At 46.1% G+C, this 141,372-nt stretch overlaps 5 protein-coding genes across 10 annotated transcripts in view; 2 read left to right on the forward strand and 3 right to left on the reverse strand.

The window, feature by feature from the left end:
* Positions 1 to 30,320: 30,320 nt before the first annotated feature.
* On the reverse strand, positions 30,321 to 39,960 carry HIF1AN (hypoxia inducible factor 1 subunit alpha inhibitor). Its single transcript, XM_079312109.1, has 8 exons — positions 39,676 to 39,960; positions 38,469 to 38,719; positions 37,094 to 37,242; positions 35,246 to 35,391; positions 34,646 to 34,752; positions 34,194 to 34,257; positions 33,856 to 33,966; positions 30,321 to 32,723 (listed from the first exon to the last, which is right to left on the reverse strand). Exons 1-8 carry the CDS (start codon positions 39,895 to 39,897, stop codon positions 32,679 to 32,681), a joined length of 1,095 nt encoding a protein of 364 aa, XP_079168235.1. The 5' UTR covers positions 39,898 to 39,960; the 3' UTR covers positions 30,321 to 32,678.
* Positions 39,961 to 42,012: 2,052 nt separating this feature from the next.
* On the forward strand, positions 42,013 to 45,734 carry NDUFB8 (NADH:ubiquinone oxidoreductase subunit B8). Its single transcript, XM_079313027.1, has 5 exons — positions 42,013 to 42,148; positions 42,313 to 42,439; positions 43,034 to 43,133; positions 44,667 to 44,822; positions 45,514 to 45,734. The coding sequence occupies exons 1-5, from the start codon at positions 42,049 to 42,051 to the stop codon at positions 45,604 to 45,606; spliced, it is 576 nt and encodes a 191-aa protein (XP_079169153.1). The 5' UTR covers positions 42,013 to 42,048; the 3' UTR covers positions 45,607 to 45,734.
* A 1,114-nt stretch (positions 45,735 to 46,848) lies between these two features.
* Positions 46,849 to 81,878, forward strand: SEC31B (SEC31 homolog B, COPII coat complex component). 6 transcript variants are annotated; one of them, XM_079313025.1, is made up of 27 exons: positions 46,849 to 46,859; positions 51,233 to 51,321; positions 53,261 to 53,384; positions 54,178 to 54,373; positions 55,135 to 55,230; positions 56,311 to 56,451; positions 56,929 to 57,071; positions 57,307 to 57,406; positions 59,354 to 59,515; positions 61,359 to 61,511; positions 62,266 to 62,496; positions 63,903 to 63,977; positions 64,549 to 64,629; positions 65,562 to 65,670; positions 66,046 to 66,224; positions 66,835 to 66,961; positions 68,036 to 68,181; positions 69,562 to 69,735; positions 70,371 to 70,553; positions 71,218 to 71,428; positions 71,798 to 72,121; positions 73,156 to 73,194; positions 76,019 to 76,074; positions 77,310 to 77,456; positions 77,880 to 77,996; positions 79,379 to 79,450; positions 79,996 to 81,878. In XM_079313025.1, the coding sequence occupies exons 2-27, from the start codon at positions 51,243 to 51,245 to the stop codon at positions 80,173 to 80,175; spliced, it is 3,645 nt and encodes a 1,214-aa protein (XP_079169151.1). In that variant the 5' UTR covers positions 46,849 to 46,859; positions 51,233 to 51,242; the 3' UTR covers positions 80,176 to 81,878. The 6 variants fall into 6 exon arrangements, with proteins under 6 accessions (XP_079169151.1, XP_079169149.1, XP_079169152.1 ...); XM_079313023.1 differs by lacking the exon at positions 46,849 to 46,859 and adding an exon at positions 46,936 to 47,046; XM_079313024.1 differs by lacking the exon at positions 46,849 to 46,859 and adding an exon at positions 47,304 to 47,333.
* A 4,505-nt stretch (positions 81,879 to 86,383) lies between these two features.
* WNT8B (Wnt family member 8B) lies at positions 86,384 to 92,159 on the reverse strand (the record flags this gene model as incomplete). The annotated part of the gene is given in 6 exon segments (XM_079312411.1): positions 86,384 to 87,046; positions 87,447 to 87,613; positions 89,569 to 89,692; positions 89,694 to 89,695; positions 91,054 to 91,192; positions 92,145 to 92,159. Coding segments are annotated over 6 exon segments (1,005 nt in total). The 3' UTR covers positions 86,384 to 86,488.
* A 29,799-nt stretch (positions 92,160 to 121,958) lies between these two features.
* Positions 121,959 to 141,372, reverse strand: part of SCD (stearoyl-CoA desaturase) — a 21,741-nt gene continuing 2,327 nt past the window's right edge. The window contains exons 2-6 of the mRNA XM_079313220.1: positions 139,039 to 139,324; positions 131,773 to 131,903; positions 128,332 to 128,537; positions 126,899 to 127,131; positions 121,959 to 125,675 (exon numbers count right to left, since the gene is read on the reverse strand). Of these exons, the coding sequence (XP_079169346.1) occupies positions 125,476 to 125,675; positions 126,899 to 127,131; positions 128,332 to 128,537; positions 131,773 to 131,903; positions 139,039 to 139,324 (1,056 nt within the window). The 3' untranslated portion in view covers positions 121,959 to 125,475. The remainder of the gene's footprint in view (positions 125,676 to 126,898; positions 127,132 to 128,331; positions 128,538 to 131,772; positions 131,904 to 139,038; positions 139,325 to 141,372) is intronic.

Genomic DNA, 141,372 nt, shown 5'->3' on the forward strand with positions numbered 1-141,372 from the left:
TGCTTCTGCCTCCCTGGGGAATCCTCTTTTTTACTGCAGAGACCCATAATTAGCTACACAGTGTGCTCTGATCAATTTGTATAGCTGGGGCTGTAAAGGTGCTGTTAATAACCCAACACTTGCACTGCTCTGCTGACCCACACTCATCACCTCGCTAAAGGGAATCCCATAGGAAGCTGACAGACCTCTCCAGTGCCCTGAGGCACCATGTAGGTTGTGCAGAGATGTGAACACAGGAGTCACAAGAGGTGACAGAGGAGTGTGTCCATCACTGTCCCTCAGCAAAGCCCCTGTCTGCATTTGCTTGCTCTCATGCTTTTTTCCTGAGCAGCTCAGTCTTGGTTCTCCCCTGAAACCCCATCTCTGAGCATCTCAGACTAAACCAGGAAGATTTGGGAGAGACTCCTGTGGCTTTCCAGCAACTCCTTGGAGTTTTCTAGCTTCCTGTCTCCTTTTCCTTTCCTATGCCCTGGTGAACGTTGCCACTGCCCATCAGCACTGTGTGCTCACTGCCTCCCCAGCAGCTGCAGCTCCCAGGTCTTGTGGGGCATATTCCCACAGCAATTGTATGACCTCTTGAATAGCACTGCTGTGATTTTGGTCCCCCCTTCAGGTTCCAGTGACAGCATTGTCCTGCAGATTATCCATGGCTTCCATGGAGCTCACTGCCATGGCAGAGCTCATATGGAGGTTTGTAAGGACAGTTTCTAGTGTTTAAAGCATCATTGAGGAGTTCATTTTGAGCCTGTCCTCTCCTGGGAGTGTCTCATCTCATCTCTTTGCTCAGGTTGCCCAGGGTTGTTCCTACCCTTGGTCTCCACAGATCCTCTTTCCCTTCCCAGAGCAGCAGTAAGGCTGAGGCAGCAGCAGGACCATAGTGTGTTTCTGCAGAAGATGATGGCTCAGAGAAGCCAAGGGGAGCGACTTTTAGGGTGTAACAGTGCTGACTGTGTTGCCTTTCCCTCCTCTCTGAACCCAGCCCCGCTGATAGACATTAGTGGGTGGGAGGCTAGCTCACTCCAAAGAGCCTTTGACATAAAGGGAGTTTTCACCCCACCTCTTCATCAATCAAAACTTAAACTTATTTGTGCTTATATGCTACTTCTTAAGTAGAGAAAATAAAAACTGGGTTTAGGAGAGTGCAAATATTTAACAATAAAAAAACCACATTAATTTACCCTTTTTCATTTCTACAGAAGGATCCTTAATGGAGTCACATGACTCTTATTCTAAGTGATAAACCACAGGTCATAAAGCACCACTTTATCACTCTGCACAAGCAGTATAAATAACAGCTATTACCCAACCTCACTCCATCTGATAAGCTCAGAGATTTTCTAATATACATTTCTGATTTTTTTAAATAATATTCATGATCATTTCCTCTTGAGCGTTATGAGTCTCTGGCTATGTGGCCCTTGAAACCGGGGCCTGCAAGCCCTTGTACCATCTCCCTGATTTATGGCCATGTTGGTCGGGACTGACGCCCTAATGAAATCTGTGACACCGCATTAATGGGGCTGTTTGTTACCACCAGAGTTCAGCAGCTGGCTGTAGTCTCAGCGCTGTGCTCAGGATGGTACACGCAGAGTCTATAAAACCCACCCAGTGGGCAGCAAACCTGCCCTGCCGCACTCGGCGTGGCAGCGGGGCGGTGAAACCTCCAGGGTGCAGGTACAGGGTCACACTCTGCACCTCCAGCTGCACGAGCACACGCAGGGTGTGACGAGCTCGGGGTCCTGCCGGGCCCACGGCCGCACACACAGACACGCGGCTCTCAAGCGTGTAATTAACACCAGCCCCGGTGCGCAGTCGCTGGCTCGCACCAGCCGCAGCCGCTGCGCCCCAGCAGATTACCCACTAACAAGGGCGTGCCAATGGAGTGCATCCATGGAGTGGATCACGCAGCCCCTGTGCTGCAGCAGCCCCGCAGCCCCAGCGCCAGTGTGGGCAAAGAAACGCTGCCCACACCTCTCCAGCAGCAGGGCTGCCTTCCTCTGGCTGCAAGAGCCACCGACGCCCGCCTGCGATGCGCGTGTGCTTCCACAGCCGCGATCTGCTTCCACCGACTGAGACATCCAAGTCAAATAGCCACCCAGTTCTCATCAACGCCCATGGCAGTTTGGAGGATGATTCATGTCCCCAGCTCAGAAAAACTGAGCCAGCATGTATGCAACAAAGATCTTGTGTATCCACTGCACAATAAAACATACCTGCGAGACAGTTATTTTAATACCAATATGCCCTATATAGAGATACATTATCGTGAACTCAATCTTGGACCTACCACGGCAAGCAGAGAGAGCTCCAGCTTTTTGTAAGCTGGGAGTGCTGGTACCTCTCCTTGGGCTAAGTAATCACCCTGAAGTTTTTTACCACAGGTACCTGCTTGAGTATCTAGATCTAATATAGAATAACTGAAGCAGTTCATTTTTGTTGCAATCAGCTACCATCAGCATATGCATTCTCTTGAGTTTTATTTGCTCCTGTTCATCTTTGTTTCATTTTTCCTTTTTTAAAGATAGTGTAGGAAACAAATGCAAAGATTTATGTTCATGCAATGCAGACTACTATGCAACAGGAAATAAAAATTCCAAAAGTGAATATTTAGCCTTAATTCTGCCCTGGGGTAAAACTTTGTCAGCTGCTATAGCCATATATTACCCATCAAATAATTCAACATAGCGCACACTTTCCTCCACCTTAGGTACATACAAGGAAGAGTCTCAGTTCCTGTGTGCTTTATTTTACAATTTTAAATGCAGCACTATTCATTGAACTGAAAGCCTTCTTCAGAAACATTTTGATGTGAAAATGGCAATGTTATGGAATATATTGTTGTGCCTTTAATATGCAATGCCTTTTTTCAGGATTGCTTTTGTAGTATTTTTAATAGTCAGAATGACTTAACAAGAAATCAGGGGTTTGACAAATTCACATCTTCTGGAATTATTAAATAATTATAAATAATAAAGCATTGAGCTTAAAAATGACAATTTAAAATCAGTAATATTGATACTGCTGAGTTTCATTTATCCTGGAAAGGAAACAGCTTTGACAAGATCATATTTTTTAATAAAATGAGTGTGATATTTTTCTATCAAGTCTCTTTAATTCCAGTATCATAAAAATGTGGTATATCTTTATTGATAGACTTTAGCTGGTGCATTCTCTTCTCTACAGCATATATATGTTAATGATTTTCTCAGCTCTGACATACAATATGTTTAACCAGACAATTTTCCCTTTCAGTCAGAGTTACTTCTCTGAGCAGTAATTTAGTGGGCAGTTCTCAAATGACAACTCTGAGAAATACACACACCATGTCTTGTTAAAAGTGTATTTTAATGATGTCTTGCTTGACCATGTTTCTTTTTTGTAGAATTGTAAATAATTCCTACTCTTCTTGTGATCTGTAGCTGGAGAGAGACAAGCCTGGAGGAGACCATCAATGCAATCAGATCCAGTGCATTTGCAATCACTTTGCAGCAGGTGTTTAGTCCAAAAGAAAACACAATTCCCTCCCTATGCCACAAACCTCTGAATAACTCGAACCTGCTTGTGCTAAAAAGACACATACACACACACAAAGCCCCAAAACCAGAACCCAAAGCCCTTGAAGAAAGTAATAAGGCATCACAGGAAAAGAGCAGAAGGTACCTGGAGCCAGAGCATCACGCACTGCTGGGAGCCGCATGGGCAGGGGAGTGTGGTACGTGAACAGGCACAGCTGATCTCAGCACATTGCAAATGTAACTCTAGTCAGGCAGTAGATGTGCTCTCTTTAATGATATTACTGAACAGATTACATAAATGAGTGAGAATTTATGTACAGAATTTGCATGTGTTTGCAACTGATCTGAAACTTATAAATACATTTCTGTATTTACACGCACAAGTAAATTAATATTGATTTCCAACCAGCAAGCACCACCAAAATGGCATTCAAGTGCATGTTTCCAGGTGCAGAGTATTTAGCTGGAGAGCAAAGCAAGCAAGTTTGCAACGAGAACAGTGAAAATGTGAATGCAGTTTTGGAAAGAATGACTTGCACTGTTTGTGTTGCAGCAGTTGCAGCTGGAGGTTGCAGGCACCCTGGGGATCTCCTGGGCTGAGCACTGCAATCCTGCTGCAAAAGAGCTTCTCCCCAGCATGTGCTAGTGAGACAAGTGCCTCCATTTAGCAACAAGGGTCTAATTCCCAAGTGGGTGCTCATTCCCTGCCCAAAGAGCTTTATTGGGTGTGCAGCTCAACTCTCTGTACCATTAGAGGTTTACAAGCCATTGACACGAGCTAGCTCAGGGACATTGTGGCTATTGCATGTACACAGTCTGCTCCTGCATTGCTTCATTTTCAAACCCCTGCATAGTCACCATCTGCACACCCCTGCTCCCCAGCTTCTCACTCCCCAAGCTCTGACACATCCATGCATTCTCCAAAGAAGATTCTCTCCCTGACTGCCCACATTCTGGAACCTGTACCCACTCCTTCCCTCATCTTGCTACACAGCCTCCTACCTTTCCTAGAGCAGGGCCACCACCCTGGGCAGACATGCAAGGCATCATTCATCACTGTCCTCCTGCTCTGCACCCAGTCCAAAGTGAGAATTTTGGGACAGGGCTGTAGAGGGCAGGGGGTAGAGTAGCTGTTGGGGCTGTGTGAGTCAAGCCTAAACCCTTCTCTTCACCAGAGAAGGCCATTACTTTACCAAGGATTGGGTTTTTAGCCAAGGTATTACAATCACATCTCTCTGGATTTGCTTTTGTTTTTTCCTTTTCCTTTCCTTTTCTTTTCTGAAACTCCTCCTGATGTTTGGTGCATTTTTCTTGGGTAAGCTTTGTTGGTTTTGGGTTGTTTTGTTGCTATTGTTGCTTGCAGCCACCAGAGAGTTCCCTTCCTCTGGTTAATGGCTCATTAACTAGCTCTCTCCATGCAGGAGTAGGGCCTGGGAAGTGCTGAATTCTGGAAAATCCTCACCAGCAAGAAGCCATTTGCCAGCAACAAAATCCTCTTTTCAGAGGGGGCCCTGTGTCATGGGGCAGAAAGGGGAGACATGGATGTGGATGGGAGGGACAGGGACAGAGCCCACAGGAGTGTGGGGCACAGGCATTGTTGCTGTTCCTTGGAAAAAGACACTGGCTCTTGGGAAGAGGGGGGGAGAGGAGACAGGAGCTGGATTGTTAGAGGATTCAATGAGCTGTGTCCAATGTATTCGAAAGGTGCTTAAGACAGCCAAAGCTCCTCACCAAACATGCACTGCTGTGAGCAGCACAGCAGTGCCCAGGGGCTGCAGAGAAGGAGCCCAGCTCCCCTCCCCTTGCACAGCACACCCGAGAGATGGCACCATCCCCTCTGCCCACACCACCACGGCATGGCCAAGGCTCAGAGCATCCCCCCGTGCTCACCTGGACTTCTGACCACCCCAGAAGAGGTGCCCTCAACCCTTCCCTCCCTCTCATCTGCACCCTTCCAGGTGGAAAATTACTTGCAGCTTAGGTTGTTCCCAATCAAGCAAGCCAATGGCTAGGCCAGAGAGGAGGTACAGGATTTTCCATAGATACAAAAAGACACAGCAAGTCTTGGGATTGACAGTGAAACATGTTTTCTGATAGCTTTGTGTCCTGATTCCTTTGTCCTCCCTCCATCATCACTACCATAACCGCAGAGGACAAATTCTCCTCCATTGTCTCCCATTGCCCCAGAAGGAACCTCAGCCTGTGTGCTGTCACTGGCTCCAAGCCATGTGCTGTTTGGTCACTGGGCATGGAGGGGTGGCTGGCCAGAGAGAAGGTGGAGTAATCCTGGTGCTGGTACCAGTTTGAGCCTCGCTTCTTTACCCCATCATTAATTTGAACACATTTGGTAGGCATAGAATAGTTTAGTGGTCTCTGTCCATGTGTCAAGTATGGCTGACATTGACAGGTAGGTTAAACATTATGGAGAGGATGGGGACAAATGACAGACAGTGCAATTGCCTCTGCTGGGCTACCTGAGCTTAAACTTAGAAAAGGTGATAGTTTCATTTCATCAGTGTCAAAAAGTACCTTCACCTGCAGCTGCAGAACAAAGCACAGCTCAGGCTCATGAACATAAGAAATCAGTTTGTCACACTTTAATCACGTAGCTTCCATCAGCAAAACTGCAGAAATCGCTTTTCTTGGGGGTCTTGTGGCTCAGCTTCACTGCAAAGATGATTTTTCTTCACCTACAAGGACTGGCACCTCTGGGCCTTCTGAAATACCCTGGGCCATCAAAATTGAACCTACTCCCTCAGTTGCTCAGTTTGCCAAGCGAGGGCCACAGGCACAGCAGAGATGTGCAGATCTTGATGTCACATGTGCAGTGACTATGGCACTGCTTATGTCCTAGCCCTGTAGCCATAGTCCCAGCAAGGCCAGTCACCTTGTTACAGGGCATTTCTGGGATGTGTGGTACCAGCTCACCTACAGATTACCACAACTGATAAAAGCAACAGTTCCTCACTGTGCATTTTTCATACATCTCCAAGTGCATCACAAATGAAGTAGTGATGATTATCTCCATTTTAAAGGCTGGGAAACTCATGTATTGCATAATGCATGACACAGTGTTTCCCAACAGACTGGTGGCCAAAGAGATACCCAAGTTCCCTAAATTTCAGCACAGTGTGCAGGACTGAACTGTCCTGTGGACAGTATTCACTGTGTGATGCCCACAGTGGTCTCAGGAGAAGCTTTGTAAGACCAGCTTTACACCCAGGGTGGTCTAGGACTTGAGGGTGGCAGGGCAGAAGGGAGACATTCCCTGACAAGCTTTTGCCTCAGAGAAAAGCTTGAAAAAGTTCAGCTGAAGGTCCTAGTGAAAAGGACGCCTGCAGGGCCACCCGCACCGCTCTCTAGTTGCTCCCAAGCAGTGAATTCATCTGGCTGAAGTTCTGGGGAAAGTGAAAAAAAAGTACATATGAGGAGACAGAAGCTAGCCCCATCGACCACTCACACTGTTTGACATTAAAAAGTGCTGACAGCAGAGAGGGAGGAAAGGAATGGACGAAGGGACGCTTTCATCTCATGACAGTCTCCTGCCAGCCCCAGCCACTGCGTCTCCCTCTCGCCCCCCCCTTCTGGCCCCTTGCTTTCCTAGGCGTTTTATTAAACAGGGTCACAGCCCGCACTACAGTCCCTCCCACAGCCCTGGCAAAATGCAAACACTCGCCCGTCCCCATGACCCCACCCTCCCAGATCTGCCTCTCCTTCACTCTTTCCCCCCACTCGAGAACTGAGCTCTCCACCCCACTTCAACCTTGGCGCTTCATAGCCAAACATCAAGGCTAAGGGCTCCAGGGAGGAGGAAGGTCTCCCCCATTTTTTTTTCACTCTTACATTAATTATCTCATTTAGTTGAAAGAAAAGTCCAAAAATTGAGCTTTCCCTTGGCAATTTATGAGGGTAGAGAAGTAATTTATGGCTTGATACAACTTTATTTTGTTCCTCTTTACACATAGGCACACATACACAGATAAACACACACGTACATACACTTAAGGAGACACTAAACTGAATTTATCACATTAAGTACCTGCCTACTAAAAGGACAGGACTGGGCATAATTTACAAGGCAGGATAGGGAGAGGTTCACATGTGGGGGGAAACATTTAGAAGAGTTAATGTTTGAAAGTTGGTCTTTGAAGGTAGGAGGCTCCTCTAGACAGAAAAAGAAAACCTAACTAATTAAAAGTGATGTATCAGTTTCAGAAGAAGAATGTGCTGGGAATGAAACTGTGCATGGGCAAAAACAACAGTTGGCCATGACAGTGTAGATACCCCCAGGGAGAAGGCCCCAATGTCAGCATCAGGCAGCAGGGACTGAGATCTAACTGGCTGGGGCAGCAGCCAAAGCCCCTGCCCAAGTGGCTGGTCTGGTCCAGGACACAAATTGGGTGCAGAAGCAAATGTGGGTCATCTATAGGGTTTGAATCATGGCCATGGCATGCCAGCAATGCGACCCACTGTGCTCTGCCTGGAGGAGGAGGGAGGGGACCTGGGGGCACAGATGTGCTGTGGGTTGTTTCAGTAGCAGTCAGGCACTGTGGATGGCCAAAGGGGAGGACTTGCCTGCCCCAGAATGCTGACCAACAGCACAGGCAACAAAAAGGAAAGAGGGTGCAGAGGGGACAGTGACTGGTCTGAGGCCAGTGCAGAACCATGCATTCACCTCCCCAGTCAGCCCTTCAGCCTCACCATGTCTCACTCAGTGAGCTCAGGCAGGAGCATTCTGGCGTCATCTCTGCATTTTCCAGCACAGTGTCCTCCTCCCACTCAGGGATACCTGTGGGGGCTCCCCTTGCACCTTCCCCAGTTCTGAAACCTCTCTAAGTGATGTCTGTGGGGGAGGTCCCTCCAGACACTATCCAGGAAGTGTGAAGTCTGAGTAACTAAGTATGCTGAGATGAGAAACAGAGCATCTCAACTGATGCTTGGTTCTCTTTTGTGCACATGAACTTCCCTAACTTCACAACACATCTCCATCTTCCATACAGGAATCCAGTGACTTGGACCTGGGTCACAATGCAATTAAATCTGTCAGCCAAGTTCCAGGTGACTCCCCTGCAGCCAGACACTTCTGCTCCAGGGACCTGTACCTGATGTGGTTGGGCACGGACTTTAACCCCTCTTCCACTGCCTTTGTACAGGACTGCACAAATTATTTCATCTGAGTCATAGAATTCTATTGGTCTTACAAGCTTCAAATCCTTTAAATTATTAGGAGGAGGGGTAAGTGTGGGTGTGGAGAACGGAGGCAAAAAAAAAAAAAAAAAAAAAGAGAGAGAAAAACCATAAAAGTGATTTCAGAAATGCCCCTTACCCAAATGCAGATTCTTTCCAAAATGTGCTTTGATGAAAACTGGTCAAGCTGCAAGTGCCTTTTTCAAGTGCTGGGTCTGTGCATCAGGCAGAGGCACACCAGACAATAAACAGCCCCTGCTTGTCAGTCCACACAGCAAATTTCTGGGAGCCCCAGAAAAAAGCCCCAGAAGGTGATTTGTATGTAAACACAGAACACCCACTCCCTTTGGTAGGGAAGGTGTTCTTTGTCTTACAGCTTTCCCTGTAGACATCAGCTTGTTTACAAATCTTCCAGCAACCCACAGCCGTGGCATTAAACAGGTGAAGAGAATAACGCTTTTTTCTTATTGATCTCGGGTCGGTTTCATTTGTAAGCAAAAGGGCAGCTGTCAATAGACTGCATGATCTAAGGCACCAATCCAGAGAAATCTTAAGCACGTGAGCGCCAGGGAGCAAGGATGGGATTCAGGGTTGTTGAATTGGGGCCAGCAGCCTAAACCAGGCTTTATTTCATGTTGTGTCATAATTCTATTGTGTGAATGAGAAGGAAGCATTAATAAATGGGAGGATGGAAGGGGAAGAAGAAGAAACATGTCTATTTCTTGTCCAATAATGTTAGCAGTATATTCATAAAACCAAAACAAGACTAATCTTCACTCCTCTGTGCCTCTCAGGGAGCCCTGTCTATGTTGTCTGTTTTGTTTAGATTGTGCACTCTTCATGACAGAGATTATCTGTATTTTGTGTCTCGTAAAGCACTGGGCACTTTTATATAATAGTAATAATCTATAAAATGCACAAATAAAAATATCAGAGGAAACAAATGATGTGGCAGAATTGTTTCTGCCTAAAAGGAGCAGCAAAATTCCAGTTAAAAACACCCATGTCTTCCCTGATAATAAAATGTATGTGTGTGATTGTGCATGCACATGCAGATACATACACAGTAGGGAAAAAGAGTCAAGGAAGGAATAAGTTCATCAGATCTGTAAGTATGTGGCACCTCAGCATCATGCAAGCTACCCTGGGTGCAATCACAGCCTTCCTTCACTCCAGGGGACTCAGTGGAAGTGTGCAGGATATTAAGAGTGACAAGCCATCAGGGCTGCACTACCAGACCAGCAGGGAAGGAAAACTGAAGCAGGGTGTCAGTTTGAATTGTCCTTATCCCTGTTCAGGAAACAGCATCGGGCAAGGCAAAGTAGTGGCAGCAAGAAAGGAGGTTGGGACATCTGGGGACTAATCCCCCATCCCCCAGGAATACTGCACCCACTCAGGACCTGGAACTGACTTCTGCATCACTCCTGGCCCTCCTTTGTCATCCTGAGAAGGGGATGACTGCTTTCGGGGTGGAAGAGCAGGGGGCAGATGCATCCCTGTGCCCAGGGAAGGGTGTAGGGCAGTGGGAGGAACTCTAGAGTGCAGTGGGAGTGTGCAGCACTGGGCAACACCAGGGATGGAGGGGAGGAAGGGAGGGTGGGGAGGGGAAGGCCTATAATCCCCTTGGTAAATCCATGCCTGAACTATAAAAGGATAATCCATGTGCAACCCTGGCCCCACTTATAGGATTTAGCTCTTAGTGTAGAATACTAATATTTGGCTGTTTGTTTACCCCTGTGAACTAATTTGGCAGATTCTTATGATTCTCACAGGGAGAATTTATTTCGATTTTGATATTACTCAAAGCCTTGGGTCCTGGAGTCATAGGATTATATGCAAAGCTCTGAGCAGACTTTTTTAATCCTTTTTCTTAAGAAATAACTATTTGTTGTGGATGCAGCAAAAAGCTTGAAAGCTGGCCTGCTGTTCCACAACACAATGGCATCAGAAAAGAAGCCACTTGCTAATTCCTTTTTTTTCTTTTTTTTTTTTTTTTTTTTTTTAACATGGTGGTTTTTAAGCCAGTTTTGCAACTGTGAAAGGTGAATGGGGATCAAGCCCATGATTTTTGAAGAGCTGGCACGGTCAAGCCGGGCTCTGCTTGTAGATTCACACTGGCTTGGTGAGTTTCTGTGTCTGCTTTCCTGCTCCTAGCCCATGGCACTGCCCTGGGAGAACAGTGTCACAGAAATTACATCCTTGAGCTAAACATAACATGCAGAGTTTGGGGAAAAATGAAGCACAGGAAGAAAAAGAGTATGTGTTAGGATCAGGAATTCAGCCTTCAATTAAAAAGTAACTTTCTAACATTGGACAATGCAGAGAATGGCTTAAAAATGTGATGCATGCATCCCCTTAGTACAGAAAGCCAGTACAAGAATCCCAACTATGTTTTTTTTTTATAGTCTTGCTGGTTTGAGGGCTTGCTCTGTGATTTTTGAACAGTTAAAATTGTTAATAGTAGAGGAGAAGTGTCCTTTCTTTAAATGCAAAAACCAGCTTTTGTTGTAAAGTGTAAAGAAACAGAAGGAAAACAACCATTTTCTCCAAATATATTTGTGGCTGCTCCTCTCCCACTCACTGTCCTGAAAGAAACTAAAAACTGCAAATATAATCACAGCTAGGAGCAAGGCAAAACTGCATATGTGCTGAAGATTTGACTCCTGATTTATGAAAATATTTATTTTTAATTCTGTGCTCAAAATAATTTCTTCTGAGAAGATTTAAGCACATGCCTGAAGTGGAGTAACTGCAGAGGGAGTCCACCAAATCAGGGCCTTGAGGAGAAAGCTGACAATAAACCCAAAATTTATTATAAGAAAAAAAAATCTCTCCCTCAGTAAAAACAGAAGCAACACCTAAAAAACCCAAACCTTCATATATCAGGCAAACAAGACAGGCAGATGAGAATTTTATCAGGCAGTGGAAATGAGAAAAAAATAATTCAGATTATTCACACATTTTGCAACTTTGCTGGACTGAAAAGAGAGGGCGAGATCTTGGTGAATAAATCAGGAACACAAGAAAAATGTGTGCCTAGCAGTGTAAGCTGGAAACACACAGGTCCTAGAAGGCCAACAGCAGAAAGTTTTTAGAGGATGTATGTGAATCATTGGTAGCTGCCTGATTTTCCTCCTTAGACCCTGCTGTGTGTGGCTCTCTTGCACGACTTCAGCTCCTGGGGCTGCCTCCTTCCCGGAGCCGACTGCAGAGCAAACTCCTGTTGGGGCTGAGCCCCCAGCTCAGAGAGGGGATGCTGGGCACTCCACAGCCCCTCCTGTAAATCCCACCACTGCCCTGAAAATCTGCATGTGCCTAAAATACTGATCTGTTGTCATTTTACCCCGCACTCAGATGCTGATGGCCAGTTCTATCCCTGGCTATAGCTGTTAATAATTAGTCTATAATTACAGATGTTGACAAAATATCTTTTAGATGAGTGATATTTTCCCAAATTTGTCCCAAAGATAATGTGAAGGGAAACAATGTGTTCATACACATTGAGACAAAGAGAAGGGAAGGTTTGGCAGTCTGATTTTCTAGTGGTTTTGATTCATTCCTGTATTCTCCTCTTTCTGTCTCAGCTTGTATTCTGGTAACAGGATAGAGGAGCCCCAAACATTACCCAATGTAATGTTTGGGATGCTTCTATTATTATACTTCTATCCTGAAATTATTAACCCAATTTCCCCCCCCAAAACTGGGGGAAAAATGCACTACACCAAGGATCCAAAGGGACCCATTTGTTTAGTTTATTAAAAGGATCAAGAGGTGATTTGCTTCCCATATATAAATTTTTTCCTAGGGAAGAAATACCAGGTACTAAAAAACTCTTTAATCTGCCAGAGAAATCTGTAACAAGAGCCAATAGATAAATGCTGAAGCCAGAAAAGTCCAATTAAAAATGAAGTACTGGACCTTTTAAAATTTAGTTTCACTCTGTCCGAGGAAGTTAGGGTGATTAACCATCAGAGCAGCGGTTACGGGAAGCGCTGGAGTTTCCCTTTCTCAACATCTTTGGCTCAAGACTCATATTCTTTTGGGAAGAAAGTTATTGTGTTCAGCTGAGGGGTAGCAGGGGGACAATCTCTGCTCTGTGTTATGCAGGCAATCCAGTCAAGTCATTGGAAAATGTTTTGTGAGCTTAAACTGATTTAACAACTTAGCACCTCCTCAGCCTGTTCTTAAGCAGGAGGCTTCTTTTTAAAAAATTCGGGAAGACGGAATAAAAATCCTCAGCAATTGAATTTTATTATTATTATTATTATTATTATTACAGAAAAGGAAAAAAAAAAGGTGAAAAATTTGTAGAAGCAGAGAGATCTGGAGCAAAAAGCATGTCAAGATCCAGAGCAGAGCAAAGCAGAGGGCTCGCTGCTGGTCGGGGCTGGTGGGGCTCTCCCCCAGCCTTTGGGGAAGGAGCTGCTCAGGCTCCATGGAGAATCCTGCCTTGCTGATTTCCAGCTGAGCAGCTTTCCACACTCAATGGCCGTCCCTGCTGCTTTCATGCAGGGATGTACTCTAGCTCGGAAGAGAGCGGTTCTGTTTAGATAGCCCCCAATCCTAGCTTTACCTCATCCCTTCCAGCAGAGTCACTGTAATTAAGATTTGTTAAGGTTTGGAAGAAATCTCATTAATCAGATAAGATCTGAACTTTATTTTCTTTTTAAAGACCCAATTTGATCTCTCTTGCTTGTGGTAATTGCTCTCCTCTTCTGACATGGAAATTCATTTTCCAGGCACATAAAACACAATAGATTTCCATTGTCAACAGCAGCAACCCCAGGAGACTTGAAAATATTCCTCCAAAGGCTAAAAAGAGTATTGGGAGCAAATCCAGAGACAGGCAGGGAGAGGGAGCATGAGACAGGATGCTGTCAGAGAGATACGGGGTAGAAGAAAGGGGTTTGTATGGCCCAAAAAAGAGGAGGGATACACCAGGCAGGAGGGGCAGCAGGACCCCCACCATGACCCTCAGTAAGTCAGGCTGAGCTGGCAGGTCCTACCAAGGGACCCTGCACAGAGGAGAAAAGTTGTTGCCACTCCTGGTTCCTGACCTGGGTTGGTAAAAGCATCTTTCTCCTGAGTTTATCAGAAACCAGTACTTCAAAGAGCGATCAGAAAAACCTCCTGGATGGCTGACATTTCACATGAGGCAGCACCAGGATAAATGACACAGTGTGAAATATACTCCACCACATCAAATCCTATCCATCAACTGGTTTCTAAATGTGAGGTATAGAACAGGAACTCCTCAGGAACATCTGAATCACAGGGTGCATTCCTTCCCTGCCACCTACTCTCCAGCTCTCCAACTTCTCCTGATCTCCACCATGCTTTGGAGGGCTCTTCCTTGCCATCCAGGCCAAGCCCAGGCAGCCAGGTGCTGCTGCCAGGCTGGGAGATGTGTGTGGATACACACCCTGAGCAGGGCTGGGTGCACGTGTAGCACTTCTCACCTGAGACAGGACAGGGGCACATGGCAGCCCACTGCTGAATCCTTCAGCCAGGGCACAGCACACCAGCCCAGTGTGTGGCCACCAAAACCAGCATCACCAACTTCCCCCTGCCCAGGGCCCTGCACCCTGCCACCCCTTGGTCATGCTGTCCCACCCATCCCATGTCCTGCTGCTTGCACCACCCTATCCCTGAGTTTGACCAGGACCAGGAGGGACTGAGCCCCAGCTGCTCCATGAGCCCAGTGGCTACAAGCAGCCTCCCTTGTCCTGAACTGTCACAGTGAGAATAAAGCTGAGCCATAATTTTCCAGCACTTTCAGGGGGCCACACAATCCTGCAGCAGCAGCAGTCCCTGTCACAGCTCAGCCTGGCCACCTTCTGGAGATGCTGAAACTTTGGTGGAGCAGACAGAGACAGAAACCACTACCAAGCACATTGTGGGCTCCCAGAAATGGGCAGTCCCAGGCAGCTGGCCCACAAGGCTGGCTGTGAGTGACCAGGGTGGCCAAAGCAGGGAGAGTCCCCTGCACTGCTGGCCACGTGGAGGCAGAGACTGGGCAGGGTGAGTGCATGCAGAGGTGCTAATAGAGACCTAGGGCAAGCATCCCAGCCCTGCCTGCCTCTCATTCTCTTTGCAGAGAGAATCTGCAAACATATTAATCTCATCTCACACACAAACCCTCCGTCCTGATCCCAGAATCCATATATTAGGAGATTTACATAAATTACCAGCTATCAATAGGGCACATGAGGTGCAGGGGCTGAGAGCCAGCACCCTTGCCAAGAATACAGTACAAGAGGATTGGAAAGAAGGGAAAGGGAGGGGGCTGCAGAGAAGGGCTGGGAGCACAGACCTGGTGAGCAGAGGTCTGGAATGGCAGTGTCTGGCTGTGTTCCCTGGGTCTCTGAGTCACTTGCTGCAGCCACTGTATGGCTTGGCTATATATATATATATAGTTATATATATATATAACTAGCAGGGGAAAAGGTATGAGCTCTTCACAGCACTGCTTTTCATTATTTGGGGCTTTGCATTTGCAGCCCAGGCCAGAGCTCACCTTAGCCACTGGCATCCCCAAGTCTCAGGAGCATTGGGGAACCAGAGATGTGAGGCTCTGCTGGGAAATTCTGCAGATCTTTGTCTCCCTTGTTAACACCTGAGGGGCTTTTCCTCTGCTGGGAGAGAAGGAAGGCCTAAGTTCAGTCACTGACCAGACCACCTGGCCAGAGTCAGGATGCTTTCCACTTTAGGTGCACTGAAAATGGCATTAAGGCTTCTCTGAGCCGTGAGAAATACGGGTGGTGCTTGGTGAGCATTGTGAGAGCCATGTACAGAGCTCTGGCATGCAGCTGCAGAGGAAACCACCAAAAGACATTCCTTTCCAATGTGTTTCCCGGGACAGACCTCTTCTGCAAAGGGGGTGATGAACAAGCATAGGGCAGACCCAGAAGTGCTCCAGCTGACACCGGAGCAAGGACACAGCCGTGTAATGCTGTGCATTTCTAAATCCATCCCCTTGGCATCTCTGGGGCACAGCCCCGATCCCATGGCCCGAAGTCAGACCCTGGGCAAGCCTGGGACGAGCGCTGGTCCCAGGAGGGGACGGAGATGGTCCTTCCTTCCCTCGGCAGGCAGTGCCTGCCCTCCTCCGCAGCATCCCCGGAGCGGCCGGGCAGCGGTGCCGGACCCCCTGGCTGTGAAGAGCCCCGGGCCGGGTCCCTTTTGTCAGCAGCCCGCGGCCCCGGGCCGAGCCGGTCCTGGCGCAGAGTTCTGCTGCCCTCGTGGGCCCGGAGCGCTCACTGCAGCCCCGCACCGCGCCTGCCTGCGGAGAGGCACGGGCTGCTCCTGCCCGCCGGCAGCGACGGCGACAGCGACAGCGGGGCGGAAAGGGCAAAAAGGCAGCAGGCAGCACCCCGAGCTGGGTCTGGAGCCATGAGGGAAGTGGGGCTGGGAGCACTGAGAGCCCCAGGACGCAGTCCCAGCCCTGCTGGTGGTGTAAAAAAGGGCGTAGAACAAGAACCCCCTGTACCAGAAACTGATCACAGGAGTTAGAGCATCACCTCTTCGGAAGGGACATCACGGGTCATCCGTCCCTCCACCTTTCCTGCAGACATCACAGCTGAGGCCAGGGTGTCCACAGGCTGCTGGGGCTGTTCCATAGCCGTGAATACAAAGAGCTACTGGAAGCTTCTTTCAAGCTGAGGTGAGGTACACCCCAGTGTTATTTCCAGTGCAGAGAAAGATAGAAAAGTAGCTAGTGGGGCAAAGAAACAAAGTAATGCAAGTCATGGAAAACAGGTTTGGATTTGATTTATCTGCGATAAACGGATTAAACAAGGGAAAAATTTATTTTATAAGGGGCGGGGGGGGGGGGGGGGGGATGAAGTAAGGAAAATAGGAGTAGCCAAAATTAGAGTTCACATATACAAGATCTCCTGGCAGTGTGACTAGAGCACACACAGTCCTTAGCAGGTTTGGTTTGGTATATGACTACATGTGTGGCACAATGAAAATATGACTCGCACCATATGCCTGTACTTGTACAGCATCTAGCACAGCAGACAGCATCCATCCTTCCCTGTCACGTACATCCCCAAAAACTCTAGGTGTGGTCGAGAAGAGACAAGTTCAACTCAGGTCTAGCAGATAGGTTTCAAACTCAGGCTGAAACGGGATTCAGATTAATGCCTGGTGTATCTGACACAAGGGCCCTGTTCCAGGGAGAATGTTTTCATAGGAAAAATGCTCCGAAGGTATCTCAATTAAGAATTAGGTTTTTGACCCTCCTGATAGTTCAGCCTGAATCCCCTGCATTTCAGGTCAGAACTGGTTTTTTGACCCTGCTGACAGGCCAGCCTGAAGGCCCCGGCAGGCAGAGAGCATCCCCGCCGGGCGGCTCGCACGGCGCCGCGCCCGCGGCAGCCCCGGGAGCGCTCGGCGCACGGAGCGCGGGCTCCACGCCGTGGCTGTGCCGCGACAGCACAGGGCACAACAGGGCAGCACACCGCGGCACACGGCAGCACGGGGCAGAACAGGGCAGAACAGGGCAGCACACCGAGGCACAGGGCAGCACGGGGCAGCACACAACGGCACAGGGCAGCACAGGGCAGCACAGGCAGCACGGGGCAGAACAGGGCAGCACACCGCGGCACACGGCAGCACAGGCAGCACAGGCAGCACGGGGCAGTACAGGGCAGTACAGGGCAGAACAGGGCAGCACAGGGCAGAACAGGGCAGAACAGGGAAGCACGGGGCAGCACAGGGCAGCACAGGCAGCACAGGGCAGTACAGGGCAGCACAGGCAGCACAGGGCAGTACAGGGCAGCACGGGGCAGTACAGGGCAGTACAGGGCAGCACAGGGCAGTACAGGGCAGCACAGGCAGCACAGGGCAGCACGGGCAGCACAGGGCAGTACAGGGCAGCACGGGGCAGTACAGGGCAGTACAGGGCAGCACGGGGCAGTACAGGCAGCACGGGGCAGCACACAACGGCACACGGCAGCACGGGGCAGCACGGGGCAGCACAGGCAGCACAGGCAGCACAGGCAGCACAGGGCAGCACGGGGCAGTACAGGCAGCACGGGGCAGCACACAACGGCACACGGCAGCACGGGGCAGCACAGGGCAGCACAGGCAGCACAGGCAGCACAGGCAGCACAGGCAGCACGGGGCAGTACAGGCAGTACCGTGTTGACAGCACTGCCCAGAAACAGGTTTTTCATTGCTGTCCCCCTCCATTTGCCTCAGACACGTTCACCAACACCATTGTCCCCGAATTTGGTCACAGCCCAGACGCTACAAAACCGGTGCCTTTGGGTCTGAGCTCTCCTCTTTCAGACGTGCAGGAGGGCTCTCTATTTGTTCACTAACCGAGTATTGGTCTGCCTTAAAGCACTTGGAAAGCCACTGTCAGATCCCAGGGCTTTCATTTTCCGCCCCAGCCACCTCCATGTTACCCTCATGCAGGGCCATAACAGGGGAATTTGACCACCCATTCCTGGTTTTTTGCCATCTCAGTGTGAATGGGCATTTGCAGCACCAGGTATGCTTTGTCCAGTGTCTGGAAAGGGCTGCGCAGTGTTTGTCTGGTAGTGCCTTGGGTGCAACACCAGTATTTGATGGAACCTTTCCAGGGCAACATCCAATAAACCAGCCACAACAATTCAATCTCTTGGATGTGGACAGCAACCCCAGCATCAGCAGACATCAGCATCAGCTCTGTTGTGCTGGGAAGGAGTGAGAGTCTGACAGCTGTACAGCAGCTGCCAGAGGTGACAGCAATGCCTTGGCCACTGCACCAAGAGAGAGCTCATCACAGCTGCTCCTGAGGAGCTGAGTCCTCCCTTGCAGACCTGGAGAGTCACTTTGGGAAAGGCAGGTTGTCATCACAGCGTCAGAGACTGCAGGTACAGAAAAGGCAGCAACTGGCCTGATGGCAAGTTCTCCTGCAGGACAGGCCAACCAGCAAGGCATGGCTGCTGTTCAGCAAGGGCAGCTGCAGCCCAATAAAACCAAAAATCAGCACAGCAGCTGGAGCAGCACCCAGAGGTCAAAGGCAGCTTGAGTATTGGGGGCCAGGGGAGTGTGACCCTTTCCATTCAAGCTTCAGATGCTGACAGAGAAAGAAAAGAACCTACAGTAAATGCAGACAAATTTCAGTCAAAAATGGGATTCAGTGATGGATTTTATATAAGGTGGTAGGAGCCTTTCACCTCTAGAGCAAATTCTTCAGATCTGCAGTAGATTTTCTGTCCCAGTGCCTTCAAACCCTGACAGGAGGCCCTTTGGGAAGGAGGGGTTTAGACAAAAGAAACAAGGAGAATTCCCTCAGTTACCCACCAGCTTACACCAAGTGACTGAACAGCTGCTTTTTGACTTCAAATCTCTCTCTGGCTGTGCTTGAGTTGCACAGCTCTTTCAGGTGTGACAGGCAGACCTGCCTCGAGTACCATAGCCTCCATGTGGGTGGGGACAATGGGACAAGTGACTCAGGTGGTTTCATTATCTGTCATAGCAATAGCCAGCACATGCACTCTATCATTGAGCATCAAGCCACCTGCTATAGCAAGCAAATAAAGTTTGATGAGGAGCATTTTTCTGTTCTTGACCTGTGTAAAGAGCACCACCATAAGATGCCTGTCTCTGAGAAGTGTTTGAATCACAGGACTAGTGGAGGTGACTGTACCTACTCAAAGAGAAGAGTCTTCTGGTTCAGCAGCTAATTACAAAATCTCTCACACAATTACTCATGGACTTTCTCTCTTCCTGGGGTCATAAGACAGAAGGGAGATCCATGTGTCATCCTTCAAATCCTTCACCAGGGTGACAGCAACTGTACCATAATTCCTGGGCACAGAAGCAGCTGCCAGTGCAGGTAGGACCTTCAGGGCCAGGGCAGATACCAGTTGTCCACTGGGAACCATAAAGCCCTCCCTCACTCCCTCCTTTAGTATTCCTCCTGCACCTCCTGCTTTTAAGCAGCTCAGCAAAGACTCTCCCAACTAAGCCCATGGTTTTCCAGCAATTCCCTGGGGAAACTGGTGCACATCAGCTCACAAGTGCAGAGTCCTGGCCCAGCCTGTAGTTTATTTGCTCATGCTGAAGGGCAGTTCTGTGACTGAGAGCTCATCTAGAAGCCCCCTCTGATGCCAGAGACCTCTATCTAGGCCAAGGCATGCCTCAGGCAAACATGCCATAGTGAATACTTCCAAGAAAATCCAGCCATCACACATTTACTTCCATCTGCACTTGAATCCCCTCAACTCTGGACCACAGCTCTTTTCCCTTCATCCAGAAGCTTCAGGCCTGATCTGACCCCAGCTCTAGGACAGGATGCATGAAATTACCTCTGATGCATCTGAAATCTAGAGAACTTGAAGCAAACACAAACCAGAGGGGGGAGCTTTGAGTAGTCCACAGGTCCTGAGGATGAGTTTTCATCTCATGCATCTTCATCATGCATGCAAGGTTCACAAGAGGATTTATGGATGGACAGAGAAGAGGTCAGAGAGTAGCAGGGACTGATGATACTGGTGTACCCAGAATGGGAAAGTCTTACTGTTCTTTAGTCCTGCCCTTCCCTGTGGAAATTGGACATTACATCTCTGCCCAAAACCCAGCAGACATGATCCTCTCTCTCAGCTGGCAGGAGGTAAGAGTGGCTGCTCTCAGCAGAAAGCTGAGGTAGGTAGGTAGGTCTGGACATCACAGGTGCATCTCTGCCTCCAGATCTATGTGCAGAGTGATGACATCAAAGCAGCAAAGGACAGGGATTAGTAACCCCTTCTTTCATCTGAGTGAGGGAGACTCAAACCCACCTGGTTTAGTGCTGCAGGGGCATGGAAATACCCAGAGAAAATAGAGAGATGGCAACAAGCTACAGTCCATAGGTAATAAAGCAGAGTAAGACAGGCAGGGAGCTAGTTCAAGCAAATGCAGAGCCTTTGAAAAGGTACAAGTCTTGAGAAGAACTTCACATTCAAAACTGACCACAGCAGAGAGCTTTCTGAGTTTTCTGGACAATCCTTGGAGGGCTGGCTTCATCTGGTTGTTATAAAGACAAGAGAATTCTGTAGGTAAATGTAGCTGTACTCAGTAGTGTTAGACATGCCTCATCACCTTGATTTCCTAGTTGTATGACTTCCCTATGGTACTTATGTATCAGAAAGAGCAGGAATGCTTATAGAGATGTAAACACTGCAACTGCCTAAACCAGCAGGTGACACAAGGCAAGAAATTCAAGCTTTCTAATATACCACATTTAAAGAAATAGTATTAAAAACAAGGATTTCTTAAATGGATAAAAAACATATACTGAAAATAAACTTTATTTATTAACTATTAATTAAAAACTTCTCCCACCTTTATTTTCACTGATTTTATTCAGAGTTGAATATGCAAGTGAGGCAGGCATGTTGTCTTACCAAAGTCCAGCCCTAGGCAGTCTGCTAGATGAGCCCAAGGACACCATCACATGCCTGCCTCTAATCTCACCAAATTTACACTTTGTTAATGATCCAGGTACTTGTGTCTCCATTTCCAGGATCAAATACAAGAAAAGGCATGTTCTTATGATTGTATATGAACCAGTCTGAAAATTAAAGATCCCCTGCAGAGAGCTGAAGAGAACCTACTGCTCTACTCACATCAGCTTTGGGCCCCACTTTGTTCCTTGAATTCCTATAAGGCAGCCACTTATGGCCAACAAACACTGGTTTTGCTTATTTTTATTTCACTTGAGAAGATCTTATTAAAGATCTTATAAACAGGTTAGCTTGAAAAGATTTCTCCCCAGAGAGGATAGGAATCAGTCAGGCTTTGCTGGGCCAAACTGCCAAGACCCTTGGTTTTCCTAGTTGGTTTCCCTCTTTACTCCTTCAGAAGCTGCCATTAACATAACATTAACAGTTCTCCCATTAACTGCTGTGCAATTTTGTCTCCCAGATCCAGGACCTCAGGACAGTCAGTAGAGCCACCAAAGTTGCATTCCTCCTAATATTCAAGCTACTTTCCTGTTTCCTTTGGGAAAGGTACAGCCCCATGACACTGGTAAGGTTCTTTTCTCTCCCTACTCACAGGTAACTTTTCCTATCAGAAAATTGGGAATCAGCATTATAGCAAAAGAAAAACACCTTTCTGGTACTCCTGTCACTCAGGAAAAAATAATTTTTCACATGCTGGCATGTTCCCTGTAAGTGGTGGGATCCAAGCAAGAGGTTTGGAGACAGACACCTTGCTCAGGCAGAGAGTCCCATGGTTTTGGATGTGGAAGATCCAAGTGCAGTTCCAGTAGATGGCAGAGCTCCTTGGCAAGGTGCACAATAGCTGTGCTGAGGAAGGATTGGGACTGCTGTGTTTTCTGCAGTAGCTGGAAAGGTGCTATCCTGAGCAGCATAAGCAGATGGAGCCTGAAGGCACAGGAGATGAACAAGACCCGTCTCTCCCTTTCTGGGAGGCCAAGGCAGTCACTGACCTGCAGTGCCTTCACAGCTCCCAACCTGAGCCAGGCCTGATCCACCTCACCCATCAGTTCTGCCTCATTGACCACACACAGCCTCTTCCAAATGCTGCTGTAAACAGCAGGCTCTTGGAGGGGGCTGGAAGGTGGCATTGGTAAGGTTCATGAGCCACCTCCTGGCTCTCTCCTCTCCAAGCACAGCCACATTGCCATGTGGAGGAAACCTTTGGCAGCTGTCTTGTGCTGGGAGACAGGGCTTGTTGAGCTTGGCTGAGTAATCCCAGCCACTCCTGTCACTGCAGCTGCATGCATCCTTGTTCTCCCAACCTAAGGATCGCTGCCTCGCTGAATCACCCCATTAAATTGCTAATATCTTATTGTTCTTTAAGATTTCGAAACTTGCTGCGAAACGTTTACAGATAATTTTTTTTTTGCCTGCAGTCACTGTGCCTAATGCCCAGTCATTGAGTGCCATATGTGTTTATATGCACTGCAATTTTCCACTTGATTACATTTTACCACAAACACTTTCATCCACTCTGCAAAGACAGCAGCAACACATCCATAATGTTCAGAGCAGCCCAGACAGACAGAGCTCAGACACAAAAGTCTCCATTGGATGGGCACTGCAAAATGTAAGATTCTTAAAAACAGCTGACCCAGTCTCCAATTCTGAAGTCTCCAAGGGCACAAACACCTCAGTCACCCAACAGAATGTGCAAAGTTAACTTCATGCTCCAGCTTTCCCATTACACACCAGGTGCTGCTTGTAAGTCTGGAACAGCTACACAACATGGACATGCTTGCCAATAACCAAGGGTATCTCAGATTTTCCAGGAGACAGGGAATGACCCGGAGTGCTACAAGGTTGATCAGCACCTGAACCTGAAAAAAATCCATTGGGACAACAGTGGCACAGTATGCAGCACAGACAAGTTCTGAAATTAGATCCTGAACCCTCAAAAGTGGAGGCAAGTTCTCACTCAGCCTTCAAATAACTGGACGTAGTCAGGCTTGTCCATTGTGGGGAACTTTAGCTCCTGATGGCTACACCTTCCCATTTGCAACTAGGCAAGTCACCTCAAATAGCACAAAGCATCCTGGCCAGGTCAGCCCCAACCTGGGGATAGGGCTCCCCTTAACTCCACCTGCTCAGGGCCACAGCAGTGCTGGTGCAGCCAGGTCACAGTCTTTCAAGAGAGGAGAGGCAACATGATCTACACAGCAACACTGGCATCCCCATGTGAGCTCATTCTTTTCACCAGTTCAGCACAAGAGCAGAGAATGCTGGCTCAGCTGCAGCAGTGAGCCAAGCCTCAATACTGTGCTGAGGTGGCAATTCTGCTTTTGCTTCTACAATCCTTGCCCTGCAGTATCCCAGCCTCTCCACTGCCTGGTGTGGGCACTCACTGTGGGGAAGTGGCAAACATCTGCCATGTAATGGTCAGCAGCTCTCAATCCATTACCATCCACCTGAGCCTGCACTGCTGACCAGCTCCGCTGACAGACATAAAGCTAGCTTGGTGAAGAAGCTCTTCATAACTCTGGAGACCAAAGAAAGTGCCCTACAACATCCACAAAAGATTTTACATAGAGAAATAGAATAACCTGTTACTTCCCTTACATCCTGGGCTATTTGGGATAACGCTGCCTTCAGATCTATGTGCAGACTGTTTCTTGTGCTATGTCCAAGAAAGAAGTGTTACTTCATCTTACTGTCCAGGGGCAAGCCATTTTCTACTGCTAATGAACATCTTCCATCCTTGACCAAACTCATGGGAGCAAACATAAGCACCCTACACTGGAGAAGAGGCACTAAAGCTGTTAGTGGTCACTAGTCAGGCAGCCCAAAGCCAGTGTTCCTCACCCTGGACCCATGAGCACATGTCTGCAGAAAATGAGGCAGATGAGTGAGCCTAGCTGCCAAGAAGGGCCACCACTGTTCTGCCAAGCATTTACAGCCTCTCTTTCAGCAACACTGATTAGCACCACCAGCACAAAATCAATATTTACTTGAGAGAAATGCTGGTTGAGAGAAATCCAGCAGTGACCTTGGCATGGGGCAGCATGTCTGTCAGAGGGAGCACACACTGCCTGCTGGAAAGTGCCTGTTAACTCCTCTTTTGTTTGAGATTTCCTACCTTCCAGACATCTGATGCAGTCAGCCCTCGAGGGGCAAAGGTGTTTATTCCAGATGAGTTTATTGCCCTCCCTTGGGACTCAGGCTGTATCAGTTTTTAGGTCTGGACCTAAAGGCAATGTGTTTGAGGAGAAAACAACAAGAGTTGTAGGAGCAGGATTGTGGTTTTTTCCTTGGCCGCTTCACTGAACCCATTGAGTTTGCTGCTAAAAGTCCCATGTCTTTCATGTAGGGCAAGAACTCAAACTCACATGGCAAGTAGTAAGAGGGTGTGAGCTTCCTACACTCACCTGCCTGGCTGCTTCTCTCAGAGGAGAGGCTGCATTGAGCTTTGGGATTTGGCCCTGTGTGCTGCATCCACGCCATTGCAAGATGTGGCGACTTCAAAGCACAGCTCATTCTATCCACCGCACTCCTTGGTCTAATAAAGAGTTGGAACAGTCTCATGCTAGGGCCTTTTATCTGGGATGAGCCTATTAACTGTCTTCTAGGCTCTCTTCAGGGCTGAGACTAGAGAGGATCCCTTGAGTCACCGTATCCAGTCTCCCACCTTATGATATTTGACCACCTTGCCCCAGATCTTTACATCACATTCCATCTGACTTTTACCACATCACCTACAACGTCTTTCTCTCCTTCACATTCTCTTCTACTTCTGTAAATGTTAGTTACAATCCATCACCCTGCACAAAGGGTCCCTAGACCTGCCCAGAGCCCCTAAGCAGAATGGATGTTATAACCTCTCATTCCCACTGTGGAGGATATCAGCTTTCATGCATAAGAGGGAAGAGAATAATTCTATATGTACAACATTCCTCAGTTCCATGCTGATGGGACAGTAGGTACTGTCAAGCTTGATAACAGCAGATGATAAAATCCTTTTGGAAATATCATGCACCTGATGTGCCCTATTTTCATCCTAGTTAGGTAACAGGGCATTTGCAAGAGCAGGTACTGTGGCCCAAGAGCTTCTCAGGCTGCAGGTGAATGGAAAACATCCTCATAACAACATGGATGACAAGTCCAGGTGAACCATGACAGAGGCTCAGAAGCAACTTCCTTCCTGCACATGACAAAAGGGAGTTTCCCAGGAAGACTTCCACATTCATCTGCAAAATCATTCCCATTCTTTATCCCTTGATGATCTCAGCCTGCTCTTCTTTCTCTTCTGACAGCTTTTCCCTTCAGCCACTCTGCTGGAGGCTGATATTTTCCTGAGAAGCTAAATTTCTTCTTAACTGCCTTTGCACTGAAACCAAGATTTGAAGGGGAGCCTCAGGAGAGGGAGGGAGCAAAGTATGACATGTTCAAGCTATAGTGAAATGACACATTCATCACAGCTAATAGGGGCCCACATGGCACCCCAACTGGATGCTGCCCCACTGCCCATTTCCCAGCTGACTCTGCTGGAGTTTCCCTCTGCTCCCTCCCCATGTTTCTGGCAGTGTCACTCCAAGGGAAGTGGCTGATCTGATTGGTGAGAGAACACGAGGGGTGTCAGAGAAGGTGCTCACAGACATTTCTTGGCTGCCTCAAGGAAATAAAGGCCATCGCTGAGCCTGTCAAAATGATTAATCGCTTACAGGGAATGAGGGGGAGGAGGGAGAGGGAGGGAAAAGGAACGGGAGGAAGGAGAAGAGAAAGACAGAGGGGATGGGGAGAGCTATAAACAAATAGCAAAAGCAGGAGACCCAGGATTGCCTCAGTGCTGGGGAGGAATTGGAAGCAAGAGGCCCCAGGCTGTGCTTGGAGTGAACTGGTGGCAGATGAATGGGTCCTTCATTCACAGCCCCAAATTCCACTTGGAGATTCCTTCCTCAGGTGTGCACCACTCCCAAACACAGGCTCAGAGAGCTCTAAGGCCTGCTCCACAAGAGCAGTGGGAGACCTGACAGCCCATGTAACATGGCCCTGTGACACCTCAGTTCTACAAATCTCTGCGGTTCCCATGAGCTGACAGACCAGAAGCTTATTACCTCAAATGCCAAGCAAGGCCTTGCCTCCAGCTCCACAGCCTGTAGTGGCTGGCATTTGACCCAAATATCCACCAGCACCAGTAATTCTTTGCTGCCAGAAGGATTTTAACCCAATGAAACACAGATGGTTGGGAGCAGCTTCTGAATGTCAGAGGTCCTGGCAGGGAAACTTGCAGCAGAATCAGCCCACTGCCTGTGGTACTAATCTCTTCCACAGAAACTACCCACTTGGATGCTGTTATAACCCCATGTGCCCTCTCTGTGGGCACAGAGACTGTCCTTTTATAGAAGCAAATGATTTGACCTCACCCCTTTAGCTGCTTTCAGCTCAGCTAGAGCCCTCACACAGCTCACTGCATGAGGCCAGCAGTGCTTAAGCAGCTCAAGGGGCACAGAGCATGCAGCACATCTTGTAACACAGATTACCTGCACACAGGAGAGCCTTCCTTCCTGGCTTCCCAAGAGGTTAAGTCATATTCAGAGGTACTCCCTATCAAGGCATTCAGTGGTAAATCCTGACTGTTCAGGGAAAAAAACCAAACTCACAGCTGACACTGAGAGAAAAGTCACACGTGTGTTCCATCCAGTACAGTGACATTTCCTCAGCAAGGGCAATGCCCTGCCATGCCAAAGTCTGGGATCACTCAGGGTTGTTGCAAGTTTGTGAAGTGAATCCTGACCCCCACTACCTACTATACCACAACCTACCTTCCTCCTCTACAAAGAGCATGAGGTGCACTTCTCCAAATGTAAACATGCATTTAAAATGCTGCTGTGAATGAGAAGCAGCCTTCCTCTTGTGTTCAAGTAGGAATAAAAGTCACCCACTACCTGACATATCTTCCCATCCTAAACAATGTGACCAGTGATTCTCCTAACCTCTGTCATGATGAGCTCTGGATGAAAAGCCCTGTTAGATCTTGTCCTGAGATCTGTTTTCTCTTTCATCTGAGTTCCTGTGGTAAACACTAGCCACAGGGAAGAGGCTAAAAATCCAAGCTACTGTCATTTGTCTGAGCTCAGAGCCAACTGGGAATGAGACAACATGGCTTTAGCTCTCCCCTTTGTATCTGCTTTGATTTCCAGTCACAGAAAGAATAATCACCCTGATGGAGACCTTCACCTCAAGTAAATGACCCAGCCTTGCAAAGACAGGAGCTGCCACTGAAATCAATGGATTCAGTAAGCTTAAGTCTTCAGATACTAACCAACATTGTATGCCCTGAAAATGGTCTGTCATGCCCCCTCCCAGGTTAGAGCTGTTGATTTAATCAGAGGCAATGCCTCTTCATGCAAACTGTATCAAAATGTTTAACCTGGCAAGACCATGAATGACAGCTGTAGGAAAAACAGGTAACATAGATTTCACATGCATGTAATTTGATCAAGCCCACAAAACTCAAACAAATGCAGATAGTGGATTGTGCATGACTGGATGATGAGGTAAGACAGCAAATGACAGACACAGTCAACACTGCCTTCTTTTCTTTACCTGTCATGCAGTCCATCAGGTTCCTCCTCACTCTTGTAGAAAATGACGTTATCAGGAAAAGAGCCTGAAACTGCTTTCATGTTGCCTATCTAAGCTTTCTGCATGCCAGTCAAGGCCCCTGCCTGCTCTCTTCCACACCACAAAGTGCTTGCAAGATTTGGAGAAAGGAGATAGAAAACTTAAGATGTTGTTTCTGTGTTTCTTGCTGTCAGTTTACGGCCAGGCTGAGATGGAAGCACAAGGTGTCAGCAGGGAAAGGATTGGTCTCCCATACATGTTCTATCCCTTACTAACTAGGTATCTGAAACTCACTGAGCAGGACTGGAAGGATTTGCCATGCTGCCTTCCTCCCCAAGCTTCCTAAGCCAGACAAAACCCTCTTTGCAGCTCTGTACCTAGGCCAAGATGGCTCTGTGGAGCAACAGGAGCACTTAGTTATGCATCTTGTGGACTTCAATGTGGCTCTAGTGGCTGCCTCCATTGTTTGTGGGATATTGTCCCCCCCTTCCCTCCTTCTAACAAAGATTCTGATTAATGATCGCTCATTCCTAATTGTCAAATTTCTTTTCCTTCATCCTGTGTCTAATCACCAGTGACAGAAGCCATTACGCAAATGAGAGCAGACGACTTCCCACAACTGTTCTCGTTGGTAAAAGCCTGTAATTTAAAGCTCTGATTTGTAGAGGAAAGCTGCGTTTCCCCAAGGCGTCCGGGCATCTGTTCCACTTTCACTCCAAGAGCCTCCACTTCCGCTCCCTCCCCCCACAATTAGTCCTCTGCTTGCAACAAATATTTGACTTTTCCAGGCAGTAATTAGAACTTACTTTGCATGTGTTTGTCACAGTAACAGCATCTTTCCCTTTCCTTCTAGGCAGCACCAATGCAGAGAAGTACCCAGGGAAGATGGTGGCTTCAGGGCTTCCAGACATTGATGGGAGAGATGCTTTCTGTTCCAAAACAGGAACAGAAGATGAAGACCAGAAGCAAGAGTGCAAGGAAGCTTCTCACACACACGAGGCAGAAATGCATTTCTCCAAGTGTAAAAACACATGAGCAAAGGCAGTATCTCTGCTGCAGTTGCTGCTCTGCTTCCAAGGCTGAGACCATGCATTAACAAAGGCCTGCCAGGAGATTGCTGAGACCCTGAGAGCACTACCCCCATGCTAGGGCTTTAAAGCACAGTTGGCTGTGTTCAAGGTCATTGATATGAGCCCTTGCTCAAACAAAAGAATTCTCTGCCCAGCCTGCCCCTCTCTCTCTCAAGAGCTGCTTTGATGCCAAGGGTGACCCTACCCCCCAGCTGAGTTACACTGCCCCTGCACTGCAGCTGTGTCTGATACCTCCTCAACCCAGGCCTGATCCTCACCTCTTGACTTGGCCTTGGACCTGATTTATCACTCTAAATTTCCCTAAGCTGAGCATGACCCTGATCAACAAGGGGGTGAACAAGTGGATCAGTTCAAAAACCCACGCACTTCTCTTTACACAGGGAAGATCCTGCGCCTGTGATTTACAAGATTAAGACATCTCAGAAGAATCCCATTTTTTAAGAAAAAGGGAAATGAGAAGGGAAAAAAAAGAGAATAAAGGTATTAAGGGAACTAAGTTAATAAAAGAAAACAAGAAAAAGACTAAAAGTACAAGTGAAAAATCTTGGCCTCTGACCTAGTTTTGAAATGACACAGTTCTCATCCCTCAGTTTTCCCTGTTCTTTGCACAACCAAACATTTCTGAGCTTTGTGATGCCACCTGCACATTATCCAAGAGCCAAGTGCAGAGCAGAAAGGATCAGACATAGCACATCACGAAGTTCAGTGGAACAGAAGCAAGGGTGTTTAGAGATGATCCCAGCAGGCACAGCAAGGAAGACTGAGCACCTGCAATCAGACTTCCTGCACTTGGCTTTCCTAATCCCTTCACATTCACCCTGTCTCCCAAGGGTGAGAGGACAGAATGCCACTTGGGGTAGCCCAGGCTGAGGCATTTCTCTCTCCCACCACATCAACATCCCTCATCAACTATTCAACTCTTCCCTGTTTTACTGCATCTCAGCCATTTGTTCAGAATTAGTCAACATTTCACCAATGGTTAGATTTCAAGATTGCTGTAGAGTTAGTATTACCATAAAATAACTTATGTTTACTAGGCAGAGAGGACTCCATCTCCCAAGGCTGCTAACATACAGCACAGGCACACACAGGAAGCTCCCAAAATCTCCGTGACCATTAATTGAGTTCATTAGGCCTGCTTGTGTAGTTTGCTCTGTCATCCAGTCAGTGACCACAGTATGATGACACCATTCAGGTCAGCAAGGAGGGGAATTTTTCCCTTCCCACTAACACTTCTTATTGACAGGGTACAAGGACACCATCTTATTTCCAGCTTTCCTTTCAGGCTTATGGAAGTAGTATGGAGAAAGTTGTGAAGACACATAGTAATGCAATTGGTATGGCTGTTTTGAAGGCAGTTCTGGAGACCAAGTCTTCAGCAGCGAGGAACACAAGTTGAGTTGTGAGACTGAAAGTTAGCTTTATATGCACATGTCCTTCTAGAGCTCTTCTACACAGCCACTCACAAAATAAAAGCCACACCATTCTGTTGTTCAACATTGGTTGTATTTAAGAACTACACTTCAGAAGGTACCATGTGTTTGTCACACCCCACCCCCTGCACACACACCCCTAGCAGAGAACACACAGCTTCCCAATACCATGGCAAGGGGCATTGAAAGCACAAGGTGAAAAGGGAAGGGGAGGGGAGTCAGTCCATCAGTGCATTGTAAATGAGCTTTCACAAAATCAAGTGCAGCAAAACCTGTTCAGACACTTTAAAAGTTAGACCTTTGGCAAATAAAAGGGAAAAAAAAAGGATCCTAAAAGTTCTATAAGTACCATTCTCTCTCCACATGGGATATGAACTCCCACCCTGAGCTTCAAGAGTTGATGGTGTCTAACAAGCAGTACTGAAGACTACCATGTGCTGAATAAATAGCACAGAAATGGGATTCAATTGGAGCATCTTTCAACAAAGGGCATGTGCCCAAGATTCCTGGGAAGGTCTTGCTTTTGGCCAGTCAGAAGCTTCTTCCCCAGTTGTCCAAAGGCTGAGAGCATTGATAAGCATCCAGCTGAGTGACCTTCGTCTGGATCTAACCACAGGTCTGGAGAGCCTGCAACATGGCAGTCAGACTACTCAGTGACACTATTTCTTGAACAAGGACCCTGTAGCTGCCAATTAAACTTCATTTATTCTGACCAGTAAAGTAGACAGAAAACTTGCCTTGGTTCCTCCAGTATGAGAAGCCTTTTGCTTTTATGAAAGACAAGCTCACTGCAAGTGGTGCAAGAGCTGTCCCAGCAAAAGATGGGACCTGAGACCAAAGATGGAGCCTTTCTCAAGTAGCGTGTTACACTTTTATCACAACCCTCATCAGAACAAGCCCAGCACAACAGGGAAAACACTGGGAAGTCTCAACAAAACAAATTCTACACTTTCTGGGATGAGATACATGGGCTATGAAATAGCTTCTCCCACCTCTAGCTCTTGGGACCCATCACAACCGCATCAAAAATACAAGACGTTTGCACCACCCCCAAACTAGGGACAGCAGTGCAGCACACCTCAGGGAATAAAAAAGCCAGCTTCCACAAGAGCCTAAGGCTTCTGCATGGAAGAGGAGGAAAGCAAAGTGATTTTACAGAGTGATTACTGAGATCGCAAACAGAGGCTTATCTGGCTCCTGTGCTCTGGTCTTGTCACTTCTCAGTCTGCCATGTCAAGTCCCAGAACACAACAAAGATCAAGATAAACTTAATCACATTTAAACAAAAAGCCCTGAACTCTTTCACGTGACTGTACAAGGAAGAGAACCACACACTGGCATGGATTTAACTGATGGACAGGAGCCACACAAAATCACACAAACAAGCGCACCTGTGCGCAGCCACACACACTTGAGTTCTTGCAGTTTCAGTAAAAAGGGCACTTTCCTGTGTTGGTCTGGGGAGCCAGCATCCCTGGTGGGGAGAAGTGAGGCTCTGTACCTATCTGACACTGCGTTCTGACAGTTGAGCTCAGCATATCTTGGAAATTTAATTTTAAAATGTGGCTTAATTATTCAAGACTTGGAGAGTGTCCTGGCATTTATGCATCTCCCTTCATAATGCTACATCCCCTTTTAACCATACTGCAGCTTCAGAAGAGCAGGAGAAAAGCCTTCACTCCCCAGAAAAAGCTGTCAGGAAGGAGATTTATCTAGACTCATACAAGACAGATATTATTTGAAGAGCATAGGATTTGGTGCTCACACACAAGATAAATTCATTCTGATCTCTACCCTGTACTACATCCAAAGCGTGGATGTCTTAGGCTGAAGTAACTGAATCATTTGTCCAGTTGCTCAACTCACACAGGCCACCCCACATGTTCGTTTCCATTAGTACAAAAAAGTTCCAGAGTTGAGCAGGGACAGGTCCTCTAACAACAGAGGACTGTGAAACCTATTTCCCACCTTATATCCACTGCCAGCACCAACAAACAAACCCAGCCAGGAGGTCCAAACCCCATGTGGCTGAGGAAACAATATTGCTCCTGGTTATCCTCCAAGCTCTTCTTCATATGCCTGAAAATCCTGAAGTTACACATCCAAGTGCCAGAAGCCATGCTCCTTGTTGTGGCAAACAGGGCAGAGGGAAGAAAATAAACAAGTTAGTGAGCATGAATCCAGCTTCCAATAAGTGCAGACTCTTTCTTGGGAAGTTCAGTTAGATGACAGTGGAGGATGAATAGGGTACTAATGGTTTTGCAGTTCCAGTAGCCCCTTTACTGTAGGGGGGCCAGGATAGGCCAGGAAACCCATCAGTCTGTTAAGTGCTGCGTGCAATACTAGCTCTCAGTATCTTCCATTGCTTGTGAACAAAGCAGCTCCAACATCCACCAGGGGCACCAGGCATTAGTCATACCGGCCCTTAATCATCATATTCAACAAGGGACCCACCTGTTCAAAGCAAAAACAGGTCATTAGCCAGGACAGTTACACAAAAATGGCAGTGCAGAGCCTGCTCCCTCTGCATCACAGAGCCCAAGATACACATAACCACTTTCAAAGAGTTGTCTAGAAAAACACTGGGGCACCCACAAACACATTCTTAAAACATCCTACCAAAACTGCAGGGTCCTCTGTCAACACCTGACTTCAGGTGACACCAAAACATTCCATCCAGAGTGGAAATATGCCTGAAACATTTTCGCTGCCTACCCAACATCTGTGATTTCTAAGTAGATGCTATTAAAGGGAGTCAATAGCCAACACAGGATGTTTTTTTCAGGGCAGAGAAGGAACATTCTCACTCACTTGAATTCTCTCTGATCCCTGGGGTCAGTAAGAAGGGAGGGCTACAACTGATGATTTTGCTAAGGTTTTTTTTTTAGTCAAGACCACTCCCACATCTCAGCATTGCTTTATCACAGAGGGAAGCTCAGAATGCTATGGCAGTAAAATAATCTCAGGGGGGAGGCTAAAGAGCAGTTTGTCCACAGTGGTAAGGAATATAGACCATGAAAACATTTCCACTTTCAGATGATTAGATCTTGAAAGGTGTACTCTTAGTACCTCAGTCTTTTTAGAGTAAATACCTCAGGTTTGTTTTCTTTTTCTTATATACCACATGATTAAGACTGCAAAGCATTCAGAGATGAGCAAGACACACATTAAAGATTAAGCACATGACTTAATAGAAGGAGATTTCTGTTATTTAAGAGACTTGGATTCAACAGGTAAAACAGTTCCATTTCTTTTGCAAATAATGGGCATTGCTGCACAGAAGGCTAAGGAAAGTTTGGGAAGAACACTGTTCTGGAAATGCCCAAAGTCAAGATACCCTTTCTTCCACATTCAAGAACAACTACTTCATTGTTTGTAGTCATCCTTTCCAGAAATATGATTTTAAGAGCTTGTCTTTTTGTAAGCAAATGACCTTTTAAAGAGTGCAGGAAAAACTAGCAAAAGAGCAATCCTGCTTTCTCCCACCCTCACTCTGGCACCTAGAGAGCCAATTAGATGTCATCTCAAGTTATGCATTATGCCCTAATAATTTTAACAGCAGTGACCACATGGTTCTCTTCCATACCTCTTGTGGATTTCCTAAGGCTTCTCCCAGCATCTTCTCAATGTTCCTCATTATTGCCACTTTCTGATGAGCCTTTAATGGATACTCAATTCTCTTTGGGGTTGGGGCACCCTGAAATATCAAAAACAGGTCATTTGCATGCTTCCTGTACTGGCAGCTTATTCCACCTTCCCTCAGTCACCCAGTTCTTCACACACACAACTCTGAAGAGGAAAAAGTAGCTTCCAGAAGCAAAGGACTTGGTGCCATGAAGTTCTCATATTGAAAATGTGTGCCAATACATCTCTACCTGAAAAAATACTCTGGGATGGAACTATGCAAGCTGCTCTTGTACTCACCTTGTACCAGAAGTTCACAGTGATGGTAATCCCCCCATTCAGGAGAGACTCAATGTGATGCCACCTGCATGGAAATCACATAAAAAAAAGAAAAGAAACTATTGCTGTAGCTTATACTGAAATACCTTGGTTGATGACTTCAGACAGTACTAGACAAGCCTTGCTGTATACCTCCTGCATCAAGACCTCAAAACTTCTGGAAAGCTCTCCTTACTTAAATTTATTTCTCACACGTTAGTGAGTACACATACAATTAATGTGGTGTCAGGCAGAATTACTATTTCTATCCAACAGACAGAAATTAGAAGCATACTGGCCCAAGATATCACAGAATATACCACAGTTGCTGCAGAAGTAAAAACAAAATACTCTTGGAAGCCAAAGCAACACTAAGTAGAAAACATTTTAAACCTCTGGTTTTTATCACAGTGCAGTCCTGCCATCCTTCTTACCAGTACATAGGTATGTACAGCACATCCCCAGGACCCACCACCGTCTCATAGCCAACCACGTTCCGGAAGTTCGGAAACTTCTCGTAGTCAGGATTGTCAAAGTCCACCTAAACAGAAGAAAATATTAAGAAACTCAGAAGAACTTCCTGCAATCACAGTCCTCATTATTGGCTCTCAGTGTCAAATCATCCTGGCCTTCCCTACATGGCTTTTACATTCCCATTTGCACCTTAACTTCATTGTGAGGTCCTGCAGTACCCTCCAAGTATCATACAGGAGGAATCTTGCAATTTATCTGTCAGCAAATCTGTATTTGACCAAGGGGGCAATGAAACAGAACAGAGAAGATAGCAACTGCAGCCCATTGTGCTATCAGTAAAGTTTTTATGGCCCTAGCACTTGTGAGTCGGGACCAGACACAAACAGAAAACCACCAGTCCTTCCACCAATGCATTCACCACTTAACAAATCTGAACAGATGTTTTGCAAAACCTCAGCAAGTGTTTTGCAGCTTTAACTCCAGTGCAGCTTCCTTCCACCTAGCATCTTTACAAATTCCCATTTTTGGCATGGAGTAGAGAACAGATCTGCTACTCTCACCTGGCTTTGTCTGTCGCACGGATGATGCACGGGATAAGGGTAGAGGCATTCAAACTGATCAGGAGGAAACAGGATACACCTCTTGTAACCCTTAATCTGAGCAAAGAAGTTCTGTTGCTCGTCATAATGAGCTGGTGTCACATTCCCTATGCAGAGAGAAAAGATAATCAAGACATTCTCATGTACAGGTATGAAAGAGAAGCAAGTTATATTCCTTGCTAAAGACAGGAAATATACTCCCACATATTCAGAAACCAAACAAGGAGAATGACAACAGGAATGTTACAAACTGATCACTCTATTAGTCAGCCTTTATTGAGCAGTTGCTACTCCACTTAATTTCCATTCTAAATCCATACTCAGCAACTTACGCTCTACAGGATTGGGATTTCCAGCTTGTTTCAATGAACAGCAGATGCTGAATGTTGATGGGAAGCTTTTTCATAAAACACTTCATTTAAATGACAAGTTGTAGAACAGACTGTCAAAGATTATTAGTCTAGAGAAAAGGAGTTCAATGGCTGCATTTGAAAAAAAGTCCTAGAAGTTTTGCAAGAAAACAAGTAAACGATCTCTGGATCTCTGTCACTGGAGCTCCCAATAGCACCCGCTCAAGTCTGATTAACAGTGCTTGACTGTTGCCACTAGATTTTAATCAAATCTTTAAATACAGTGGGGTGTTTTCTACCCCTCACAACTGTTTTTCAGCTCTTTGCCAATTCAGATATTACTCTCTTGGTCTGCAAGAATTAAGATGACAGTTAATCCTGTAACTTCATAAAATAGATCATACAATCATATGCTGCTCAAAAGACATTCCTTTTTTTCAGCACATGCTGGTTCAGGACAATGCCTTGGTTCTTGTGCATAACCTGTTAATAGGATTTTAGCGATTATATGGCTTGCAAGGAAGTGTTGGCCCACTGATTTTATATTATGTTCTCACAGATAGTAAAGAAAGTGGCAAAGATGAACTACTGTAGGTTGAGTATGACTTGGTACAAAGGGGAAAAAACATCCAAGTTGTGTAATTGAACAACTATAATTGGATTTGTTGGCTACATTGATTATAGGCCCTCCCACTTCACAGAATGGTGTGCATTTCTTGTCCAGTTATTGAGATCACTTTCTAAAAGAATGTTCTCCTTGTCAACAGCCTAGTGGTACCTCTGTCTTCTAAGGCACCTGCCTCTAAGTCAGGCTCCACATGGATTTAGAATTCTATTCTATCCAGATACTTTTAGAATTTACCTATCTTCACGTCTCCCACTGTCCTCTAGCTTTTAAAGAAAAAAAAAAAAAAAAAAATCAGGTCTTAATCAAAAGAGAATTCCTCCTCATAGTGTAACAGTTCAAATAAGAAAAAAGAGTTCACAAAATAATCAGATTTCCTCCTGGGCAAACATCAGACATACTCAGAAAAGTCCAGAAGTCCAACACTGTTCAACGTGCAAACCTTTCTGCATTTTGAATCTGCACGCTTCGAGCTTTTTAAATCTACAGTGCCTGAAGCATGCAAGCAGTAAACAGATCCCAGGATATGATTAGCAGTTACTAGAAACACAGTCTCACCAGCACCACACAGAGCTTTTCCATGAGCATATTACATTCAGGCATTCACAGTACATCCCTGGCAAAACACAGGCTATTCATTTCTTTGTTCCCTCTTTATAACCCAAGTTAATGTGTGACAGCAGTCTCCTCCCAACGCAGTGCTTTAAACTACCTCCTCTGAAGGAACACACAGAAACCAGGGGAAAAGCCATTTGAAAGACCTTCTGGAACTGAAACACAGAACTGCTGATGCAATCTTCTCCCTTTCTCCTTCAATCTGAGGAACCTATTTACCTTCCATGCCAATAAGAAGCAAGTTAGAAGTCAGTTGACCCCAGCCACGTTTCCCTTGCTGCTTGTTAATCCAGTTCCAGTTGAAGCCAAGGAAATCCACCACAATCTTCCTTCCAACTGTGTCATTCAGTGTTTGCTGTAGATATAGCCTGAATTGTCCAACAGAGAAGGCAGAAATCAAATATTAAGCTTTGTCATGAACACAGACATACTCTGTCTCTTCAGAAACAGAGAAGAAAAAATAAGTGCTTTGTAGAGATTCTGTTTTATCACTTCAACACCTGTGGAAGGAAATAATTTCAAAAGTCCCCAAACTCTGCTGTATGGTTTCCCAGTACAGAATAGAACAGATCTCAGTTCAACATAAACAATTACAAGGGAAAAACATAATTTTAAGGAAAAACAATGGGACAGGAAGAGGAAACTCTAAACAGACTGGCCATTATCAAATATGTTCACGTCTAACCCTAGATGAATGCTGCCCCTCTACCTAACCCACAGTATCAGCTACCTCCCCTAGCAGAACTACATGAGGGGAAAAGAGGGCTCAGGAGAGCCTGTACATTTCAGTATCAGGTTACTTAAAGCCATATTTACATTTAGACATAGAGGATCAGAGGAATCAAGCATTGCACCAACAATCACAGTATTACAGACTGCTGTCTGCAATGTTGGAAGAAAATGCATTTTTAAGAACAAAGACTGCCTTCTGTCTTGGAAAAAGCACACCCAAAGCTGAGAGAAGAGAAAGGCACAAATGACACGTGGGCCTGGGTACAGTGTTGCTTGCAATTAAGACAAAATAAAGCATCTGCAAGTTCTTTTAGAGGGCTGTGACTGAAAACACTAGGGGTTTAAGTACAGCTGCTTATAGTTATCTTCCATGTCCACTTGAAGCTCCTCTCAGTAACTTACAGCTCTGTCAGTGGCACAGGCCACCACCACCAGTACACACGTGCACAACCCAGCCTTTTATTTCCCAAAGAACTGCCTTGGGATTCTGTGGGAAAGCCTGAATGCCACAGCCTGTACCTTTTAATCAGACAACAAGCTTCCCTACCAATACCACAGTCTGCCAAAAAAAAAGTGAAGCTTAATTCTTTCTCTACACAAGCTCTGCCTCACACAGAGGAGGAAGTAAATAAATAAATTCCCACAGCCAGTGTGAACAGTTTGTTTGGTATGACTTTTATCATAAGGTAACAAGGCTGCTGTCAACTAGAAACCCTGCAGGAAAAGCAGGATTATTAAAATAAAACAAACAAAAAGCCCAGAAAGTTCAAGACATTTTAATCATCAACACCCACTGAAAAGAAACTTAGCTCCTGCTTCGGTCTGAAGAAACAGAAAAACCTCCACAATCCACATCACTTACCTCTCAGCACCCCCTTTTTGTTGTATTTCTTTGAGTCTGTCCACAAACTCAGCAAACTTCATTTCTTCCCTACTTGACTTGGGTTTGAAGTTCTTAAAATTGGCCATTTTCTTCTCATCATAGTACAAAAACTTGTGTGTGCTGGCACTATACACTGAGAAGTCCCCATTGCCAATGTTTTCCTGGAGGTAGTCCAGGTCCCATTTCAGAGCAGGATAAACCAGATTCGTATCTGTCAGCACCACTGGCTCCTGGAGAGAAACAGGTTTATTGATTCAAAGACCTCTTGAACTTAAGAAGGAACACATTTATTACTGCACCCACAAAAACTCCCTTTCAAAATGAGGAATTGGAAAAGGCATTTGAAGTAATCATACACCTTGTTCTGGGGAGAAAACCAAGCAAGACATGATAGGGAGGTTTAATGAAGTGGTGGCCTGGGGTCGCAGTGGGACAGATTGCACTATCTACTCAGCCAATCTCTCTCAGCCAGGTTAGACAAACACCAGCTGGCAACACTTCTGGGCCTGCTTGGTCCTGCCACGTAGCCAGGAGACACAGTAGATTCTGGCTGGGCATTTCCAGCTACCCAGCTGTGCAGGGGCAAATGCCAGCAAAAAGATCCCTCTGAATCCAGAAACAAAACTCATCCCTTCTCACAGCCATACAAATACTGACCATCTCTTCTACAGCCGGAAAAAAAAAAAAAAACAACAACCCAACAACAAAATAAACAAACCATTACAAAAGGCTGACAAAGGACATCACTTATCTCCTCATCTACCAATAGTAAGCAACATAAGCAAGGCAGCACTGTGTTGCCAAGCTGTGCATACACAACTTCCCTTCTTGCAGACTTTCCTTAAAAAACCCAACTACCAAACTTATCAAAATGAGACTGAGCCGGTACAGAACCAATACAAGAGCCACCACTTCAAGGGAGCCTTTACATCTGTGGTCGCTCCCACTTAGAAAACAATCAGTATGTGTCCAGGGCTTTACACAACGTTCCCACAACTTCCATCCCGACAACAAAGGGCTTAAAATAAACCTTTCCTGCGATTTTCACAGCTCAACGCTGTAGCAACGAACAAAAACGTCCACTCCAGCAGAAAGGAGCGGGACAGCGGCTAAAACGGAGCCCGCGCGGTACCCCTGGAGGGCAGGGCCGGTATGAGGAGGTGTCTGTGCCCCGGACCCCCCTCACCTCGTTCTCGATGAGCTCCTCGGCGCGGGGGTCGCTGTGGCTGAGCCGCGGGATGGGCCGCGTCTCGAAGGAGTAGCGGCGGAACTGCGAGTCGCTCCAGCCCGGGCCTGCCGCCACCGCCGGGGCCTCCCGGCAGCCTGCGGCCGCCGCCGAGGAGGAGCAGGAGGAAGAGGAGGAGGAAGAAGAAGAAGAAGAGGAGGAGGAGGACGAGGCCGCCGCCATCGCCGCCTCCAGCGGAGAGCCCGTACCAAGGAAGCCGGAAGCGGAAGCTGCGCACCCATGGCAACGCCGGAAGCGGAGGGCGAAGGCGGAGAGCAGAGAACCACAGAGACGGAGGGACGGGGCGGCGGCGGCAGCGGCGGCGGCAGCGCCCCCGCGCGGGCGGAGGCTGCAGCGGCTCCGCTGCCCTTCACCTGCTGCGCCTTCCCGAGGGTCGCGGACGCCGCTGGGAGCTGGGAGCACAGGCAGGGGAAGACGCGCTGCAGAAAACAGAAAGAAAGGATCGGATCGTCTCTGCAGGCTCGCTGCCGGGCCCCGTGTGCGTGCAGCCGGCAGCCCCTTCCCCTCCGAGGCGGCGGAGCGGGCACAGGCGCTGCCGCTCGGCATTTGCGCTGCCCTGAGGGACACGGCGCTGCCCGCTGCCCCGCTCTGCCCGCGGGAAGTGAACGCACCGCGCCTGAAAACGGGCACGTTATCAACGCTTGCTACAACATAAAAAAAGTAGCGCTGCCTGGTGTAACCAGCACCCAGCCTGTGCTGGCAGCTGCATAATTTCAGCAGGATTTCATGAACTGTGTGACTGATGCTGCAGCTGTTGATTTATTTCCTTATTGTATGTTTATTATGTGAGACAAAGTCTACATTTGGCTTTTGATCTGCAAACAGCGAGAATGATGATCGCTATTTCCCAACAATCTCTTCCACATTAGGTATCAGCTCTGGAGAAGATTTAGTCTCTGGCATTTGATGGTTTCCATCTTACAGTAGCTGGGAGTTGTTCTGCTTGCACAGAACTTTGCCTTCATGGGAATAATGCAATTTCCCCTTGTTCTTCCAAAATTTATTGATATACTTAGTTTCTAGGAAAAAGAAAGCCTTCTCACCTTTTAAATCTACATAATTTCTACTGTACACGTTAACAACATTTTTTACGGTGTATTTGCAAATATATTTGAGTGCTTAGGAAACTTGAAACACAGCTGTGGAAAACTTAAACATATATCAGAAAATAAAGGAGGAGCTGATGTAAGAAGTAGCTGATGACAAGCCAAGCCTGCAGTGAGGCCTGAGCCCAAGTCAATGGGAACCCGGTCCGCACTTCCAGTGCTGTCCCCACTTCCAGTGCTGTCCCCACTCTGCTGTCCCCACATCACTGTGGGCTGCAGAGCTGGGACAGGCACCACATGCTGCTCCATGGAAAACAGCAGCAGCACCTGCACTGGAAGGCTGCGTTCTGAGTTAATAACTTTATTAAATAACTGAGTAACTTCACTGCATACTCGTTTGTAAGGGGGTTGGCTGAATTAAGATACCATCCCTAAAATGACATCAATAGGCCTTTCTTTGGGATAAGTGAAAGGATCCTGTTCTGTATCTGCAACAAAGCCTCCATCTCAGGCATGCCATATCTCAGATATATATTTGTGGCTCACCACTATCTTCATTCAATTATTAGGTTTCAAATTAATGTTGTTATTAGAAGGAATGGGTTTAATGACAAATTGGCTGTGATCGTTTTTGAGCTGCAAAGGTTTATAATGTAAATCGTTATAGAGACATTACCCATTATGGCTGATGTGAATAACTGAAGGAAAATGAGTTCAACTACCACAGAGTTTACATAATGAAGTAAACTGCAAAATCCTTTAATGCTCATATTGATTTTATGTACAATAATACATTGCTTACATTTGAAAAATCATACTGCTAAATTAACATGCCATTTCTGCTGTCCACCTTCCCCTGGCTCCATGGAGATAGGACGATTACATTTGGGTATTGACTTTAATAATATTGATAGTGATACAAAGAAGGCGATTTGCATAACGCCGCCGGGCACGGCATCGATCCGATTGAGCATCGATCCGGCTGCTCCGCAGGAGGCTCCCCGCGTCTGGAAGGCAGTTCCTGCATAAATTCCCACTGTCCCGCTTCAGACGATGTCATACAGCGCAAAATATGGCACCGCTGGCTTTTCCGCCCATTAACCCCGTGTCACTGCTACAACCCCGGCGGCGATCGATCCCCGCCCCGGCGGGGGGCGGGGCCGGCGCAGAGGCAGCCCCGGGCGGCCCCGCCCCTCACAGGCCCCGCCCCACCGGAACCGTCCCGCCCCTCCGGGCCTCCGGCGGCCGCGCCTGCGCGCTGGGGGCGATGGCGGCGGGCGCTCTCCGCGGTGTCCTCTGGCCCCGGGCGGCCGCCGGGCTCAGGGCGGCCCGGGCCGCTTTGGCGGCGCCTTCGGGGTCGCGGGCGGGTGAGCGGGGAGGCGGAGGCTGGAGCGAGGGGCCGGCGGCGGGGCCGGGGTGAATGGGGCGGCGGGCCGATGGTTGCGGGGTCGGGGCGGGAGGACGGCGCGACCTCCCCGGCCTGGCTGTGGCCGCCGGCGGGGCCCGCGCCCACTTTGCCGCTGTCCCGCAGCCTCGGAGATGTCCATGGACATGATGCCCGGGCCGTACCCGCGGACTCCGGAGGAGCGGGCAGCCGCTGCCAAGAAGTACAACATGCGGGTGGAGGACTATCAGCCCTACCCCAACGACGGCTTCGGGTGAGCTGCGCGGTGCCGCGGTGCCGCAGCCGGGAGCGCGCCGGGCCCAGCAGCTCCTGGCTGTGTGGGGAGGTGCTGTAGGCTCGCAGTCCCTGGTGAATGCCTGGCTTTGCTGTACTGTGAGATTAGAGCTGTGAAGTGTTTCAGTGTTTTAAAATAGGAAGGAATAGAACGGGTTAGAGTCCTGTGTGAATAGAGAGACTTAATGAAAGAAACTTGAGAAACTTCAAGGCTAAGTGGGATGCCACGTCTATAATAAAGGTTTCAAGAGATGTTTAAATGTTGGGGAATACTTTGACATGTGCCAAGATAACTAGGGTTCCATATTTTAGTTAAGCTTGTGTTTTCTTTCCTCTAGTAGAGCGCTGTTTGGGTAATGCCATTTGTTAGGTTGACTATCAAAGTAATGTTGGTATCAAAGTAATTATTGTTGTGCTTGTTGTTTTAATGCATTTCAAAAATGTGTATGTATAAAAGCTATAAAAGCAAAGAAGTATTTAGGTCTATTTCTTTAGGCCTGTCTTACACTGTCTCCTGCAAATTATATCTGAGTACAGGTTTCTTTACGTTTGGTCTTTTGTTTGTTTCTCATAGGTATGGTGACTATCCCATGCTCCCAAATAAGTCTCAATATGAGAGAGACCCCTGGTACCAGTGGGACCAGCCAGACATGAGGCGTAACTGGGGAGAGCCGGTAGGAACACCAGTCCCACTTCTCAAATTACTCACCAATAGTCCTGTTACTAAATTCTAATATGCACCTCTTATTAGTGCTTTCTGTTGAATCCTTTGTGTTATTTCATCACCAGTGCAGATGTGTGTTTCCTGTGCAAGCAGGGACAGTCAGTTCAAAGCAAAGTTAGGCTATGGCCATCTGGGTTAATACTGTGAAAGTGCTGAGGACAAGTAACTTATTACATACAAGAAGGGAGACTTTCTCTTCAGAAGTAATTTTATTTTCTTGATCGGATTCAGTACGAGAGCCTGGTTCTCTGTTTACCAGAGAAGCCACCATTTGAATAAAGTCCTTTTAGTGCAATGGAAGTAGCTACTGTTGCTTTATTACTCCAGAGCTTTTTTGAGGTAGACTAGATAGAAGGATTTCTTTCTAAAGGAAGTTTGCAACATGTTCTTAAGATAAATGTGGATAGGTCATCTATGTTAACTTGAAAATCTAAGCTCCTCAAATTCCTTTCAGGAGTAGCTCTTTTCTAAGTGCATGGACTTTTTGTGAATGACTGTAATTATTGAGCATGGTAATTGACTAATGGTCTCTTTACTAAAAGCAAGATTTCATCTAAGTATGTGTGCTTAATATATCATAGTAAAACCATGTCAGAGCATTTCAACAAGTGTACCCCAGCAAAGTGCATATTGTAATGACTATAAAAGCAGATGCTGAAAAAAAAAAAACCCATGTTGATTCTGTGTTGTAGTGCTTGCTGCAGGAAGGCTAGTGTACAAGCCCTTGCACATGGTGTTGGCATTTGGGAATGTAGAGTATTATATTATACTAGTGTATTCCAGGTGTCAGCAGATGTCTCTGTTTAGGCAGCTTTGATTTCTGCTCATTTTGGCTCTGGGTTTGGTAGGATATGCCTCTGGGAGAACTAGAGCTGGGAATCTGGAAGCAATATTTGAGCTGAAAATTAATGAGTTCTCTGCATTTGTTACTGTGAAAGGAGACTATAGGCAGAACATGCTTGAGACTTCCCTATTTATATTTCACGCATTAGCTTGCTCCCTGCCATGCTTTTGTTCTGGAGTAACAGCAGCAGGTCCTCTCCTGCTTTTGAGAGACCAGCTTCCAAGTGTCAGGTAGTTGCTTCTTTTTTTGAAATAGCACTACTTCTGTTTGGGTATGTGACTGAGTTTCCATTAATGAGGGTTCCAATTTATACCGTGCCTTTCCAATGGCCCTGGGGAACAAAGCTGAGGTGGAATGATTATGCATGGAAATAAAAACTACTGCTGTCCTATATTTAAGCATATTGTGTGGTATAAGCATAGGATGAAATGTAGAGTCTTTTGAGTTTTACTATAAGCAACAATCTGTTGTAACTGTAGGTAAACCATGTACCTCCATGTGGCTTTATCTCTCTGCATTTAAGGTGGAGATGAAACAGCTTCTGGCAGTTTTGTGAATGTTGTAATGTGCCACTTCCTTTGAGAAAAGCAGCTTGACCACTGTTGGTAAATGTGCAATTTTTTTTCCTTGGTTCTTTAGATGCACTGGCAGTTTGACATGTACATTCGGAACCGAGCTGATACATCCCCCACTGTCGTTCCCTGGCACACCATGAGCAAACATTTCTTCATCTTTCTGGGCACAATGCTGGTCATGTTTGGTCTTGGAACAATCTATCCATCCTACATGCCTGTGGTGAGTGAAACCTAAAGGTAAAGGGAGAAAAAGTAGGTGTCATTGTCAAATTTCTTGTCATTGCCAATGCCCATGAGAGTGATATTACTGAAGATGAGTGATGGGTGTGAATGCAAAACTGCTACTGGCAGTGGATGGGCCAAGGGATGTCCTGTGGCCTCATGTAGCCTTCTCTTGACTGGCCTGGCTCAGCTCACAGATCATCTGGCTGTTCTGGCTCAGCTTCGTAGTGAGCAGTCCCTGCTCACAGGGAACTAATTTGAACTATGCTCCTTCCCTGAGTGTGCGTCTAATCAAGTGAGATACATTCACTCTTCTCTTGCCTTGTGTTGTTAATTATATCTCATGAGTTGTATCATTTGGGAAATGTGCTCTTGAAAAATGTGTTTGATGACACGAGAAGCTTTTGCAATATATTATCCACCTGCTGTGAGATAAACTGTCGAATAAGATTAAAAGCAAGACCATCTTGATGTTTCTGTTCAACAAATAATTTGTGCAAGGAACCCACTATTTCTGAATTTACTATTCTCATACTCTGATATTCTAGTTGAAGCACTTAAGAAATAGAAATTTAGGTTGTAAATTACAAGCCTTCATTTGGGTGGGGGTGGGATGAGACATTTTACTCTTTCCCCTTAATTTGCTATATGAATGTGGTGAATTTGCCACTCCTTGTTTCTCCTTGTAGGCGCCGAAGCAGTATCCCTTCAATGACCTGTATCTGGAGAAAGGAGGAGACCCCAATAAAAGTCCACCACCAGTGATACACTATGAAATCTGAAAGTTGTTCAAGTGCTCCATTTCTGTCAGTTCTGCTGGGGAAGAAATCTTCTCTAGTTTTCACTGGCATATGTTAACACTTGTTCTTCAATGTTCAGCTGCTAACTGCAGTGAAATATAACAATGACACGTACTGTGTTAGTTGTCTTCTGTTGGTTTGAGAAGGCTGAATTATAGCTAATGAAATGGAGTGACCTTTGCCATTTTTTCAATGGGATTTTATCTGCGGGGCAAAGTTATGAGTGCGGACCTAGGAATGCTGGACATTTAAGTATCTTGTGCACAAACATTCCTCACCTGTGCCTGTTTATGTAGGAAATACTGCATGTAACCAAGGCATTTGGCATTTGCTGCTGGGAGTTGGAGTGTCACTGTATACTGTAAAATGACAGACAGAAACAGATTGGCAAGTGCCAGTCTTTGGGAGTCTTGTACTGTGTCTACCCCTTACTAGGAGTTGACTTTGATTGCTTGGTTTAGATGCCCTTTCAAGTGAAATTTGCACTACCAGTAGGAAGCACTGGTGAGGCACAAAGCCATTTCAAGTGAAATGAAGGTGATCAGAGCAGTAATAGCAGCCCTGCCTTGGTGTGTGTGTGATAGTGTAGCACTTGCACTGAGGCTGGGCTTGGTCCATCCAGCTCATGGTGCAGCGTTCAGTGCTGTTTGCTGCTGCCTGCTCCGAGGACTTCCAATCCCAGTTATGAATGGTAGCTGAATAATGGCTTTCATCATGGGGAAAGCATAATGGGTTGGGCACATATGGCTCAGAAATCCTAAAAAATGGCCTTTGTAATGTAGGCAAGTTTTTTCTTAAAGCAGGAGAGATAAAAGGGAAGATAGACCTGGGTCCTTCTGCATATTTTTTCCTGGTAATTAAAATACTTTTAGCAAAATGCATTCATTTCCCTTCTGCACGACCTCAGGATGCATTAAATTTGAAGATAAGGCAAAGTTATGAGGAGGGTGACGGCAGCCGCAGCAGAACCCGGCTCCAGCAGTGGTGTCCTTGCCCTCCGGCGTGAGCCATCCAGGGCCGAGGGCCGGACCCGTGCGGGTATCTCGGAGGCTGAGGCCGGCCGGGAGCGCGGGGCCGGAGCCGGTGCGGGTATCTCGGAGGCTGAGGCCGGCCGGGAGCGCGGGGCCGGAGCCGGTGCGGGTATCTCGGAGGCTGAGGCCGGCCGGGAGCGCGGGGCCGGAGCCGGTATCTCAGGGGTGAGGCCGGCCGGGAGCGCGGGGCCGGAGCCGGTGCGGGTATCTCGGAGGCTGAGGCCGGCCGGCAGCGCGGGGCGGGGCGGGCTGGCGGCGGGGCGGGGCCGGTTCCGGGGCTGGGCCGCGCAGGCGCAGCGCGGCGGGCGGGCGGCGCTCCGGGCTCCCCGCGGCCACCGTCGGAGCGCCGGGCTGCGGGAGCGAGCGGCGCGGGAGGCACGGCAGCCAGCCGGTAAGGGCCGCCCGCCCCCCGACCCGGCCCGGCCCCTCGGACACCGAGCCGGGGCAGGGCCCGGGGCTGGCCCCGCCCTGGCCCCCAGCCCAGCGGTGCTGCGCTGCCCGTCTCGCTGTCGGGACTCCGCGGCCCCGTCCTTGGCCCGGGAGTTGCGGGCCCGGTCTCCCCTCTGTGCTCGGCCGGCCGGCGGGCGGGGAGCGGCCGGGCGATCTCTGCTGTGTGACCTGGGCCGCGGAGAGGCCTCTGGCGTAGCCCAGAGCCCTGCCTGACACCCGCTGTCCGAGGTCAATGCTTTCCTCCTGGACCCTTGCTCTTCCTCACCATCCCACGGGGTAATGCTGTTGTGCAGACAGGCACGCTTGAGACGTGCGCACTGCCATCTGAGCAGCGCTGTGCGGTGGGCAACAGCTTCTGAAACTGCGCAGAGCACAAGAAGTTTCTTGATATACCACTGGAGCTGTCATGGAGGAATGTGCTGAGCCCTGCCCTGCAACAACCCCACCTAGCACACACCAGTGATTAGCCGAGATTAGCTGAGTGTCTCTGCTGCTCTAATCGGGGTTTATAATAAGCACACACGAGAACAGCCTGGCTATGGGGTGTTGGGGAGCTGCGGAAGGAGGGTTTCAAAACGGAGCAAATGGATGGAGCAGTACAGAGATCAACTCTGGGATGTGGAAACTTCAGGGACAGTTTGTGTCTTAACCTTTGTGTCATGGCTGGGGGATATTTTTCAGGTCTTAGGGTGTCTGCTTGTCACCCGAGTGACCTTGGACAAATCTTTTTTGTTCTGCCCAAGTTTTACTTTTAGCTAAATGTGGGGAGGTCAGCCCATGAGGTCCTTTGTGTGCAGTGCTAGAAGTCCAGTATCAGTAGGAACTGTTCAGAGAGGAATGTTTGGGTGTCTAGTGGCAGGAGGAGGACTGGAAAAGTCAGTGGGAGGGGATTTCTGATTGACAGTATTTGGGTGGTGCAAGAGAGAGAAGGCCTCACTGGAGTGCTGACTGGGATAATTATTATGACAGCTTTGAGGGTCAGTTAGCTCATACAATAACCATGGTCGTCTTATAACGTACTGTGAAGCTGTAATTATTAAGGTTAGCAAAGGTGAGGAATTTTTGCTTCTGACAGCATTATTTGCATGGCCTAATGTAATTTGGGAATTTTCACTGTTTAGCTGCATGCTCTCCTCAGTGGTGAGGTGTGCTCTGACCTGTCAGGTTTTTCTTTGCCGGCACTGTTGCCCTTGAAGGTCAGTATAGGAAGCCATGTCTGGGGAAAGCTGTGGGGAATTGATGCTTCTGTCCACTCCATTTGGGGCTGAGATTCTTTAATATATTAGATCTGTAATCGGATGGATGTCTGTAGAAGAAAGGTGAGGAATTGTCATGATTAATTAATTAGAAGTCCTGAGAAAAGCATGAGCTTTCTTGGAAGTCTTGGATGCTATTTTGAGAGATAACAGCAGGTGGCAACCTCTCCCTAAAAATTCTATTGTGGAATAGTTCAGTAGTTGCCAATTTTTCTAAGGCAGCTAGAAGAGTTTGCTAAACAAGGGTTTTTTGCTTTAAGGATTGTGAATCCTCTCCTGGATACAGATATGCATAGTGTACAGAAGGATCACTTCTCTAAGACTGAAATCAGGCTTCTTTTTTTTTTTCCCCTTTCAAACTCAGAGCTCACTGACTTAAGGAGGAGGTGCTGCTGTATCTCTGCAGATCCTCAGCTGCAGTGGAGCTGAACTGCTTGGACATTCTTAAGAGACAGTGTGATACTGTGGTCTTTTAGCTTCTTATGCACCCTCTGTGGGCCTTCTCAAGTTTGTTGGGACCACTGCTGGTTTGCCTTTAGGGCCAGGGACACAGTGAACCTGTTCAGTTGTTCTGTTGACATTGAGCCACTCTAAATGGAGTGTTGTTTGCTTTCCTCCATTTGGGTGGGTTACCATGACCAAGACACTTTACCTTCACATTCTGCCCTGACTTAAGTTTGTGAAAAGAGAACAGTAATGATGCAGTAATTGACTTTCTTATGTAAAATCTCTATTGACAAGAAAAGACAAACAATTGATCAATACTGTTCCACGCAGGTTTTGCAGCTTATCTTTATTTGCGTATTAAATGTAAATGATTTCAGCCATGCAGTCAGTCCAGCACAGAGGTGAGGATGGGGAGCTTGTACCATTTACCCAACTGAGTTTGTGATAGTTGCACTCTTCACTGATTCCTTACCGTTTAATTTCCTGTAAGGAAAAGGTCTCTTGGGGCCATTGTCTATTAATGTTATGTTCACAGGGAAGTTGCCCTCCCAAAAGCCAAGAAGCAATGAGGCCTGAGTGTACAGCTCCTACAACTGATAGATTGTAACTGGAGGGGGAAGAGGCAAGAAGAGGACTTTTAAGGAACCAGCTGGTGGTGGAGTCTGCTAGAGCATTGTGCAATAAACAGACTGTTGCTAGAAGATTCACCCAATTTCTGGGGATATTTTCACTCCCCTCTGCCAGTGAAGGGAGAAGACCTGGACAGGTTTTCTATGGGAGGCATGAGTAGGTGCTAGAGCATCTTGATGGATGCACCAAAGAGAGAGTGTGGTGGACCCCTAATGGGTATCCCACAAAGTATGTACTGGAAGATTGAAAAGTGAACTTTAGAGATTTGTTATTGGTAAGGAGGAGACAACTTTTCCACCTGTATTGTAGGGGACATGAAGAAATAGTTGCACTTTTTAAAATTGTACAAGAGTTCTGCTCAGATTCTTTTGGACCTTAACTAAGTCATGATAAGCTTAATGTGGGAATAGCAGTTGGCAGTTTGAGCTTTGGGAGATACTGCTGCAGACTAGTGCTAAAAAAGCATTATATAGATTCCAGCCAATCAGCAAATCTTAATAGCATATGGGGGAGAGAGAGAGAGGGGATGTCCTTAACTTCTGACTCCTGAGGCAGAAGAAACCCTAAAAAAGGTGTAGAATTATTAGCTGGGGGGTCCAAGCCCAAGAAGTAATGCTGATCAAACTTTCCCTTGTGTGGACCCGGGAGGCCACAGTTTGTTACAAGCTCTGCATCTGAACAGAGGGCCATGTGATGCAGGTTGTGGTTTACACAAACAGTGTCAAGTAGCCAGAAGAGGTTAATCACAGCAAACTGACCAGATGCAGAGGGTTTTGCTGTGCTGCCTGCAACAGTTTTACTTATTCAGCATGATATCATCTGAGCATACAGTTCTGTTTAGCTAGAGTTAAAAGACTGCAGAGCAGCCAAGCTCAAAAAGTTTAGGCACTGCTCATGAGAGTGACCCCACTACCCTGTGAGTATCCACACAGCATTTATGATGTTTAGAAGGTCTGTTTGTGGTCAGGAGTGAGCACTGGGTGTTTTTTCCTTAGTAAGAACAGCTGCCTACTGTTGATACTTGATATTCAATTAACCTGCCACATTGTTGCCCAACTAATCTCTCCCCGGAGACATGGTGAAATTTTGGTCCCATCTTACAGGTGTTACTCGATCTATCCTGAGTAAATAAAGAGCTGCTGTCAGTGCTGAGATTGAAATCCAGTAGTAGTAACTTGTGGATTACTTCTTCGCACCTTCTACCATTTGCTGGCTCAAAGACAAAGTCAAATGATTTTTTTTTCCTTTCATTTTTCAGAGGAGCAAGAACAAAGTACATTAACTGAATTGACATACAATAGCATTGCACTTTGTTTTCTGCTGCCACGTCACTTTTCTGCTTGGAATTTAGCCTGCCCTGAGATTTCCTTCTGCTCTCTTTTTGCTTATGTATATACTGACATTCACTTCTTTGGAAAGAGCAATTAGTGCTAGATCAAAATACATTTGTTTAAATTAATTTGTGCAGCTGATTTAAACCAGCCTTCAGTGAAGACTTGAGTATGTTAATTTAGGTCCCCTTCTTTTTTTTCCTGAAACTCTTTTGTAATTGGGACATATGAAAAAGAGAGCTATATATGAAAGAAAATGTGGGATCAGACAGTGGGATTGGGGGTAGGGTGTTAATAAATACTTAAATATCCTGATTCATTCCAGTAAAACTGTGTTTGCTGCCTCAGGAGGTAGAAATTAACTTCACACTTTTGAAAGCAATGTGTTCTCATGTTTCTGATGTGAGTAGTTTCAGGTCAACTGTACCTGTCTGTTCTAAACTCTTTGTGAAATTTCTTTCAGAGTCTGGAAAATGAAGCTGAAAGAAATTGAGCGAACAGCTGTGCAGGCGTGGAGTCCGGCAAACAACCACCCTATTTACCTAGCCACAGGTAAGGTTCCTCACAATTGGTGACTATTTGAGTATGAATCACAGAAAAATTTTATGTAGAGTTGTATGGGCTGTAGCTTTCAACACTTTCCACCTTGATAGTCCTGGAAAACTACAAAGCAATATACCAAAACCATTACAGCTTTTCTGGTTTTTTTAAGGTAACTGGTAGAGAATTACTTCTAAGCTCAACTTTGACATTTTAAACGTGAGTGATTTTTCAAAGGTTGAATACAGGATTTTTTGATTTTTTTAATTAGGACTGTATGGACTCCAGCACTGCTTGCTATTCTGGATTGCACACATCCTGTGCCTGTGGGGGGAAAAAAAGTTAATACAAGTAATGTTCATTTAAAGTCACTTCTATTTGTCTTTTGGTCAAAATCATGCAGCTTAACAATCAAATACTGTAAACCTCTTCTCCCTAAAATTGCCTGTTTTGGTTAATGTTCCATTTCCAGTAGTTTTGCAAAACCTTAAATTTTATTTTGTTTATTTTATTAATTAATCACTATTCTTATAGTAACTTAATTTCATGAAGCAAAAAGTGAGCCCACTGACTGAGCTGGCAGCAGGCAAGTTTGTCTGCGTGGAGCTGACAGCTCATTGGTTTTGTTGGGTTTGCACGGTAAGGCTCTGGTAACTGGTGGCTTCTGTAAGAAGCTGCTGGAAGCTCCCTCTGTGTCCACTGGAGCCAATGCCAGGTGGCTTCCAGATGGATCAGCACTGTCTGAGGCTGAGCCTGGCAGTGGGAGCACCTCTGGGATAACAGAGTTAATAACAGGGAGGAAAAATGCCATGTGTAACTGAAGCACAGGAGAGGAGTGAGAATATGTGAGAGAAACAATGCTACAGTCACCAGGGTCCATGCAGAAGGGTGGGCTGGAGGTGCTTCAGGTGCTAGAGAAGAGCTTTCTCTGCAGCTCAGTGAGGCAGGCTGTCACCCCCACAGCCCATGGAGGTCCATGGTGGAACTGATACCCAGCTACAATGCACCCTGCTGGAGCAGGTGCATGCCAAAAGCGTGCTGTGGCACTGTGGAAAGCTGGAGCAGGCTCTTGGTGGGCCTGTGGCCACATGGAAGAGGACTCCACGCTGGAACAGGTTTGCTGGCAGGACTCGTGACCCTATGGGGGTCTGAGGTTGGAGCACCCCGTGGAGGGGAACCACACTGGATCAGTTTCTGAAGAACTGCAGGCTCTGGGAAGGATTTATATTGGGGAAATTTGCAGAGAACAAGGCAAGAGTTTTGGTTGAACCAAAGGTCTTGGCTTCAGTTTGCTTTACATCAGAAGCTGTGTAGTTTCATAATTTGTACTGATTTTAATAGTCCTATGGGCACTTTCCATCCTGTAAACATCCCTGTGGTAACTGGGGAACAGTTTGCCTGGCAGTGTCCCACTAGGCAATGTTAAATCAACTTGTAACTTTTCTTCCATAAGAATAAAGAGAAGGAAGGAAGCTACCAATCTGAGACTGCTAGGTGCCTGTGGGTTGTTGAGGCATGTTTAGTTGGTTACAGTTGAAGAATTTATGCTGTAGAGTAGATTTACAAGGTCTGATTTAGACATGTCATGATTGAGGAGCAGTATGCTGAAGTACTTGAGATCATAATTGTAGCTGGATTTCATGATGTTGGTACATTTGTAATTTAGAGAACTTAATATCAGAACTTAATATGAGTTGCATCTATCCCAAGAAAGAAAGTTATCTGTGTAACAGACCAGAATTTCTTGAAGAACTTTTAATTTCTTTCAAAGTCTTTGTCATAATTGTTATTCCTTTCTCTGAGGTGTTCAGATGTCCTCTTTTGAACCGTTACAACACCAAGGTTGTGTTGACTATGAAGAATAGGTTTTCAGTGCCTTATTCTTTTTGCATCTTGTGCTTTTGATTAAAATATGCCCACTTGTGTTGCCCTGTTGTTGTATTTCTGCTAGGAACATCTGCCCAACAATTGGATGCATCCTTCAGTACAAATGCCAACTTGGAAATATTTGAAGTTGATTTCAGGGATCCCTCCCTGGACATGAAGCAGAAAGGAGCTCTTCCTGCCTCAAACAGGTACTAGAAGCTCATACTGATATCAATCAATGAAACTGGAAAGGGCTTTCTGATGCAAGAAAGGAAAGGATGAGTTAATGTTTACAGCATATAAAGTGTTCTTTTGAATCAATTGACCTCTCTTCAAAAATGGAACATTTTGTTGATGCAGATCATATTGGGTACAAAAGTAGAGCAGTCAGACTATTAGAGAAATTTAAAATGACTTGTTTGGTTGTCAGTCAGTAGAGATATTATGGATAATGCAAATTTGCTGGGGCTAACTATTTGCACTGAAGAGACCGTAGAGAGTATTAAACTTACTTTCCAGCTTGTTTTAAAACAAGATGATTTCTTAGGCTCATCATTGTGTGTGACATCTGTACCCAGTGTACACAGCCTGGATTTCTAACTAGCAGATTTTAAAGAGTGTAAACATATTTTTCAGATAACAGCGCTGGAAATGAAAGCATGTAGATCTCCTAACTAATTTTCAATAAAGTGTAGGCTAGAGGATTTCACCCACCAAATCCCATGTGAGGTCCTTAAAGTTTTAAACAAACAACAAAACAGCCAAAAAATAGAGACAAGCTCTTCCTTTTTAAATTCCCTTGAAAAGTCACTGGAAGGAAGCTTATTTCTTTTTTTGCATGCAAGAGCCACAGTCCTCTTAAAAGAAAGATGATTGTTTAAAGTGCAGACTGGTGGATCTGTTTGATAGGTTGAAATATGGATGTCAGTTTTGATAATAAAGAGGGTGTCTTGATTTCCACCAAATATCATGGCCTATGCCTGCCTTATTTTCATTTTTCAGGTTCCATAAGCTGATCTGGGGGAGCTTTGGCAATGGGTCTGCAGAGCCCTCTGGAGTGCTCATTGGTGGGGGGGATAACGGAGTGCTGACCATGTACAGCCTGCAGCGCATCTTGGCTTCCAAGGGGGACCCTGTCATTGCCCAGACAGAGAAGCATTCAGGTCCTGTTCGAGCCCTTGACTTCAACCCTTTTCAGGTGTGTAACATTAAATACCAAAGGGCAGGTCATCTCCATGTTAGAAAATACATTCCTTTGTGTATAGGTTTATACAGTGAAGGGACAAATTTTAACTTAAGAGGCACGGTAGTTGTGACACAAATATGAGTTTGAGACTCATATTTGGGTTCTCTTACAGGTGACCTTGTTCAAATCACTTACCTCTCTATAAAAACTTGTCTTAATATAAAAACATGTAATTTTGTTACATGTCAAACCACTGTCCTTTTGAAATTAGAACTACTTTTTTTTTTATTTGTTCAGTTGGTGTTTAATTCAGTGGGGCTCTAATCACATTTGAAAGGACTGCAACATAAATGAGGAGTGCACAGAATATGGGTTTTGTGGTAGCACAAAGGCAAATGGAAAATTGTCTGTGGTCAGTTGTGAGAAACTTACATCCTCTTGGAAGAAATGTCCTTGGCACCAGGATGCAGGGCAAAGGCTCAGCTGGCCAGAGATGGTGGCTTCCAGGCCTGTGGCAGAATTTCATCATGATTAACAGCAACCACCTGCCCAAAACAGACAAATTTTAAATGTGTCTGTACTATGCCACAGTGGATAGTATGCAGGTCAGAGATGTTCTTGGTTTATAATTCAGACAGTATCTTTATGCATGCCAGTGGCTATAAAATACAGCTCTCACCTCACTTTGTTTTGGGGGTTTTTGCTTCCAGTTATTTTTAAGAAATCTGTAAGCAGGAATCTCATCTGAGATTTTCTCTTTTTTTTTCCTACAGAGTAATCTTTTGGCTTCTGGAGCCAATGATTCTGAAATTTTCATCTGGGACTTGAATAATTTCAGTGTGCCTATGACTCCAGGGACTAAATCACAGGTAAGTGAGTTTTCCTATGGGCAATAATCCTGCAGTTTTGTATCTCAGTAGGCAAGACAAAAAGATGTATGTGGAGACATCCTAGCCTAGTCAGTCTGTGGAAGGGGAATGACTTTGAAGTCTGTCAGGAGAGAGATGAATCAGAAGAGACTGATTTGTTTCATTCTTGGAGATGGAAGAAGTGTTGTAAAGGGAGGGGAGATAGACTGCAGGCTCTGGAAGGATGCACTTTGCATGGATGGGTAAGCTCTTTGTGGATTTGAATCAAGTAACTGACCAGTTTATCTTGTGATCCAGCTGGGGCATGTGTGATGGATTAAGAAGGTTTATTGGACCTTCTCTGTGGAATGAATTTATTTCAGGCTTCAGCTGAGGCTTTTCATATCTCATGAAAGTCATATCCTTAGCAGAGCCAGTGATCCATTAAATGCATCTTGGCTATTGCTCCCAGATAATGTTTCCCAAGTTTGAAGAGGAAGAAGTTTCTGATCTTCTGATGCTTATTATATTATTCAGGGCAATCAACTCCTGAAAGTAGAAAATTCATAGTAAACTTCAGTAAAAGCAGGCCAGGTTTTTCCTGCAATAAGTCTCCTGTTTGTTTCCTTGCCCATCTCTTTCATTGCAGCAGATACAATAACAGCAATTAGCCATGAATACTTCATTGTTTTCCATCTCACTGCACTCCTGAAATGTTGCACAAGGTCATCTTTCCATTTAAGTTCATCTGAGAAGTTGGAGTAGAAACGTGTATGTGTGCTCAGCTGCAGTTCTCTCTGGAGTGATTTATAACACATTTGGCCTATCTAGAATCTAGTGCCTGCTCCTCAGATGTAAAGTTACTTTTCCAGGTGACATTCCTCCATAGAATTTTACTGTCTACTGTACTTTGAGTAAAGGGCTTTTCCTAGTCTATCTGTTAGTGCTGCTGGTATTTCCAGTTAGTTGATCAGCAATTGAAGAGAGGAATCTATGTATCATCAAATCCCTAATCCTTCAGTTAAACTATTGACAGACTCCTGTGGTTTGTGTTCCCTCAGCTTGGTAATAATGGATGTGTGGGCTTTCCTGTCTTGGCAGCCTCATGAAGACATTAGTGTGGTGTCCTGGAATCGGCAGGTGCAGCACATCCTGTCCTCTGCTCACCCCAGTGGCAAGGCTGTGGTTTGGGACCTCAGGAAGAACGAGCCCATCATCAAAGTCAGTGACCACAGCAACAGAGTGAGTGGAGAAAAGGCTGTGTTTCTAACTAGCTTTCAGCATGCCACATTTGACTACAGAGCAATGGCACAGACTCTTGGGACAAGTGGTTTTATTCTAGGAGCTGGTGGAACTAATTCTCTTGGGGATGTAGTGTCAAAGCACCTCTTTTTATTCCTTCCTGAATTAAATGGGGAAACAGGACCCCTTACTATTCTTAAAATTCATGCACCCTTGCATTCAGTTTCTGTGTTCACAACTCATTTATGAGAAGCCTCCCAACTTCCTTCTTAGGTCAACTTTGAACTTGGACTTCTATATGGTTAGTGGGGTTTTTTTTTGCTGTGAAGAGAAGGTAGAAATACTTGCTGTCTGGAGCAAGACTTTACTGGACTTGGTTTATGTCAAGCATTCTACAGAATGATATGGCTTTGGCCTATTTGTGCTACTGCCAGCTTGCTTTGCTGAATTTTCAGCCTGTGCTATTTTTGTCCCTAGATGCATTGCTCAGGAATGGCCTGGCATCCAGAAGTTGCAACCCAGCTGGTGCTTTCCTCTGAGGATGATCGTCTGCCAGTGATCCAAATATGGGACTTACGCTTTGCTACCTCTCCTCTTAGCCAGCTGGAAGGGCACACGAGGTGAGGACTTGCATGTTGTTTTGCATCTTTTCAAGGCAGACAGCTGGGAAACTGGATTTTGGGGAGTTATGATTTTCTCCTGGGTCTGCTTTCTTTGCTAGATGAATCTGGTTGAAGGTAGAGATGAGAACTAGCATTTCTGAGCAAGGTGCCGGTGCATGGTGCTTTCTTAGTGACTGGATGGCAGAATAGACTGTACAGGAAATATGACTGATTTCTTTCTGATCTGTTTTAGGGGAGTTCTTGCTGTTTCTTGGTGCCAGGCTGACCCTGAGCTGCTGTTGAGTAGTGCCAAAGACAACCGCATCTTGTGCTGGAACCCAAGTATGGGGGAGGTATGTAACCACAACTATCAGTACCCATGGTCTGCTTTACATTGTGTCTTTCCCTGTGTCCTTGTGGAGTGCCAATGTAATTCCCTCAAGCATGTCTTATGCATTCTTTCTATCTGGAGTGAATGAGTGTGGTCCATATCTAGACTGACATAGGTTTTCACTGATACATCTTTGTCCAGAGATCAGAGAGGAAAGAAAACTTTAATGTTTAGTTTCAGCTATTTATGTCTATGCATTATGCTTACCACTTTAGTGTTCCCTCTTCCCATGTGTTTCTTCTTTTTTCTTCTCCTAGAGTAGAAAGTTGTTTTGGGAGGAAATTTGAAGGGGTCCAAAGAACATTGGTTAGAAAGGGTCACTGAGAAGGGAACAATGTGGTTAAACAATATGTGTAAACTTTATTTATATTAAAATGGTTTCACATGTATGTGCTTATCTAGTCATGTATTTCAGAATTACCATATTTGGTATATTAAGTTATCACCTGAATTAAAGTGGGGCTGTTTAAATTTTTTTTATGCACACCCATTCATTCAATGCTGAGTTCCTGGATAAAACTGAACTTTGGACAATGCAGTTGATCTTGATGATAGCATGGGGAAAGTGCTCTGACAATACTGAACAAAGTCCAGATGGGAGCCCCAGGCTAGATTAATTTCATAGGACAATATCACTCAGCTGACCAATTTTGCCTTTTAGGCAAGGAAAAAAATGAATCAGTTTTCCTAAAATGCATGAAATGCTGCTTTTGTAGTTTGATGGGATTTGATGCTCATTTTGTCTAGTTCTCTAGTGGTTAGAAGACAATCAGACTCTGAAACATTCCTGATGTCTGATTTTTACAAAAATATTTTCACTGTCTTTTAGTGGAAAACTTAAAAAAACTAGTATGGCTGATTTACCTTTATGCATGCTGCTGTAGCTTTGCAGAGTCCACATTTAAATTAAATTGACTTAAATTTAAATTCAATTGCAAATTTAAATTTAAATTGACTTGGTACCAATGAACAGCAAATTTTCAGGTGAAAAAGTTAGGAAGCTTTGCAGTGTTAAGGATTAATACAGTTATAGAATGGCTGATCTTGTAAGTTTGAGGGAAGTATTGGTTTCTCTGGGTTTGGTGGATGTTTGGTTTCTTGAGATTTGCTTGTTAGTTTTTCTACTTGGCAATCTAGATTTTAATATAAGCAAATTATATCAATTTGCTCTTACCTGGAACAGAAAACACAGATCATGTTCCACAGAAAAGGAAGCTGTGATTGTCTGTGCATTGTTCCTGTAAACCATAAGGGAAATATATTCGTTTCACGAATGGAAGGTTTAAAGTCAAGGCTGTGCTAGTGAGTTGCCCAACATCAGGCAGGAAATCTGTGACTGGGCCATGAATTGAACTTTGGCTTTTTGAGTGCTGAACCATAAACTTGTTGGCTGCAATGTCCTTCATAGTTCATGTGCAGCTATTAGATTTCTCTCAGGTTCTATTTTTTTTCTTTAGGCTCTTTATTTTCCTTGTCATATTTGTTACTCCACCCTATTCTTTCTGTTTATGTGATCTTGCTTATAACACATTCTTGCCTCTTGACTTCTGGTTTTAGTGTGTTGTTTTCTGGTGTCCCTCCCTTGGATAACAGGAAATATGACAATGGTGTAGTACTCTGATACAGTAGTACTTAGTACAGTAGAAAGCAGAGCAAAAGTGACTGTTCGCTTTAGGATTTTTGTTCTACAGTCAGAATCAGTGTAATGTGAGCTTTCTGTGATTTTTCAGCTGTTTTGACTCAAGGTGCTAAAATTTGATTGCAAATGCATGCTTCAAGAAGCAAAAATAAGAGATTTGTATGCAATGGAGACATGTAAATAAAGTGACACACTTGCTGTGGGCAAGTTATTTGGGGCAAGCAGGAGACTGTTTGTGTTGTGCTTCTGCCTTCTCTCTTTCTGTGACAGGTGGTGTATGAGTTGCCCATTCGGAGTCAGTGGTGCTTTGATGTCCAGTGGTGTCCTAGGAATCCTTCAGTCTTCTCTGCTGCCACTTTTGATGGGTGGATCAACATTTATTCTGTTATGGGTGGGAACTTAGAAGCTCAGCAGAAGACACAGGCTGACAAGGTAAAGTCGTGTGGCTGTGTTAGACCGTGACAGACCAGCTGTTTCTCTCGTGACTGCTCAGAGAGGTGGAAGCACACTTGTGTAACAAGGTCACTTTTAAGCAATGCAATCTGTCCCACACACCAGGACCTAAGGCTGTATGGTGTGGGAACCAGAAGCTCCCTGTGTGGGGGCTTAATATTCCCAACAGATCCCAAAGGGAGACCACACTGCCTCTGACAAGGTGTGTAAAGAGAACCAAGAGCAAGCGCAGTTGAGACGTTAAGATACGTTTTATTGTTATTACTGTTAGACTAAAAGCAGCACACAAGCTTTTCTTGTCATTAGGTTAACATTAAATACATTGATGCTAATTAATAGGATATGTTATTCTTCACTAGTTAAGAATATAATTCAATTAAGTGGTTTATAAACCACTAATAGCAATTTTCCTCAAGTCTTTTGACTACAACTTGGAGCACATTAATATTTTTCATACTGAAATCCATTACTTAGCCAATGAATAGATGAGCAAACTCTGAACAGATTAAATGTTACTACTGTCTAAAATTTTAGTTTTAATCTGGTGTCTAGTCTTTTAATTCCCTCCCTCTGTCCCAGGCAACAAATGCCTTACAATACAGGTTTTAAGAGAATACGTATGAGCTGGCTTAAGTGTTATTTATATAGTCATTTACAGCTGACTGAGTTCAGTTTCATAGGATTTGAAAGAGACAGAAAATACTTCATCTAGCAACAGCTGTGGGAGATTAAGGATTTATTTAACCCATGGAGAATTTTCTTCTTCTGCATTCTTCGTGTGCATGCAGCACCGTTCAAAACTGGGGAACAGTAATGTTGAAAAATTCCTGAATAAATTGAATAACAAGCAAGAACACAAGCAGGAGATAATGACAGTTATGGTGGCAGGGAGTTTGTGACTGAGAGGTGTCTCTCTGATGAATTTGGTAGTCTCAGGGCAGAAACTGTTGAAGACCAGGTTGTGTATATTTATTTCTTTAAGGTTTAGGGTATTTGATATAAGCTGTTCCTCAAGAAATATTCCTTCTTTGGAATTGGTTTACACTGAAGAAAGACAAAACATTGCCTATGATTCTAAGATTTGGCAACCTTAGCTTCATCAGCCTGATGTTGCTTCCTTTTGGGTATGCTGGTTAGCTGAACTTTAAAGCTATTCCCTATGGTCCAGTCAAACTTGAACAGGATTATCTTTAGCAAATAACAAATCTATGTGAACAGTGTTAAAAATGAAAAGTGCATGTGAACAGCATTGTATGCATGTTCACTGACTCCCTAAATGTCAGAAATCTGGCTCAGGGGCCACTTTTGACAGTCTCTTGTCTAGACAAGAAAGTTTTATTTCATCAGTCTCATCTAAGCTAAAAAATCTTGAGACAGTCCTTGAAACTAACCCATTTGAAAGACTCCAACAACATAAAGGGAGTCAGAATTCCTTTGTGAGAAAAACAAGAAATAAGTCAGTCAACTTTTGACCATATGTTGTCATAATCTTGCATAAAACAAGTAATTTTGCAACTCCTGTGTTTGAGCTGGGTGCTAGGCCTAGCACTGTTTTTTTAGGAAATGTACATCTTGCTAAGGATGAAAAACTACTTGAAAATCTCTCAGGGTAAAACTTCCCTGAGAAACAATTGCTGGAACTGTTTTGAAATGCCATTTCTCTTGCATAGGGGCTCAGTGGTATTCCATGAAAAGGTGCTGTACTAGCCTCATTCTTTATCAGTGTGTAAAGTAACTAGTTCTTAAGCAGTAGTAATTTTGTGCTTGCTCTATACAGAGAGGAATTTAATTGTATTTTCTTCCTATTTCCTTCTGATTCTAGATCTCTTCCTCCTTCAACAACCTGGATCCCTTTGGCACAGGACAGAGCCTTCCTCCTCTGCAGGTGCCAGAGCAAGTAACTCAGACCACCTTGATTCCACCATTAAAAAAGCCTCCCAAGTGGATTCGCAGACCTGTGGGGGTTTCATTTGCAGTAAGTGAATGGAGCATCCTTAGCTGAAAATGGAATAGATGTGTTGTCTTGTGGCACAATCCTTTTTCACTGGAGAAACCTGTATCTTCCTGTTGCAAGTTGTTTTAATGCCTGTTTAATGTGCATTGTGGTGTCCCATGAAGTGAAGTTTGTTTACTCTCAACATTCAGATATATTTCCAACAAGAAAGAGTCCTGTAGCAGAGAATGGGAAATTATAAGTAGGAGTTAACAAAATCTAAGAAAAACTTGTATAAGCTGTCCTTGCAGGCTGGCATGCATTCCCATCCTCTGTGTGTCTCTTTCCTGTCCAGGCATTTAATTTTCTTCACGTCTTTGCTCCTAAATTGGACAGCTGAATTGTCCTTTTGGACTGTTGCTTGACTTGTTCTTTGTCTGTCTAGTGCCTGCTCTTCACCTGATATTTTTTATCATTGCAGTGTGCCTCTCCATGTAACAAAACAACTAACAGTTCTTTTCAATGGCACTTTTTCCTCTGTGCTTCTCTGGCACTTGCAATTGGCTAGGCCTGATCAGATATGCACAAGTGTCAAGTTTATCAGTGTTCAGTTCAGCTGAAGGGCTTGTAATGAGAACTCCCCAGTTCTCCTGTCATCCATCCATACACACAAAACTCTTGGGTTCCTTGTGAACCAAGGAACTGGAGCTTGGGTCTGCCTTGCTAAAAGAAGAACTAAGTGAGTAGCTTTTGCCTTTGTTTATAAGAATGCTTACTGTCTCTCTGTCATTCTCAGTTTGGAGGAAAACTGATTACCTTTGGTCATACCAAAGCTCCTGCACAGCAGATGCAGCAGACTTATCCACACCAGGTATTCATCAGTCAAGTCACTACTGAAACTGAATTCCTACTCCGATCCAAAGAACTGCAGATGGCCTTGCAGTCAGGAAACCTCCTGGATTACTGCCAGGGCAAGATCCAGACAGCCAAGCTGCCATTTGAGGAGAACCTTTGGAACTTCTTGAAGGTAGGATGGTTGTGGTAAAATACAGAGGTCAGTTCTTCTGTGGTCCTGGGGTGGAATATGGTCCTCTCTAGCCCTTTATATTCTTGTTCTTTAAAATATAAAATAGAATTGAATGAATATACTCATTATGTTTCTAAAGAAAGTTGAGGTATTGGAGGTTCTCTTGGTTTTCATTAGGAACGGTCTTTTCAGTGGACTTGTTTGGGCTTCCTGAAACAGGAGTTTTCATCTCAACACTCTGCCAAGCTGTATCTGCCTGCTACCTGTGGAGCTGTACATTATTATTTTTCAAGGTGAAGTCCCAATGGACAGTGAGATACCCTAGAACAAGGGAGAGAGCTGTGGTGGCATGAGGACTGACTAGCCTTCATGGGTCAATTTGGTAGCATGAGAGTTTGGTAAGAGGTGTTCCCTCTGAAGAGACAGAGCTTAATCTTGGCAGTGGTTTCCAGACACTTGTAGCAGACTGTTTGGAGGACAGAATCTTGGCATCTTTGCCACAGTATTATATTTGCATGGGGAATCTTGAATTGGATGGCCAGCTGTAAATCTAGGTGGTGACAGTGGTCTCCATTGCAACAGTTTCTTCAGTTGAATTAAATGAGAGACATAAAAAATGACTAAAAATGACTGTTTGATAATTCATGTGGTGTGTGGTCCTGAGAGACCACTCCAGTACATAAAGGATCTATTACAATTGATTGTCTTAAACTACAATCTAGGCTTCAGTACAGGTTTGGTGCAATGGTCCTGCAGCACTGTTCCTGCTTCTGCAGGAACAGCTTCTGAAATGGACTGTTTACAAGTATCTTAGCCATGTACAGTTTGATCATTTGTGTAGAAGGAGCAGCACAGGACTTAGCTGAGACAGATTCTCCTGGCAGAATGTTAATCATGCATTAAACCATATAAATAGTGTCTATCAATTAGGCAGTGTGCAGCCTGTGGGAATTTTTGGGAGTGTCTGAAATCCTCATCTAGGGAGCTTCTGTAACAGCTAACTAATACTTGTGAAGCCAGTAGCAATTCAGGCAGCCACCTTGTCTCAGTTTCATCCCATCTCAAATCAGTCAATTCTCTCTATGGAGAGATTAGCTTGGCAATTCCTAGACTATGCAGGGAATTAGTGACCAAGTACACTAGGTATGTGTACAGTCATGGTATTGATACACAGTTGTACCTCACTTGTAACTGTGGCAAACTTGAATTTTGTCCTTTTATCATGACTATAACTGAAATTCTGTACATCTTTACACAGTAGTTATTAGGTGGACTTTTTCATAGTTGAGTTCTTTATCTATAAACTGAGCTCTAAACTTTGCTGCTGCCAGAAGCAGCTGTTTTCAGTATGTAGATGTCTATGATTTTACATATTTTTTGTCTTTTTGATATCCATTGGGACTCAGGTGAATTTGGAGCAGGAGTCCAGGACTAAACTTCTCAAGCTGCTGGGCTACAGTAAAGAGGATCTGCAAAAAAAGGTAAGGGGATTTCCAGTAGATAAAAGCCTTTACAGGACTAAAGTTGCTGCAGGAGAGTTGTAAGGTCCTATTGGAACTGAGCAAGTGGTCTCATAGCACACAAAAGACCAAACTGTGTGAAATTTCAGCTGGGAGTCACGTGAAGTATACCACACTAAAAAGCAAATGCAAGCACTTGTAAGGCTGTGACTGTGGCTGTACTGAATCAAGCCTAAGGGATCTTGAGCCCAATTATCTTGCTTTCAGTTGCTGGTGCACTGGGAAGTGTTTAACAAGAGTGCAGTTTTGTGAGAGCTTCTTTTAGCATTCAGCTCTCTGCATCTCAGGGGATTCTTCAACCAGGAAGAAGATGACAGGTGGAGACAGTTTAGCATAGTAATGACGGATAATGCTCTGAAAAGGATAAATAGTCACTGAGAGGCAGCCAGCCCAGGAATAGGGTGAAGTAGAAGTTTTCAAACAGGTGATGGAGTTGGAATTGTATCTGGGACTTGCCAGTCTCTTGGTAGTTTTGCTGTTCAGGTGCTTACTTTGGTAGGGACTTTACTCTGTGTGTCTGTTACTTCTCTAGATCTCCTCATGTTTGAGTAACGGGATCCCAGATAAACAGCCCCTTCCTGAGGCTGGCGATAAAAACACTGCACCAGATCAGGTATGTCCTGTACATCTTGCCAGCCTGGAGAGCAGAGCAGGGCAGAATGAACTGGAAGGTCTAATTCCAACCACAACTTGCTGGGCTTAATGCTGGCATTGCAGAGGGCAGTTTACAGGCCTGTCAGACCCTCACAGGGTCAGACTAAATGATAATAAGTTTCCCTTCTGGCTTTAAAACTAATCAGTGAGCAATGAAGGAGTCCTGGCTGTTATTCCTGCAAGAAGGTTTGCTTCACCTGTGTTGCTGTCTTCAGTGGTAGAATTACCCTCACCCCAGCTTAACTTGAGGCTACTCTTCTGGATTTCCTCTGTGAAGTTTCTGCTGTGGTATTTCATTCATTTTCACCTCTATCCTCTGAAATGTATTTTCACATTATTTTGAGATGTCCATCTTCAGATGCCTTCCAAACCTGGTTCACTGTAAATTTTCCTCCTCTGAGGTATCTAAAACTTATATCCTCTGATTAGTAATCATCTTCACAAGCCTCCAGCACTGACTGAGATATTCTAAGAGTAGCAATTATGTCTTGCATTCCAGTAAAGCACCACGCATGGCTGTGATCCAACCTGTTATTTACAGATTTTACTTGTTGGTCTTGTCTCTGTTCCATCCAAAATAGTTCACCTTGCTCAAGGACTGACAGTTGAGTTGATGAATGCTGCCCAGCAGTGCTGTTGGCATTGCATGTCTTGCACCATCAATCTCCTAAGCTTTGTCAATTGCAGCATTGCTCTTGTGGCTTCCCTCATGAAACTATGCAGATTGATTGTGCAGTGACAGGAGTTTCCAAATTGAAATTAGATTTATATGAGCATGCACAGCCAAATGGAGAGCAGCCCCATCCCACCCTATAGTCCACTAAAATGTTTTGGTAGGATATATGTGAATATATGCAGTGAATTAAATAAGCTCTTGCACTTTTTGCACAGGTTTTGATGAATTCCAGCGATGATGTAGCTGCTGTTTCTTCCTCTTCAGCCTTTTTTGATAACCTCATCCCACAGAATATGAGCATACTGGAGATTCCTGTCACAGAAGGTATGCTGTATAAAGAGTGTCTCTGCACTCTTAGGAAAAGGGGAGAGAAGGGAAAACCAAAAAACTGAGAGACCAGGAAGAATCTAGTTCACTTCAGCAGACGGGTACTTTTAAAACATATGACCATTTCAAATATCATGCAGCATATCTCATTGAGCATAGAAATACTTTTCCCAGATGAGAGACCCATTAAAAATACAGACAATCTTCTAGATGATGGAAGACTTAGAGTCAATAGGTTTTTTGAATTTCTAAGTTGTCTTTTAGCTGGACTTTTAGCTGTTACTGCTTGTTACTGCCTGCTCATTAAAACAAGCATCATCAGTGAATCTGAGTGATGGCTGTTTGGTTTGACTCTGCTTCTCACCTCTTCAGATACAGATGGGCTCATCAGCCAAGCCCTTTTGTTGGGGAATTTTGAGGGTGCAGTGGAGCTGTGCATGCGAGCAGAGCGCTTTGCTGATGCCATCATCTTAGCTATAGCAGGTGGGGATAAGCTCCTGAAGGAAACGCAGAAGCGCTACTTTGCCAAGCAGAAAACAAATCTCTCCCTGGTAAGTGATGCTTTTGTGTACACACTGAGCAGGGGAAGGTGTGCACTGTGTTGCCAAATGTTTCTCTGAATATATGGGGAAATGCTTTTCCTTCAGTGAAGGAAGTAGAGTCTGTACATCTCCTACTGATGTGACATTTACTCTAATATCTTGGTAGTTTTATGACAATTTTATGTTGTCTACATAGTATGTCTGTGTTCTCTATTCCTTTTTTTTTAAATGTTTATAACCTGTGATGCATACTGCCCCTTTACACAGCTCAACTAGGAAGTTCCTAGGTTATTAATTTACAAAAGGGGAAGTGTAACAGAGGTTGGGATATCTTAACAATGTGTTCCTGGTCATTGAAAAAAGATATATGTTAGATCTTCAGTCTGGTTTAGTGTGGCTGTTTACATATTCTTTGAAGTACTTTGTTAGGCCTTTTTACTTTCCTTAGAGGCATCAGGTTCCAGTTACTGTTAACATAGGGATGCTGAGATTCTTGGACCTTAATGTACAGTGAGGTAGTTGCAGCATGGTGGAAAGCATGTTTGAAAGTGAGCTATTGCTTTGACTGTAAGCTTATCTTTGTCTTCAGTGACTGACAGGCCTTCTGCTTCCCTTACAGCTGCTTTCCTCCATTGTGCAGCAGAACTGGCAAGATATTGTTTGCACATGTGATCTGCAGAGCTGGAAGGAGGCACTGGCCATCTTGTTAACATACTCAAAGCACGAAGACTACACACAGCTCTGTGGTATGTAGTGTACTGTGTTGTGATGCAATTTCCTTGCAGGGGAATCTCTGGACTGCTTAGAAAGAAATGAATACAGTTAAGAAAAGAAAGCACTTACTCATTACTGCTACCTTCCAGGTAGCTGGTACTTAAGTGTGGACTGTTGAGTTAGGAAGAATGATAGCTGCACACTGTAGTTGATAATCATGGTGTAAAGTTGTATATGTGGATATTTCCAGTGACCTCTAGAAATAGCATGGGGAAAAAAACCAGGATAGATGCTATCCCTAGGCTGAGACATGAAGAGGGTGATTTTTATTCTGTAGAGAAAGGTATTTCATTTACAATAAAAGGTCCAGTGGGCTTCATCCCATCCAAAACAGGTTTCAGCACCCTACTATTGCCTGGAGATTCCCACAACAGTTTTGGAAATTAAAAAACAAAACTATGTTGGATTTTTTTGCTGAATTCATCTGTCATTTCTTTCTTCTGTGTGTTTGAGCAGACATATACAAATTGGCAGATGTAGAAAAAGGTTTTTTTTTTACTTTCAACCAGGTTGGCTTTGGGTTTCCTTCCCATTTCTCTGTTATCCAACAGTTAAGCAATGGAGCTGGTAAAGGGTCTAGATCACAAATCTTATGAGGAGCAGCTGAGGGAGCTGGCATTGTTTAGCATGGAGAAAAGGAGGTTTGGAGTGGCTCTACTGCTCTCTACAGCTACCCAAAAGGAGGTTGTACTTCTCCAAAATAACAAGTGATAGGAAGAGAAGCCTCAAGTTGCACCTGGAGAAGTTTAAATTGGGCATTAGGAAAACCACATACACTCAATGGATTGTCAAGCATTGGAACAGGCTGTGTAGGGAAGTGGTGGAGTCACCATCCCTGGAGTTATTTAAAAAACAAGTATATGTGGCACTTATAACTTTGGTGTAGTGGGACTTGGAAGTGCTAGGTTTATAGTTAGACTCCATCTTAATATTCTTTCCTGATCCAAATGATTCTCATTCTAATTAGGTGCGGATTCAAAGCATTTGGGTTAATGATCTCTTCCAAAGGGGAGTGTGTTAAATATTGGCTGTCTCTTTCTCTCTAGACATGCTGGGTGCCCGCCTGGAGTCAGAGGGAGATGCAGCCCTGTCCAATGATGCCTGCCTCTGCTATATCTCATCAGGCAATGTGGAGAGGCTGGTGGAATGCTGGGTAAAAAACCATGAGACTTCATCACCACTTGCCCTACAGGTACAGGCACTATGATGTTGGTTTGACTCCTCTTGAGGCCAGTCTGGTAGCCCTGAACTGTTCACACTTTCTCAGCAGGGTACCTGGCTTCCAGCAGACAGTGGAGACCTGTTTGTACTCACCCAGGATTCTAGCCTGGATTATGGGCCTACTTTGAAAGGAGGCTTGCACTTTTAATCATTCAGGGTTTGTGTGTTTACATTGCATGTAAATCCAGCATGGACAGGAGTTACAGCCTACCTGCCTCTCTTACATACTAGTGTCATCTCTGAGCTTTCTTTAAGTCAGGGAAATTTGAGCTATACCTTTTTTATTTTTTTTTTATTTACTGGTAGTAGCCTGGGATACATTTGCTGCTGTGCTTGTCATGTGTAACTTAATGCTGCAGTGATCTGGCTGTACCTTCAGAGCAGCCTTAGCAAAATAAAATGAAGTCTGGATCATGGTATCATTATATTCCTGCTGCAAATAAAATGATCACATATGGGAAGTCACATCTTGCAGATAAACCAGAACTTCTGAGTCAATGTTGTTACCTACCTCTCTTTGTTCCTATTGATTATTTCACAGAATCATCTGAGTTGAAAGGGACCCACAAGGATCGAGTCCAGCTCTTAAATGAATGGCCCATATGGAATTGATCCCACAATCTTGGCATTACCAGCACCATGCTCTGATCAACTGAGTTAATCTCATTGATCTTTACACTTAAACCAGTTCTGGCTAAGTCACTAAGCCCTGTTGTGTCTCTCACTTGCTAGAATGAGCTAGACAAGTCTTCCACTTGGTTATCTACAGATAATGCTCTCTGCTACAGAGTTTCTTGGTTTTGTAATCCCATTGCTGAATAAAAGCAACAAAAAGGCATCTTCAGCACTCCTGGTTGTTTTTGAAACTGGCCTCCTCCTGGTTGCCAGATAGCAGCATATGTCATTCTGCAGCTGTAAATACTACTTTCATTTCTAGGAGTTGAAGGAGTTTTGAGTAACTAAAAACCTTATGGTCCTTTTGCCAGCAGTAGTAGTTTTTCTAGTAATTCTCTTGGTATGGTTTCAAGTCTTCCTCTTCTAAGTTGATCACCTGTAACATGATCACTGTTTATTGTAATGATATTGTAGCTTCTGATTTTCTTTTTTTCCCTTACTATTAAAGTAGCAATGTCAGGGTTTGCTTCCTGGTTCCTGTTTTTCTCCAAGTGCACTGGAGGAAATGGTCATCAGTGGCAGTATTTGGTGCAGAGGGGAGTAACTTCTGTCCACATTGGCCCTCATGTCAGCTGAGTGGGGAGAGCCATCTGGCATTGCCTTAGCATGAGATGGACCAGTAAAGCTAGTCACATTCTGAGTAGTATTATTTCTTCCTTCCCCCTGGATTATTCAGGATCTTATAGAGAAGGTGATGGTGCTGAGCAAATCCATTGAAATGCTCCGAGGCACAGCAGGACCAGCACCAGGCCCTGTCCTGGCAGAACGAATCACCCAATATGCCAATCTCCTGGCATCACAAGGATGCTTGGCAGCTGCAATGAATTATTTACCCAGCAGCTCTAAAGAGGTGAGTGAGCAATAAGCTGTGTTGGGAAGGAGTAGTAGAGGGGGAAAATGGTACTTTGTATGAGAGAGAGCTGGGGTTTTGGCATGCATCAGGACTTAGAAGTTTCACCTTAGTTATGCTAACTTGAGAATAGAGGGGGAGGGGGAAAGGAGTTCCAGGATATGGGTTTTGTCTTCATTTACATTTTCTTTGTAGTGCCTTTGGTTCAAGGAAAAGGAAGGGAGCTGTAGAACTGTAAAATGGTTTATGGAGAACAACACTGGGAAGTAGCTCTCCAGGGAAGCTGCCTCTCTTCTTGAAACTAGCTGGTAGAGGGTGGGAATGGGGAGGTCACCTGGCAGTTTGAAATAAATCCATCTAATGCCTATGTGTGGGTAGTGGTTGGGGAGGGAATACTCTAAAGACTGGGGGAAGGATCAGTGAGACTTCATCTGCCTGAGACTATGATGGGTGATGTCCCAGATTGTCATTTGCCTTTTGTTGAGGTTTTTTTTCCTGGTGGCTGTTGGGAGCATGGTTAGCTGTGCAGTTTGATTCATAGTCAGCTTTAGGTCAGGGTCTACTTTACATACCTCCCCAGCATTTTCCATCTGGGGCTCTCAAAGTGCTTTTTCTAAGGCATAAGTTTGTTTCAGCTCCTGATTGAACGGCTCCGAGACCGGCTCTTTCATGCTCAAGGGGAGAATGTGGGTGATCAGCAGCCACCCCCTTTCCCCTACACTCGTGTCCATGTAGGGATCATTAAACCCACAGCAGCCAAGGGTGGTCCCACCCTTGAAGGAGCAGCCCACAAAGCAGGTCCCAGACATTCAGAGAAGGTAAGTCCTAAACTCAAGTGTTCATGGCTTGGGAAGAGGGAGGAAGGCTACTGGGTTGTGGAAGGCATATGAAGTAACATCAGGTAACATAAACTGCAGACACTGAGGAATTCCTCAGTGATGTCCTTCACTGGACCAATTGCAAGCTCTGTGACAATCCAAAAGTAAGCTGTCTGGAATCTTTTCACAAAGCCCTGTCCTACCTGCAGTCCCTGGAGGAAAATGTTACAAGTGTAGTGATCCACTGAGATCTCAAATCTTAGGGTGAAAGGGGCTGTAGGCATTTTCCTATGTTCATCTTACCCTGATCTCTTAGTAAAATTAGTGTAGTATGGCTTCATCTCAGTTCTTGAAGTTTTGCTTACAACCTCTATTCCATTATTGTTCCTTTGTTATTTCCTCTGTGCTTCCTGGAAGTCATTATATGGGAACTTGATCCTGAGGACTAATCCTTTTGAGAGCTGGAGAATACTCTGAAGAGTGTGGTGCTCATCTTGAGCAGGTTACATGGTGGGAAAGGCCTTTGATCAAATGCATCCAGGGCACCAACAGCAGCAGCAGCAGCTTCTGTTGCCTGGGAAGTGACAGGGATAGGAATTTCATCTGCTAGTATGTGTATATGACTTTGTCATCCATTTGCATGTTCTTTGTTTTTTAATTGCAGCCCAACTATCAGTCGTTTGCCCCTTCAGCACCATCTCAGCCTTCAGTGCCTTCCCTCTTCACACCTCAGCCAGTGCCAGCAATGTCTGTGACACCTCAGCACATTGTCCCTCCCCAGGCCAGCACAGGTCCCCCAGCAAGTGTCTATTCCAGAGGGCACCCATATCCACAGTACAACGTGGGCTTGAATCCAGCAACTGTCTCAGGGCCAGGTAAGCATTGTCTGATAGTTGTGTGCATTTCTAGGTTTTCTGAGACTAAAGCCTTCAATGTGGGTGACTGCTCCAGTTTTTTCCTCACAGGCCTATTATACTGACAAAGAGGAAGTCAGCTAAGAAGCTTCTCAGTGCTTCTGACATACCTAGTTGTAGTAACTGTTGCTGCATGTGTGCTGATACTAAGCATATAAGGGGTGGAAAAGCCACAGCTGGCTTGGTGGGAGCTTGACTGATGTAGCCTGGGCTAGGAGCGACACATGTTAAAGGGTATGGCTTGAAGAAGGGAAGGCTTACTACCAAGAGGGATAGTGTCATAGCTGGCACATAAAACAAGTGATGCTGATACACTCTCTCTGTCTGTAGCTGTGTCACAGTCTCAGCCATTTGGACCAGTGGGAGTCAGACCTGTTGGTCCTGCTCCCTTCTCCAGCCAGCCCTCTGTGCCAGGGCAGTCCATGCCCATGACATCTCCCGGTGTTCCACCACCCAGACCTGCCCTCTTCGCTCCAGCCTCAGTCCCATCATCTCAGCTTCCTGCAGCTTGTCCTCTCCCTGTGGCAAACCAGTCTCCTTTAGACTTCTCTCCAGCACCTTTCAACTGCCCCATGAACATGGGTTACCCTCAGGGAGGTCCTGGAGCTCCATCTACTAAACCACTGCCAGCAGCCATTCCTCCTCCTCCCACAGGTAGGTACTGCTTGTGTGGCTTGTGTGTCCAGGACAAGGCCAGGTGGGGTTTGCAGTACAAATGGACATGGACCTTCTGAAGTCCAGTCTGTCTCTATAAAGGCTGGATGTAGTGCTGAGGCAAACCTTACAGGCACAGAGTGCTGAGTCTTGCTGTGGTGTTGAAACACAACAATGGTGACAGTTTCATTCAGCCTGTTCAGCTGTTCTTTCTCCCAGACTGTGATTGCAAGATGATGTCTCTTCAGGTCCTCAGTGCACCCTGAATAGTCATCTACTCCAAAGGCATCTGCTCTGATGGAAAGGGTGGTGGTTCCAATGGAACACCTGGTGGAAGGTTTGCTTATCTCACCCTTGCTTATGCAACTTACATGAGAAGTGTATTTGAAATGGTGGGAGAGCTTCCCTGTCTGAGATACCCCTTACTTAGCTTCAGGATTAAATTCCTCTGTCTTCTGTGCTCTAGTGCTTCAATTTTCTGCCTGTTGTCATAAAGGGCTTGTCTGGAAATCACTTCTGGATTCTTCTCTGCAGTGTTTTAGACCCCTCTGGGTCTATAGTTTGAATCCAGTCTATCATGTGAAGTCCTTGCTAACATGATGAATAGAAAGTGTTGTTGGATCTAGTTTCCCATGGATGAGCATTTCTTCTGTTTCCCAGAATATCTGGTGTTTGTTAATTCTCTGTTTGCTGTCTCAAGGGACAGACTTAGCCAGGCTGTGAAGATTCCTAACAGCAAGGCTGACAATCCATAGATTTTTGAGCAGATGCTTCTCCAAGCCACACATATGCTGAGAGTGAAGGAACATAGGCTATGATGTTTGCCTTCACCTGAAATCCTTTGCTGACCTGTGTTTAACCAAGGATAGCAAATCCCACTGTGTGAAGTCTGTGGGGCTACACACCAAAGGGTCTAAGCTACAGCTGGACAGATTCCTTCCTGAAAAGCTTTTTGGCATAGTAGTCCAGTGAAATTACTCACTGAGTGAAAGCTGTTGGTGATCATGCTTTTTCCACCATGCCTTGATTTTCAGGTTTCTTCCCTTGGCTAGATCCCCACACGGATCATGCAGGTAGTACCCAGAGAAACCTCCACACCTGTGGGGCAGGCAGTGTTGCTGCTTCCAGTGAAATGCATGTTTTGATGTGTGTGCATGTGTGCATGCTCACTGCTGTTTGTGGTTTTCTTGCATGCCTGGGGAGCTGTACAGGTGGAGTAGGGAACATACCTGTCCTGAGGACTAGTAAGTGACAGCTGGTGATACTGGAAGGGAAATAAAAGTACTATGCTATTACTCATGAGTTTGGGTACAGAAAATAAGGTCTACCACTTCTTCCTTCTCTGTTTTCCTCCAGTTCTGGAGGAACTATCCTGTCCTTTCAGGCAGTTGCTGGGCCAGCAGGACAGGGAAGCAGACAGTTTTCCTGTCTTGGCTCTCCAGGCAAGGAACAGGCCAGTGGTTGTAACTCATCTCTCCCTGTTACTCTCCCAGCCTTTTTCATGGTTTTGCTTGTGCTTTTCTCCTGTGGTTTGGAAGAGGTGGAGTCCCAGCAGAAGCAGTGGTGAAGTAGAGCTTCCCAAGCAGAATTTGAGGGCTCTCTTGCAAGGAGAACTGGAAATCCCTTTTGGCTTTAGTTAAAGGGTGAGGTTTGGCTTTGAATCTTAGTTTGACTGTTGGGGAAAATTTGGACCCAAGGGGTTTTCTGACTGATACTTTGTACTGATTTCTCTCCTTGGGATTCATTGGTGTTGGATGTAAGTAATTTTTTAATCTACATTGTCAGTGGGGTAAGGCTCAATGTTTTTGAGGTCTGTCAATGCAGTGATTGCTGCTCTTTGGTGGGACCATCTACCAGGCACAAATCTCACAGCTTTATTTAGGAAATCCAAGTACTTACAGGCACTTACACCCCCCAAGCAGTCTGGCTGTGTGGAGTGGAACTCCAGAGAGGGTGTTGTCCCTTCAGCAGAGAAACAAAATACCTCAGTTCTCCCTGTTAAGGGAAGATGATTCCATGGCAAGGATTTCAAGCACTTCCTTAGGCTGAAGATGCCCTTCAACTACTGAGAAATTCCCTTCTCCTTGGCAGCATTTACCCCCAGTTTTAATGGCAGTGTATGGCATGCTTGGTTCAGCAGTGCAAACTGGCTTCCTTGAGAGTGCTTTCTTGCCTGCTATTATTGTTCTGGTTTTGATTTGTATTTTTCTGAATCTGAAAAGGGACTGTAAAATCACACAATCTGACTGGCCAAAATTGCTTGCTTTGGAAATTCCTGAATATAGTATCTACAGCTCATGAACATTATTACTAACACAATGAATAGACACTTCCACTTATAGAAATCCTGGGTTCCTGAGAATGTCAGGGATGGGGTGAAGGATAGCAACATGTTGGCTCATCTCCTTTCTGGCCAGGATAATCCCTGATCCAGCCTCTGATGGTCTTGTTTTGTGTGGGACAGGTATTGCTGGAGACTGCTGCCATGGGGCACTCCTTTCAGGGATGGTGAGAAATCCTATTTCACAAGTAGCATAGGGAAGATAGCAAAGTGCACCAGGGTCTGTTGTCTCTCCTGTCTGATGATTAAGTGCCTGGCTTAAAGAGTCTAATTTAAATAGCTGTTTCCAGTGAGGATACAGAGTGCCACTGGGTTGGAATAGTGCCAAGGACTGCTAGGCCACAGACTCAGTGGGGGCCAGCAGAGTTCTAGGGCACAGAATCCCCAAGCTAGAAATAGGTGCCAACTTAATTAAACTTCTGATCCAAACTCATCAGAGAGCGAGTCTTGAAATCATGGGAAAAGGGAGGGCAAAAAGAGGCTGCCAGAATTTTAATAATAAAGGTAATTAAAGTAATGAAGCACCTTTTGCATCTTTCCCCTGTGATTTTTAAAGCTCAGTTCCCCTGTGATTTTTAAAGGATCAGTAGCTCATTAAGTGTAGCTCTGAGCTCGAGCAATTCTGATATTGCCCCCTTAGAATTATTCTGTTTCCTCCCAGATTATTCCTGTTTCATTGGCTTGAGGTTATTAATACTGGGGTTTTGTCTAAATGTGCAGGTATCTTTACTGGACAGCAGCACACAAGGTAGTTACAATTTGACCTTTGCAGAATGAAGAGTAGACACAAGTCTTTTGATGTCATGTTGTCTGATGGATTTTAAATTACCTGGAGTGAGGTTAGAGTACCACAGAAGCATCTGCTGAGACACCTCTCTGCTCCCAAAGCATTTACTGGTTAAGTCTATTCCCTTCTATTTGGCAGTCAGCAAATTTTGCTAAACTTTGGTTCTGAACATGATTTTGGGAGGGAACCTACCCCTAAATCTTTCTGCCCTTATCAGAACAGCCTGTATTGCTTTGGACTGCCACCATGAGCATTCCTGTGAGTGCTGGTGAGAAGCCCTCTCACCTGTAGCATAGTTCTTTCTGTGCTATCACAGTGCCAGATTCTCTGGGGAACCCCAAGAATTTCCTGAAACCTGAGTGCGCACTTAATGTAGGTCCCCACCAAGGTTCAGACCTGACTCTGAGGCTGACTTCTGCAATTTATAAAGCATCCAGAAAGCTTCAGGTAGTTTAAAAAAAATTTCCTGTGTGGGAGTGGGTGTGTGCCAGTTCAGTCTGATCAGATACCACCTCATAAGGGCTGTGCACACACTTGGATACCAAGAATAAAGTTAAGAAAGGGAAGGGGAAGCAAGAGCATCTCATGGGTCTGTGAGCTATGTTTGAAATTCCTCAGCTGAAATGGTTCTAAAGGTGCAATGACAAGGGAATTGGAGCCAAAGGGCCTTGTCCTGAAGGAAGTTCTGAACCATGCAAGCAACCATGAATTGTTGCTGCAGCCAGCTTCTCACAGTCTCAGGTTTGTGTCTTGTCCTCTGTCCTGGCAGCTCAGGAATCCTGGAGTGATCCCTCTACTGGAAGAGGAGGGCTTCAAAAGAAAAAGGTAAGTTTTCAGCTACAGTATGTGTTGGTTGTCTTTAGCCAGGGAGTTCCATGTAACAGATACATTCCTATAAACTCTTGCTGTCAAACTCCACAGGTCTCTATCTCTATTGCTCTGTCTCTCTTGCACTGCATGCATGGCTAGGACTGGAGTCTAAGTAATCTTGACTCTTTGCCATCCAAAGTCACACACTGTTCTGAAGGGTGGCTGTTGTGCAACATGGTTATCAGCTCTAATGTTGCATCCTCTGTCAGTACTTCCCAGGCTGCCTACAGTAATTTATTGTTAAAAATACAGATTTAATCTTATGTCCTTGCCTACACAGTTTTTTTGGTAGTGGCTGAGGAAGTCACATTCTCTTCACACCTGACAGCTAGGGGCAGCATTTTCCCTCAGCACAGTGGGACCAACAGTGATTTTCCTCAGATGCTGATACCAAGTGATAAGGCACTTGTGCTGAGAGAAACTGGAACAGGTGTAGCTGTGAGCTGCCTGCTGTGTTGGCCCTGCAGCTCTCTGCCTTGTCGTGATTGCACTGGAGGGCCTGTGAGCTGAGCTCTTCTGCAACAAATGCTCTCAGTACCCCATTTCTATCACTGCTGCCTGCTGGCAGGTGTGACGAGAAGCTTCTTTGGCATCCTTCCCACCCCCCACTCCTCTTCTTTAGCTTGGAACAGACTTCTCGCCCTTTTTTCTGGCAGCATAGCTGGGAACCTGCTTCAGGCTGTGCTCACTACAACAGGATTAGCCTCTTGTTAAAGCCATCTCCTTTTGATCTAGCCCTGTTGGAGAGAATCTGTCATGACTCTCTGGCTTAGCAGGGGCACGATGAAGTGTTTGCAAGAGGAATCTCCCCCCATGTCGTGGGATTTTCCCCAGTACTTGCTCAGTTGGACACTTTACTGCTGCTAATCTCTACATTCAGGACTCGTGCCGTTGCAGAGCCCAGGCAGCTTTCTGAGGAGCAGTGCTCTCAGGGGTAACGGATCTGTTTGATTGAACAATTCCAGAGGGGTTTTCTTGCTGTCGCTCTGACTGTTCATCTAGCATGGAAGAGGAAGGGCCCCATTCTCTGAGTCAGGGGGCTGAAAGTGCAGGGATGTGTTTTTTCATCATGTTGAGAACTGGTGACTCTTCAAAAAGGATGTTGAATTTTTCTGTGGAGAAGCTACCAACCCTTCTTCCTTGGACTTGGCTTTCTTGATTGTTTTTTTATTTCCTTTCTTTGCTGATAGTTGCCTGAGAAATTTACTCCTCTGGCCCCCATCACAGCTCCAGTAATGGGCCTGCCTGCTGAACCCCAAGGGATCCATCCTCAGCTATCCAGGTTGCAAGAATCTGGCCAGTCACCCCCAGGAGCACCCAAGGAAGGCAGCCTACAGGTACCAGGGAAAGTGGGGCTTTCCCCAGCCACCAGCATTTTGTCAAGTAGAAAAATAACTCAGCTTTTAAGGTTCTTACTGCTTGGCAGCTGCAGAGGATTTATGCTGCTCCCTAGCCTCTACAAGGCATCTCTGTCTGAGCATTAGAGGAGTTGCCAGGTTGGAAAATTGACACCTGGGTGTATGGCTGGGAGAGAGTGAGGGAGAACAGGCAGGCTGTCAGCCTGCTGGGAGTTGAGAATCCATGGAGGCCTGGAGCTTTATCACAGTCTGAAGATGATAGCCTAACTCTGTGCTTCCAGATATTCTCTGGGTTTGTGAAGGGGTGAAATTCCTTCTGTTCTCTAGTTGGAAGAGGGGAATCTACCTGCTCCAGCCTTTCATGCTCCTGTTGCATTCATTCAGCTGCTTTTTTTCTGTCAGTATCACCAGCTGCCCAGGGAAAGCATTGAGAGGAAGGAGCTGCCCCCTGAGCACCAGGCTTTGAAGGCTACATTTGAAGGGTTGGTGCAACGCTGCTCGGCTGTTGCCACTGATCCAGTAAGTCCTCCCTTCTCTGATCTTTGACTTTTTTCCCTTATAGATATTTGACTGATACTTGCTTCTTTTGATTAAGAGAGGAAAAGTCTTGTCCCTATAATCAAGTTAATCTCCATTTGCCTCCTTCCTTTAAGCTGCAGGCTTGTTCATCTTTGGGAACTGAGATGCATTCTCTAACTTCTATGCACTGTTTCTCATTGCCTTCTTGGAGCAATGATTCTGTCCTTCTGGCTCTTTCCTTTAAGGAAAGTAGAAGAATTTACTCAGCTAATTCAGCTTCACTGGCTTGATCTGCAGATAGTTCCTGCAGAGCTGGTATTACCAGCTATCTTTAGAGCTTAGAGGGAAAGGCTGAGATACCCCAGGTGGAAGAGAAAGCCAAACAGTCTTTGTGTCCAAGTAACTGCAGTTTCTCCACCCTGGTTCATGAAAGGCTATTGGCACATGTCACATTAGGTGAGTGTGTCAGGCCAGAGTGCCTGGAAGCAGAAAAGCAGTGTTTGCACATTGTGTTAGGTTGCTAAGTCTTCCCAGAGCTTAGGGCCACTAAGAAGCCTTCCAGAATACCTCTGTTTGATAGGTGTTAGGATGAACACTGAGATCAGACTGCTATCCAGGATCCAGCAATTAGAGCACCATCTTCAGCATGTTTGCTCTGTGCTCTCTGAGAGTGCAGCATAGCAATTTCTGGGGGATAATCTAAAGGTTCCCTCTATGGACAAAAAGGCCTGTTGGTTTGGGCTTAAGCTCTGTGGTGGTGGTTGAATAAGTTGGCTCTGTACAGCAGTGCAAGGCATCTGAGCTCCTGTGGCTTCCAGGCTTATTCCAGCAATGCCCAGAGCCAGGCATTTGTGTTCATGGAATAAGTTACCTGTGAGTGGATTATTCAAGATGGGGTTAATGAGGTCAGGCTCTTCAGAGCTTCAGTCATTTTCTTTGGTGGTTATCTAGAGTGGGAAGGATATTCCCTCTTTTTCCTAAGGAGACCAGGAAGAAGCTCTTTCTTGCGTCAGTCCAAGGTGAGGCTGTCTGAACATGGGTCAACTAGTGGGTGTTTCTCACATTTTGGAACTAGTCACTCTATCCTGTGGTGTGCAAGTACTGGCAGAAGGGGGGAATGCCTAGGCTGGGATATGGAAAAAAGGGAAATCCATCTTTTTGTGTTGGGGAGATAATGTGTATATATGTACATGTATGTACATGTGCAGAGTGAGGGAATGGCTGGCTTATGTCACAGACCCTGGCTGTCAGTGGCTGAGATGCAGTTGAATTGTAAGGTGCTGTGGCAAGACAAAGGAAGGGAGGGACTGACTGAGAGCACTTTGGCTCTGGAGAGGTGGCTTTGAAGCTCTGGCAGACAAGTAATACCTGTTTTGCTGCAGAAAACACGAAGGAAGCTGGAGGACGCGTTGCAGCGGCTGGAGTGTTTGTACGAGAAGCTCCGAGAGCAGGCAGTAAGTAAATGCCACCATTCCTTGTCATCCAGCTGGGTCCCTGAGCCCACCTTGGCACTAGGTTGTGGGTCTTGGTGTCTGTATCAGTGTAACCAGCACATATTCTCTTGGAGGAACAAGGGGAGTGCCAAACCTTGTAATGACCATGAATCCAGCCAGCCTTGTATCTTCTTTCTTAACAATGGTCCAGACACAGTATAAGGAAAATGTACCTGAGGAGGTATCAGCAAGGTGCTTTTACCCTTCAAGAAGTACACTGGCACATAGACAGATGCCAGATGGGAAGGGGCAGTTGGGAGTGGCTAAGTGTGAACATAGTGTAACTAGCTTAGAAAACCAAAGATGGTAATGTCAATTGCTGATGCCAACTGGCAGTTGCAGTCTGCCAAAGGAAAGCAAGGGAAGAAGCAGCTATCCCTCCTGCCAGTGCTTGACTGTGTAGGTGCTGTTTGGTGAAGTGGAGAACAGTAAGGAAGGGTGTGGAGGGAGAGAGACCTGTGTTATACTGCTGAACATACTGACTCATTTCTTCTCCCTCTCTACAGCTCTCTCCAGCCATCCTCATGGGTCTCCATGAAATTGCCCGATGCATTGAGGCTAAGAACTACCCACAAGGTCTCCTGGTTCACACCCAAGTTGTGAGCAGTAGCAGTTTCAGTGAGGTGTCTGGTTTCATGCCCATCCTGAAAGTCCTCATGACCATAGCAGGCAAGCTGAATGTGTAAAGTGTGGAGCAGCTGGAACAGTGCACACCAAGAGCTGGTGGATCACCTCACCTGTTGCTGTGCTGCAGGTTGTGGATTCTCCTTCTGACTCTGGAGAAATAGGTCTGTGCCACTGCCTGGAACTGTGCTAGGCCAGCATGCCTGGCCCCATCCACTTTCCAGACAGCCCACTGGTGCCTGCAGCTCCTGGAGACTGTTCTTTCTCTCTTCTTTCTTACTAGTCTGAGGCCACTTTTCAGCCCGGGGATCTCAGTTTCAGGCTGTCCAGGTTGCACAGAGGTCCTTCTTCTTCCCTATATCCCCAGCACAAAGGGAAAACTTCTTCCCTTCTAGACTGACATTGCTTTTTATTTTTCAGGAAATGAACAGGGCTGGTACCTGCAGCAGCACCACGGAAGAGTCTCAGGCTCTATTCCCTGCTGCAGAGTAAATTTCCTGAGTGGTAGCTGGGCTGCCTTGGGAATCTAGGCTGGTGTGTCCTCATTCTGTAGGGCTGCAGCAAAGATCTCTCCTGGCTTCTTTCTCTTCATTCTCATCTGTGACTCACCCTTTTACCCCTCTGCATCCATATCCTGCTACAGCTAGGGCTAACTACTAGTCTACTCCAGGCCAGCTTTAGTTCTCTTTCTTCTTCACCCAGCTTTCTGTTTTTAAAAGTCAAGTCTCCTGTTTACTCTCTATCCACCTTCTTTTACATCTTTTGCCCCATCAGCTGCAGGCTCAAGCCCATAATATTTCAGGTTCAGGGATGATTTCCCTTTCTGTTTCTGGGACTCTTCCCATTCAGGAATGTTGTCAGGGTGTGCTCTGTGCGCTTCTCTCCAGAGCCAGTCACATCCTGTCTTGGAGCTAAAAGCTGCCCTTTCTAGCTCCTGACTTTTTTCACTTATTTTATTTTAGCACAGCTGGACTTTTACCCACTGGTGTTATTTAAAGGCTTCCTACTTCAGGTTTTGCAGATGGCCTAGGGGCTAAGAGCAGCAGGGATTGTTTAAGTCCCATAAAGATTTCCCTTGAACTACCCTGACCAGCCCAGACTTGAGCAGGGAGAGACAGCTCATTGCTACAGGTATGGTGCATTCATATACTGCCTACAGTTGCACATACATGCAAAGGTGGTTCTCAAAGGCCCCTTGGCACTATGGTGGTAGGAATATGCTGCAGGAGATGATGCTGTCAGGACTTGAAGATATGGATTGTGCTGAGACTTGTCATCACTGTGGCAATTCCTCTGGGAGTAGATGAATGAAGCATATCTGTTCTGAGGAAGAGGTCTGGGAAAGCAGATAGGATTTTAGGGTACATGTTTGTGTGTGTATATTTCCCTCTCTTTCTCCCTCCTTGCCTTCTCTCTCAACATCCTTCTTACAAACCAGGCAGCATAATCATTGATCCATAGCTGAGAGCAAGGCTTATTCCCAAGATTTGGATGCAGCCAGCCCCTACTTGCTCTGCTTGCTTCTTGAGTGATAATGCTATCATGGGCCTGCGGTTCAGTGACATACACAAATCAACCTAGTCTACCATGAGACTTAGGAGGGAGGAGAATCAGAGAAGGGAGGAAGAGGACATGGCTCATTCTCTCCTTTCCAGGTCAAAGTGCCTCCTTGTTGCTGCTGTGTTGTTTCTATTGCTGCGGTTTGATGCACTGAGAAATTACAGAACATTGAAATAAAAGCTGTGTTTTGTGATGCTTTTTCTTTTTTCATAGGCTGGTCACCTCTAGCTGGATGGGACTTCCTCAGTCTGCATGGCCACTCACTGAGGGGGCAGTTGAACTGTGGGGCAAACTAGATTTTGGGCTCTGCTGCTATGGGTGGCATCCATCCTGGTGTAGTGAGACCTCAGGTCTTATCCACTGCCTAAGGCTGCAGGGTCAGAGCACTGATCTTCCCCAGATCACCTGCATCAGACACAGATACTCTTGGGGAATCTCAGCAGTGTTGGGGATTTTGCACTTCAGGAGTTGGAAGTATGTCAGTAGGTAAACAGTGAGCTCTTGATGCCATTGTCTGCCATTGGAAATAAATGTTACGCCACTGAAGTCATGCAGCTTGAACTAGGATAAGGATTGGACCTATGTGGAAATTTATACCCTTGAATTGTCACTTCTTATCATTAGTCAATAACTTATCTGTTGTATGATTTCATTTAATCTTTTAAGGAGTTAAGAAGGACTGAATTGAAACGTAATACTGAGATAAAGGTGGGGAAATCAAACTTCCTTCCTACAAAAGAATGAAATTCTGATATAACCTTTTTTTCTGTCAGCTATCTAGTATGTATGTACAAGCCTGCCAGTCAACACACATGGAACTCTGAAATACGAAGGACAGTATTATATGGCCCAAGGTTGGAGGACTTGGGAAAAAGCAAAGATTTGGAAAGATTGTTTGGATGGTGAAAATTTGAAGGGCCCAGGATTTATGAGAATTTTGGGTATTAGGGACACACCACATGCATTCAAGGACAACAAGCCTTTTGAAGTTCTGCTGCTGGCAGAGGCAAACACCCAGTGTGAAGGAGTCTTGAAGAGCTTTTGGTCTGAAGCAGTTAAACAGCCTGGCCTAACAGCTGTCCCCCAGCAGGGACAAGCAAAGCTGATTTTCAAAGGTAACACTCCTGGAGCATCAGAATGGGGGTACAACACAGGTAGCCCAGGTGGCATACATTTGCTTAATGAGTGTATAAGGAAGTCCCAGCTCTCTGAGATCACTTAACAAGCCTGGCATTTTTTAGATTCTGCCTTATGGGGTTCAGTTGTAGTACCCTGTGCAGTCCTGCTTTCGCTGTCTTTGACTCAGGCCACTTTTACTGCTGAGAAATAAGCGCAGATTTCCACATGTTTCTCAGATACATATGACATTAGTTCTTCCTACTGCTACCCAGTACTTGTGCAAAGAGTGGCTGTTTATCCTGCCTTTGATGTGAGTCCTTCCCACCTGCCCCTCTGTTCTCTGTTTTGCTTCATGTTTACCCCTGTAAGCACTATCCCTGAAACTCTTTATAGTGAAAGCAAGCAGAGTGGGGAAGTGAGGTGACTCACTTGAAAGTCTTGGAGAGGCTTGGGCAAGGCAGAAGCCCCGTCTCTGCAGCCCTGGTGTGGTGTATTACCCTTCAAACCCCGCTGGAAAGTGCTCCTCCATTTACAGCACCATCTCTGCTGGCTGGCAGTATCTCAGCCTAGGGGCAGTGAGCAGTGCCCCCTCCCATGTGGGCACCCGGGCACCACAGAAAGCATTTTCACTTGGGTGAGAAGCCTTTGGGTTGACAAAGAATGCGAGGGGGAAGGGGCAGCAGGAAAGGATCCCTGGGCACAGAGAACAGAGCTCTAATCCTGTGGCAGATAACATCATGTCTGCAGGCTAGGCTTGTGTGTGTTTGGGGGAGCTGGAGGGGCAGAGATTGTTAGGCAGTATTTGTTTGTAAAGCCACTTGCTCTGAAGATAATGCTTGCACTAACTTCTATTGAGGGAGCAGTGTGAGTCCCCACAAAGTCCTTTCCCAAAGTGTCTTTGAAGCCAAGAACCCATTGAAAGGAAGAAAGGGCAAGAGAGGGGATTAGTTTGTTCAGCAGCTGTGAATTTCAGTGGGAGGCTGATGAACTCCAAAGTCTTTGTTGAGATGTTTTTTGTAAGGAGCCCTGCTGGAGGGAGAGACCCACACCGGGGCCGCGGCCTTAGACAAGAAGGAATCTGAAGCGGCGGGGAGCTGTAAACGGGCCACAAGGACTTTTCCCAAACACTTTTCGGAAAAGGTGTTGTAAAGAGATCGGAGGGGGATTAGCATGTGAAATGACACTTTCCATTGACTCCGCTGAGGGGAGGGGAAAAGGGCTGGCTGGCTGATTTATTAGCATTTTGTTCCCTTCTCTATTCTGCTCCCCCAGCAGCCCCCCCTGCGCTGTCTCCCCTCCTCCCGAGCCCTCTAAAGAGCCTTGGATTGGAAAGGGGAGCGGGGGGCTGCCTGTTTGTGTGTCATCTGGGCGAAGGTGACCACCTGGGAAGCTGAATGTAAATATTTCTCCTCTGAGGAATGCGCCTTCATTAAACCGAAATGAATACATGGAAGCATCCAATCCTGCCCACAATGGCAGCGGGGCCTTCGCCGCTGCGGGCTGGGTGCGCCGGGAGGGGGCCCCGCTGCTGAGGTCAGCACATTCTGCAGCTGCCGTGCCGCCGTTTCCCCGGCGGAAGCAGCGTGTGGCGGCGGGGCGAGCTGCGAGCTCCGCACGGCCCGGCCCTGCGCGGGCGGCAGGGCGAGGAGCAGGGACACGGCTCCTGCAGCTCTTCAGCTCGCTGTGCGGCCGGAGAGCCATGGAAAAGGGCGGCCCGTGGTGGAGCTTTCCCTGGTGGCCGAGAGGCCCTTGCTTCCTCTGTGCTGGCCAGCCACAGGGATAAGGGGGAACTGCTGCTGGGAATGCAACAGAGACCTTCGGCAGGGTCACTGTGCTAGTAAGAACCTCTGTGCGAACAGTGGTGGTTTGTGTGTGAAGTTGAAGTGTTTCAGTTTACCCTGAGAATGGGCCAAGATTTCTTGCAATTTTTGAAAGGCCACGTTCTTGCTTGGCAGGAATGCTCTTGCTCTGGTGAGACCCTAGGTCCTAATTCCTGCTCCCTGTGAGGTAGTCCTAGAATCAATTGACTAATTGGTAATGAAGACACAAATACAGGCTGCTGAGTGTTTTTAATATACCAGCTATGTAATGGGCAACTGGGCCCTGCTGCCCTCCTCCCGCCCCGTGTCCTCCTGGCAGTTGCCTTGCAGTTGGATGCATCCTCAAGCAAGCTCAGGACACAGCACATCCTTTCCCCTGGTGGCAGGGCTGAGTTGTGAGGGATTGTATTGTCTGGAACTGGTTAGGTCTTCCTGGGCTCAGATGGGTAAGCAGTGTTTTAATCTCTAAGACTCTTAAAATTATGCATACACAGAATGAGATGAAAGAATACCCAGCCACTCAGACACAACAGCATTTTGCAAGCACTTGGCTACTGATTTATTGCATTGACTATTGGTTTACAAATATTAGCTACAAGATGGGTCTAATGGCCAGTAACAGCTCTGCTGGCTTCTCGTCTGGCTAAAGAACAGCTCAAACAGCAAAGTAGATTATATTATTGCAGGACAGGGGAAGATTGCTGTGATGGTGCAGTGAGCTTCCCCAAGTCCTGCAGCTGGCAGCTTCTTACCTCCCTCCCTTAGCCTCAGCTGCATCAACCAAATCTTCCTGCTGCTTGCTTAGCCTATAGAATATATACAAGAAGTGGTAGAGGAAAAACTGTTATGTATACATCACAGTAACTGTGCAATAAATTAAACTTCAAAGTGCTTCACTTTCCTATTTACACCACCATTAAATAGTAACTGGCATTATTTTCTCAGACTAGGAAGAAGTATTTAGTTAGTTAGCTGACAGGGTCAGAGTGCTTGGCAAGTACACCAGGACATGGGGAGTAGGCTCAGCTTGGCAGCTCCTCTCTGGGAGAGATTTGGGAGGAAGGAGGTAGTGGAGAAGTGTGAGGGCATCTTTATGGCATCAGTCGGGCTTTGATAGGAACGCTGGTCTGAAAAGGGAGATCAGACCTGGAGGCTTGGAATACACAGAGGAAAGCATGTAAAAACCAAGTGATGGGACCCGGGTTTTGGGCAGCTGTGCAATGGGTGGGTCAAGCAGCAGTTTTGATCTTGCTGTTGCCATTTCAAATGCAAAGTAAAGCACTGGAGAATTTAGCAAAGCTGTCAAAGGGTGAAAAGCAAGCTGTGGGTTCCTGGAGGCTGGCTTGCTGAGAAAGGAATTGCATGCCTTTTCTATTTCCTGATAATTTAGGCTTGAGGCAATAACTGTTTTAGTACCTCTACTTTTAAAAGCCTCTTCTCATTTATGGATTACTGATCTGAATTGCTCGATTGTTGGTGCCATCTCAGTTTCCTTGTACTTTTTATCTCACTTACTCAAAAGCCCAGAGCAGGTGCTTGATTTGAGCACAAGCTCAAAACCACAGGAGCCACCAAGACCTGTGTTTTCAGAGATAATGCTACAGTCACTGGATAGAGTGACACTTAGTTAAGGGATCGAATCTCACCTTGCTTTGTCAACATTTGAAAGGGTCCCCAGAAGACATTACCCACTACCCTAATGCCCTCTACGGGCAAGGCCTGAGTGCTGATACGAGGCTCTTTTGCCTTGCCCAAGCCCCAGCAAGGCAGCAGTGGGAATGAGACAAAACTATGCCAAACAGGAGTGGTGCCAGGAGCTGATGGGAAGGACAGGAGGGGAGAGGGGCAGACAGCACTGTGGAGGAGCAGAAGCAAGTTAGAGCTTTCTCTTGAGCTTGCGACTGGCTCTGCCGCCTCCGCTCCGCTCGCGCTTGTCCTTGCGCACACAGAAGTACTTGGTGACCCGCTTGCGGCACTGCTCGCAGCGCACGGCGCAGCACCAGTGGAACTTGCAGTTGCAGCTGGACACCATCTCGGCTCGCCTCTCCTCCACCGCCAGCCCGCAGTCCCCGCACAGCCGCCGGCAGCTCCGCTTCTCCCACTTGCTGAGCGCCTTGCCCCTCTTCAGGCACTCCCTGCCCTCCGTGCCCAGCAGCCCCAGGGTCTTGTTCTCCAGGCAGTAGTCAGGAGAGTCTTCCAAATGGACCAGTTCCTTCTTGGAGATGGAGCTGAAGGTCTCAGCAATGGCACCCCGGCTGGCAGCGCTGTTCCCTGCTCCCTGCAGCAAGTCCACCTTCAGGGCTTTGTGGTACCTCTCCTTGAGGTAAGTGCCTACCTCCCGAAACTCGGGTAACTGCAGCCAGCAGGTCTGGGTGGTGCAGCTCCCTGACACACCGTGGCATTTGCAAGTCCTCTTCATGGTCCCTTTCACTGCCTACAGGGTGAGCAGAGAGAGGGGTTAAAAAAAAAAACCAAACAAAAAGCTTGGAGGGGCTGTTTCTGTACTGCAATGCATGCAGAAACATGGCTCCCGGCCTGTGGAGGAAGTTGGCATCAATTCTCCCTGCACTGTAGTCGTGAAGCTCACAGATTTGCTTTTCTACAGTGCTCCCCTCCTTGAACTGGGAGAAGGAGGACTGCAGAAAGTCATTAACATTGCAACAGAGAAGCTTTTCTACCTTAGAGCGAACACCATTGTACTGCTGCCATCACCCCCAAGAAGTTGTTTCTTTTGGACATGTGTTTTTAGCCACATCAAATTGTGACTCTACACAGTGAATGCTCAGAAACAATTTGGTATGCACTGTCAGCTCTGGAGGGAGAAAGGAGCTCACCTTTCTACCTGCCTCGTTGTTATGCAGGTTCATAGCAGCTCTGGCATCTTGTCCAGTCTCCAGGGCATCCACAAACTGCTTGGAAATAGCTTCCCCAAAGCCCACGTTATCACTGCAGCCTCCCCACAGCCAGCCTTGTCCCCCTAAGAAAGGAGATGAGATGTCTGCTGTCAAAGAACCAGAAGAGGTTTCAGAAGTGATGGGAGGGAGTGGAGGCTGTGGGGCAAATCCAGCCTTTCACCACACAGTACTCCCTGATTCCCTCCTGTTGCGTTTGTGACATTTCTCCTGAGGTCTGGATAATAAGTGGCTCAGGCAGGCAGCCAAGGGGTATATCCTGTACAATAAATACAGGGCTTTCCAGACTTTCTATAGAGCAGGATTTAGAAGCTGTCAGTTATCATGCATTAGCAGACATGCAGATAAGCCTTTGGGTCTCTAATCACCTCTCAACCCTGACTTCAGCTGGTTCAGTGTGACTTGCAGGGACAGTATCTTGCTAACTTGGATTAACAAACTGGTGGAGGCATCCTGGTCAGGGGCAACAGATTCCCCTCTGTCTGGAACAGCCCAATCCTGGCACATGTGCATCAAGGAGGCCCTGGTTTTGGCATACCCAGAATTCTGAGATGAGATTTGGCATCTTAGAAGGATCTGATTTTCTCCTTGCCATCAAAAACAAGGGAGTCAGTAGAGAACTGTGAAATTACACGAAAATATATAGAAGGTACTTTTCCTAACTTAGTGGGAGCTGAGTGGGACTAGGAAAACATCATGCAGGTTTTTTTCCTCCTAGAGAAAGATACCAAATTATTAATGAAGGTTTGAAATCTGGAACATTCTGACCCTTACATGCCACATTGGTACCTCTTGGGAGTTGTGTTTAATGGCCTTGTGCCTCTCTGGAAAGGCCTGGCCCTCATCTGGACTTCCCCAGGGCATCATGATCCCCTCTCCCAGGGAAAGACAGGAGTGTTTCATGGGAGGTGGGTAATTGCAGTGGATGATGCAGTCCAAATCAAGAACTGGGACTGAAGGAAGTAGGAAAACCTTTCACCAGCTTGGATTCAGTTCAATGGCTGAATTGAATCATGGTGTTTTCGTCAAGCCCAAAAGTTTCCTGTGCCTTACAAGATTTTAAGTCCACAATGGAAAGTTTTTTTTTTTTATTAAAACCAGATATATTTGGGGGAAAGGAAATGTGGCATGACTAACTAGGTTTTCCAGAGAAGATTGAATTTGATGTGTTGTTGCCCAAAAGTCTTGCTCTGCTAGAGACCGGCATTCCCAAACTTAAGACACCTAGGCAGCAGTAGCTGCTTTCAAAGCTATCAGCCAGTAAAGTAAATTATTAAATACTGGACACTCCAGAGGAGTTTGTCATAAAGTGACACATACTGACTGCCTGATGTGGCTGGGCAGGGCATGGCTTTTAAAAGATTTTGATCATTTGAAATTTGACCTCTTGCTATTCAAAACAAAACCCCTAAATGTCAGTGTTTTCTCAGAAAGCTGAGTGGAGAGCTGCAGTGGTGCAGCCTGGACTTCCTCACCAGGAGTGCTTGGTGGCTGAGTGCTGGATACCACTGTCATTTGGAGGGTGTGATGGCTGTGTGCTGCCACACTGATTGTCGTGGTTGTGCTCTTGTGTGCCTGCCATGCTGACAACGGCTAGAGAGGTTTAAGAATGCCACCCTGCTCTTCCTCATGGTCATTCTGCTGTGGGGCCAACCTGCTCCTGCAGACCCTGGGAACCCTGAGGTCCTTGACTTGTGCTGCTATACCAAGATCATTTAGGTGCATGGCAACAGATCTTCTCCTCTGCCTGTAAGATACTGTCATTCTCTCCAGCATCTTAGAGTTCTTGGTTTGAACCAGGGAGACTGCTACCCCTTCTACTTTCCTGCTCATTTAGAAAGTAATGGGAAGTGTTGAGAGCTTGGCTGGTGTAAACCAGAGGAGGCTCCATTAGCTTCCACAGAGTTACTGTGGCTTGAACTAGAGAAAACTCTGCTCTGAGCATTATTCCTGGCTCTGGGAGGTGTTTCTGCAGGTCTCAGTGGAGGAGAGAAGAGCTTCTCCTGCCACCTGGGACGAGGGGCAGCAGCTCATCTCTCCTTACCCAGCTGTCCATTGCGGGAGTCGTCGCAGCCACAGTTGTCAAAGTCGCCCAGGCTGCAGTTCCGGGTCAGCGTGTACATGACGCCCGCAGAGCTGATGGCATGGACAAAGGCTGTTTCTCGGTTTTGCTGTCAAGGGGGAATACAAAGAGAGCAGATGTGCAAAAGATTTCATGGCAAGGGCAGTGCTAGAAATTGTTCCTACCATGCAGGAGACTGCACAGGACATCTGCAGTAGGGAAGACTTTGTGGGGTGGAGAAGAGGCTCTCCATGTCAGACTAGCTTAGTTTGAACTGCATGAAGACAGAACAGAAGCTCCCAAATATGATCCAGACTGACTCATGACTCATTTGAAAGGTTGTGGACGAGATAGCACCTGGCTGTCCTTGTGGGAGCTCAACAGCACTGATACAGTACGGGCAGCCAGTGTCCCCCACTTCTCACTAACCACACCCCAACAGGAAGGGGTCCTCTCCAGGTATTAAAGAACTCCTGCCCCACAGTCCCCTCAAGCCTTGCCTTCTGCTAAAAGGGTTCTGAGCAGTGACCATACCTACCCACCAGGATCAGTCTGGGGATCATCAGCTGGCTTCACTGAGCCTTTGGCTTTCATTTAATACAAGCAAGGTGTGGATCTGAGCAGATAACCATGACAAGAATGATTCAGGGACCTGCTTCTGGTCTCAGAGTGGGCCTTGTACGGCAATTGTCTCCTCAAGGCCTCGCTTAGACACCTTTGTCCATCTCTGCCTGGGGCTCTGGTCTCTTGTCTGCTGCCAGTCCCGCCAGAGGCCTGAGGCTCTCCTCCACCCCCACCTCCTGCTTTTACAGAGCAGGTATGAGCCCAGCCCAGCATCAAACATAGGTCTAGAGGGCCAGATATGCCCTGAAATGTTTCCTGGAATCTGCAAATAGGTAAGGAATAGGAATAGTGACAATGACCACATCCCCATGCCCTAGGGTGGCCCAGGTCAGGGATGATGGATTTTCACCTAGGGTGATTCTGACATCTGGAAGATGTAGGAAGACTTTTGTCATGCTTCTTGGCCAGAGCACTGCCATTGATGAACTCTTTCCTGCTCCCTTTAGCCTGATCACCTCTGCTTGCCTGTGCTGGTTCTCAGCCTCCCTGGGATACCCCAGGATACCATCTAGGCATGGTGTGTCCCGCAGGCCATGTGCAGGTCAGGGGGTTGCATCCTTGTGGGAGGCAGTTATGTGAGGGTTGGTTCTGCGTCAGCGGGGGTTCAGCAGGTCCATGGGTAAGGCTGGCATTGCAAGGAGCCCTTGGAGCCAGATCCCAAAGTATCTGGGAGCTGATGGGTGGAGGGGTGTCCTGGAGAGATCCCTCTGGGGCATTCCTTGGAGAGACACTTCCCAGGTGGGAATAGGGAAGAAAAGGAGGCACTTGGGAAGAGAGGCGGGGGCCATGGGCTCTAACCTGTAGCAAGGGGGTCCCAGTAGTGGAATCCAATGCTTTCCTTACCACTGCGCAGCCCGCCGTGGCTGGAGAGCTGCAGCGCCCTCTCGGGGCAGTTCCAGCGGTCCCAGGCGAACTGGAACTTGCACTCCTCGATGCCGCTCTGCGCCCCAGCCGCCACACTGCTGGAGTAGATGAGATACGCCTAGGAGCAGAGCGGGGTCAGCACGGGCACCGTGTGTATTGTCAGCTGAAAGTAACCTGCGTGCCATCTTACAGAGCTCAGAAGGTCTCTCTGGCTTGGCTTCCCTGGGAAGCTCAACATCAGCAGCAGCAAAACCATTTCTGCTGTGCTGGGTCACAACCTGAGACTCCTAGGGGAGAAAGCTGAGCTCCTGGCTTTTAGCCACATTAGGAAATGTGCCAGCCAGCCTCTGCTGTGGGGAGCCCCTTATCTCTCCACCATGAGAGGAGATAGAGCTTTCTGCTCACATCAGGGAGCTCCAGGCTAGCACAAGCCTCAGCCTGCCTTCTTCTTCACCACAGCCCACGGGGAAGAGCTAGTGCTTTGGGGCAAGGTTGCTCCACCAGTGTATTGGGAGCTAGATGGTCCTGGAGGTGTTCCTGGGAATAGCCAGAACAAATCGGGTAAATTTTACACCTGGTCCTGGCTAAGAAAAAAAGCCTCTGAAAGAGGAGCACAAGGATGTGAGGGGTCAAGAAATACAGAACAAAGCCCTGGCAATTCTAGTTGTGCTCCTTGAGGAAGTATGTTGTACAGGGCCTACGGAAAATACTCTCTGGCTGGGTCAGTGTGGACCCTGATGCCAACCTGATCCTCAGGGAGCAATAGATGTCAGGTGAGAGCCTTGGCTGGTGTCAGTAGACAAATCTTCAGAATCTGGCCCCAACCAGCTAAAAAGAACCCCAGGTCAGCATTGCTCATGGCTCAAGTAGCCCAAGGAGCTCACAAGTTGCAGCTCACAGCAAATCTTTCCTGGCCTTTCTCCGGCTTATTGCTGGAAACCTGGGGGTGAGGGGAGCTCTGGCCAAGGCTGAGTGGAGAGGATTGGGAAGGAGGAGCCCCTCTCTCTCTCTCCCCTTCCCTCCCTGGGTTTAGTGGAATCAGGGACAGAGATCAAAGAGATTTCTCTTACCTTGGGGCCCGTCATCAGGAAATTATTCACTGACCTGGAAGATAGAGACAGTGTCAGCAGGGAGGGGGTGATGGCGGAGGGGCCTGGGGAATGCCAGGCATCCCAGGGCTCTCCTCTCACTCCCCCACAGTCTGCCTGTCTCCTGGCTGCAGGCACCTCTGGTCTCTCCCCCGTGTCCCCTTGCTGCTCCCTAAGGGACAGGACAGTGCCATTGCCTTCCCCCCTCTCTTCTCCCTCAGTCAGGCTGTCAGGGCTGCAGTTCCTTCACTGCTCCCTCCTTTTGCTTTCCCCTGCTCGGCTACCCTTTGTACCCAATCCACCAATTTAGCTTTCCTGTTTCCCTAGCCTTGCTTTTTATCTCACTTGACTAAGGGTAGCATTTCCCCCAGGGACCATGCTGAGGAAAGGAGGGCATCACACCGCTGCTCCTATATCCAGATGCAACTCTCCACATCACAGTCCCTTCTTTTCCTCTGGTGTCATGTCTGACTGCCCACACTCACCTCTTGGTCGGGTTATGGTGATGGCTGAGCACAAATATACGTGTCCTTCCCATCCTCCTGGACACTGCAGGGGACCCTGGGGGTTTGGGGTAGGTGGGAGGTCCTAGACAAAATTAAGCTTTCTGGTGTTCCCACTGAAGGTGTGGAGGAATCATCTCCAAGGGTCAGATAGTGTGGCTTGTTTCCAGTACTATCCCTGTGGCCTTGCAGACCTGATACTCTCTGGTCTGAGTTTTTCTCCAGTAAGAAAGAATGTTTCTGTGCAAATGGTCAGTCAGCATTAGAACTCCATATGGTGCAGTGACCACCTGCAGAATCTGGAGAATGGCTGGGCAAATCCTGCTTAGCTGCATCATGGCAGAAAGGACTGACACTGGAAAACTCGAGAGCCAACTCCAAATATCCCAAGTCAGAAATCACGTAAGAAAAGAGAGTCTCTTAAAAATACCTAATTCCACTCTCTCCAGGTTTGTAAAATAACACTCATTTCTGGTGAGTCTGTGGAGCATTTTCTATGCTGGAACCCAGCACTTCAGAGAAATGGGTGAGTGCTTTTGCCACCCAGGGAGGACACTGAGGCCAGAGAGGTGGAATGAGCAGATTGAGACCTTGCAGTGAGTGATTGGGAAAATGACAGACCATCCACTGAGAGAAACTTGGCTCTTCAGCTTCTTGTCGAGATTATGTTCTGCTTCAAATGAGCCACAAATATTCCCTTATAAGGGAGAGAAAGATACTGTCTTTTTGTGTTACAAATCCAGCACAGACACTGTGGGGGCATCCCAGGGTGGGCTCAAGCACAGGCAGAAGCAGCAGTGCTGTCCAAAGCTGAGGGTCAAAGTGCAGCCCTGCCATCGACACAGGGACAGACAGGGTGCCCAGACATCAGACGTGAGAGATTGAAAGAGGATGCTGTCCTGCCCTAGAAAACCACTTGTGCAGATAGGGAGCCCATTTCACCTCCAATGGAACTGCACCCACAGAGATGCTTTCCAAAGTACACCACAAAAGGAGGTCTCGTTACTTTAGCTTGGTCAAAATCACAAGAAACTTGATCTTTGCTGTTACAATTTAGAAAGAGCTAGGAGAATGAGTTTGCAACATTTCATTCTGGCAAGTCTGTCTTTCTTTTGTTTTGTTTTGGTTTTTGTGGGTTTTTTGGTGAAAATGTGTTTATATTGATGAAGCTTGCTTTGGGAAAGATTCCCCTGGGTCAAAACAGGAGTGGGCTGTGCCAGGGCACTGCGAGAACAGGAGATTCTTTCCCTTTGTTCCAGGCTTTGGATTCAGACCCGGCTGTGCTCCAGCCCCTGTGGATACTTTAGCACGAAGTTGATAGTTGTTTTTCAGAGGAATTTTCCTTTGGAAGCTGCTTCTGCATTGTACAGCTAATTAAATATTTCCTGGGACTTGTAGAGACAGCATCTGTAGCCGAGTGATTAGAGCATCGGGTGACCTGAATCACACAGGGCCATGAACCTGGGGCTAATCAGACTGTGTAAGCTCCATGGGTCCCCGTCCTAACGCAACTGGGTAGCTGCATGAACAAGTCATTTTTCCATCTGGTTTCCCTTCTGTCCATTGCCTTGACCTTAAGTGCTTTGCTATGGGGACCACACTCAGGATAGTGTCAGTGTGAATCTGAGCCCCTGGTAGCAGCTGTGAGAAAACTCTGGTAGAATGCTCCTGCATAGGCAAGAGCTAGAAAATTGCAAGTCCTCTCTTATCTTGCTTTTGTCACCAAAACAAGAGATATATCCCATCTGCACTGCTTCCCATGTGGGTAGGAAAACCCAAATTCACAGTGTGTAGGGGGGATTTGCCTCAAACCCTTGGATTAGGAACGAGAAGTTGCAAGGACGGCTTTAGGAGGACGACAGTAATCCACAACATCAGAGTTTACAGCAAACCAGCCTGTTAGCAGGAGTCAATTGACATGACTGCATTGAAACAGAGGATCTGTTCCTTCCAGGATAAGCTTCAAGGTTCACAAAAAGGCCAAGTTCACAATATGCCAATTCTCCTTCTGCAGCTGAGCAAATGATACAGTAGCAATTTCCCAGCAGGATATTCTAAACAGTTTATAAAGTTAGAGAGACACAGAAGGCATTTTCCTTGAGCTCTCAGATCAGCAGGCAGGCATGCTGCTGGCTGGGTTCATAGAGCTCAGACAAGTAAAGGATTCTCAAAGTTTCAAGCGTTTGGTGTACTTGACACCCCAACATTTAACTCTTGTAACTTCAGGTGGGTTCAGGAGAAGGGGAGATGGGACATGGCTGGAGGCTGGCTGAAATTTTTCTTACTTGTGTTGAGGAGGAAGGAAAGATAATGGAGACGGAATCTGTGTGCTTTGTTTTTGCTCTTATAATTTAGCTACAAAAAATGAATCTCCATTCTGTATATAGTCTCCAGTAAGAGAGAAATTAAGTCACTACTTACACAGATGTAGTACAATAGTGACAGTGTCTCTAGAATCGTCTCTGTGCTGCAAATAGGAATCACTACCAAAATCTCTCTTCATTATTTTCTCTGTAGTATTATTTTTAAAAAGAAATTATGTATTTCGACTAAATTTTCATTCCATTGTTAAGGAAAGCAGAATGTAATACTAAACTAACTAAGTATTACTAACTAGTTGCATTCATAGCTGGTGTTAACCAGCCCAATTTCTATGACCTTGGTGATTTTTTGTATCACACACATGGAAAGAGACATTTGAATTAATTTCTCTTCTCTGGGAAAGCTGAGGGGGTTTCTAGCTGTGTAAACCCCTTTCCTTCCATGTTCAAACTCCAGGACAGCATTACAGGGACTGAAGCAGAGCAGGCTCACAGCTAAGCAGGTAGAGGGGAGACTCCCAAGTTTCTCTGCCCCCTCCCCAGGCTGTGCAGGGTCCTGGCCAGGGCACGCTGCTTCCCTCAACACAACTCTATGTCTCCAGGTAAAAAGCAAGTCTAGGGCAAGAGATTTTCGTTGGATCCAATATTAGAAAATTATCTCAAAGGTAGTGAATATCTTCAGCTGGAGTTTTCTATCATAGTTTTATTTATTTATTAATCTGAAAGCAAGGAACACTGCCAAGCATCTGTCCCATTATATTTTACTCATGTAAAATACTAATAAGCCTCTGATAATACTGTCTCAGTTACAGCTTTAACCAATAACATCACACTCCTCAGTTTAGCAGCACACTCCTCAATTTAATATGCCCTAAGAGCCTAATCTAATCTCTCATTACGATATTTGTCTGATGCCTTACCACTCACTCAGGCTACTGTGCTGCTGGTTCTGCTCTTTAGAAAATGATAAAGCTGGGTTTACATCTTCTCTGTCATTATTGTAACTAGAGAAAATGGATAGAATTTCCTTTTGGATCTGAGTTTTGTTCTCAATATGAGCTCCCCGAAGTTATTAGAAAATCAGGGAGGCTGGAAACCAAGGGCAGTTGCACAGCTGAAGTGTAAAACATACATTTAGAAGCAAACTACTGGGTTAGAGATCTTTATATTATTCCTGCCGGAGAGGAGAACTGAGCAGCAACTCAGTAACATTTGGAACTTTACTTCTTTTTTCTTCATTTTCCTCTATTTTGTTATATGTATTTTGAAGATTTTATTCCTAAATGCAACCCTGACATTTTAATCACCTAGAAATAATACACTGGTTGAGTGGTCCGTTAAATTGTAAAATCTAATCCACACTCAAAGAAGAGAAGTGACCACAGATATATATAAAAACATTTTTTGTTGTTGTTCTATATTGCTCCCCCACAATGCTCCCACTCCCAATTCTTGTGATTAAATCACAGGGAAAAAATAACATGTTGTGTTTTAAGCCATTTGATTATATAGAGAAAATCAGCACAAATTTCAAGCAGAATTATTCTATGATTCCCACAAATTTGTCTTTTCTCTCCTCAAGAGTTAAGGGAGAGTGTCTGCAAAATGATAATTTGAAATAAAGGTTGCAATTTTCCCTTCTCTGTGGAAATCATGACCTATGAGCAACATGCAGAGAGAAGTGAGGTTGTCTTGATCTATAAACTTTCCTCCTAGATAAAAACTGCTGAGAGACAGAGAATTTAAACATCCAGCTTTGGATTGAAAATGTCTTGGATTACCTTGTTTAGCTCTACTTTGTGCATTGAAATTTCTCTCCTTTTCTCTCCTTTGAACTATTTATTTAAATTGATGGGGGTTGTTTTCTTTTAACATATTTTAAACCTGTTTTTATTGAGGAAAGCAAGATACGTACACAGGAAGAGCAGAAAAATAACAATGAAATCAGCACGAGCTCTTGCCTAGCCTTTCTGTAGAACATACATATTCCCCTTGTTCCAGAAGGGAGGTTTAACTTGAGTTTGCTGCTTTACAGTATTTAGACATATACAAATTGTTGCTTGTTCTTTTAATGAAGGGAGTAGAAAATCTCTAAAAGAACGTAAATTTCACTTCCAGACTAACACGAAGGAGTTCCCATTTACTCTTCAGTTTCTCTTTTTGTAATTTTGATGTCTCCATCCATGGTAATAAGCCTGGAGATCTGCTATGGGGAAGGCAGGGGATTTTAGTAATTGAATGGTAAAAGATTTTCCTTGCCGTTAGAGATAAGTCTGTAACCTGCTGAGCAGATTCCCCAGAGCATCACAGCAACAGAGAAAAACGTTTGGATACTTAGCAAAAATCACATAGGAAAAATACCTGCAGAGAGCATTTCCCTTTGGGAATGGGACTGATATATCCCATATCACAAGGAATGATAAAAGTTTTGAAGCAAATATAATCTCTTTCTGTTCACCCTTAAAGAACTTTTCAGGAAATAAATCTAACACCGCCCTCAGAACAGAGCAAGAGGTCCTCAGGAGATGGCCACAGATTTGTGCTCAGCAGAACTGGTCTGATGGGACTCAGGTGGTTGGAAACCAAGCTGTAGCAATCACTTTCTCCCCAGGAAATCCTAATACAACAATTTCAGATGTGTAATTCTGAGCCTGTGTGTGCCAAGGAGCTTGGCTCTCAGGCTGCTCATCCACAGTGACACTCCTGTGGATCCAACTCACCCCTGCGGGCTCTGAGCTCTTAATCACGGACTGTCCTCTTTGGGGAGCAGGAGAGAAGCCCCACTTGATTTAATTAAGATAAGAGACAAGCTGACAGGGATCCTTTAGAAAAACAGAAGTCTTTGGCTCTTCCATTGGGGTATCTTCCCACTTGAAAGTCAGAGGCTGGGTCTCAGCATCCACTCTCCTCTATTTTACCCCGGCTTACAATGTGGCCCCTAGTTATTTTTGGGAGGCCCGGGGAAAAAGGGGGACTTTCATAGATCTAACCTCTCTGCCAATGAGTGTGTAGGGACTTGGTTAAATATCTGATTCCATTAAAGACAGAACTGAGCTAAGTGAGAAAGAGGAGACATTTAGGAAGGTGAAGAGGAATTTCCTTAGGGTATCTGGGAAGAACACCTGCCTGTGACACAGACTGAGATGCTCTAGATACTCACCAAGCATAGCAGGACTGGAAGAATGGAGTGAGGAAGAAGATGCCCAGATAAGGGTCCATGTGAAATATAAAATCCAAATAAAGAGGGATAAAGAAGATCCTAAAAAAAAAAAAAAAAAAAAAAACAACCAAACTTGGGTACCACCACCACCACCAGAGAAAAGGGAAGGAAAAAAAAATAAAAAGAAAAGCAGCACAACTAATTTAGGGAAGGGATGGAGTTATTTTCCAGCCGGCAGTCCTGGTGTGATGAAGAAGCGGATGCCTCCGAATCCCACCTTCTGCAAAGGATAACCAATCCTAAAGTAAGAGCTGAAGGGGGCTGGTGAAATGGAGCCGCAGAACTTCCTAAGAAGAGATTATCTACTTAATTAAAGATTTTTTTTTTCTCTAAGTCCTTCAGCCAATCAGGATTCAAGTGCCAGAGAGAGATTGAACTGATGAAAAGAACACCCCAGGTTCCTCGAAGACAAATGCACCACGAAAGGGATAAGAGGGAGGGAAAAGGGGGGGAAAAGAAAAAAAAAGAAAGGAAAAAAAAAAGAGAGAGGGATAAAGAAAGAGACAGCAAATCCCTTAAAGTAATCACTAGATTCAATCTCCACCAGCACTGCCCTGGCTCTTCATTCCCAGGAAAGGCAACTGGAAGGGCTGCTTTTGAAGTGCCCTCTCCTCCTGCCTTGGAGATACTGCTGAGCTGGGGTGCACTGGGTGCTCTGGGGTGGGGGGGATTGGGTTCAGGCTATCTGCATCTGCTGCTTGGGTCACAGATATGTGATCATTGTCTCTGCCTCAGTCTCCCCCAGAAGTCTAAAGAAGACCAGGGCCAGTTCCATCTGCTTCTCCTTCATCATGGTGACCTGCTCTTTCTTCCCACCTCCTGTTTGCATCAGGCATCCTTATCCCAGGAGAAAGGCCTCTGACTAAGCTTTCCTATTCACCCTTAATTTTTTACTTTTGGTATTTCCTATAAAGTCTATGGGAGGGAATCCTTGGTATGGATGGGTTAGCAGTCTCTCACTGAGGGCTTATCCCAGGCCAACAGCTGGAGCTACTTAGAAGTGCATCCAGTCTGTGGCAGCTGGCCACATGGGACTGCCCTGTTACTGTCACAGCACCACTACAGATACCCTCACTGGCCCTAAGTCAACATGACCAGTTGTATGACCATATCCCAAAGCCATAGGTAGATCTTCTCCAGACTACACAATTGAATTTTGTGCTGTGGACATGATCAGCCAAAACACGGGCTGAGACCAGTCAAACTCATTTCAGCTCATTTCATGGGCACAGCTAGCAAGCAGAAGTGCTGGACCCAGGCAGGATTTGAAGAGGACTGAGACCCTGTGGCTGAGCCATCAGGCAGGGCTAGCAGGAGGCTGAACTTTGCTTGGGGATGCTTGAGGTGGACGAAAGTCCCTCCTGAGTTGCACAGCCTCAGGAAAGGAGAACTGCCCAGCAGAGATTTGCTGTCTGATGGATTTGGGCCATCCCACACTGAGCCAAACTGTGTTCAAGCCAGGGAGCCCCAGCCAGGCACAGCATGCAGGACACTGCTGGCAAAACACCACCTTTGCCCAGAGTGCTGCCTGTCCAGCTAGGGCACCCCTCACCCCCAGGGTGGCTGGGCAGCTTGTAGGCACCTAGAGGAGAAGAAAATGGAGGTGGCAGCAATTTATCCCAGGGCAGCTGTGCTCCCAGCTGTGTCCTATTACAGCAAGACCAATGGTATTTGCACTCATTAAAGCCCCAGGTCCTGGAGCCCCAAGCATTTAAAAAAATAAGGTGTTATGTATGCTGAGAAAAAGCTTGAGAATTTGTCTAGTAAAAGATAAAACCACAAAAACTGAAAGGGAGGGAAATGAGCACTTTATTTAATTTTAAATTATTTTTTAAGAATGCTATTTTTAATTATTAATTATATAGAAATAAACTTTCTATGCTGCAATGTTTAGCACAGTCCGATGATTTTGGTGGTCTAATTCAAATAGCAGAGGTAGCTGTGCTCCCCCTCCCAGGCTGTCCTGGAGTTGGTGTAGAGAGCAGCTGCAGAGGCTGATGCTGCCTCAGGGGAGCTGAGGGTCTGCCAAGGGGCTCATTCCCACTGGGACAGCACTGGTGAGAAGCAGGAGATGCCACCATCCTGCATTTGGCATCTATTTCTGATGGTAGAAAGGGGAAGAATTTTCAGTTTTTTCTTGTAAGTCTGCAGCTGTCTGCTTCAGGATTCTTGAGCTGGAGTTCTCACATTTCTCAGGTCCGGCAGCAACAGCATTTTGAAACCAAATTGTGCAACACTTCAGACATTTCTTGACCAATTGGAAAGGAAGGACACAGTTGGGTTTGGTGGTATGAGCTGTTTTTGTTACTCTGAGACAAATTAAGTAAGAAGATTACAAAAAAGTAGGAAAAAAATAATGGTAGGTGGATCCAAAATAAACAGATGCAATTAACTGGGTTTTTTTTAACTGTTGCAAGAGGCACCCAGGCCTTTCTCCAAGCTCACAGAAGCACCAGCAGCTTTGGAAATATCAGCCTCCTCTGCCAACATCTAATTCCATTTAAATGCAATACTAACTTTACTGGAAATGAGCATGTTTTTCAAACCAAAAAAGCTGGAGGCAAAGTCTGAAACAAAACTGTTCCAAACGTGTTTCAAAGTATTTAATTACAGTTCTCAAAGGCTATTTAAAAGATTCTATGGAGCACTATCTAAAGAAATGGGATGCAATATTGTTTTATAATATTGCTCAAATTTTGTTATTGTTATTGACAAAAGCTCTGGAAATTTACTAAATGGATGCAGAGAGAAGAAAACACATTTTATGTCCAGAACTGGTACCTTGCCCCACTTGACCCGCTGGCCAATACAGATCTCATCTGACCTTTGCACTGAATACTGTAACGTATGTTTGACTATTTGTTCATCTCCCAGAATGTCCTCTCTTGAGGACAACAGCTGATAGAGAACCTGCCACCATCTGCAGTAATTGCTTCCAGTTTATTAAAAAGAAAATAAGATAGATATTTTAAAAAATGAAAATCACCAAATTTTTAATATAATATGTCTAAGTTTAATTTTCAGAGTACAGAGAAAATGTGAACTATCCTAAAAGAACTTGCACAAGTAGTCACAAAAGTCAGAGAAAAAGTGAAAAATAAGGCCTTTAACACTCCTGCTGCCTTCCACCTCAGTACCAATGCAACTGATGGATATGAAAAAAGAGGTTAAGAAGTGGGGGTAATAATTCCAAGTCTGGCTCACAGATATCTCAAAAGTTTCTTAGTGTCAATGCAAAATGGCTGAAGGACAGATTTGTTGAAACAAAATGGCCATTTAAAAGGTCAAGAAATAATTGGACATTTCTTCTGTTAAAAGATATGTAAAAGGTATGAGATCAAAATAAAAGGAAATTAATCTTATCTAGGCAACAGACAGAGTTCAAGACTTCAATAGCACCTGAAGTCTGTCAAAACATCCACCAGCACCCCAAGAAGGTGTACATGTTGCTCACAGTCCTGTACTGAACATACCATGTGCTATTCTGCTTCTTCAGTCAAGTGGCCCCAGAAACAAAGTCAAATAAAGGCTGGGGAAATGCAATAGCTTTCATGAGATCAACTGACACAATGGAAGCAAACGTGGAATTTTTATCATTTGGGCTCTGAAAAGGCAGGAAAGGTTCTGGTGTGCCCAGAAGACTCTCTGTTTCTTTTTGTGTTTAGCTCTATCAGTCTGAGATTGTGCCATTAAAGACAGTATTGACACACCAGAAGATGCCAACAGTGATATGACCTCTTTGCTGTGAACTTCATTTTGAACCTAGCACTGTTCCCCTAAGCTGTTCTCTGCATGGGTGACGCACACAGAGCAGCCTCCTGTGAGATCTGCTTGTGCTTTACCAATATTGAGAGTATCCTCACATTGGTAGGTTCTCTGTAAGGATCATGCAGGGACAGCTCAGGGGATCCTTGTCCACTGCAGTGAACTGTGGGATGGGACACATCCATCACACATCATAGGAAGTGACTTGACCTGAGGGAGCAGGCCTGAGGAGCCCCAGAAAAATCTACTTGGGAGCTGCTAAAGCAGGTCCAGTGTTGCACCAGAGACATACATTTTCTTTCCCTTTCAGGCTCTCAGTGCTCCCTCCAATATTATTATTTTGGGAATATTTGTAAACAAAACTACATTTCAAACTGTAAGAATGAGGCATAAAAAAGACTGCCCAGTGCCATGCTTCAAACTTCTTTAGCTGAAACTGTTCACAAGCTCTGCAAGAACCCTAAATAACTCCAACTAACTTAAAACTGGCTCTCCTTCACCCAAGTGAGTTTGTTCAGCCCGAGTGCAGGAACACTGACTGGTTAGGAGTCCCTTTTGTGAGGCTGACAGGAGAAGGTTTAGCTGAGGGATTTGTCCAACCCTGTGATTTTTCATCTCTGGTTTGCTCTGCGGTCTAATGAGCATGCAGCAGCACACACAGCTCTGGGTTACCCTGTAATTTGTCCCTCTGACGAGCCAGCCTGCCGTGTCAAAGCCGGCAGATGGTGCTCCCAGCCTGGCCTGCGGCTGGGCTGCAGCTCAGCACTCCTGTGGAATTGCAGGGCTGCAGGGAATGCTGCTGTGCTAGACATGGCCATGACAGCACTGACAGCAGGCTCTGCACAAGATCCAAACTTAAAAATTCTCCTTTCCTCCTCCCTGTTTCTCCAGACCAAGTGTCTTGAGGTCTCAGTGTAGGTAAAGTCCAAAGATGATTCTGACTGGTTGTGTCACAGCAGTGGTGTGGAGCTGCTGGTGGCTGTGCCCACAGCTGCAGATCAGCAGGGCCACGGTGCAGCCACCACCCATGTGCTGCAGCACACTTCCCACAGCCAGCCACTGTGGCAGCCAGAGACTCCTACCAACACCTGGCCCTAGCTCAGGGACAAGCAGATGCTCACCAGCTCTCAGCAGGAAGGTGGATGTAAGGCTGTCAGCAGTATGCATAGATCTGTGTCCACACCTTCTCACTGCCCCTTAACAGGTCCTGGGACAAACCCCAAGGTCAGGGACCAGCAAATCAGCTCTTTGCCCTACAACAGCAGTGAAAACTGCACTGGGATAAGTCTGCTGAGGTCCTTCCTCTTTGCCTACAGCTGACTGTCATAACTAACCTTCTGCATTTATCCAGAATGAGTCAGACCTGTAAAATCATGAGACCAGCTTGCAAATAATACACAATGAGAGCTATTTGTGTCCAAATCTTTAATGTACTCTTGGGGCTTGTTTCCTCTGGAAATGGCAGAGCTGGGAACATGCTGTTCTCTCATAAAAAAGGATGACTGTGCTGGGCTCCAGGCAATCGGACTTTCCAATGAACACCCAATGTCAAAAAGCTTGCCAGAAATTATGGGGGTAGTGAGACTGAGCAGGCATATAAGGCCTCTCTGTGTTGACCAAAACTTGCTGAGTGCGGGTCCTGGCTGTTTGCCTGAGAGATCTCACACGTTCAGTGTTGGTACATTAAAATACTGGATCCATTTTGCTCTGTCCTTGGCCAAGAACTCTTCTTGGCCTTGCATTGCTATACTTGTTGCTACTTTTCACCTTGGGAGTGGCTGCATTTTAGTGGTGAACATCAGATCAGTCCATGGGGTGTGGTGGCTCCCACTGAGCTGGAAGGAAAGCTGAATCATTTCCCCATAAAACCCAGGGTGCAGGATCTGGCTCCAGCTCCAGCGTTCCCCAGTGTCATCTGTATTGACTAGGACTATTTCTTTTGTCAGAATAGTCAGCCAGTCCCAATAAATGGTGATGATGATGATGAGCTTGGAGGCTGAATCAGGCAGCCAAGATGAAGAAACAGCTCCAAAATGTTCAGGATAAACTGGCACCACAAAATCTATCACCAATCCTTTGCAAATGTCATTGCTGACAGAGCCACTACCAGGCTCTCTGTCACAATCTTAAACATTAAGCACTTTTAATGATGGTTGTTGGGAAAATGTTACAGACAGACTGTTGTTGGACAACCCATTTTATAAGTGTCCCAAGAAAGTGGCATAAAAAATAAAGCATCACTTTTTGTTTGCCTATTTGGAACAACCCCTTGACTTTCATACTGCTAGCCTGGACAAGGTTTCACCACTCGTGGGCCACCACAAAGAGGTGCTTTCATGAAGCACAACACTCTCTGAATGAGATGTTTCTTTTCCCATCTAAAATGAACTAGTTATTTTGGTTACAGTTTAAGAGCATGGTCTGTGTCCTAATCAAGATTTTCCCTGAGTCCTAAAAACCAGAGATGCTGAGAATGAAGGAAAGAGAACTGTAGCTAGAAATAATAAGCTTTTTTTGAGTGCCACTGTTGAATCATAGGTATGAAAGAGGGCTTTGTGCTGTCAGGTGCTGCTGAGGGGAGTCAATACATGGTGACAAACTTTTGGCTGGTTATGTTCATTTGTCACAACCAAAAGCAGTCAAGCCTACTTTGTATAAATCTTTTACAATATCATTCTTACCTCCATCACTGCAGCATCCCAGGACATGGGCTACTTCAACTTCTCAGTATACTTATGAAGTGTCATCTCTTGACTAGAGGCTGGTAACTGAGGCATGACATAAGTAATGACTTGCCCAGACTCGGGCAGCCAAATGCTGTCTCATATGGTACATCTGAGCTAAAAAAGAAGCAGAATATAGCCTGCTAATAGTGAGAAGAAGAGGGAGCAGAGGGTGCCCATACAACAAATCACTACTTACAAGGAGAGTACCCTATAGCAGAAGATGCAAGAACATCCTGGCTTCGAGCCAGAGGTTGCTGTGAACTGAGACTCCAGTACACGGGGTTGGCAGTGCCTCAGGAGTACAAGAGGATCCTATATAAAATCAGCTCTTCCCAAACACTGGCATTTATATGGGGACCTGTATCTGGTGTCAGAATGAAAACCAACAGCAAAGTTTGCACTGGTTTCACATTAACATGAACGTAGGAATGAGCGCTACTTTGTGGAGGACAAAGCATTCCTTGCCCTGAGAGAAGACAGCAAAAAACGCCAACCACCACATTAGAAGAAACTATGTATATAGTTTCTTTATACAAATGTTCATATTTATCCATCACAGGGTGGTATTTTTTGTAATAATGTACTTTATGTAGCTTTTTCCTTACCCATTTCAAAGTGAACACTGTGAAAGTCGAACTAACTCCCAGACTTTGTGTTGTCAGATTGCAGTACCTGTTTGGAGACAGAGTCCAACCTTTCCTCAGTTTTCAGAAATATGGCAACGTAATTCAGACTTCACGCCATCGGGTGACCGAAGGGGAATCTGTACTTCAGACACATTGCGCCTGCAGTTCCCTGTCCGGCTCCAGGGTGGCGATGCTGCCTCAGCTCTTACTCCAGCTAATAATGCACACTGTGCACTCCGTGGAGGCATTTTTTATTAGCACCACGGGGTGTGCTGAAAGATGATTGCATATGGCAGGAGTCATTCTCACAACCACGGTCCACCTGTTTTTGCTGCATATGAAGCCTTGCATGTAACTGCTGGAACAGCCCTTACCTGCCTATGGATTGTAACCAGAGGAAGAACGGAATGTCCTAAGAAATTACACGTGTCTTGTTTCTGGGATGCTTTTTATTATGAGTGTTTACAGATGGTGTCAGTCATTGGTAAGTGGTTATGCTAAGAAGAGATAACAGATCCCACCCAGGACATAGGCTCTTCTAATTCTAGGTCAGCCTTTGATCATGGATAAATTACTCCTCTCTCACACGCCTCAGTCTCTCTCCCCATTCAAATGTCTCCTTAGACTGTAAGCTTTTGGAGACAGTGGGTGTCTCATAGCGTGGAGATACAGAATGTAGTACTAACACTGTACAGCACCCAGAACAATGGGGACCTGGATCTTGATGGAAGCCTTCACTCATCATCTTAATAGAAGCATCCAAGTCAATATATGGGACAATTTATCTGAGCAATCCTTTGCTTATACTGACTCCAGATCAGACACGTGATAAGAAGTGACAGAGGAAGCTGTGCGTGTGTAAAACCATTTTATGTCTTTGAAATGACTGAAAATGTAATTTTGCAGTCAGAGTGGAGGTGAGCGCCCTCCAAGTGGCAGCGCTTCACCTCAGATACAATGTGTGTGCCATTTCCATTGCCTGCTAGAAGCTTTCCTCTGTGTAGAGAAAATAAATTAACTCTGTCTTGGGTCCCAGAGGGCAATTTTGTAGCAATTGTGATAGCTCTCTGCAGGGAGCAACTCCTTAGAGAGCTGAGCTAATACTGCACTGGCACCAGAGAAGGAACTGGTACTTTCCTTACAAGGGGATACTCTACCCATCTGGAGAAAGAGCAGAAAACACAGGTTGGAGGAGACCAGACCCTCCAGTTCCTCTTCCATCTTTAAGTGTACACTAGAAACACCATGTGAGATAGGAAGCATCAGTTCTTAAGGAAAACTCCCTTTTGACTAAAAAAATCTCACAAAGGACATTTTAATGGGAAGATTTTGAGCATGACTAGTGTGAGGACCATTAATACTGTTTCACTATCATTAAAAGAGTGAAATTCCCATCTTGTGTGACAGAAGAGCAGAGCCCACAGTGTACTTCACCTCCAAGAGTATGTCTTCTACTTTGCTGAGCCACGAGGAGCAGATCTGTGTGCAGCCTGTGCCAGAGCGTATTTCATTGGTGTACCAGTACCTCTCTTAGCCACGACATCAGTCAGTCATCCAAAAGACCTGGTAGTGCTTCCTCAGGCCAGTTTTGTGTCTTATGTGTCTCTGCACCCCAGCTCAATAGACCCATATCCACACTGTGCAGGATCCTCCTGGCAACACTAGGCATAGCAAAGCAACAGTGAACCTCTGTTCCTCATTTGACAACCACTTTCTAATCCAAGCCTTGCTATTTTTATCCAGTTAAGATTTCTTCACTCCTTTATTAAATAAATAATGTGGCAATCTCTCAAATGTCTGGCCAAAGGCAAAGCAGTTTGCAGTCATTTTTGGCCCTGCTGCCAGAAAACAACTGACTAATCAAATGGTATCTTGTTTGCTAAGCTGACCCCAGTAACAAGGTTCTCCTCTCAGAGGAAGCACCTGCATATCAGGACGCTGTCAGCATTTCCACTGAACTAGGGGTCTCTTTCCCCTACTCTCCCAAAACAACTGCATGAATGATGTAGTAGAGGAAAATTCAGCAGCATCCTACCATGTCCACCATCTTCCCAAACACCAAAGGAGCAAGTGCCTTATGTGTCTCAAGGGAGATGGTAGGACCTCCAAAAAATCACTCAGTCCTCTGAGATTTCTGCCCTCAATGTCCCAACAAATGGGAGCAGTGTCCAGTGTTCTGTCCTCTTGTGACCTTAGTCTAGTGTGCCCTAGAAGTGATACATCTCATTGAGAGCTGAGTGACTCTTCTGGCTTGGACCACCAGCAGACACAGCTGGGGCTTCATCTGAGGTGAGTCAAAGCACACACATTCAAAATGTGCTAAGCCCTATAATAATAGGGAGAGGGTGGCCCCAAATATGTTGTTTGTAGCATCAGCTAAATGCTAATGTGGAGCTGGTTTTCCTCCCACTTTGCTGGGTTATCTTGACAGAACAAAAGCCAGAATTCCTGAGGAACTAGCAATTACTACCAAGTTTCCAAGGGCAAAACTCAGAAAACATCTAAGGAAAAGAACCAACCCAGTCATAAAATCTCTGATTTCAGAAAAATAAACGGAGTCTCTCATCTCTGAAAACTCTGCTTCACTCTATCTTTGGTAGGATTTCCAAAATCGCCTCCATATAAAAACCTTGGGATGGGTGTCCTTTATGCAAGTCTAACATTGGTGGTTCGTTCTCTTATGGTCAGTCAGATATGTTAATAAATTTATTTCAGGCCTAGTTAGGGGCTCAGCCCATACATTTTAGAGTTTGTACTGAAAGTAGCACAAGGTGGAAAAACTACTGTGCTGTAAAAAGGTAGACTGACCCCCTCTGAACCTCAGCTGTGTCTTATCCCTAGGGGGATAAGGATTCCTAGAGAACAGAAGACAGCTGAGCAGTTGGATATTGCTATAAAAGGAGACTATGGGGGTAGAACTTCTGGAAAATTGGGGGATGTGGGTATGTAGGGTATTGATGATATGTGCTAGGGAAAGGTGGGTTGCAGCAAAATTGTAACGTAGGTTTGGAGATTAAGCCTCAGAAACTCTGTGGTTTAGGCTGTTGTTTAAGGCTGGTAAAGCAGCTGCTAGAGAAAAGGGGAAACAGATAAATTTGAATACTTCTTATTATAACTGGTATCGTGAAGGGGAACAGGAGCAAAGCAATGCATGGTCTGCTCTAAGGGAGGGAAGCATACTTGGTTGAGTAGAGACATACCTTTTTTAATTCTCACTTGTTTCTATCTCTTTTCTGTAATTAGGCATGCTCTGGATAGTGTAAGGAAAATTTTACTGCTCTGATACTGAGAGCCTGCAGCAACCCTGAGGCCCCAGAGCCCCTAAATACTTCTGAGAGTTTAGGGTCTCCTGCTGCTGTAGAAAGCAGTGCCCTTGTCCCTGGCCTTACATGCAATGAAGGCTTGTGAAAATCTCCTGATGATGGTGTATGGCAGTCTCACCTCCCATGTGGCCTTTCTCTACTTATTGCTGGGATATCATCAGGGTCTAGAAATTTATGAATTACTTCTAGGGACAGAGCTGCTATTTTAAGTGCCTTTGTTCCCTCTTCCAGAGGCATAGGAAAGCTATGGTTTTTATGTCTCTGAACATCTTGATAGTTCATTTGTAGGCTCTTTCCTAAGCCAGAACAGGTCTGCTGTGGGATCTCTTTGGGCAAGCCAGGAGTATTTCTCAGCTGATGACTTCTCAGATACTGGGGTGAAGGGGCAGAGCTCCAGGAAGTGCCATCAGAGGTGCTGGAGACTGAGGCCATCCTCGGATGAGGTCTGTCACTGACCTGCTATCTTGGTGGGGTGATGTCATCCTTAGTGAAGGTTGGTGTGCTGGCAGTGCCTATTCAGGACATTTCACTTAAGTAACCCCTTGTTCCTCACATGTCAGAGAGTGTGGAGGTGCATCAGCCAGCAATTTGCCTGGCACTGCCCTTATCTGAGGGTTACTGCTCTCAGGTTTCTGTACTCAGCCAAAGATTTGGCAACTCCCTGGTGCTTGTAGCCAAACAGAAATCTGGCACTTGTGTTAGTGTGACCATGTCCCTGCAGTGGTTGACAGGAACTGGTCTGAGGGAAGATGACAGTTTGATCTTCAAACAGTGTGCATTGGGACCCCTGTGAGAGCTGAACAGCTATCATATCTCTGATATCTGAAAGCAGGCAGTGACTGTACCCCCACTCTTTATCACAGGTAAACAAACAGTTTGCAAATTTTTTTATTACTTGCTGATGTGAATTTTTTAAAGGCTTTTGGGCCTGAAATGGACTTTCTTCTTCATTTGTAAAAATATCTTAATCAAAATCGCAGAATCAAATGGGCAGTGGATGGTTCAAACCCAACTGCTCTGCCAAGCCTCTGGCCATCTAGGATAGGTCCAGTTATTCCTTTAAAGGATGCAGCAGGACCACAGGCTGCAGCAGGGGTTTGTTGCACAGGGCTAGGTGCAGTTCCTTCTTGTGAAGAAGGAACGGGAAGACATGGCTGAGGTTGCTCAGCTGATCAGTGGCAGAATGGGAATGAGATCCAGTTCATGTTTTATGCACCAGGTGAAAAAAGCACATTTTAAAAATCCTCATTAGACTTTTACAGAGAGGAAAGGGAATTGGAAATTTCTGCCCTATTGATGGAGAAGCTGATAAGCTCACCTTGTTGCATACAGAGCCAGACCAGAGACACTTCTTGAGTGGAGGGATGGATGTAACTGGGGTTTAACTTGAGTAGGTGTTTAAATTACCTCATACAGGTTCCCTTCCTCTGTAATTAAAGTCCTAAAGTGATGGGATTTAATCTTTGTGTTCTTGCTAGCTTCCCTCTGGCATTTCTGGCAGTATAGTCTTGAAGAACTCTCCCTTGATACCCTAAGGCTTTCTAAATGCCACAAGAGGTGACATCTGTTTAGGTTGCTGGCAGCAGCAGTGGGGAAGCCTTAGAGGGCACTGGAGCCATGCCATCAGCTGCCATACTTGCTGGTGCACGGGGAGAGGTAAGGGCATGTTGCATTCTGAAGTTGAGAGGCTTCTGCTAGAAGTGTGGGGTTTTGACAATATTTTGGCACTGGTAGAGAGAACTGGAAATCAGTTCCTCTAGCTCTACAGGTGCTTACACCCCAAAGGCTTTCCTTAAAGTCTGAGGCAGCAATAACAAAGCTAAGCAAAGTTTTCAGGACTGTCTCAGCAGGACTGATATCACCCATTTCACACTGATTAAAGAGATTAGAGGGAAAAGGAAAGCAAGCACTGAGAACATTGAGTAAAAATTTGTGACTAATATCATTAAAGCATAGCTGAGCCAGCTCATTTTCCCCGATCTTCGATCACACACTATTTGGCTTCTTTTACCTGAGCTCTAAGAAAATCCAACAGGTGTAGGCAATGTATAGGCTCAGGAGGTCCCACAGCCTGGGGGGGGGGCTTCTTTTGCCCTCAAAGTGAGGTACTGGGCACAAAAGCAAGCATTTCATTGTCTGCCCATGCAGGCAGGTGACAGTGGGAAGTCAGCTGCTGATTGCAAATGTTTGCTGACCACAGCTTGCCAGCTCAAGCTGCCAGCACCCAGAAAGCTCTCAAAGCCAGGATCTCATCAGTGATGACAATGGTGGGGGAAGGGGAACACTGGAAAAACTCTGTTGCATGTCTTAATAAATCATAATGTTGCTGATATCTGTGTGCTGGTACTGAAGGAGTTAGTGGAGGCAACAGGCTCATCAAGCAGAAAGTTTTGCCTGAATGGCTGGACATGAGCTAGCACTGTGCTCATGCACACTTGGAGGTCAGGTGTGCATGAGGGATTTCGGTGATCAGGCTGAAAGAGCACCAGAAAATCTGGAAGGAAATTTCTTCTCTCAAAGGCTTTGTTCCTTTAGTTTAATCACTCTCATCACATTTTGGACAGATAGTTTTGAAACTATAACCTAGTGACAAGAGACTGCATTTGATTCTCAGCTTTGCCATGAATGCTCTGGGCTGTCTCTTGCAAGGCAGCTCTGTGCCTGCATTTGTAGATGGGGATTTTTTCTCTTGAGTTATAAACTCTCTTTGGGGTAGGAGCTGCAAGATTGTGTGATCTGCTCAAACCTTTCAGCACTTATGTGGAAGGAGTGCTTCACAGAAGGTGAGGTTATTGGTAGTTATTAAAAATAGAGGTCCAGATATAATCTGGCTTTTCTATAGGTCTCAAAGCATCTGCTGCTGGCTGTGGTTAGTCAGAGGATACCTTTGGTCTGACTCAATAAAACTAGTTTTGTTGCAATAGTTAGTTAAACAACCTCACATTCTTTTTATAGATGGAAAAATCTGGCTGTTGCTTAATTGGAAGTACAAACTTCAGAGCCCTGGAGAGATGGGAATGCAGATTACCTGGAGGCAGATTAAAAGGGAGGCTAACAAGATAAATTGTCATGGGTCTCACTTATTTGCAGCAGCATGACTTCCAACACTTGTTACTTTTCTGCATTAGAAGTGATGAGTTTGCACAGATTCTCTGGACACCTGTGCAAGCCACAAGGCATAAGGAGATGCTTTAGTAAAACAGCAAACTCGAGTAATGCCCATGTTTGCAGAGTGTACTAAGTGGCAGAGTTGGGTCTGCCAGCTCACAGTCTCCAGCCATGCATTGAAGCAGGAAGGGATGACAATATGTGGATGACAGAGCAGAAAGCATTTAGCTGGCTCTTACATGGGACCTTCTTCTTTAGAACAGATCTTGCCCTGACAGACATGCACACAGTTCCTGCAAGTGTCTCCACGGGGCTGAATTTGACTGCATTTCCTATGGTACATTTCAGCAGGAGGAACATTTCCCACACCACCAATTCTCTCTGACAAATGGTAGCACACATTTCACTGGGCTTTCCACAAACCATTTCATGGTTTGTTTGGTCACAGAAGCTGTCCTGTGCTAGCACTGTCTGTCCTAGCTGAATCTGCAGGTGCCACCATGAAGAATTATGCATGCCACACTCTCTTCAACTTTTTTTTCCCAAACAGGTAGTATAAGGTCCTGTTTTCTTTGATATGGAATACACCTGGGGGAAAACACAGATTACAAGTGCTATTTCTTAAAATATCTTTTATTCATTAGCTGAAGGTGTAAGTAAAGCAGATAATATTCTCACAACACATCACTCATTCAGGTTCACTTGTTAGTGGGCGCAGGCATTAGAAGGCCAATCCTAATGTGAATGCTTGGAAGCAGAAGGTCATCCTGATGTGCCACTGCCTTCTGGGTAGGTCTTTAGAAATTCCTTCAGAGGGCACTTTGTTTCACCACTGTATACATAACTCTGTATTCTTAATCTGTGTAGAGCAGCCACTTCCCTCCTGGCTGTGATCCAAGTTATGCAACCTGTTGCAGGCTCTAATGTGTGCTTGTAGAACATTAAATGCTGGTGGTCTAAGTTTATAATTTCTTGCAAATTCATGAGGATGAGTTATCTCTGAAGCTTATCAGCCCCTAGGAAACTTTCACATAATATATTCTTAGCACACTTTTGTCTTGGCTTCGGCCTGTAATATTTCTTAGTAACTATTTTTCCACTGGAATCTATAGAAGCATACATACTTGTACAAAGGGGACTTCTGGGATACCAGGAGGTAGTATTTCATTGGGGTGGTGGTGGAACATGTATATCCTCTGCAGAATATGTGATATTATGGACTGAGGTGGGCTCAAATTCATTTGGAATAAGCTGGATGAATACCAGTACTTAGGAACACTGATGCTGTAATTTTTCTCAGGGATGGAGCTGACATGTACCTACTCCAACTGGTTTAAGTGCCTGTATGTGACATATAGAAAGACCCTCTGCCACAACTCCTCTTCATGTTTTGCAGGCTGGTTGGGGTGATCCAGCTCTCTCAGATATGGAGCAATGACCTCCTCTGACAGCTCCAGCATGGCTGCTGGTGCAGAACAGAGCTCCCTGCAGACTCTAGAAGGGTTAGAAGGAGCAGTGCAATTGCATTGCACCTAGTAGATACTAAATTACATCTCTGCCCTATATGGGAACTTATCAGAGCAGGGTGGCTCAAGCTTTCAAACCAGGAGAGAGCTCTGTGGGATGCCAGCCATATGGCATGCAGTGCTGGTTACTCATGAATAGGTTTGCTTGGGGCTTTCCTATATGTGTGGTTAATGAGACAGTCTGCTCCTTTAGCAGGTCTCAGCTTGGCTCCTTTTTGAGCAGCACTGGCTCACACTGGTGCCTTTGCTAGTGCTCCTGGTTGGCTTTCTGTGGTTTTGCCCAGATTAGTCTTGATCTTCTGCTGCTGAAAGAAAAATCCTGTTGCTGACTGTACAGCAAGCATCTCCAAAAAAAATCAGAGCTCTAGTTGGTGTGGAGTTGGCCTGCCTGAATGTAAAGCCAGCCAGGTAGCCTGGAGAAAGGAGTGTTACCATCTTTGGTGCCCACAGTGAATGAAAGGGGTAAGTGCTCTGAAATTTTTCCTAAATCCAGCCTTGCCTTTTCACCTCCATGGAGTCTGGCCCTCTGCAGTGGCTCCTGTCCTGAAAAGCCAAAGTGGATGGGAGGGAATAAGGGTTGGGTTGAAGGAGCACTGAGATAGAGAAATTCAAGGACTCCTGATCACCATTACATGGGCTCTTCTCTACTGCAGGATCCCTCAGATCCTGTCCCCCTGGAGGGGCTGGCTTTCAGTGCAACTGCAGCAGACCCCGTGGATCTGATCTATCAGCAACCTGATGCTCTGATCCACATTACAGCCACCATCAGGGCAACCAGGATGCATGGGGGAACCTGACTACTGTAACCAGGGAAAGAGGAGGAGTGGGCCTTTTAGGAGGACCAAAATGGAGAAACCTTCTGAACTAGTAAATTCATTCACCACATAGCACAGTGGAAAAAAACAAGAGGGTTGTGCTGCTGTGTGTGACAGCTGACTGTGTAGATATTTCCTGTGATGGTGGAGGTGAAGTTGGTAGGTGTGTAGGTTAGCATACATTCCATGTCTTTCCATCACTGGCATTTTCTGTTAGTTTTCAACAATATTCAGAAATCCCATACAGAATTATAAATTTAAAACGTGGTAACTTGTGTATCATATGATAAAGAGTATAAACCAGCAGGAAAGTATGAAAAGGCCATTTTGACATGTCAGTGAAGCCAAGTCACTAGCTGTGGATTTAAGTGCTAAGTGAAGTGCTACAGGTTGTTTCACAAAGCCAAGTTCCTTACCCAGCTTACTACAGAGCTGTCATTTGGTCATTTGGGAACTCAGGGGCACGTGCAGCCCTTCTTGACAAAACCTGCTCTGCACTGACTTCATTGGAGGTTTGCACTGCCAAGTGCTTTCTCTTCTTTATTTATTTATCACTGCAATAGACACCCTGCCAGCCATGGCAACTAAAGCATTTGTTATCTGTCATAGCCTTAACTGGAATTAGCTCCCACCCACGTTTCCCTGCTGGTTCAGTCAAACAGCTCTTCAGTAGCCAGGTTATTTCTCAGCCTCTGCTGCTGGTTTCTCTGCAGTGGTACTCTGGTAATCACTATCTAGCTGTAAGAACATTTTTGTATCAGTGTCCCTATCTCCCCCAATAGAAAGAGCTGCCTAAATCCTCTCAGCCACAGAAAAGCTATTTGCAAATACATCAGGAAGGAGGCACTTTTTCAGTCATTCCATATCTGAGCTTTTATGGGAGATGCTTTATCTATGCCAGCTAATATAGAGTGTCTCTGTACTTACACTGAGGATGAGGGTAATTATGTTTAGGCTAGCTCACTTTCTAAGTGAGCACTGCTCTCTTTTATGGCTGCACTGTGGCCTCCTCATGACAGGAATCAGTTCTTTCTCTGCCATAGTCTCCTCACAGGAGGGAATGAGTGCATTTAATAAGCTAATGTGCTTTGAAGTTGGCTTTGTGTTAAAGATGCAATATCTGATCACACACTGCTCTTGTAAATATTTACTATTTTATAGGCCTGGATCATTCTTATGCATTTAAACATTGGCAGTGAACAGCAAGGACATTTATAGGGATGTGTTTGGTACCACCCTTGTGCTAGAGCTGATGTCATCAGGCCAGGAAAGCTCTCTGCCCTGTGTCTTGGGGAGCAGAGAAGGCCAGAGGCCATTGGCACTGACACCATACACTGTGCCCAGGCAACATTTGGGTTGGAAATGTCTGTATGTGCTGGCCACATGGGAAGGAGGTGTATTTTTAGGATGCAACAAAAGGGCAAAGAGGCTGAGCTGAGAGTTCTCCCATGCCCCAGCTTAGTGGCTCTAGCTGTGAGGCACAGCAGCATGGGGCAGCAGATGCAGAAGTGTTTCTCCAGCCAAACAGAAATCTATCACAGCACAACACATACTGCAGCTGAATGAAAGTACCTTGCTAGGGCAGGGAAAACTCAGATTACTGACAAAAATGTGTCAGGTAATTAGGGATCCTTGCAGTATGTCCTGTACCTGCTCAGATAGAAGAAGGAGCTGACAGTAAACATGCTGTTAAGAAATTAAATGTGTCCAGTTCTCATGGCAGAAGCATTTATTATCAGTCTGTGCTGTTCTGTTAGCTCAAGGTACCCAGATAAGGAAGAAGGCATAGAACAAGCTAGGAGAGCTGTGCCTCAACCCATCCATCATTCAAAAGCATTATGTATTTAAATGTAGAATCAGAACTGATTAGAGTCTCTTGTGAAAAAAAATCCCCTGTGCTTGCATCTCCTGGGAGAAGGTGCTTAGTTTCAGTGTTTCAGTATCTGTCATTGCACAGGAGTTTTGTTATGGCAAGGGTTTCTGCAGTAGCAAAGGATGGGTGGGATACTGGGCTCTGGTTTTCCTCAAAGACTGAGCAATGGCCTGAGGACCTGCCTTGTGAACTTCAGAGACACAAGGATGGCTGCACACTAAGTGAAGCAAGTAAGATGGAAGATTTCTATGATGGCTCTTTTTCTTAAAACATCCCTAACCATGCTCTGGCTTCCCTGTGCTAGATGTGGAACATGAGATCTTTTGTCCACAGAGAGCACAGGAAAACCTGGGAAGGAAGAAAACAGCATCTTCCCACTTCCTGGAGGATTGAGAGACCTGCACAGCATCACATAGGAAGTCAACAGCAGAGTGGGAACCAAACAAATTCACTAGTAGTGATTCAGACTAGAGGCTGGCTCAGCCCAAGGCATATAAAACTGCATCATCCTTCTGACTGGATAAATTCCACTGACAGAGCCACCTGCCAGAAGAAAATGTGGTCATCATAACTGAAACACTCTTTGAAATCAGAGGAGAAAAAAGATGTTCTGGACATTTTGAAATTTCGTGGTTTGGGTATTTTCAAAATGAAATGCTTCTGAATGTTGCTTGGAAAAGACTCTTCAGCTGTATTTGTGTGCAAAGGTGGTGTTTTTATATACTAGTACATGGAATGGAAGGAGTAAAATCAAAGACAAAGGAAAGCAAACACTTAAGGCTGAAACTGCCTCATGAACAATAAACTACACAAGAAAGCTGGGAGTTTTTCTCAGTTTTCAGATAAATCCAAAAGTTTTGGTAAATTTTTTCTTCAATTTTTTACCTTTCTGAATCCAAATTAAAGTTAGTTGTGAAACAAAAATTTCCCTTTTTGATGCTTCTCTATTATAACCTCTTACGCTCTGCCAGCATATGACTCAGTTTAATTGGCATTGGAAAGACTAGAGACAAAGAAAAATCTCATAAACACAGAAAATAAATCCCACACAAATATTTAAACAAAGCTACATTGTTACTAGCAGTTCTAGAGACTTATTTCCTGAAAACTCTCATGCTAGCAGTATCTTCCACAGCACCAATCCCAGTATGTTACATGGTCATTAGTCTGAAGAACATATTCATTTATGAGTTTGGGATGACTTTGTTAGTCAGGAGTAGCAAACTCACTTATGAGCTTCTTTCTCAAAGGTTCAATATTTATTATGTGCCATCAAACATCTTGATAATTTGATGGCTGGCCTTCTTAGAGGCTTGAAGTGCTCAGACAAGGCCTGGAGAAGAGAACTGGATCTGGAAGGAATGACGTGGAGGAGTAGGAGTTCTGCCTCCAAAGCTGGGTGGGATCATGGGATCCACAGTGATTCCAGCCCTCTGTGTCCCCATGCTGCAACAGGGGCTGTCATGAAAGCAGAATTTAGAGCAGGGTAACTACTGGCTGCTACTCCTGATCCCACTGTACATGCTGACATGTCATATTTTCCATCAGAGGCAGCCAGATAGGCTGTTTAGGAAGAGTCTGCAAGCTGTTTGAGGCTGTTCTAAGTCTGCTGCACTCAGACCTGTGTTCATGAACCTTTTGTGTGTGTTAGAGGGCACATCTTTGCTTTTACCAGCTGGTTATGGACCTTGCTTGCTGGGAGTCTCCCTAAAGCATGGGTGAACCTGTTGATGCTATGGAAATTGGAAACAATTTCCAGAAGTTAATCATGTCCAGTAGGAAAAACCAAAAGTATGCATATATGTCAAGAGCATTTAAAATTTCCAGTAATTCTTGGGGCATTTTAAAACTTCTTAGCTTCAAACAAGGATGCTTAGTCATAGGCCAAAGTCACAAAGATGCCTCAGATGACCTGTTTCTCATTCTGAGCACTCAGAGCCCATGCTTAGAGTTGAGGGCTCTCCTCATTAATATCCAAGTGTGGAACACATTGCGCAAAATTCATCCATTTGACTCATGTCAATAAGACAGGCATCCAAAAACTAATCCAGGTATCCCTATAAAGAAATTACAAATGCACCACCAGCAGATGATTCACCCTTTTCTAAAACAGGTATCTCAGATTGTGAGTCACTGTGAGCACCACCTCCCTTGTCACCCCTGAGTAGAGGATGCTTATTTAACCAAAGTGGATTTCACACGTTTAAAATTGCTGAACTTAATTGAAACCTGTCCCCACCATATTTGCTCTGTGAAAAGAGACATGTGAATTCTGAGTCATCTTGAAAGACTTTTGGCTGAAGGGGGATATGGACAGGTGAGTGAAGGGCAGCCTGATGTTCCTCACCTGCTTGAGGTAAGAAAACATCTTGACCTCAGTCACAGTTGTAGTGATTTAAGGCTTTTAAAAGAATTATCTTGGTTTTCTAATGATGTACCTACCAGTGATCCCCCAAGAACAATGTATCCAAGCATAATTTCTTTGGCATTCAGGATCAGGCCAAATCTATTTTAGCTGATTATGTGGTAGCAAAACATATGATATTTGAATCACCAGTGTGTAATTATGCAACTCAAAAATACTTTTTTGAGGAAGAAGAGAAATATTGTGATTGTGTAAGTCTCCTCCTGTTTCTGAATGTTAAAAGTCACGTGGCAGGGGTTACCAGATTTGGGTGATTAGCTTAGAAATTTTAAATTTTATATAACTGTGTAAATGTGACAGAATGTTAGACCTCTCTGCAGATAAAGGAACACGTAATTATTATCATTTTGTCAGAATTACAACTTAACATAGTCAGCATATAAGATGCCTGAAGCTCATAGACATTTTCAAAGGGGAGAAGCATTTCTTCTATTTGAGTGATAAAGATTAGGGTTTTGTAAAAAGCTATTTTAGGAGAACTGAAATAAACAAAAAAAAAAGTAAACAAACAGCTGTTTGTTACAAAGCCAAAGTGGCATGTAAGAACTCTCGTCACTGTGTTCTCTATTATGAAATACTATTTGTTCTGCAAAGTGTTGTATCTTTCCATGCAGTTTAAAAAGAATTAAAAGACACAAGGTTGTTTTCACAAGGTTGTTTATTTCACTTAAGAATTAACTGAATAAAAGTGAAAATTTGATTGTTTTCATGTAATGCCAACTTTCAAAATACAATTACAAAATTACCAGATTATAACACAGCTAATATTTATATGGAAAGCGTTCACCCCGAATCTAAGTATTCTGCTTTAAGAATGATAATTTTGTGTTATATATGTATGTATGTACATGTCCGTATTTGAGTGTGACTGCATGCATCCACACGCATGCTGAATTACAATTTTCTCCCGGATTTTTCCCTGCTGTCCTTTTAAAGCTAAATCCGGAGCTGGTTTGCAAACACGCGTTGGAGCGCTCGCATTTCCCACGGCCGCAGCGGCGGGTGCTTTATTTGGCAAAGCGCGGGCCGGGCCGGGAATGGCGCTGGGGCCGGGCCGGGAATGGCGCTGGGGCTGGGAATGGCGCTGGGCCGGGAATGGCGCTGGGGCCGGGAATGGCGCTGGGGCCGGGAATGGCGCTGGGGCCGGGCCGGGAATGGCGCTGGGGCCGGGAATGGCGCTGGGGCTGGGAATGGCGCTGGGGCCGGGCCGGGAATGGCGCTGGGGCCGGGAATGGCGCTGGGGCCGGGCCGGGAATGGCGCTGGGGCCGGGAACGGCGCTGGGGCCGGGCCGGGAATGGCGCTGGGGCCGGGCCGGCCGGCGGGCGGCGGGGCGGGATTGGCCCGGCGCGGTCAGGCGCCGTGGGATGTTGCGCACACGCGGCTCCGGGACCGCTGACCGCCAGTAACCCCGGGGAAGCCCGGCCCCCTGCGGGTGTTCCCCGCGATGTTGCTGCCCGTGCCCGGACTCCGCCGCTGCCCCGGGGCCTGTGCTGCCCCCGCAGCCCTGCCGCGGCCATGGCTGGGGACGAGAACTCCCTCAGGCTGGGCTGAGGCCACCGGCCCCTCAGCACCTCCCGCTCCATCCATCCATCCATCCATCCATCCATCCATCCATCCATCCATCCATCCATCCATCCATCCATCCATCCATCCATCCATCCATCCATCCATCCATCCATCCATCCATCCATCCCCCTGCTCTGCAGAGCTGCCCTGGTCCCATCTCCTCCGCGTGCTCTCTGGGACTTTGCTCCCTCTTTCCCAAAGTCCCCACGGGCATGTGGGGCCCGTGTGGAGGGTCAGCAGCAGCCGGTGCTTTCTCGCTGTGGTTGGAGCGTGTGGCTCGGAGCAGGGCAGGGACCCAGTGCTGCAGAGCTGATACTCAGTCTTGCAGCTCCTGGGGGAATTGCTGCCCTCCCTAGGCCACTGTCCCCAGCCCTGCTCCCAGGGTCCTGGGCTGGACACACTGGGTTCCTCAGCTGTGTTCACTGCACCCCACCCCTGGGAAATGGATTGCAGCTGGAACCTGGTCTCCCCCAAAGATCACACAGGCATCTTCTGAATGTTGTGTTCAGAGCAAAAAGATGCAGCAAATTCTCCCCCGACAGCCTGCAGCCCTCCCTGCTCTCTCTCCCTTGGGTCTGAACAAGCAGGCACTTGTTTGCATGTTCTCTGCTACTCAGCAGAGCTGGCTTGTACATTAACTCTTCCTTTCCCTCTCCTTCTCTGGTAGGTGGAAGATTTTCAGCAGAGCAAAATTGGGGTGCTCTGGAATTGCAACCCAAATGTGCAGATTACATAGGGAACCAGAAATGATCATGCATTAAATACTTCCAGGGAATGACATAAAAGTGCTGAGCTGGCACTGCTGAAGAGCTTGATAGTGTAGGAAAACATGTTTTGGGCAGGGGATTTAATAACAGTCTTTAACGAAGAGGGAGAGGCTGCGATTGGAGTTGCGCTCACGAAATCCAGACAGAGGGATCATTAACTTTATTTTTAGGCTTGGCTGAATAATCAGGAGTTTTGAAGACTTGACTTGCCTTCTCTGTTTCACTTGTTTTAGGAGGGGCTGTGCTGTCACAACTGGGATCAAAAGTGCACCAGATTATGAGAAGCAGCATTTCTCTGTCACTTCCAGGGACACAGTGCTGTGACCAGCTGATGAGCAGGAGTGTCTGCTTTGCTTTTTTCTACAACTCAATGCAGCCACATGTCAGATTGGTTGGGCTGGTCACATACCTCCAGGTGAGAACACAGCTGCTGTAAGAGCCTCAGCCTTCTGTCTGAGTAATTCTCTTTTCACTTCCTTGCACCAATTTGTAGTGTGCTGGCTCTGGCCTTCCCACCCAAAGGGCTTTCCAACAGCAGTAGCTGCAATTGGAAACCAAAGCATAAGCCTGTTTTTCCAAGGGATTCAGCATGCCCAGCTGCAAGGGTCTGGCGGTGCCAGCAAGCACGGGCTGGATCAGGGGTCCCTGTGCTGCAGGTGACAGAGATGCCACGAACAAGGCCGTGCCCTCTGCCCGCTGGTGCCATGCGGAGATGGCCTCGCCACTGTGGTCAAAAGGCGCTTGGGTGGGGGTGCAGGGAAGCTACTATCAACTCAAGTGCTACTTGGTATGGGGATTTCCCCCTTTTCCTTTCACTTCCCTCCAGCTGCAGAAGGGGTGGGGATAATGAGGGACACTGGCTGTTGCATGAGGAAAATTCCCCTGCCGGAGCTGCGGAACCCGCCCGGCGGGAGGCGGCTGCCGGTATTACGTGTGGTGCCGCATGTGTATCCGCCAGCCACAAGGCCTGGCAAGGGGCCCCGCTGGAATTAACCTGCAGTAACCCCAGCGCAGGGGCAGCCTTGGCGGGGTGTGCCTGCCTGGCCTGCGCTGGAGTATGAAAGCCATTATAATCCACTCACTCATGATGCTTAAAGAGCCAGAGGCGTTTTTCCCCTGGTTCTTCTGGAAGGGAGAAGGGTTTGGAAACAGTAAGGCGCTGCATTCCCCATCCTGATGGAGCATCTCGTGCTTTACCAAGCCCTGCCCACCATGTCATCAGCCCAACGAGTTTTAAAGTAACATTTATCATTTTTATTATGAACAAATAAAATTTCAGATCAGCACAACCAGATGTCTGTTTCCATATTAGTAGAAATTATTTCAAAAAGTTTTTTTTTTTTCAGTACACAAAACAGAGATCTACTATGCAGAAATCCCTAAGCTGTGAAAAACCGTATCCTACTCACATTTCAACAGTGACAGAGCTTAGACAATGTGCAGATTCAACTTTCCAATCCTTCCCTGAACACCCAACACTTAGACTTCTGCTCTTCACAATACCAGCAGGGCTGGGAACGGTTTTGGAAAACAAACCAGTCCATGTTTCTGCCAGCAGCGGTGTGTGTGGTTCTTACTGTTCCTTCCTGTGCTCAGCTGCTCGGCAGTGAGGCTCACCACACCCCTGGGAGGCAGGGTGTAACCCCCGTTACAGATGGGGAAACTGAGGCACAGAGCGTTTTTAAGTGACTTTGTCCCAAATCAAGCAGTGAGAGAGTTGTTAAGCTGGGAACAGGTCCCAGCTGCTTTAGCCATGAGGTCCCACTGCTGCTTTTTCTGCTTCCACCTTTCACAGACTCATTTAAGCTAAACATACAGACGATGCGTCCAGGACACAAACATGCCACCAAAAATATATATATATATTTATAGGTATATATATATATATCTCAAACAAAGTTCTACTTAAAGTGTTGTATCTGTTTCTTAATCTAACAAAAATTCTAACTCAAATACATTCAAAATCACCTGCACCCACAGTTCAATGTAGGCAATTAAATAATTAAGAAACCCCTTGAATGTTCATAACTCAGGAAAAAAAAACAAAAACAAAACAACAAACTGCAAATAGCTGTCAATACTTCTATGTATATTAAAGAAGGATTTAAGGCACCCAGAGATATTTGCCAATCTACCTTTAAAGTGACTGGACAAACACCAGGACTGTTTGGTTACTGCTCCTCAACTTCCACTCTCATTCCAGATTCTGGACCTGAATCAGCACTTGAAATTTGAAAGGAACCCTTGATGTCAAGCCCTGCTTCTCTGCTGAGAGGATGTGAAATATTGCTGCATTTCACAGCATGCATCTCTACTGTAGGGTATGTCCCACAACACCTTAAGGGCACCAGGAGCAAGGAAATCGTTCTCCCCTTCTCCCCTCCCCACACCCCTTTCAAATTACTGGCTGGAGCAAATTCATCCTCTCTAGGGACTTCCACGAGTTCGAAGAGGTTTACACTAGAGCAAAGTCAGCCCACAATTACAGAGCTAACAGTGTTCCTCTTGTTTTGGAGGGCTTTTTTTGTTTGTTTGTTTTTTTCAAATGGTAGGATACTGCGCTAGCCACAGCTCCCTTTGCTCCAGCCAGCAGCCAGGCAGTCAAGAGCCTCAGAGCAGTGAGGACACTGTCCCCTGAAACCAGGAGCTGAAGGCCTCTCTTCTCCATTTGTCCTTGTTCCTCTTGGCGGGAGACCACATCACTCCTTACAGCTCAAAAACTCAAAGGGTCCCATGGCTGAGCAAAAACAAGGTCATGGTGGTTGCAGGGAGGGGAAGGTGAGGAGACAGACTAATTTTCTGAGTAACAAGGTTGTTCTTGTTAAGGAGAACATCACAGATCTACCCTGGCTCCTGGTGAGTTTCACTGCAGCACGAGGAAACAAAGCTGCAGACACTCTCTCCCGTGAAGCTTCCCTGGCTGCCACGTGGCAGAGCTGAGGTGAGGAAGTTGGCATCTGCACTGTCTCTGCCTTCCCTGGCCTGCCTGAATAAGGGAGACGCTGCAAACCCCACTCCAATATCACTTTGTTCCAGCTACCTCTTGTGCTTTCCTCCAGCTCCGATTGATGCATTGAAGCAACAAAAACAGTACTATTGCTACAACTAATAATAATAATAGTAATAAAAATTAATAATAACTAGGAGAATTAAAGGGGGAAAAGCATGTTCAGCTCAGTGAGGGGCGTGACGCCATAACATCCAGAATGTAACCGACCACCTGAACTCAGGCTGGTCTCTGCAGCTTGCAGGAAACAACACCCACTCGGGCTTTTTTCCCCAGTGCCCTCCAGCTGCATGCCCACACGGGCTCGGTGATGTCACTGACCTTTCTGCAGGCTCAGCCGCCCTCGCTGCCTCCTCACTGCCAAAGGAGAGAGGTGGCGACATGGCTCGCCGAGGGGCTGGGAGGCAAGCTAAGGGACTAACAAGGAGCTGTCTCTGCCTCTCCTTCCCACTCCCTCTGGGCAGCAGGGAACAGCAAGCCAGCACTGCGGGCCCTGGGCAGGAAAGCACAGAGGTAGCTCACACTGGTGGCAATGTCTCAACTTCCTTGAGCCCCCTGTGCCACCTGGCCCCACACTGGTGTTTCTCAGGCACTTGTTGAGTGGAGCCCTCGAGGATAAAAATACCTGCTCCTGTAGACACCCTCACTCCCCCCTACACCTGCAGGTGCTCCTTGTCCTGTCCCTGTGCTCAGCAAAGATGTGGATATGCCAGCCACCCAGAAGGGACCCTGTTATTCCAGCAGATAAAGCAGCTTAACTCAGAGGTGGAGCTTTGGTTTATGTCCTTCTCCTCCTCTCCATTTTGGCAAAGTCCCATTTGCCAGCAAAAATCTCAGCAGTGGAGGTGAGCAAAACTCACTATGGGCAGATGCTGCCCCTTGGCAGCCAGTGGCAGACCCCTCCATCTGTACTCCTCCTCATTGTGGCTCTCCAAAACAACTGTGGAGCTCAGAGTTACACTCTGCCTTCAGTCCCTCATGGCACAGAGGGCAGTGCACGGAGGGAGGCTGTGACACCAGAGGGAGTGGGAATTAAGGCCACCAGCACTCCCCCTCCAGTGGCCACTGCTGTTGCCACATCCCCCAGCCACTGGTGGACCTGGCTGGAGTCTGAGAGAGTCTGGGCACTCTCCTCTCCCCAGCCATAGTGGCTAGGTGGTGAGGAGCAGGGGAGAACGCTTCTCCAAGAAACATCTTGGAAAGAAACAACCCTTCTTTCTGATGGCAAGAGCAAGGGATGGGGCTGCTTTTCCCAGGAAGAGCAGTTTAGCCATGTCTTGTCTGTCAGCAGCCCTTGAGAAAAGAGTAGGGACAGTGGCAGAAACTTTAGGGGGAAAGTAGTGGGGAGAGGGTCACTGACTTTGGCTCAACTCTTCCTGGTACAGGCTTCCCTTAACTAAATACTACATAGCCAACTGCAATGGACTGGAACAATGTAAAGCAGATGGCAGGTTAGAGAGGCTGGAAAGGAAAACAGAAAGGAAAAGGAGAAGAGGGAAAGGGTGGCCTTGTGTTATAAAGGCAGAGTCCTAGATCTTAAATACATCACGCAAAATGCAGCGTGGGAGGGGGGTGTTAAAACTCATTATCATTATCTCAAGCAAACTGGTAGCATTATTCAGTAGTTAGTTAACAGAACATTAAACTTTTGTCCAGCGTGTTTGGAGGGGTTGGGAAGGAAGAAAGGGAGAAAAAAGGAGGAAGGAGAGGTGTGGATGTGAGTGTGAAAGGGAGCAGGAGCTCAGCCACTCTTGTGACTTCCATCTCCAGTCCGCATTTTCCGAGCCAGGATGACCTCCTTGGAGACCTTCTTGCGATCGCTGGCCAGCCCCAGCAGGCACATGAGGTCAATGAAGGCTGTGGTTAGGTTGAAGCGCCAGCCAAACTCACTGGTGGAGTAGTCATAGGGGAAGGTGTGGTGGTAGTTGTGGAAGCCTTCTCCTGAAAAACACAACCAGGGAGAGGATGTTGCAGAGCTCCAGGTGACAGACCCTTTATCTTCACCCAAAGCACCATATTCCTGCAATGTGCCTGAGTCCACGTTCCTCTCTCCTCTCAGCCCAATTTCACCCTTCTGCAATTTACCCCATCTCATTTGGGCTTGACTCAGCATGCCGGGGCTGGCCCAAATTGGGCAATGACAATCACAGAGGACTTTTGGTGCTTTAGAGCAAAACAAACATGTGGCAAGGAATGGTGAAAGGTTCTGGCTCCCCAGCTGCACCAAAACACCAGGGGATTCCTAATAGGTTTCCCCCTGTCACCATAAGAAATCTTCTAATATTAATTCAGCTAGCAGCTAAACCAGCAGCAAGTCCCCAGCAAACCTGGGGGTTCCTACAACACTGGCAATCCTAATGCCAAATCCAAAGGACATTTCCAAATAGAGAAAAAAGCAGACACTAAGCAGACACTTCTACTAAGCAATCTACACCAGCCAGCCACCATCTGTTCTGGGCACTGTCAATACTGGCTTCAGCCTTCACCCCTTCAAAGACACTGCCTCAACTCTTGCTCCTACTCCTGAATCTCTGCAGTTCAAATCCCACTCTACTAAAATTCCACAAGCAGATCCTTTGGTGGTGGAAATTAGTGGAACTCCTGTGAGATACAGGGGTGCAAAACAAATGAGGATTTAGGTGTGGGAAAACAGATAAGGGCATATGCTGATTCTGGGATGTACTTTCCTAGATCTCCAAAATTTCAATAAAAAACATGAAAGCATCTATCTTGTCTTACCCTCAAGTACCCCCAAAATCACCAGCTGTCCTGAGAACATGTCAAAATGTGAATCTGCTGGTTTTCAAGTTGACAAATCTCAGACAGATATGCAGTGACTGCAGCAAGCGTTTTTCAGTCTAGTGAACATGGCAGAGAGACCTCTGAACAGGGTAAATAAAATATTGCCATTGAGATAAGAAGGTGATAAATGTAGCAGAGTCCTTTCTAGCCTGCAAAGGGTCTGATGGGAGCTGATAACCCCACTGCCCTTGTGTACTCACCGGCCAGCATGGGAAACACCCCCAGATGCAAAGGCTGGAAGAGAAGGGCACAGGGGAAATAGGGACACCTGGATTGATAGAAATTCCTAGAAGCAATTGCAGCCCCAAGACAGGCCCTGTTCTACAGTCCTCCTGCAGCAAAGACACAGATGCTGAACATACCTAGGGCCCCCAGGCTGACCAGGGGGTTCTCCCGTGGGTTGATGTTCTGGTCGTACGGCCGGTTGCCGAACATGTGAGCAGCACTGTTCACTAGCCAAGTGGCATTGAGCCCTAGGGTGTAGCGCAGGATGGCTGGAATGAAGAAGCTGATGATGATGGATTCATCCCAGAAGTACCAGGGCACTACAGCTGGCAGTGTGAAGCACAGCAACACCACTGAGGGCTTGTAGTATCTGGAAAGAAAGGGACCAGGAGGAAGGTGTTCAGTGGCAGAAGCAGGACAGGAAGGACTGATTCAGTCCTCCATTTGGAGGATTCATGCTCAGCTATACCAGGAAAATCAAGTGCAGAAATGCCTCACTCCTGAGCCTTGTGTCTTTTGCTCTGGATGTGCAGAAGCCATGCCTGGAGATTCCCAAGTCCTATTATCAGGCAAGAGACCCAGATTAAACCCTGTTCTCCTCACATATGCACAAAGCAATGCCCCCATCACTATGAGTCCAGACACCAACTGCTGCTTTTAGCCTCATCTGTCATTTGCTTCTCAGCTACATTGGTCCCTGTAAAGGCAGCCCCATGTTTCCAGAGTCCCACAGATGGTCCTTTCTCTGGCTTTGGCCCCAGTGCTGCAGCTCCTCCTTGCAGACTTGGCTCTGCCTACAAATACACCCCATCAACAAGTGCAAGCAAGTGGCACAGATGAGCATACAGATGAGCATATGGGCTCTCTCAAGTTAGAAGAACGGGAGTAGAGGAAGGTTAACCACTCTGATGGCCCACAAGAAAAATCACTGAACTAGGGTATTCCAGACTTGGACTGGTTACTATATGGGTTCAGTCCCACATCCCTGCAGCCTTGGTGATAGGCTCACCTGCTCTGGGGATCAGTCCTAGTATAACTCCATATGGCTGAGAGATACCCTACCCAAGAGACACCAGTGAATCAAGACTGTCCTTCTCAGTTCCTGTCCCTCCAACATCTCCATTTTCAACCCTTTTTTCACTATACTGTTTCCAGAAGATTGAGGGAAGAGGGGCACACACATGGCCTGCAAGGTGTACAATCTCCAAGGATGTCTCAGAGGCACTTGTGTTTGGGCTCTGGGCCAGCCAGAGCAGCAGCTGGGCTGTGGGGTGAGCAGGTGTGTGAGGGGGGGTTTGTGGTGGGAAGCTCAGCCTGCTGCTGGCAAGATGCTGCAGAGCAGGTAGGCAAGAGAAGGGTGTGGGAGGGCTAGAGGTAGCACTTCCCATAGGAGAGGAATAACTCATTTCTCACAGTTCACTCACAGCAAAGCCTTGGGCATGCTGAAGAGTCACATTTCTCACATGATATCCTCAGTCCTCTCACATTCCACTAAAGCCGCTTGATTGCCAGCTCATTTGTCCCCCTCCATTCCCCATGGCTCCCCACTAGGGTTGACCCCAGCACTCACCTGCGCTGGAACATCACCACTTTGTCAGCCTTTATGTCACTGAGGTCCAGCTTCTGTCCCTTCTCGATGACGTCGGGGTGCTTGCGCACCAGCAGCCAGCCGATGTGGGAGAAGAAGAAGCCGCGCATGGCGTTGTGCGGGTCTGCGTCTGTTTCCGAGAACTTGTGATGGACACGGTGGTCCCGCACCCACTCATAGATGTCATTCTGCAAGACAACAGAGTGACAGCCTAGGGTCAGGGCTGGACACGTTCCTTTCCAATTACAAAATGGCCTGAAATGAGTACTTAAATCCTGTTGATCTGAGCTTGTATCAGTGGCTTTATGTCTCATTAAGGTTTGGGGGTTCTGGCCTTTAAAACAGAGATTGGGTTTTGGCTGCACCTCTTCAGCTTTTTGGGAAGCATCTCCAGGGGTGCCTCAGTGCTGCTCTTTGATTGGCCAACTGTGGGCAGGGGTTGCACCACACCCATGGTGCTGCAGGCTCTGATTGGTCAGCCTGTGCCCCACCCCTGCAGCAGCCATTCTCATTGGCTGGCTGGTGCCCCACCCTCCTATGCTGGGCTCCTGTCCCATCCCTATCCCTGTCCCCATCCCCATCCCTGCACAGTGCCAGCCAGGGCTGACCTGCCCCTTCCCTGTACCTGACATTTCCCATAGGTCATCCTGCCTTGCTTGTCCTGGGATTGCCTAATCAGGTGTTTAATTTGAAGTGGGCAAGGCTTTTTTTTAACTTTTTTTTTTTCCCCGTTTGGAAAACAGTCTTAAAATTAAGGTCTCTTTTTAGAAAGAGAACAAACACGCCATTTCTCAATGCCTCTCTTCAGCCCCGTTGCTGTTCCTTTTAAGCAGCAAAATCAATAGAGTTTGGAAAATGTCAATGCTTTTATCATTTGTATTATGAAATGATTGCTTTGGCTGGTTTTAAGAAAAGATTTTCATAAGCCTGTGATCATTTCTTTGTATCAAGATTTCAATGAGCTTAAAGCCATGTATTACACCATCCTAGAAAACATGAAATAGACATCTAACCAAGGCTCTATTACCTGTATTACACAAGAGGCCCCTTAATCTCCTACATATCCAGGACTTTTCCTGAAAACACTTTGAAGGCAGGGAAATGGCATAACTATCCCTATTTCTTGTCTTGAAAGACTAAGGGACTTGTCCACACAGGGATCCTGTAACAGAGACACGGCTCCTCAAGTCTCTTTCAAGTATTGTAACCACTCCTCCTTTAACTGAGATAAAATGATTTACCTGCAGGCCATTTAAGATGGCAATGTTAGACATCAGCCAGGATTAATCTCTTGCTTGTTTCCAAATACTGGGAACTGCTGCCTTCCTTCCAGCCAAATATCTCCAAGTATCAGCAACCCTTGCTGATCTTGGCCAGCTTGCTTGCTGATCAGTATTCCCCCAGAAGAGGGTGGCTCAGCTGCCCTCCCTATCTAGTGAGCAGAGAAACTCAACCAGTACCTATGCTGGAAACATTTCACCAGTGACCCTACACAGCACCATGGAACATTAGAAAGCCCAGCCTGAAAGCTGACAGACAACTTGGGCTTGCACAGGGGAAGGTTTTCCCCATTTTGCTGGAGGCACAAATTTGGAAAGAGACCATGTAACACAGCTGGATCACGGTATGACTTCATCCACCACACCCTGTCTACAAACAAAATCAAGAGTCTCAAACCTGAAAAATCTGTATCTTCACCCAAACTTTAGCTGATTAGCTTTTCTACAGGTCTTATTTTGGGACCACCTCTAACTGCAACCCTGACTGAAAATCATAATTTTCTGAGAAGAGCAAGCAAAGACAAGGAGTATGTCTTCTTCCTTGGGAGTTTCCAGCTACAGGCTATAACCATGAGAGCTTCTGTTGTGCTGCAGTTGATAGGTCTTGCAGGTGGAAAGGCCAGTTAGAGGCAGAATTCACAAATCCTCTGAAATTACAAGTCACAGGTCTCTGAGCAGCCAATAGGCAATTTCTGGAAGACCTAAGATAAGATAGTCCATAAACTTCCATGGTCTTAAAATCTGATCTCCTCTGCTGCCACTAACAGGAATGAGATAAATTCAACATAAATCTTTTCTTGATCTCACTGAAAGTAACTATTAAAAAAACCCCATGGGGAATAGTATCGAATTTTCAGTAAAACTTTGGATTAGTTTCTATTGAAGCTGAAATATCTGTCTGTCTCTCATCTTTGTCTATTCCTATCCCCTACAGCAATAGCTCAGCAAATTCTTTCCCCCTCTGCCCTATAACCCTGTGAAAGATGGTCTTTGTACAGGACTAGCTAATACACAGCGACTCATCTCATTGCCTTGCTGAGTGCTGGACCACTGGCTGGCATCAGCAGCTTGGTTCCCCCTCCTCCCCATCAAAGACTGCTGTTTGGTACTATCAGAGAAGAAAAAATTCAATTATGTTTTAGAAAGTTTTTCAAGGCTTGAAGAACTTCACTCTGTTTTGCTTACATGTAAACAAAATTATATCCTCTGGAGAATTACTTAAAGCACAGCACTGATGCTTTTGTATTCACTTTTTAATAGCAGATAGTGCTGCATTCTGACACATTCCTGAGTACTTCCCACAGACAAGCAATATTTCAGTACAGTTGGAGGATGGAGTGTTGTTAAGGCTGACTTACAGCAGCAAGCCTGAGAAGACTTATTTTTCTGTGCCATGCCAATCTGGGTTTTCACTCTGACTTCTACAGATCTACTGTTTTGTTTGCTTTGGGGACTGTGAAGTACTCTCACAGTAGTTAGGCAATATCCTAAGGTTAGTGCTCTTTGAGAAGTGAAGCAATCTCCCAAGGTGCTTAACAGTGCCTGCAGTCACTTGTGCCACTCTGAATGGGCCCAACCCTTCTCTCCTTAAAATATCACTGGCCTGGGATAACTCCCTGAACGCAGTGGTGTGATTTGTAACATGATTAGTCCTAAGAACAAGAGAAACATCCCCTAAACCTCAACAAGTTCTTGGTCTTTATGAAGTAGCAAATTCTACATCCTGTAGAATTCTACATCCTTGACTTTGCAGATTCTTCTCCTTTATCAGGCACACAGCAAAAGGAGAGTGAGACAACACCTCACTCAACACTTCCACACCTCTTTTATGGGACCTGGTGCAAGCACAGGGAGACCACACCTTGAGAGTACATTCCTGCTTTGGAGAGCTTTCCAACCCTAGTCTTGGCCAGTCTGTCCTCTCCCCATCGGGTTTATCTCAGAGTCAGCCTCTGATGAGACAAGGTAAAGACAATGAGACAGATTCTAGCACTGCAGTGTTAGATGAAAAGGGCTGTCTTTTTCCTAACAAGAGGCAGTAGGAGAGAGGAACCTCTTCATCAGATTGTGTCCCATATCTGAGGCAGGAATTCATGGGAGCACTTCCTTCTGAGGAGCAGTGGCACATTGAGGAAGTGCTTACCTGGAAGGCCATGGAGTTGGCAATAGTCAGGAAGATGCGCAGGGGCAGCGTGGCTTTGTAGGACCGATGACTCCAGAGGCGGTGAGATCCAGCTGTGATCCCCAGAGCACTCACCAGGAAACACAGAACAGCTACCAAGGAAAAGAAAGTGTTTCAGCAGTTAGAGCAATGCTTCAGGCAGAGCAACACAAAGCTGGGCCTTCCCCCAAAGCTGTAAACAAGAGAGGAATCCATGGAGAGCACAGATTGGGGCAATAAAACTCAGTGTGAGAGTGCCCAAGCTACCACAGGCCTGCTAGGCAATGTGGGGCATATAAATTCAGCTCTTCATCTCCAACAAGGAAAGAGGCTCCACCTTAGAAGACTTGTCACAAGGGTTGGTTCTTCAGCATAGTGCCATCTGTCAAGGTGCAGAACAGTCAAAACTGTATAAAGTGGCTGCTTCCATAAAGCACTGTGGTAAAAGCGCTGCAGTCCACCAGGGAACAGCTTCTCCCTTTCCTTCCACCCCAAATAATCCAGGCTCTTGCTTTCCTATCTCACCACTCCCCACTAAATCTCTTTTGCATTATTTTCACCTAGAGATGGCAGATAATCTTAACATTCTTGAGGGAGGCAGCTCAAGCCCAGGGTTAGGCTTTCCTTCTGCTCTCTTTCTGAACAGAAGCTGGCTAAAAAAAGATCTAACCTATCCTCCCACTGAAGCCTGGGCTTCACCTTCAGCTCTAGCACTGGCTTAAAATCTGCCCAGAGGTTACCCTTCCCAGGGTATTTTTGATCCCTCCCACTGCTCAACTCCTGCACCTTTCACAGAAGGAAACCCCAGGGCTAACAATTCATTGCAAGTTGTGCCCATGGCAGGGACAGATGTTGCTGAGCTTTGAGGTTGCTTCATGTGTTCCCTCTTCACATAGGGCAGAAGGAACTCCTTGGCATACAGTAAAAAAAAACACCCTCTCCCAAAATATCATGTGTTCATATTTGCCCTGCTCTGTGTGCCCTTTTGTCCTCCTGGGAATTCTGGAAATCAACCTCAGCTTCAGCATCTGATCCTACAACTAAAATGGAGGAAAGACCCCAAGAGTTTCATAGCAGTATTACACTAGGAAAGGAGGGTAAAAAGAAAATTGGTTCTGCAAATCAACTCTTCCTCTAGGAAGGAAGGGTCACGGGGTTTGGCAGAAAGAGAACATTCAACAGCTGGTTTGCTCTGCAAGCTCAGACACAAAGAGGGAAGAGTGCACATCTGTGAACAGGTAAACTGATCCACCTTTAGTCCTGTGGGGAAAGCAATGCCATGTTACCAGTCCCCCAGGGCAAACATCCCTGGTATACATTTGCACATTTCAGCCAATTGTACCATTAATGAAAAGAGTTCCTTATTATTGCACATAAGACCATGGACAGGAATTGCTGGTAGTATGCTTGATGTTCAGCCATTCAGTCCAGCCAAATGGCTCAAATTGAGTTTACCTTGAACCCAGAAAACCAGATACTCAGAAACTTGTCTGGAATCAGAAAAATCTGAGTGTCTGTGCCAGCCATGTCCTGGTTCTTTCATTCAAAATAATACAGGCTTTATTTCCTGTCATCTCCTGCTTCATCTTCCTCCTGTCACCTCCGTTTTGTTTTTCTACATTCCTAACCTAATCTCTTATCCACTAAAAACCTCTCTTAGCTGATTTAACATCATCTTCTGGCCACTTAAACTTGCATGAACCTTTCTCACTTCCATCCCACTGCACAAGAGTGACCTTACTGTCTGCTGATCCAACTGTGATTCCCCATCTTCATCTTCTCCTTTGGTTCCCCTGCCTGATGCTGAATGCAGCACAAGCCTTGGACCAGCACAACTCTGCCTTGTGTCTCCCAGCACTTCAGCAGTCTTTCAGAAGCATGCAAATACAGCAGGATCCAGGCTTTGCAAGAGACAACAGAGCTGAACAAAGCTCACAAAGCTGTCCAAGCCTGGAAGGGGAGAAGTGAAGGATGATGGAACATCATTTGGGCATTTGGTTCAGGTGTTCCTTTGGCCTTACTGGTCCTGGAAATATTGAAGATCTTCCCCAGTTTCATGATTCTGACTTGAAAGTTATAAACCAATCAATGACCTGTTTATTTCAAATTTAAAGATCCATTTTAAATCAGTACTATCCCTACAGATAACACAGGAGAAAGAGTCCATGATAAACAATGGATCTTGCAAGAGATGTGCAGGGCAGCTTGCTAGGGAAAGAGCCCATCTGTCCACTCTAGGGCAAGCAGGCCTATGAATTGATGGTGTACCAGGGACACAAATGAAATATGTGATTTTTCATGATCTTCAATAGCACAAGAAAGTAAATGCCAGGCTAGATGAATAGAAGCCTGATTCATAGCCCTGAGTTTTCAACTTTTCTTATCTGGTGAATTCTCACATGCTGACTGAGTATATTTTGGTAAAAGAGGCCTCCAGGAAGATGACTCTGGCTGTCAACTGTTGTATTAAAGCTTTGCAGGAAAGAAAGCTCATCTATATCTTTTTTATACAGACAATTCTCAGAATTTGCCTGTGGATATCCCTGTTGGGAAAAGATGACACCAGCAACAATGACATTATCAGCAAGCACAGGGAATCATAAAAGAGATGTGATCAGGACACCATTGATCTCCAAACCCAGACAACCCACTATGTGCTTTCAGGCAGCCTTTCCTGGAAGCTTTTGTAAAAAAATTGGAAGAGTACCTACTGCTTTTGGGACCCCCAGCATAGAACAGACTCAGCCTCCATCCAAAGCCCATGAACCTCAGCAGCTCATGTTGGCTTCTCCAGGAGCTGCATCCCAGGTCACTACAAGGGCCATAACTCTCTAATTATAACCATGTGCTGCCTGGCCTCTTGCCCATCTACAGAAGCTGTAGTTTATCTAAGGGACAGACACTTTCTGTGGGAAAGCAGCTGGTTCTCAGTCTATGCATTCGTGCCACCAGCCCCACAGAAAGCCAAACCCTACCTGGAGACAATTAGATCTATCAGCCATCTCTAAGAGTTTATGTGACAGGATATGCACAATGACTGAAATCCTTGTGGAATACAGAAGAATCCAGCACCCTTATGATTCAGAGTTCACCCCCACAACAGGTACAGTGATGGTCATTGCATAGTCAGGGAATCAGCATCTCACAGAGAAGAAGAAAAACTCCTCCAAGATCATCCACTAAGAATTCAATTGGAAAGAGAGTAGAGAAGGTAAAATAAAGTAGCACAGGTTTCCACACCTGCACTATGATGCTGCCCCAAACTGAAGGACTTAGGGGTTCCATCAGCTGAGGATTCAAAGTCCTCTTCTATACCATGCTTTGAACTACACAAGATTCAAAATATTCAAAAGACTCACAGGTGATATTCACAGTGACCCATTCAACTGGAATACAAAGAATTATGACCAGTGGCAGTAATAAGCACTCAATGCTCCAAAAATTAAACAGAAGGCATTTTGCATTCAGTCATAGCTATGACTCATTGGGCTTTACCTCTTTAAGGGCCCAGATTCAGACCCAAGTTATGATGAGAAATTAGGAATGTGCTGAAAGCATTGTCACCTGCAGTGAACACCAAGGATGTTTACATGAAGAGGTGCTCCTGCTCCAGAAGATGTCCTTGGGCTTTTGCAAGTGCAAAGAGTGTTCCCTCCTTGCTGCCCAGTCCCTGTTAGCCAGGTGAGTCCTGCTGGTCTCAGGAGAAAGATACCAGGGGCAATGAAATTTACAGGCTGCATTAAGGGAACAGTGTTTGGGAGGAGCAATAGAATCTGCTGTCACTGAAACCTAACTTCCCTGCCACACTCAGAGAAGCACACCACCTGCTGCTTAAGTCTGGAGGGAACACTAAGTGCAAGGGTGTTGCCAGCTGTAGTCTTGATGGAAAAATATAAAAAAAAAACAATGTAAACACTTTACTGGTCATATCTCTGGGGGTAGTATGGGCTGAGATTTTCAGACTGTCAGAATTGCATAAATTATCCAGCAAGATTCACCTTGGTCCAAAGATAATACAGCAACAACAAAATATGGTATCAACCTATGCTTCCAGAGCCTCTGGCACTGCAGGGAATGGAGGTGTTGACAGAGCACCATGTCGAGAGGAACCATTACTGTTTACAGACATTGCTGTCCAGGCCAACAGGAGCTAAGACAATTACTGTCAGTCTGCTGCATCTGAGGGCTAAAAAGACTACCCACAAATCATGTTTCCAGGGAGGATCTGAGCAATTAGAGAAGAAACTGTCCCTCACCTTTGCATCCTGCCCTTTTAGACTTAGTCTCTGTACCATTTGGCAAATGATGTCAAATCTGCCCATGATCCTTGAAAAGACTAAGCAAGACTTTGAGAAGTACAGTGGAGAAGACAATAAATAAAAGGGGAACTGACTAGAAAGCCAGTGCTGGACAGGCTCGGAGAGCTCTTGTGATGGTGAGCTCTCACCTGATCAACAACCCGAGCTCATTCTGGGAAGCTCTGTACCAGAAAGAGATCAGGGGATACAATGCACACAGCAACGCAGAACAGCAAACAATGATGAAGGCAGGGCTGGGCAGCTTGAGAGACAAAGAGGAATCAGCACACAGAGAAATGAAAACAAAAGAGGACAGTCACCAATATAACTGGTTTCAAAGGGACAGGAACATCAAGGAGATGGTGGCCTGGATGAAGTGGGTATAAGCAATGGATACATTATAGAAGGTAGATGAGCTACCAGGCCCCCCAGCTGCCTGTTGTAACACAACAGAGAACATCTGGTACTACGTTAACTTTGTATTATATGTACACAACCTAAGGAAGAAATTATCTGAAAAACAAACAAAGAAACAAGCAGAAACTCGAGCAGCTCCAGCACTACCATTGCTAGAGCTGCCTGCGATGAGCACATGGTGTACTGCCAGGAGCAGCCCGAGTCTCTGCTGCACCATCCTGGTGTGTAACGTGGGAACTCTAGTCCTCTCCTTGCTACCACAGGACGATGGGAACAAACAGCAAGTCACTGGCATGACAGCCACAGATGCCTTGTATGTGCCAAATAAAGGTATGAGCTGAGAAAATGGCAATGCAAGGAGAAAGAAGCCTTGCTGAGAGGGGAGATGTGGAGGATCAGAGTATTCCAGTTCTAGTTAGTGCTGAAGGAGAATGGACTATAAGGGAACTCTGACTTGGCTGCAAGGTGCCACAAATGGTGGTCCTTTCCAGGGGAAGGGAGCAGGAGTGCAGGACAGGGAGCTTGGTGGAGCTACTCTAGTTTTGGTAATGCAGGAATGATCTTCAGCCAGTCCAGAACAGTGCGGTTCCCCCAAACACCATGTCCTACTCCCATTCCCAGAACGTGTCACTCCAGAATCCACCAAGGAATCTTGCAGTGCCTCACAGTGGCAGGAGAGCAACATCAGTGTTGACTGAGCAAGGAGAGCAGGAAGGATTGACATCAGATAAAAAGCAAAGCAGATTCCTGGGAAGTGCCATGAGATGCCATACAAACAGATGCACAGGTGCAAAGACGCTGCCTCAGAGACCATTTTGGGGTTTAGCAGAATGCAAAACAGCATTAACTTTCTGGATGAAGATGCTCAAGCCCTCTTAAGTATCCCAAGGGAACTCAAAAAAGAAGGGTTAGATGGATTTGGAAATCATGGAACATATCAGCAGCTTGAAATGAAATCAGTAAATTCAACTCACTTTTTTTTTTCTTTTCCTTGTCCCTACATCCTGAGGTTATCTGACCAGAATTGGAGGACTCAGGCTATCAGTTCAGTGAGTGAGAGAAGCCAGTAGTCTTTGTTTAGCCTCCAGCCCAGGGATGGGACACACAGAACAGGACTAATAGCCCTGAACTGCTCTTCTAAGGTCAAGCTGAGGCTGCCTGTTCTGCCCAGCTCTGACAGGCCAGGGGAAAGTACAGCCTGTCAGGTTTTCATAAGGGAAAGGCCCAGCAAAGTCTTCTTTCATAACATCCTCCTGAAAGGCCATGCTGGCTGCACAAGGGAACACATCAGTGCTTCTGCTTTTGCAGATGCTGTAGCCAGACTCTGGCTGTTGCCTGCACTGGAGTCCTTCCCCCCCAGACCTCTGCCTGCGAGAGGCTGATATGGCTCAGGAGGAAGAGGCAGCCTGCCCATCCAGGAAGGCATCTCCTTCCCGGTTCTGCTCTGATACTGTTGCACACAGCCATCAGGAAGACAGACTTTGAGAGTGTGACAGACCAGGATCACCCCAGGGCCCATCATAGCCCAGCTGACCAGGAAGCAGGAGCACTACTGAGCCCAAAAGCCACCCCAGCAGGACTCAATCTAGACTGTTGCTTTTTGTTTCAGGATGTTCTGTTGCACAGGGAGGCAGGGGCTGGATGCAATCTCTCGACCTCTCTACTGGGAGCCATTTGGCTTGTGGACTCCTCCAGGGGTCCACACAAAGGCTGGAGGAAAGCGAGCTCTCCTGCAGAGTGGGCCCTGGGCCCAGCTGTCTTTCAAGCAGTCAGAGGAGAAGTTTGGTTCCTACCCCGGGCCAGATCTCTGAGAAAGCAGAGTTTTGCCTAGCTACCTTCTGCTGGGTTGTGCTTTCCACTGGAATTTGCTGCCTGGAGAGACGCTTATTTACTTTCTGAAAGTCGTCAGCCTCAGTTCCGGGATGACGGTGGCTAATCTGTGTTTTGTTAAGAATGATACAAAACCTGAGCTTCAGAATTAATTCTTGACTTTCACCTTCAGCACAACTGTATTTTGCCTCTTTTCCCTCATAAACACATTGAGGATCTGTGGGATTTATACTTCCCTGGTAAGGGCAGGAATGGTTCTCATGTCTGGGAGACAGCCTCATGCCAAATAGTGCTCTGTACTTTGCCTCCCCAAACTCCCATTAAGGTGCTCTTGCTAGCATCTTTCTTCCTAACTTTCTGGCACTGTCACAGTATTCTATCAAACAGTTTTTGTACTTCACCCCAGAAGCAGCTGCACATTCAGGATATTTCCAAGCCTAATGTCTGTGAATCAAGTTTGTTCTTTGAGCAGACAAGCCAAATCCCTGCCAAATCTTTCCCTCTCATATATCACCTTACAAGAGACACTAGCAAGCCCTTCCACAGCTTGCTACAAATCTGGCTGAAGAGCTGCTTCTAGAAGAAGTCCCCTGCTCCTTTCTCTCTCATCCCTGAGTCTGTGAACCTGGAGGGGGAAAAAAAACCCCATCCAACAGATCTGGGGGTTGTGGATGCCAAGAAACAGATAGAGGAATGTGCTTACCCCATGCCAGAGTCTGGATCTTCGCAGAAGGTATCAGTGTCAAGGCGAACAGGGCCCCTAGGTGCAGCAGGCTCATGAGGATGATATTCCTCCAGACGTATCGCAGAGGGGGCTTGGGGCCCTCTTTCTCCCGGTAGGTCTCATCAAAGATATCGTCTATCATGCCCCGGTCTCCTGCCAAGTCCTCATGATTGAGTAAGTCCTTCTCCACGACAGCATTTCCATTCCTGCTCACCCGGGAGGTGACTGTGTCAGCAGCAGTGGTGCTGGACGTGGAGGAGAACTCCTTGAAGAGGAGCGATGGATATTTTCAAGGAAGGAAAAAAAGGGAAAACAAAACAGGAAGTTGGTGGTTATCAATTCAAGAAATAGAAACACATGCATCTAGGCTGGCAGTGTAGAGATTCACAGCCTGTAGTTTCCCTGGAAGTCTCTTCCATTTTTTCAGCTGAGGCACAAAGAAGAGCCTGCTCTGGCCACATGGAATCATGGCCTGAGAGGACAGGGACCTGGTCTTTATGGAGAGGAGGTGAATAGTAGGTAGGGTGCCAAAAGTAAAGAAAAATACCTGAAAGCCAGTGGCTTTCTCTTTTCCACCAGTAGCTTAGGTGAGGTCATTTGCAGACTGCAAGGATTTTTATTAGTGGGTGTTTTTAGGTGGGTTTGTGGTCTGGGTTTGTGCATAAGCAGACAACAATAAAGGAAATGTTGTAAATGAACAAAGAGGTGGGAGAGAAATATGGTCTGAAACACAGTGTTATAATAAATCAATGGGCTGCTCCCACCAGGGATTATGAGGGAACATCAGGAAGATCCACGGGGGGATTCCTCTGGGTTGCCTCCATATCTCCTCTGCCTCACTTTCCAAGATGGGATGTGACAAGACCAATATGTTTGAAGATCAGTGAATGGAGGCAGTCAGGTGAGGTACTTCTAGTTAGAACTGCAGCTACTTATCCCATGCCTGCTGCTAAGACTCTTATCCCTCTCTCATTTCCCACCCACAGGCAAACTGAGGCAAAGGAAAACAATCCTCTGATCTGTGGCCACCAGCATGCAGAGAGGAAGTTTTAAGCAGCAAAGTTGGCTCAGCTTGGCTCCTGGCTCCCTTCTGCAACTGTGACACAACATTCCCTCAGAACATGCTTGTTTGCCCTGGCTGAGTGACAGCCTGCCCGATCAGGCATGCATGACAAAAGGAGCAGGCAGGACTGACCTAATGAGACAGGTCACTGAACCCTGAATCACCGATTTCCATCTCCATCCAGACAGCCATGTGCTTGTGTGCTTGCTGGTACTCACAGCCCTTTGTCCAAGTGCCCAACACGGCTCAAGCCTGGGGGTGCCAAGCACGTGGGGTGCGAGCGGTGTGTCCCACACACATCACCCCCATCCCTGCCCCTGGGATCCTGCCCAAGGGACACATCCCTCTGCAGCCCCTGCACACATCACCCCCATCCCTGCCCCTGGGATCCTGCCCAAAGGACACATCCCTCTGCAGCCCCCTGCACACATCACCCCCATCCCTGACCCTGGGATCCCACCCATCTCTCTGCAGCCCCCTGCATATATCACCCCCATTCCTGCCCCTTGGATCCTGCCCAAGGGACACATCCCTCTGCAGCCCCTGCACACATCACCCCCATCCCTGACCCTGGGATCCCACCCATCCCTCTTGCAGCCCGCACTGCTGCCTCCAGGGAAAGGGGCACTAAAGGTCAGCCAGCAGAACAGGAGAGCTGAGGCTATGGGAGGGAGCATGGTCAAGCTGGGAAAGCTTCTTTCCCAATAGAAATCTCTCCTGAATTAACAGCAGGTTCCCACCCAGGTGTTCAGGTTCATAAAAGACCACCATCCTGCCATGGCCTAGTTTCCTGAGGGAGGCATTAAAATCAGGCCAGGCAGCTTACGTGGCCACCCCAACTCCTCCCTTTCCCAAGGGCTGAAACTGGAGGGTTACAGACATACCTTCCGATGGGGAGGAGCTGGCAAGGCTGACAGATTCCCCACATTTGGGAAACAAAGTGATCTCTACAGAAAGAGCACTTTTAGTTTTCCCTTGGGGAACCAAAAGTTCGAAAGGAAAAAACTGGACACAAAGTATCCTGCTGCCTCCGCTGCACACGGGCAAGCTGCTGAGCTCGGGACAGGCTCTTCTGCATCCTGGCTATAGGCTGTCTCTGCCTGCTTTCCTAATTCATGTTTTGAGGGTATGATACTCTCATCTGCAGGAGAGTTTAGAGGTAATCCCCACACCAAAAGAGCCATAAGAAATGGCTTGTAATCCAGACATTAGGCAAGGAGAAGTTCTGCCTGTTCCCAAGTGTTAGATAT

This window comes from Erithacus rubecula (assembly GCF_903797595.1).
Source record: "Erithacus rubecula genome assembly, chromosome: 9".
Lineage (NCBI taxonomy): Eukaryota > Metazoa > Chordata > Aves > Passeriformes > Muscicapidae > Erithacus > Erithacus rubecula.

Excerpts from the sequence above, each read along its gene's own strand:
- NDUFB8 (XM_079313027.1), top strand. The coding sequence starts at position 42,049 with ATGGCGGCGGGCGCTCTCCGCGGTGTCCTCTGGCCCCGGGCGGCCGCC. Across the intron at positions 42,149-42,312 it reads GCCTTCGGGGTCGCGGGCGG|CCTCGGAGATGTCCATGGAC; the intron begins GTGAGCGGGGAG and ends GCTGTCCCGCAG. Across the intron at positions 42,440-43,033 it reads TACCCCAACGACGGCTTCGG|GTATGGTGACTATCCCATGC; the intron begins GTGAGCTGCGCG and ends TGTTTCTCATAG.
- HIF1AN (XM_079312109.1), bottom strand. The coding sequence starts at position 39,897 with ATGGCGGCGGCCTCGTCCTCCTCCTCCTCTTCTTCTTCTTCTTCCTCC. Across the intron at positions 35,392-37,093 it reads GCTTCTTATTGGCATGGAAG|GGAATGTGACACCAGCTCAT; the intron begins GTAAATAGGTTC and ends CTCTCTGCATAG. Across the intron at positions 34,753-35,245 it reads CGTGCGACAGACAAAGCCAG|GTGGACTTTGACAATCCTGA; the intron begins GTGAGAGTAGCA and ends TCTTCTGTTTAG.
- SEC31B (XM_079313021.1), top strand. The coding sequence starts at position 47,338 with ATGCTTTCCTCCTGGACCCTTGCTCTTCCTCACCATCCCACGGG. Across the intron at positions 51,322-53,260 it reads CCCTATTTACCTAGCCACAG|GAACATCTGCCCAACAATTG; the intron begins GTAAGGTTCCTC and ends TATTTCTGCTAG. Across the intron at positions 66,225-66,834 it reads AGAAAACAAATCTCTCCCTG|CTGCTTTCCTCCATTGTGCA; the intron begins GTAAGTGATGCT and ends CTTCCCTTACAG.